The following is a 144179-nucleotide window of genomic DNA, read 5'->3' as shown; positions in this document are numbered from 1 at the left end:
CCATCACTCGGATGGATATGAGTTAGGGCTTATCTATTAATCAAAATAAAATCTACTGTAAATTGAAATATGACTCAATGCGATTGTCAAATGTGTGGGCTGCAATTTAATTAAATGAATAAATAGTCTAACCGTGCTGCTCTAATGTGCGCAGCTGTTGTCTGTAGTGTTTAGTGCTTTCTTAAATACATGTAAACTGGGTCAGTGCATTCCACATGTATTTTCAGTGGTTTCAAAGTGGTTCTGTGTTCAATACAGACAAATTCTATCTATCTGGTGCCCTGAATGACAAATGTGCTCGGAGTTCGGTTCAGTGTGCTAACGTGAGCTAAACGCATTATTTAGAGTGCTCCAAATACACTTGAATTGCACATTTGCATAATTTCACATATGTTTGGCCGCTACAATTTACTATACAAATCTAAAATAACCCCATGCCACCAGGTTTTTGTGGACAGAATGGGAGATGAGAGCATTTCACTGCATTAAAAGGCTGTTGTCAACTCAACTACAAACAAAACAAACTTCAGTTCCAAGCAAAATATAAGCTTCCAACATAATAAAGACCAGACTGCATAGCAATGCCACAAGCAAGTTAAGAAATTGTTAAAGAAATAAATTACTATTGAATAATTTGTATTATTATTATTATTATTATTATTATACAATAATAGTATATTTCTATAATAATTTCTTAGCTTAACACTATTACTATTATTGTTATTATTATTATTACATTACAATAATATCATATTCAAGTTGCCTAAAATTTACGTCACGTTCATTTTATCCGTCATAATTTGCTTCTGCATTATTTTTGCATTGAAAAAATGCATGCACACACAAACACACACACACACACATACAAACACCAGAAAGACTGAAGCTTCATAAAGATGGTTTTTATCTGTCAAAAAGTTACTAACACTGTCCTACCTGCTTTTGTTCTGCCGCTATACAAAAGACAGAAGCGATCGTACTAAAATTACAAACAACTCCTATTTTAAATGTTCAGTTATATTTAATATAGCCACCAAAAGCTATATCCATGATTTAATTATGAATTACAGTGATGTGCTGACCTTCAGATTTCTTATCTGCAGATCCATCAGGCACACTGTAAACCCTTACCGTAGTTTATAGAGTAAATAACTGTAAAATGACCAGTAAATTACTATATAATCATACAGTATTTAACCGTAATATGCATTGTATCATGGGTAATTTATGTGACATCACTCATTAATAACAGTAAATTATTTTTTATGTAATTAATACTGTAACAAACTGTAACTAAATACAGCAAATTACCGTTTGATCTCATAGCATTTCTAGAGGAAAATTGCGTCGTCAGCACCACCGCCATCAGCGTTTAATATGGAGACAACTGCAGGTAAGTTTAATGATGAAACTTCGAAATAATCTATAATATTCGAAATTCTAACGTTTGGTATTGGTAGTAAGATAAACTGTATATTTGTAACGATAATGAACTATAATCTTGGCTTTGTCTCTCTCTCGGCCTCCCTCCACCCCTGATGGGGGGAGGCGAACTTTACTTCAGGTACAAGCAGGGGCGAATTATGACTAGCAAGGGTCCCGGAGCCAATTTTCTTTTCGGATATGGTAAAGAAACCGATCAACCGAATACGGTTGCTGAACAGTCACTGTTCTTAAAGAGACAGTACCATTTTAATGTTTGTTATATGTAAACTCAATGTAAATACTAAAAATTATGCATAAAAAATGCATATATTTAAAGGGGCCATAATAAATTATTGATGAATTTAACAAATACAGTAGGTCCTTATAGTATCTGTGCATGGGTTTGGTGAAATTTGGCAAGTTCAGACAGTTCTGGCTCACGCTGCTATATCTTTTCTAACTCATCTGAATGATGGGTTGCATTCCATTCAGAAGTGAACATCCCTACACCCTATTTACTTCATATACTTTACCATTCATTATGAGAGCTTCGAATGGCTGAAAGGTGTGGGGCTCAAAAATAGTGTTCATTTGGTCATTTTTTGTGAAATTCTGTTTGGAACGACCCTACAGCTTGGCTAACATTATTATTCTTCCATCGAAATCTAATGCATAATTTAAGCCTCAACAAATCCAAAAATCCCCTAGACTACATAACATTGACAGAATATTTAAATGAGCTACGAGTCTGTTTTGGAATGTTCGTAATTTCAAACTTCAGCTGTAAAAACTTACACACAAGCCCTTTAATCTTCTTTAAGATGCTCTCTTTCTTTCTTTCTTTCTTTCTTTCACCTATGTAAATGTATGTACAGTATATGTATTACCTCCCTACCCTTAACCTTGAACCTAAACCTAACCGAAAGTAACATAAAAGCAAATGTGAGATGAAAATGCAATTGCTGAAGCAAGCATGTCATTTTGTGGTGCTTCTATGACACTTTCAGCTCAAGTGTCGACTCTTCTGTACCCTAATCCATTACACCGCAAGTGCAACGCTTTATCAGTTGAGCTACCGCACAATTCGATCATGCGTGAACAGGCTTCTAAATCTAGTTGGTTATGTTATGCAAAGTTAAAATATATCGCTATACAAGTCATACACTATAGTAAAAGAGTTTTGATGTCATAAGATAGCATTGTGTACATTACTGTCATTGAGTAATAAGTCATTGTTGTTGTAGAGCCTTTAGTGTTTATTTCTTCAGTAAAACAGCCATGATACAATACGTACAACGGGCCACGTAAAAATGATTTAAAAAAACGAATAATAAAATGTTTGTATAGTAACGTCATTCTATGAGACCAGTTTGGATTTAGCACTCTCAAGAAAATTGGTTAAGATTGGTTATTTCAGGAAGAGCAAGTTATCCATTTTGATAAAAGATTACACATTTTCGAGATTTTGAAGACAAACTTTTCTTTATATTATTTCAAATGACATGCACAAATGAATCATGCACAAAAACACCAGCACAGCATATTATTTAAGAAGTAAATAGGGCCAATTTGATATCATGATAACTTAAAAAACAAAACGAAATTTTATGCTGCACCTTCAAAAAAAAAAAAAAAAAAAAAAAAAAAAAAAAAAAAACGATGTTTTCAAAGTGGATTACAGGGAAAAAGTACTTTACTTTTGTCCTATTCCAGAAATGCTCATTACGCTCTTTTTAAGGTCTTTTCCTGATTCATGAAGGTTAATGTAATATGATGTTCACAATATCATGTATCATTTAAGTTTAAGTTTAAGTGTTACTACTGCAGAAAGTGCTTAGGCATAGGTGTATTACAGACCGGGCCCTAAAAGAAAATTGGCCCTGTGGCCCTTGCTAGTCATAATCTGCCCCTGTACATTGCGATCTTCATTTGAATTTTTGCTAAACATTATTTGTATCTATCCTAGTAAGTAACACTATCACTCCCTGTACTATACTTCCCTGCCCATCAGCCCATCTCACTTATGCTACTATCTGTCTTAAAAGCCTCCTTATCTGCTAGAGACCAAAACTGCGGGAGGAATGGATGTTATATATTTAGAAAGTTAATCAGGTATGAGAAATCACAAAATATAATGTAACCAAATGCTACAATTTACTGAATAATAATATTAATATGTTGATTAATCTGGATATGTTAATGAACCCTATGTTAAATCATTTTTTATTAATAATACAATAAGACTCATACAGAACATTAACTACTTTTACTGCATGAATCATACCTCTTAACTAAACACTGTGTGAGATGTTTATTTTTGCCTTGTTTTATTCAATTAGCATAAAGGACTAGATAGCAGTTATGTTTAATAAGATCCTCATTCCAATCTGGAGAAATGCTGTCATCTCCTCTGTGTCATTGCATTATATTATATTATAAATGTATGTTATTAAATCGAATCAAAATTGGAATCTAATTGAATAAATTGAATTGGGAAATCAATGTCACGGCATCATGCACGTTGTGTCACAAGGGAGGCCCACTGTCTTTGACTTTGAAAACCCTTGCTCTAACGCATCATTTGAAAAACAATACATTTTAACACTTGTATTACAGACTCACCTACATTTACACAATTATTCCAATGTGATCAGCTTCCACGGTAACTCACCTGATAGAGTGTTGGACTTTAGACTCAAAAGACTGTGGCTCGAGACCAGTCAAACACGCAAACTGACACGTGCTGTGTCACGAGGTGACGTGGTTGCTTCAGAAAATTTGCTTTTGATTTTTCATTTTGTTGTTGGACACTATTGGTTAGGTTTAGGCATTGGTTAAGGGTAAGTATGTCTGTTTTATGACAACATATTTCATTTTATATCACTATTGGTTAGGTTTAGGTTAAAATTTTTATGTTAGGGAAGTACGTTTTACTCATTAAAACCATCTAATATTCACATTGAAAATCTTGTCTGATTATGACACAATTTAACTCGCTTTTGGGGCCCTCCGCTGGACATTTTACTGTGAAACTGCAGCCAAATGTGTAATAAGGCAATTTTGTTTTGCAAAAATGTTGCCAAGGTCACATAATGTTCATGAGACCAGGCTGAAAAAATGGGGCAAATATTGCTCCCCTAATGGAACAGTTCATTTCTGACCCTGGTAAGCAGGCAGTTGAGTTGGGGGTCTTGGGGAGGGGTATGGTCAGGTGGACTGAACCTTGTATGTCTTATGCAGCTATAGTCCCCAAAGGAGGTTCCCCAGGGGTGTAAAAGAATATGTGTAAATTAGAAAGCAATGCAGCAATGCATATGTAAGTACAGAAGGTTTTAGGAGTGAGATCTAGCTGGGAGATGGCCAGATAATGGCAACCATCCAATCCACCATCAACAACCTGAGTGGGGCCTGGGTAGCTCAGCGAGTATTGACGCTGACTACCACCCCTGGAGTCGTGAGTATACACAGATAAATATGTTTTTGCAGTTTGTACCATGGATAGTAGAAAGTACCATGGACAATACTGCTAATATGTCAGTGAAATTCAATGCAGTGTTTTGGGAAAACCACCTCATACTTTTAGAGGATCTGACAGTTTTTCCAGCTTTTGTAGTGTGCTTTGGGTCATGGTCCTGCTGGAAAACCAACCTGCACTATACACAGATCTCTGACTGAAATTGGTTCAAAGATTTACATGTATTTGTACTCTGTTCTAGTTGCTTTGGACCTTATTCTCAGTAGTGCGATCTTGAAAATGGGAATGAAAACGAGGCTTTGATGGGGTTATACTGTTGTTTAAAGTGTTTTAGATCATTCCGCTGACTAAACATTAAGAAAAACATCTTTCCAAAAATTTTACACAAAAAAACTCTAGAAAACATGAGTTAGATCTGATCTAAGAGCATTATACAGTGCATGCATTGAAGAGACTGTAAGTCTGTCCCTCACTGCTTCGTTTTCATTCCTGTCAAAAATGAAATATGTTGGAACTATAAATAATGACTATCGATGTCAATCAAGTTTTCCAGTTCTTTCTTCAATTTTTTAAGGTTTCTGGTTTTGTCACATGGTTTTGTCAAGGTACAACAACAAGTTGACTATTCTCAAAACAGGCTTTCTTCAAGCCACTCTCTAAAAGAGGCTGAATCTGTGAAGTGTGGAACAAATTGTTGATGTCCGGACAGATTCTCCCCACTTCAACCAAGTTTCGCAAGTTTGTCAGTGCTGTAGCTGTTTGCTTCTTTTACAATGCCATTCTCTTCTGTTGCTCAGTTTAGTAAAACAGTTTTAGTAGTGTCAATGTTGTGCCATGGATTTCCGATTTTGTCACAATGGACTTCACTGCACTACTAGGAAGGTTCAATTTGCTAGTCTTTCCAGGCCTTTAATCTTTTCCAGATTTTTTCCTTCTAACAATTTACTCTTAAAATTCCACAGGCAGCTTCTTAATCTATATGGCAGCAGGATAGATTTAATCTGCTTTTAGTTGTGAGACCTCACCAAGTCCGTGATATTTATTCTGTGATTGAGCTTTTAAACCCAGGTGGATGCAAAAATGAACACGGTTTCCTCTGTTTATGTATTCAGTGTGATCCCTCAATATAATTGAGTACCTCAACCAATTTAGTTTATTATAGTGGTTAAATAATTACCAATGAAGTAATTTTCAGACATTTTAATAAAACTCTAAAAACATCAGTAATTAATTGTGGTGAATTACTTTATATATAAAAAAACAACAACAACAACAACAACAACAACAAAAAAAAAAACCATAAGTATGATATAAGTGATTTTACTGTTTTGCTAACTTCCACCCTATATGCAGTCACATTAGACTATATGTTCCATTTAATTCCATTCAAATGCATATGAATGCAGGAGAGCAGAAACATAAGCCAACCCCAAATCCATGCAAAGATGTTGCGTCATTTGCTGCGTACCAAAATTAAATTTAGTTGAACTCTGACCTATGAATTTGTATAGCTAAATGACATTTGACCAATGGAGGATCAAAATATCACAGGCTGACCTCTTGGCTCAATAGGAACAATGTACATTTTAAAACTGCATGATTTGCAGTGTGGTATATTTAACACTTTAAATGTATTATTATTATTATTATTATTATTATTTTTATACTGTATATTTGTAAAATAGAAATTATGAAAAACAGAAGCCAGAGTGTGACATGATTGCCGGTTGCCCATATATGTTGTAATTTCACATGGTCATAGCTTAGAGTGACCGCACCTTTAGCCACTGAATTCAACCATACCCCATCTCATGTAAACTCAACCCTCAAATCTCCCCCCATCCCCCCAGAATCTATGCCCCTGCCCTCCTCCATCCATAGCTTCACCTCTTGTATGGCAGTTTTGCCTTTTAGTTTTTCTCTACATCTGTCTCATTGTTCTGTGTTTTATGACTACAATTAATTGCCAGTTGGAATTCCTATCTTCAGTGTGTTATTGCACCTTGTTCTAGATTTACCAACTTGATATATAGTATTTAAAGTTTTATTATGTATCTATTTAACTGTTATGTATTGAAGGATTGTACCATGCATGTCAGTCAGAATCAGAATGTTTTTAAAAAAATAGAACAATGTTGTAATATTTCTGGATCTGTTCTGGTACCCCTGTGGGGGGTTTTATTCGCTGCACTCCCTGGTATGTCCATGCATGGCTGCATGGATGGGCAGAGAGTTGGCCCAGAACAAAACCATACCGCCAACACCACCAGATTGCTTCAATTGTCTAAGTGAATAAGTATTCATCCAGTATTCAAGTGAAGTATTAATTTGATGGAAGTGTTCCTGACTGAAATAATTTTTGCTGCATGTTAAATTTACTAAATTAAAATGAGCTAATGCAACTCAATTCTTGATCATTTTGTCAAATTTCATTGCATTCACTATGTACGTTTTTTTTTTTTTTTTTTTAAATCTAAGTTTACTTAATCCATTTGTGTTGGGACTACAGAAATACATTTGTTGGCAATTGAATGTGGGCAGGGAAAATTTTTGCTTTTACTTAGGTTGAGGAGGGGTACTCAAACAACATGTTGTATGTTGCTTTTCTCAAGGAGCAATTATTAATTAGCATTTAGCATGCTAATGTATGCAAGACGTTAGCTAACTAGTATAACTTTATAGCTTAAATTAGTAATGGGTGACAAGAATATTATGTAAAACTGATATGTTAAGGACACTTAAGATATAAAATTACTTTGATGGCACTTAATTGGATCATTTAAAAATGACTTTTTCCATTATTCAAGGTTTTTCCTGCATTGAAATTTTTTCAGCGGTTTTCATACGAGTGTGCTAATGAAACGGTAGCCAGCTGGTATGTGATAGCTGTGCAGTGTGTAAACCTCAGTCTCCTGGCCTTAAGGGTTCGAATCCCACTTGGGGTAGGTCGAGTAGGACCGGTAACACTGGTGCCGTGACCCGGAAGGGAGTGAGGTTTAGGGTGGGGGGGAGTGTAATGGTAGCCAGCTGGTATGTGATAGCTGTTCAGTGTGTAAACCTCACTCTCCTGGCTTTAAGAGACGCACTAGTGATAGAGGCTAGAGGCCATGGCTTTTATAGCCTCCTTGCTAGCTTGTCCGACTCCCATGCCGGGGATTGTTGGTTCGAATCCCACTTGGGGTGGGTTCCGTATGACTGGTGACACTCAGTGTGGAACGATCACAAAATAGATTCTACCTAATAGATTAGCATATTTAATGTAAAACTGGAACATTTTTGGTAAAACTGTAGCAGCTGTAGTTAAAGTTTCTAAATATGTTTTGGCTACTATTTTCATAAATCATTTTCATCAGTAAATTTAGCAAGACTAGTTATAATATTCTGACTGTTCCCATGATTATAACACCTGCAAAGAACATGTTTGATATTGACAGATATTGTTTTCCTCTCATCAGGCTCCAAATAAATTATTCTTTAGGAATATCTGAAGGAAAACAAGGCAAGGTTATTTACTAATATAAAACATTATTCTAACAGAACATTTATTAGACAGGAGGAAAACTTTGCCCTTAATTTGTCCTGACTTTAAACCCCTTTATTTACTTGCCCATATATTTACAGTGCAATGCCTTGAGCATAGGCAAGACCATGGATGGCTCCTCATTTCTGTGGTTAGGTCAATATAACTAGTCTTTCTAAAAAAAATAAACCAGTATATTAATTACATTAAGTTTAGTTTTATTTAACATAGCACTTTAAAGTAAAACATTCTGTATTATATTCAAAAGTTTCCATTCACAAAAATAACATATTTAATGTAAACAAGAAATACAAATAAGTAATTATATTATATATTAATTAAATGCAATTATGTAAACCAACATCGAGGATATGGATGACCGTATATGTCAGTCACCACTGAAGACCATTTTTGACCCAGGAAAAACCCTGCATTATGTTGAAATTATGTGAACATGTTATGTTTTCTGACAAAGGATTAATGAACTAAATCAAGAGGAAAGAATATGTTGATGTAACTGGATTGATTCATGTGGAACCGATGTACATGACTAAATCACGTAAATTCAAAGCACTTTTTTTTTCAGTGTAGGGTATGATTTCTCAAGACACCTATTTCAGTAATATCTGTTAGGATGTAGAGACATGGTATTCCAAAAAAAGCTTGCTTACAGCACTTTTAATCTGACTTTGCAACACAGCAGAATGAGAAATGTTTGACAGGCGGGCAATCTTTTGTACAAACCTTTAGAGCCTTACTCATACCTTATAAAAAGTAGACCTGACTGTCACATGAATATTTCAGAGGCTGTGCTTGAGAAGGGAGAATGGTAGTGAGGGTTTATTATTAATCCACAGCTGAACTCACTTGCAGTGTACTTCCTAGCTCAGACTTTAACAATGTCAGCAACTCGTTCTTAAAAGCTCACATCACTTTCATCTGTCATGAAGGTCATCTTGGAACCCAAGTGATACTTTGGGATGTGGTTTTGTTGATGACCTCACATAATCTCATAGATCTCAAAAGCATCCCAATTGTTTGACATTAATCAAATTAAATGAAGAGCAATTCAGTTGACGTTCCAGTTCATCCCAAAGGTTTTCAGTGGGGTTCATGTCTGGGCTTTAGGCAAGTTTCAACACCACACACAGTATACCAGTTCTTAATGGACGTTGCTTTGTTGTCAACTCTTTAGAATGTCATTGTATGCCGTCACATTAATATTTGTCTTCACTAGATTTAACGTGCTTAGCCAAACCTGTTAATTAGAAGGGGTTGTCCTCATACTTTTGGCCATGTAGTGTACCAAAGTCTGCAATCTAAAGTCAGAGATTTCAGTATACAAACATTTCTCATTAAATTCTGAGCTACAGTATGGCATCCACATTAATTAAATAGCTCTATTCTCTTACTGTACAGTATGTCAACAATTGTCTCATTTGTGTCTAATTGTATTTATCCTGAGGAATCCTTGGAGAAACATCTGAGACAAAGTTGATTGTTAAAAGAAACATGAGCGAGTCTACATAAAGTCTACTCTGAGCTATAAAATATTCATTGATTGCTCAAATGAGTTCATGTATTGATACGGTAGCTTCAGAGTGCACCATTACAGACAGAGGGGTCTGAGCAGCTGAGGTGGAATTAAAAGCTGAACCACCCAGAATAAGGAAACCATTCTAAAAAAACAAAAAAATAGCATCTGCATACTGCATCAAATGTTCTAAAGATACTACATTTTTAGATTCTTTAATTTTTTTTTTTTTTTCAAGCAAATGTGAGTGGTGCTTGTGCATGCAAAACTCACCGCCACAATGTCAGGGTGTTCTGGGTAATTGCCAGGGCATTACTACGCTGTAGCTAGGGTGCTTTGGGTGGTTGCTAGGGCATTGCTAGGTTGTTGCTTAGGTGTTCTAGCTTGTAGCTAGGTGGTAACTTAATGCCCAAGTCAAATGAGCCCATCATCAATTCTCTATGATTCCATTCCCTAGATAGAAAAGTAAATGCATGGGATTTCTGGACACTGTAATGTACTGTACTGAGATTTGTTGAGTAAAAAATTTTGTTTTTATTTTGGAGTGAAAAGGTAAAGTTAGATTGTTGAGGTAAGATGCCCCCCTCAGAACTGGGACAGAAAGACCCCAGTAGAATGTTGATGCTCGTGTTAATATATATTTTTTTTTTTATCTAATAATTATTTCATGGGGTTATTGTTTAATTATTGTGTTAGATGTTCATTTCAAACATCTACACTATTTATAACCTATAGGCTAATTGAGTGGAATTATTTAATCTGAACCCATATTATTGCTTTCATGACATCCCTTAATACACAATTGCATGTCAAAATATTATTATATTTATAGGCCTGTAGATAATTAATATAGAACAAATAAATATATAATTCATAGAATAAATTTACCTTTAAGATGAATCTCTTTGGATGGGATTCTGTTATTTGATTGGTCTGTCATTATTCAGTTATTTCACTATTCAACTAAATTGTGAAAATACATAATTATATAGAATATTTTATTTAATATTTTACATTAAATGACCAAAAAAAAAAAAAAAAACATACATTGTGATAAAATCAAATGACTGCTGGGACAAGTTTACCCTGGGGGCATTCCTGCCCCAGGTAGGTAGTCATCCCAGTAGTTGGGTAAGATGACTCATTTTCATAATTTTATATTTTGTGCTATGACTTAATTACCAAATGTTTCTATTTATTTTCCATGATAATACATTAGATGATGCAGAATCATTCTGTACATACTAAACTTATATCTAAATATGTGACAATTTAAAAGTAAATGCACTTTGTTCTTTTGGGAGGCATCTTCCCACAGTGATGCTTGCTTTAGAAAACACCAATAATCATTTACAAATGGAAAAGCATTGCAGAGACAAATATTGTTTTTGTATGATTCTCCAGATGTTATATCATTGATAATAAATCAAGGTTAAAATATTTGGTTTTGGATACCGTGATAAGTCAGGCAAAATTGTATCTGAAATGTGTGTGTGTGTGTGTGTGTGTGTGTGTGTGAGGGAGATTGCTCACAGAAAGTTGCTGATTTGTGTTTGTCAGCAGGGTAATCAATCCATCTCCTGGACAGTCTAGTTAAGGTGAGGCATAAACTGTTCTATTCATAAGGAAGTGATTGTCCATTGGTATTGTATCATATACGAGCATGAAAAGGGTTGCATACATGTGTGGATGAGTCTCCACCTGATAATGGTTTCATGCTGATAAGCATGTATGTAGTTTGTGTTCACTGCAGTGGACTAAAATAGCTGCAGTGCACAGCCCATTAATACACATCAATACTGTATGTTCTGTGTAATAATAGGGGGTAAATCTATGTACCCTACTGCATGTCTACTGTATGTATTAGAGAAATGTTCTTCTTAATAGCTTTCAAATCCAGATCGTTCCAGTCTTCTATTCACTTGTCACTTCTAAATCATCTCTGAAACATTGTAAGCTGCTTTTCCGTATTCATTTGTAAATTAATATGTTTGTGTTGTAATTTCAAAGAAGTATTTATATTAAAGGATGTACCAGACTTTTAGAAAGTCAAGCTAAGGCCAACCTGGTCCCATTGAAACATGTTACTATACCTACATTTTTGCTTAATGGTCTTTATGTGGCTTGTTGTACATATCGTAGCAGTTTCCTGGTGCAATAAACACTAGGGGTCCTACAACAATAACTTTTATTTACTTTCACACAAATCATGAGTGAAAAGCAGATTACGAGTTTGTAAACATCTACTTTTCCTCACACAGTGCTATCTTATGACACTTTACCTATAGTTCATGACTTGTAAGTCTTACATTTGCATTAAATACCCAACTACATTTATACCCATGTTTAAATGCAATAAAACTGCACGGTAGCTTAACAGATAGAGCAGTGTAGGATTCTTAAAGAGACTGCGAGGTGATGTGGTTGCTTCAGCACTTGCAGTTTTCATGACATATTTCCATTTGAGGCTTGCTTTTTATTAGGTTTAAGTTAAGGAGGCTGGATTTGATTATTTAAAATGCTCAGGCTACGAGGCAGATGCCTCACTAACTGCAGTACATGGTCTCCATAGTGAAAAGTTTTGTGCCTTGTGCAGCTGCAACGGGGCTCAAAAACTTTGTTGGAATGTGACAATAATGGCACGGAGCTAACAGCAACACAAACAGTGAACACACTGTGACTGTGTCCATATTCCGGGCTTGTCAACAGTGGGGGAAGCAAGAGGGCTACTAGGTGACATGAAGGCATCTTAAGATTTCCATGTTGTGACATGGCAGTCTTCCAGCATGATGTTAGCAACCATAAAAATATTAATTGAAGTGACCATTCTAATGCCAGAAACTCGTTCCCGGTCTGCGATAGTGGGCAAAGTGAAATGGTTATTAGGCGACATGAAGGTGCTTAAGATCTCCGTGCTGCGACATGGCAGTCTTCTGGCATGGCGTCAGCAATAGTAAAAACCTGCACTGAAGTGGCCTGTGTCATACCACAAACTCGTTACCAGTTCGTGATAATGGGAAAGCAAGAGGGCAACTAGGTGATATGGAGGCGCCTAAAATCTCTGTGTTGTGACATGGCGTCGACAAGAACGAAAACAGGCATCGAAGTGACCTTTTTCATGCTACAAACTCATTCCTGGCTTGCAACAGTGGGGAAAGTGTGTCAGGAGTGTCACTTCACAGACACCAGGCTGCCCATAGACCTCCCAATCTCCTGGGCAGAGACCTTGGTAGTCAGTGTGGCAATTTCCACAGAAGCAAGCAGAGAGCGAAGCACTTTGAGTGTCATGCATTCACAATGAGCATGAAAAATCTTCTTTAAATCTCTGTGCTCTATTTCTTACGTGCTTCCCTTGTGCAGTTCCTCAGAGGCCGTTGAAGGAGTATAGCGGGAGGAGAGAAGACCAGCTTCAACTTTTAGAAAAAAAGCGAGCCGATAGCAAGCGCCTTGAGTTTCATGCATTCACCGTGCACTTTATCAGTCTCAACGAGCGGCTCTTTTGAAAATGGCACTCACGGCCATCTTTTCATGTAATTGTGGAAACATTTGCACAGTATCATGGCAAATATGGAAGTGTTCAAAGGATTCCCTGTTCGTTGGAGCATAGGCAGGGAGGTAGAAATAATCCACTCGCTGTAAAAGTGTGCAGTTTCAACAATGAAGCGAAGATTCAGGTGTCCATAGCATGAGAGATGTTATCGCGACCCTGAAGATGAAAATTCGTATGAAATGTTCCAGGCTATAAGCCCGCAATGACACGCACATCAGGGGCAGCGTGTCCTCTGCCAATAGATTGCCATGATTATAAAGGGCTTCAGAGATCATCACTCCTGGGAGTAAATCCTCATAGCGTCAGCAACTCACGCAGTGTCAAAGTGACCAACTTGAAAGGGAACTCGATAGAACACTAACCATAAAAACTTTTAGAAGTTGAGAAAATTGAACTCGATTTTAGTGCCACTCACTGGACATTTCACCATGGAGCTGCAGCAATATGTATTCTAAGGAACTTTATTACGTAATAAAGTAATCTATGTAATTCTTATATAACCATTTTCTGTAATTTTATCAAATAGGGATGTTTTTTAATGAGACAAATCAAACACAAATAATACCACAAAACATTACACAATTCATACAATTTATTTCTAATGCTTACTGCTGCTTAAGCTGTTGTGTGCCAACCAAAAATGTCACTTCCTGGCTTTTGTTAGTTAAAGGTGCTCTAAGCGATTTTAGCCATTCTGGAACTTCCACCAGACTAGCCGTTGATTTAGCCACGGCCCCTCTTTCCAAAACCCTGCACTCCAAAACACGTGCACACACGAACACACTACAGACCGTTATGTTGGAGCAGATGGTAGGGGGCTTTCCTGCCATCCAACATTAATGGATTCACGGAAGCAGGACACTGTACCGGCACTTATACTAGCATATATGCGAGTAGATTGAAGGACAGTTTAACACCACCAACTCTAGAAGCATGTGGCAGGGAATTAACATCATCACGGACTTTAAAGGGAATAAAAACTCCGCCATGAACACCGCTGCCTCTCTACCGGATGAGCTAAATACTTTTTATACTCGTTTCGAGGGAAATAACACCGCCCTCGCGGAGAGAGCTCTCACGGCCGAAGCTACAGAGGTTAGTTCACTCTCTGTCTCTGTAGCGGATGTAACCCGATCATTCCGACGGGTGAATATCCGCAAAGCCGCGGGTCCAGACGGCATTCCGGGCCGCGTCATCAGAGCGTGCGCGAACCAGCTGGCTGGTGTTTTTACGGACATTTTCAACCTTTCCCTCTCTTTGTCTGTAGTCCCCACATGCTTTAAAACATCCACCATTGTGCCTGTTCCAAAACAATCGAAAATAACTTGTTTAAATGACTGGCGTCCTGTTGCTCTGACCCCCATCATCAGCAAATGTTTTGAGAGACTAATCAGAGATTACATCTGCTCTGTATTACCACTCAATCTTGACCCGCTGCAGTTTGCTTACCGTAACAACCGCTCCACTGATGATGCCATTGCATCTACAATACACACTGCTCTCTCCCACCTGGAAAAAAAGAACACTTATGTGAGAATGCTGTTTGTAGACTACAGCTCAGCATTCAACACCATAGTGCCCTCCAAGCTAGATGAGAAACTCCGGGCTCTGGGCTTAAACAGCTCGCTGTGCAGCTGGATCCTGGACTTCCTGTCAAGCAGACGCCAGGTGGTTAGAATAGGCAGCAACATCTCCTCATCACTGACCCTCAACACTGGAGCCCCGCAGGGCTGTGTTCTCAGCCCACTACTGTATTCCCTGTACACACATGACTGTGTGGCAACACATAACTCCAATGCCATCATTAAGTTTGCTGATGACACGACGGTGGTAGGTCTGATCACTGACAATGATGAAACAGCCTACAGAGAGGAGGTGCACACTCTGACACACTGGTGTCAGGAGCACAACCTCTCCCTCAACGTCAGTAAGACAAAGGAGCTTGTGGTGGACTTCAGGAGAAAAGACAGAGAACACAGTCCAATCACCATCAATGGAGCACCGGTGGAAAGAGTCAGCAGCTTCAAGTTCCTGGGTGTCCACATCACTGAGGAACTCACATGGTCCGTCCACACTGAAGTCGTTGTGAAGAAGGCTCATCAGCGCCTTTTCTTCCTGAGACGGCTGAGGAAGTTTGGAATGAACCGCTACATCCTCACACGGTTCTACACCTGCACTGTGGAGAGCATCCTGACTGGCTGCATCTCCGCCTGGTACGGCAATAGCACTGCCCACAACCGCAAAGCACTGCAAAGGGTGGTGCGAACTGCCAAACACATCATCGGAGGTGAGCTTCCCTCCCTCCAGGAAATATATACAAGGCGGTGTGTGAAAAAAGCTCGGAGGATCATCAGAGACTCCAGCCACCCGAGCCATGGGCTGTTCTCACTGCTACCATCAGGTAGGCGGTATCGCAGCATCAGGACACGCACCAGCCGACTCCATGATAGCTTCTTCCCCCAAGCAATCAGACTTCTGAACTCTTGATCTCCCACGATCAAAATACATCATCCCTGCACTTTATTACTCTTTTATCTCACACCGGACTGTCATAAATTATATTACTGTCATTATATTATGTCTCTCTTAACAACTGACTATCAACCGACAGCCTGAATGTCAATACAGTACAATACTGTACATTCTATATATATACTTTTTTCATATATATTTTAATTTTTATTGAATAATGTGTATCTATATAGTATCTATATAGTAAAAAACAAAAAAAAAACAAAAAACAAAAACAGCATATTGTATACTGTGCAATGTATGTTATTATTGTATATTGTTGAGTGTAATTGTGTATAACAGATGTTTAAATTGTGTTGTGTTAATTTGATGTTTTAAGTTGTGTAATTATGTATAACAGATGTTTAAATTGTGCTGTGTTAATTTGATGTTTTAAGTCGAGTTTAATTATGTATAACAGATGTTTAAATTGTGCTGTGTTAATTTGATGTTTATTGTAGATTGGCGTATGTCTCATCACTGTCACGACTGCTATGTTGATCGGAACTGCACCCAAGAATTTCACACACCATTGCACTTGTGTATATGGCTGTGTGACAATAAAGTGATTTGATTTGATTTGATTGATTTGATATGGGCTGCCCTGTGGACATGCACAATTAACAGGCAAAACATTTTCTGATTGGCTAAACAAACGATCTGACCACGGCCCATGCACATCTTTTCCCCAGCTTTTTACAGAGTATAGGGCTGTTACAGTGACAGGTGTGATACAGTATTTCATGGCACCTATTTCAATGATATCTGACAGGTTATAGAGGCATTTTCTGCATGTCATTTCATAAAAAGATCACTTACAGCACCTTTGAAGGGATATTACATAAAACTAACAGGATGGAAAGTGATTTTGTGGAAAATGTATAAATTAATTAAAACTTAAAGCAATTTCCAAAACCCGTATAGTAGACTCATGAACAGATGGGCGGTGTTCCTGTCATTACATTACTGGGTTTCATTTTAATTAATGCATAATTTATTGAGAGATTATTGAATGGGACTTTTACGACAGCGGACGTTCACACAGCTGCGCGTGCTGTCACAGACTGTCACTCAAGCCGAGTCATTCACTGCTGCAACATCATGCTCTTCAAAGTGAAACACTTTCTTCGCTCTACACAGTGAAAAAATAATAGTTTCGTCATGCAATGCCTTCATTTAACACCAAGTCAAGCAGATATTTCAAGATTAAGATTGCAGCCCCAACTTTACTTCACCCAAAAATGCAAATTCTCTCATTATTTACTCACCCTCATGCCAGATGTGTATGACTTTCTTTTATCTGCTGAACACAAATGAAGATTGAATTTCTCAGCTCTTTTGATCCAGATAATGCAAGTGAATGGGTGCCAACATTTTAAAGCTAAAAAAAAAATCACATAAATCAGCATAAAATTAATCTTTAAGACTCCAGTGGTTAAATCAATATCTTCAGAAGCGATGTGATAGGTGTGGATGAGAAACAGATCACTTTCACGTTCTTCTTCTTGTGTTTTTGGTGATCCACATTTCATATCGCCCCTGCTGGGCTGGAAGAAGAATGTCTAGCAAAAAATGACAAATATTGATCTGTTTCTCAGACACACCTATCATATCACTTCAGAAGACATGGATTTAACTGCTGGAGTCTTATGGATTACTTTTATGATTCCTTTATGTGCTTTTTGGAGTGTCACATTTTTGGCACCCATTCACTTTTCATTGTACTGATCTACAGAGCTGAAATATTCTTCTAAAAATCATAATTTGTGTTCAGAAGAAGAAAGAAAGTCATACATATCTGGGATGGCATGAGGGTGAGTAAATGATGAAAGAATTTAAATTTTTAGGTAAACTACCCCTTTAAAGTGATAGCTTAGCCATAATTTAATATTCTGTCATCATTTCCGTACCCTCATGTTGTTCCAAACTCGTGTGACCCTTTGTATTCTGTGGAACACAAAATATGTTAGACATAATGTTAGGGAATGACAGTCTCGGTCACCATTCACTTTCAAAATATATAAATAAAAAAAAATGTAGTAAATGGTGACAAAGGCTAACATTCTAACTAAAATCTCCTTATTGTGTTGCATAGAAGAAAGAAAGTCATACAGGTTCTGAACAACATGATGATGACTAATGACAGAATTTCCATTAATAATAAAAATAATAATTCTGTAATACAATTTAAATGTGTATTATGTAATGGAATATTGGGTAGATAATGTCCATTATGTCATTTGTGAAAGTAATGAGTTTGCTCACTACTTCAGTACTTTTGGATACTTTCTTTCTCTTACTCAAGTAATTATTTATGTTAGCACTTTTACTTCTACTTGAGTAATTATTTTTTAAAGTAATTGTACTTATACTTGAATTCAGTTTTTGGCTACTCTACCCACCTCTGCCAGTACCAGCAGCTGAAAGGGCTCCCCACAACATGACACCTCTTTCTCCATGCTTCACTGTGATAGAGATGCATTCACTATTGTATTTCTCACCAGATCTTTGAAGACACCTCTCTGGAGCATCACCAAGCAACTCAAATTGTGATTCATCACTCCACACAACTCTGCCAAAGTCTATTCTCACCCTATTCTGCCAAAAACTTCATTCGGTCTTTGATGTTTTTTCTGATACAACAATGGCTTTTTGAAGCAAAACCTGCATTAGATAACCTTCTGGTTATTGTTTTTCTCGAAAGAGTCTTGAATTCTGCTGACAGTTTTTGTAGCTTTTTTTTTTTTCTGTCTTTAAGAACTGTAAATTTCAGCAGGTGGTCATCCCTGCGTGAAGAGGCTTTGGGCCTTCCAGATCCTGTACTTCTGGCAACATCACCTGTTATTTCAAAACGTTGACCTAATCTCTTAATATCTGATAGAGAAATAGGGATTTTCTCTGCCTTTAAGGTCTTGTAAACTTCAGAATAGCTACAGTTAGAGCAGATTTTCTCACTCCTTTACCTTGGGACTCACAACACGGCATATTGTAGATCTCTCCCTGCTCTATCACTCCTGTTTCCATTTATTAGCTTGTTGTCAGGCCTTTGATGGGCTGCATCAGGGGTGGAAAATCATCAAATAATGAGTAATCTTTTAAGAAAAAAAAAAAAAAACACATTCCAGAAAACATTTTTGAAAAATGTTGTACACCCAGACATGTGTTAGTTTGAATTGTATATCAAACATTTTAATCATTATCATGATTTTACCTTTGCATACAAAAAGACTATATACTAAGTGAATTTCCCTGTTTCCAGCTTTTTCCCAAACAGTTCACTGCAGCAAAAGTTAATGAGCAAATGGTTGCGCAGAAGTGCACCATGAGTGCATTTGTTTAATTCTTTCTAATTTCCTGACCAATGATTTGTTGTGGAGACCATTAAAAGCTTAATGTTTTGCCATTTTAGGCTTGGCCCTTTTTTCTTTTTCTTTTTTTCCTTTTTTTTTTTTTTTGCAGCACGCAATGTGTGTGAGGTGACGGAAGGGTGAAGTTTCTGATCTATAAAAGAGATATCTTTCTAAAAGAAAGCAGATGCAAGAACAAGCACGGACTGTTGTGTAGGGCTGTACAGGGATGGAATATGATCACAACGATTTTGCTGGCAATATAAAACAAAGCAATATCGTGAATATCATGATTATTTTAACACACTTTTTGTTTGGCTACTTGATTTCCTAAAGAGTACATCATAAGACTAATTTCACAATCCTTGAGGGATGCATAATTATTTAAAATGATATGGTAATTTGTGATTATTAAACCAGAAAAGGCTACGATTAAATGAAATTAATAGCCTTCATGGATTGTGTGAGTGAATGAATAACACTCTCTTCTGTGTTCACGCAGGGCACTTGATACACTCAGAGCTGTTTGCATGATATAACTTACTATTGCATAAAATAAAACTAATCTAATCCCCCAAATAATAAAATAATCCACAATGATAATTCAGTATTATAATAATATTCAACTGTGTAAAGAAATGAGTAAAGTTTTTGCACACCTTGTTCATTCACAGATAAATATATAAAGGTAAATACATTTTATTGATGTATTTTTGTATATTTGTACATATTAATGAAAATGATTAAACATTATTCTTTCCAGATAAATGTGGAAAACATGCCTTCGTTACTTTTAACTAGATTTTTATTTTATGCATTAAACATTTTGAATCTATTTGTTTGTTTGGTTGAAATGATTTTCTGATTAAAAAAGAAAAAAAAAATCACTTTTAAGTCATTGAAGAGCAAATACATAATTATCGAGATATATATCGAATAGGCTGAAAAATATCTTGATATAACCTATTTTTTTGTAGCCATATCACCCAACCCTACTGCTGTGTCATTAAGAACTCTATTAATGCTATTGTTGTTTATTTCTTATTCAAATGGAATCTTTTTGTATTATATTTTTAGCCTTTTTTTGTTTGTTTGTTTGATGCATAATGGATGATGCATTTGACACCTAATGGATGATGCGTGAGAGCAATCCACAGTTGACAACACATAATCAGCTTTATCTTGTAATAAAAAATAATAAAAATAATATAATTAAATATAATAATAATAATAATAATAATAATAATAAAATCATAATAATAAAAAGGAATAATTGTATTAATTATACAAGGTATAGTTGTTATATAAAAAAAATATATATGGAAAAGAGTCACATTTAAATGGGCTTTTCATTTAGTTTTGACACACTTCCGGGGTTAAGACCTGCCTACATCCAGTTATATCCAAATACAGATACAGATACAGATAACAGCTTCACTGCACACTTCTAGTGTGTGTGTTGTGTTGTGTTTGCGTAATCCGGTGAGGAAATAACTGTAAGCAGAGAATAGCTGATGGTTGGCCTTTATGATGACTAGAGATGCTCTTCACATACATAAAACCCTTGTCAGCAAGGTCAAAACAGAACAGAACACTTATTCAGAATATGATTAGGAGATGTGTATTTGGTTGAATAATTTATACAGAAAACAGTGATTTGCAGTATTAAGAAAACATTTCGCCTAATATGCACATTTTTTTTTTGCTTTTTATCCTAAATACAATCTATATATTATGGTTTGGCAGATGATAAAACTATATATATATATATCCTAGACCTGCAGTGAAGTAGGTTGCCAGAGACGTATCTAAAGACCAGTATACCATAGAGACACTTTTGGACTCTTTTGACTCAAGTCAACCACTCAGAACCCCCTAACAACTGCATAGCAATGAGTTTAAAACTACTCACAATACGTTTGCTTACAACCTGGCAACCCCCTAATATATATATATATATATATATATATATATATATATATATATATATATATATATATATATATATATATTTTTTTTTTTTTTTTTTTCTTGGCTTTTAACAAGTTTAAACCAAGACACAGTCTGAACAGTCACACTGTCTGAGCTTTTTCATGTCTAGCTAAAATGGACAGAAATGGTTGAAATTCGAGCTTACAGTACTTTGCTTACAGTGGGGTGCAAAACTCACATAAAAATCCATGAATGTATTTATTTATTTTGTTTAACCTGGAAATGTTTTTCCAGAAAAGTCATAATATATAACTGTAGCTGTAAGATTCTGCACTATTTCTAGGTCACTAATGTAAGCAAATTTGTGACATTAAATATGTTACAAAATGGTCAGATTTCCTTGCTTCCATTGATGCACAATCTCTTTTGATGCACTCAAATCTGGATAACATGGAATATCATGTTGTCATCAAAATTTTGAAATTCATGTACATTTTTCAATTTACATTTTCACTCAAATTGTTGGGCTGATGTTATCATTTGTGATAAAAACTTGGAATGAAATTATACAAAATACAAAATAGAAGAATTTTCACTAGTGGTCTCAGACTTTTGGTCTGCACTTTATGTACCTTTTGATCAGCAATATCAACATATATTTTTAGACAAATTATTTCAGTAAATATGTATGATATAACAACCACTCATATTCTGTTTTCAAAAATACTGCTTTTTATGGAGTTATTTAGCAGTTAGTCCATCCAAAACATTTACAGTGTGTGTGTGTGTGTGTGTGTGTGTGTGTGTGTGTGTGTGTGTGTGTGTGTGTGTGTGTGAAAAGAAAAGAAAAGCAAGAGTGAGAAAGAGAAAGAGAAAGAGAGAAAGCAAACAAGAATGAAAATGAAATTGCTAAGGCTCAAGTGCTACACAAAAGGGGTAGAGTGAAAGGCAATTATGATGCTCTGACATGAATAATACCCAGGCTTCTCATGCAAAAAGGGCAGGAAAGATGAAAATAGGCTCTGAAAATCTGTGCATTTGCTTCTTTGATTCTGTCTATTCTTTTGCAACATTTTTATCATGCTAATGCAGTGTCTGATAAAAATAGCTTGGGAGACTGGGGTTTTCCTTGCGTATAAAGAGCGAGAGCTCGATTAGGTGTTGGGGAGGGCTCCTGACTGCTTCTGTAAGTCAGTGATAAACCATAAACAACAGCTGCAGGAATTTCCACTCATCCTCTGTCAGCAACTCTCTTTTTTCTTCAAAAAGAACCAACCGCTATATTTAGATTACACAGCTATTTCTGTGTTAATTTATTTTTTATAGAAATCATATAGTAAGCCCTACAGTATACCATTACTTGTGTATTTGAGTAACAATTCACATGTAAATGTTAAGACAGATAGAGAAAGGGCCTTTCAGGTTTAAAACAATTTTAGACAAACGATTATAATTAGTGGTGCTTGCTAAGGCAAGCATCACTATTACTAATGCTTTGGGTCAAGTCAAGTCAAGTTCTTTTTATTTTTAAAATGCTTTTCACAGCACTTTACAGAAATGTATGCTGCAACAGAAAACAATGTTGTAATGTCTGTAGGTCTTCATTTAGCAGTTTAAATAAAAAACGTGATTGAAAATCATGCTTTAAAAATTATTTGTCTTTAGGCCGCCAGTGAGCAAGCCAAAGATGACTGTGGCAAGGAATCCAAAACTCCATAAGATGTTAGTTAATGGAGAGAAAAAAAAAAAAAAACCTTGGGAGAAACCAGGCTTAGCTGTGGGAGCCAGTTCCCCTCTGGCTATACAGTACAGCATGAATATAATGCCAATAGTAGTGTTCTATGTGTAATACAATAGGAAATGTTTTAAACAAAAGGATGTTGATTGAACTGTAAGATTAATGATTAAGTGTATTTGAAGTCCATCCCTTATTGACTGTGCAAGTGCACGTAGATGCAGTGTTCTTTTTAATTTGGCTGATGATGGCAAGACAGGGAAACAAATAATAATAAAGAATAATAGAATGGCATTCATTTTAAAGCATAGTTGTAGATTATCAGAAGTGTTTCTGGTTTCGGCAGACCTGGCTATTGCAACATAAGTATGGGTTGGTATAAATGAGGTGTATGCCTGGCTGAAGAGAAGAGTCATTAGTGTAGTCTTAAACTGAGAGCGTGTGTCTGAGTCCTGAACAATGCTAGAAAAGCTATTCCATAGTTTAGGAGCCAAATAGGAAAAGGATGTACCTTCTTTTGTGGATTTATAATATTCTAGGTCCTATTAACAGGCCAGAATTTTGCAATCATAGTGAACGTGATGTATTATAGCATGATAAAAGGTCACCTAAGTACTTAAGAGCTAGACCATTCAAAGCTTTGCAAGTAATTAGAAGAATTTTAAAACTGATATGAAACTTAACAGGTAGCCAATGTAGTGATGATAAAATTTGGATAATATGATCATATTTCTTGGTTCCATTCAGCATTCTAGCTGCTGCATTTTGAACCAACTGAAGCTTATTTATTGAACCTGCAGGACATCCACCCAGTAGTGCATTACAGTAATCTAGTCTTGAGGTCATGAACACATCACTTAGCTTTTTGGCATCAGAAAGAGAGAGCATGTGAAGTAACTAAGCAATATTTCTGAGGTGGAAGAATGCTGTTCTATAAACATTGGAAATGTTTTGTTTTATGTTTTTTTTTTTTTTTTTCAAAGTATAGATTGCTGTCAAACATGACACCCAGGTTCTTAACTGTAGAAGACAATACATCCATCGAGAGACAAATTATATTCTAGAATCTTAGATTTAGAGGTTTATGGTCCAATAATTAATCCCTCTGTTTTGTAAGAATTGAGTAGAAGGAAATTTCAAGCCATCCAGTCTTTGATTTTATTACCACAGAATTGGGAAATTTCACTAGGTCTCGAAGAAATATAAAGCTTCAAATATCGCCAGCATAACAGTGAAAACTATTTCCAAGGTTCTTAATAATGTCTCCCAGGGTAAGTATATACAAGAAGAAAAGCAGAGGACCTAATACTGAGCCCTGCAGCATTCCATACTTTACTTCTAGATCTAAAGAAAATACTTGTTTACACAAAAAAAGTTGAAGCAGTCGGATAAATAGGACCTAAACCATGCTAATGCCTGTCCACAAATGCCAACATTATTCTCAAGCCTACCCAAGAGAATGTCCAGATCTATGGTGTCAAAGGCAGCACTAAGTTCTATAAGCACCAGAAGAAAGATGCAGCCATGGTCAGATGATAAGAGCAAGCCATTTGTATCTCTTATAAGTGCAGTCTCTGTACTATGCTGAGGCCTAAATCCTGGCTGAAATTCTTCACAGATACCATTTCTCTGTAAAAATGAACATATTTGGGAGGACACTAAATATTTTTTGTATTTTAGACATAAATGGGAGATTTAGCCAAGTCTTCAGGATCAAGCTGTGGTTTCTTGATTAGCAGTTTGATAACTGCCATCTTCTGGGGACATGTCCTAAATATAGCAAGGAGTTAATAGCATCAAGTAGAGGTTCTGAGATTACAGGAAACATCTATTTCAGTACCTTAGTGAATCTAGCATACATGTTGTTGCTTTTGATGCGTTAATAACTTTTGTTAGCTCTTCCTGACCTATAAAAGGCTGAAGTTTCTTATAAGGAATACTATGAGACACTGTTTTCTGAGGTGCTGTGGCAGACGGTTGCATAAGTCCAATTTTCATTCCAATGGTCTCAGTTTTATTAGTAAAGAAATGTATAAATGTGTTACTACTGTGCTGCGAAGGAATATCTGGTTCAGTCGAAACTTTGTTCCTTGTCAATACAGCCATGGTACTGAATAAATACCTAGGATTGCTGTGGTTATTTTCTATACGTTTTCTAAAATATGCAGACCTGGCAGCTTTTAAAGCCTGTCTGTAGCTAGAGACACTATCATTCCATGCACTATGAAACACCTCTGATTTTGTACTCTTCTACTTGTGTTCCATTTTCTGAGCTGATCTCTTGAGAGCATGAGTATGATCATTGTACCACTGTGCAGGGCTTTTCTCGTGAACTTTCGTTAATCTAAGGAAGGTGACACTATCTAGAGTGCTAGATAAGACTGTATCCATATTTTCTGTGACAACCCTTACAAAAAAAATCTAAACTACTAGCTGCAAACTTGCCGCAAAATTGCAGCAAATTTGCTGCTAATTATTTTTATATGCAAATGAGCTTTTGATTCACAACAAATGTTTGCCAGAAGTTTGAAGGTATTCCCTGGTAGTGGTGAACCTGCAGCAAACCTTTGGCAACAATGGACAATTTACCACAAGTTTGCCGCAAAGCTCATTTGCATGTGAAAATTATCAGTGGCGAATTTGCAGCAAGTTTGCGGCAAATTTGCCATGAACTCTTAATTTTAATAAGGGTATACATCAAGTTCTTCTGAACTTTTTGGCAAAGTTGTCAAGTTGTTACAACAGCTATACAGTAGCACAGTAACAGGTTTTGAGTCAAAAGCCCAGTTCCACAAATGTGCGTTTTCTCCAGTAGGGGTTTTGTATGCTGGTTTCAAACACATGGTTCAAAACCCTCTTAAAGGTGAACTCAGTAAGTTTTTAGCTGGCTCTTATTCTGTTTTGTTACTTTTAGTCTGTGTTTTCATCCATCTCATCCTTCACACATTTTACAATGTTCAATTCAAACAAATTGTTGTGCACTGGACTGTGACCAGACTGCTATGAGTCGCGAGTTGTCTGGCGGCTATGACCGTTGCGTGGTCGCGCTTGGTGCTTGATGCAAATTATCTTAGATCTGTGCCACGAGAGCTGCAGGTCATAGCAGTTTGTTTCATCACTCCAGCAGGGACCTCTTGTTTGGACATTTTTACACATTGCGTTTGAACTGTCTAGTGGAGCACACTCCTGCTGATCCATACCATCACTCTGGAAAATACTGCTGACTGAAGTATGTATATTGTTTTGTTTACATTTACTTTTATGTTTGAACATTGGCTGAAAGCTCTATATAAAGTATGCTTTATTATTGTTATTAGTAGTAGTAGTTACTTGGTCAACTGCATGACACAGGTTGTCATGTGATGTTAACATGGCAGCGTTCATGAGGGGGCGATCCTCTCAATGTAAAATTAAACAGCTTTTATTGAGCTACTGACATGACTGGAGTCTTCATCGCATGTGAGTGTACATGATTTTACACATATTTCTAAAAAGTGCTCTAGTATTCATGTCTTTATGTGTAAAAATACAATTTAATTACCTAAAACTTACTGTGTGCACCTTTTAAAGTAGATTTTTCATGTTGAGGCAAGTTGTAAAATTTTTTTATTGGGGCAAGTTGTCACATTTGTTTTAAATGTTATGCATTTTTACAATATAAGAAATTATCCAATTTATTATTTAAAATATTTTTAGGCCAAGCGATTGCTTGGTTATTACTACTTTTTTGCTGTTTCATGGATTATTATTTATTAAAAATGTTTTACTGTTGTAAATTTAGCTAAAAGCCTATAATAAGCTGTTTAATGGTATGGCTCCATTGTAACAACATACACCATATAGTGGGACAGCATGCCCTGCTATTGGAGAATGTTGTCAAAAAAGGTCAACTTTAATGAACTGTATCTTTTTCCCCCCTGGGTCATAGCAGTGAAAATGCTCAGTGGCCTTTATGCTGAGTTTGGGTTGGGTTGTAAAAAGAAGGTATTGCCGGGTTGAGTCCCTAGCTTGGCAATAGCGTATAGTTTTCAACCTGATCCATCTTTGGATAATGTAAGAAATCAGTCAACTTCATTAAGGCTCATGGTTTGAACCATCACTAATTATAAACCAACCACATGGAGATGGACTTTTTTATATTACTTGCTAGAGTAGTGGCCCTAAAGTGCAAGAAATTGTTGTTGATGTTGTTGTTGCTGTTGTTGCTTCATTATTCCTTTTCTAACTCATGAAGTCTTACTTGCCCTAAATAAATATTCAAAATAAATGATTTAAATTCTTATACGGGAGGGGTTGCTTTTGAATTTTAGGGTCTTTTCAATTTTGTCAAAAGTGTTAAACTCATACGGGGATTGTGTAATTCTTTATAAATTTGAATATCTAGAGGCAGATGAGAACTTCCAGCTCTCTTTTTCCTCTCTCTACTTTCACATAAACTGCCTATTTGTGAGCCTGCTGCGCCTCTTTGCTGTTTACTGATGCAGTCTGTAACGAGCTGGCAGCTTCAACTACTGAATAATTCATTAGGGAAAAATCTGCTGAGCCCCTTCCCCAAGCCTTTTGCATCTCCATCAACCCTTTTCTCATAATACTTAGTTTTCACTTCCAGAAAAAAGGGAAATTTGAGTGTTCTGTTTTTTAAGTCATAGACTTTGAAGTGAAATAAAGGAGTTGTTAATCAATACAAATTATACAACCAAGGGAAGCAAATTGGATTTAGAAAAGGAGAGGACCAAGTATAGAACCCTGAGGGACACCTAATGTGAGGGAGGCAGTGGAGGATTTGAACTTGAGGAAAGAAATTAAAATTTGCCTCTCAGTTGGGTAGGAAATAAAAACAGTGTTGTCCTGTAGAGGATAGTCAATAAGCAGAAGTCAAATATAGAATTACAGGAAAACTAAAGGCACCAGAGCCAAAAGATAGGTGAACATTATCACCCTAAACTGTGCTGTTTCAGAAGTATGGAATAGATAAAAGCCACATTGGAAAGCCTAATACAGATTTTTTATTTTTTATTTATTGGGTTGGATATAAGCCAGGCTTTTAACTGGTGTGATTGCATCAGTTTTAAAATCCAATAGAATAGTGGCAGATTCAAGACCTTGATTTATTAAATGAGGGATGGTGAGAAATTGCAGAATCACAGCTTTTGAGAAGAGAAGTCCGGGCTGCATCTTAATGACAGGATGATGAGTTAGATTTTATAATCAATGCTCTGAGAGAGGACAGAGAGTGTAAAGAGAGCTGAGGTTGAGATTCCCTTGAGTAATACTGATGAAATGTTGGTAGATAGAATTAAATCATGAAGAAAAAAAGAGACAATCTGAGCCAGAAACATCATGTGCATGAGGACTTGATGAAACTGTTTATAGTGGAAAAGAGTGCATTGGGCATGCAGCTAGCATTATTCATCAAAGAAGAGAATAATGAAAAGTATGTGACAACAAGGGAAGTGTTGTTTTTATGCTGATATTCAGAAAATGTATTATGGTCAGTTTTTGACCTGCAGCTTTCATAACAATATGTGAGGCAGAAATAGAGACAAAAATTACACATAAAAATTAATGAGAATGGGGAAGGAAAATCATCATTGCTTTTAAAAATTATTTTTAGCAGCTTTAGCAGTCTCTGTCCTCGTTAAAGTCACCAAGCATGATAACAGTAGGAGAAATGGCTTAGGCCGGAGCAAAATACTCTTTTCGAGGACTAATTAGGGGCCGTTTACACGACAACGTTTTCAACTAAAAACGGAAAACTTTTTATGCGTTTTGGATGTTCGTTTACACGACAACGCCGTTTTGGGGCCTGAAAACGCAAACTTTTGAAAACGGGTTTCAAAGTGCAAGTTTTTGAAAATGATGCCGTTATCGTCTCCGTGTAAACATACAAAAATGCGAATTTGTGAAAACGATGACGTCATGCACACGCGTATTACGTGTTATATAAAGAATGATGGATTGATAGGCATCAAATTGAGATGTATAATTATCAATATGAATACTGGTGTCTGTGCAAATAACAATAATCAACAATTTATTCATTTGGAGTGTTTTGTATGGAGTGTGAACATTGTACAGTAGGCAGAACCTGCAGTTTGAAAATCTTGAAATTAATGTATGGATTCAGATGGGAAAATGTATTTGTATTTTAAATGTTATTTATTTATTTACTTAATTTTATTTGATGTACCTTTACCCTGCAGTTCATTCACCCACCGCTTATGTATATAGCCTATAGACAGAGATATGATGCCATGTACATATTCAGTGATATGCTTAGAATATGAAAACATGAGGCAGTGAAAAGCATGTTAGATCCAATGTACACAAGACCTCTCTCTCCGTCAGAAGATATCCATATATCAGAGTTCTGTTTGATATCCAAAACCAGTCAACATCAACAGCTTGTTATGTTAACTTACTCTCCTACCAGCCCAAGAGTCAGCAGGGGAAATACCGAAGAAGGCAGGAGACGAAGTGATGGTAAAAATTAGCAGAGTTTATTGAATAATCTTGAGAGTTCAGTCTATAGGCATGCGTGCGAGTACTTCAAAACAACACGCGAGACATTCAAAACTACAATGGCGGACTACAGGACTGTGTTTGTTCTGCTCAAGATTTTGAGTTTATTGATGCTTCTCCAGCAAAGTGGTGATTTACTGCATCACAGCTACGACCAGCAATCGCCATCTTCATTGTTTGTATTCACCACTCTGTGGAAGCATGCTTATGTGCGCAGGTGCGTAGTGTTTCTTTGCAAAGTGACATCGCCAACTACTGGCCTGGCACGCATAATACAGTGTTTTTAGTTGTTTTCGCGGATCCGTGTGAATGGGGATCATTTTGACAGCATTGTCGTATGTATGCAAAACTTTTCAAAAACACAAAGGAAAAACTTTTCAGTTTTTAGTACATTGTTGTCGTGTAAACGTACCCTTAGAACGTAACTTAGGACGTTGATCTACAATTTAGGATGAAAGGTCCCACAGTAGATCCAAACCTCACATGGGATGATCTGTGAGCTATCACCATTGTGTCATTGCCACGTTTCCTCAGGTTGCTCCAGGGGAACAGTCATGAGTGTATTTGTAAGACACTTTATTCAGCTAAAATGACAAATTAGTTATTTTTTACTTTCGTGTCCCTTAAGGTACAAACTGAAAAGGCACATTTTCTTTCTTTATCTAAAGGACTAATTATGTACCTCCAATGTACCACCACAGTAATTAGGACTAGAACATGAGGTACCTGTTTTTTTCTACATCTCTACTCTACATCTTACTCTTCCATCTGAAATTTCTCAGTCTTTGCACCTTTATTGCTTTCTCAATACTGACAATGATCTTAAATTAACCACATAACCTTCACAGTTTGCTCAGTTAAGATTATATGCAAATATTGTGTGAACAGCATCTCCATTCTCATCAAGCATTGTACAGGAATGGGTTTAACTTGAGTCATGGGTGAGTTTGATGCATTCTGTCACTCCCTTTCCCATCAACTTTATTTCTTTATTGCATTAATCATTAATGGTATCTAATTTATCAGCTGTGAGAACTGTACGCTGGACATGTCTCAAATCATTTGATATCAGCAGTGTTTGGTGAAATAAGTGTTACAAAATAATTAGTTAATGTAATCAATTTACTTTTTAATGTATTACATGTTAAATTCTTGTAATCATTACAGTTACTTTCAATTATGTTTCAATTGCATGGGTTACACATTTCTAAATAATACTACTTATGTGGATTACATTTAAAACATGTATTACTTTCATATGTGCATCTGCATTTCTGCAACATCTGAAGGTTGTGCGCTCCCAAACGGCTCATTGTGAGGGAGAAATGCGTGCCAAGTGTATGGCTTGTGTGTGACAATGGACCAGTGGCGGCTGGTGCTAATCAAATGTGGGGAAGCACATACTATTGTTTTTAGTATCTGCAATGTTGCTCCCAAAAGCTGCTCAAACTGCTACTTAGTGAAATTTCAAAAATAATTAACTAAGTTTAAAAGCAAAATGTCTGATTATGAAAGCTGAAATAAATGTGTTTTCAAATTGCAAATATTGACATGTGTATCTCTGTGCGGCAGAACACTCTGCACTTGACAGCAGTGATTTTAAATTTTACACACTGTCAATCATGTACATCATCGTTTTAATTATTGGCTGTTTATTTTGAAGTCCCGCCCATTTGAGAGCTTGACCAATCATCATCTAGAGAAGCCGGGCTTCCAGGCAACAAAAAAACATTGATTAAAGGTCCAATGTCCAACAGGCATTCAGATGCAGATTGAATGCAAAAATCACCCAAATAGTTCTGTAGACTGCCAGAGGTGCTTCTCATTTCTTAAATTGTGCATCCTCATTTCCTTGGTCCTCGAGCCCGTGACACGGAAACCAATCAAAATCCACCATAATAAAGGACGTATCAATTCTCTGAAAGCACCGTGAGGAGGTGATGATGGAAGACAGAGTAAGCTTCCTGAGGAGGCTTGAGCGGGGGAGCACAGTTGCATCCTATGCGGAAGTCTTTTGTGTCGAAGCACCTGACGCACGCATAACTTCTCCTCCCCCTTCACATCACACTACACTTTCCATTGTTTCATTCATGTTTCACCTCTACCATAGATACCATATTTGTCACATTTCAACAGTGCATCTTAAATTATTAGGAGTAATTATGAATATATTAATTAAACATAATGGCAAGTGCTCTGAGGTAATGCAGTTACGCAAAGACAACTGTCTGAAATGACCATTCCATTTGACAAAAACATCTTGCTTTTCGTCCTCATTTCCTTTTCTTGCATCCTAGGATGCGAGGAAATAAAACGAGGATATACAGTTTCAGAAATGAGAAGCACCCACAAAGAAACACAGCTTCACGTGACCCAAAATGACGTATTTAGAGCATTTCGTCCAATGAACATCGATCTTTTGCACATTGATTTGAAAGTGACCAGTATCTGCTGGGGATGGGCACGAGTACTCGGAAGTAACAGCAATGATCGATCATGAAAACAATGATTGAAATTGAAAATGCTTGACGTGACTTTTCTCTGAATTCGAAATTCAGTGACAACTACGTGACAACTATATATTACGTATCAAAGAGGGGCCTTATTTTTATTTTGAGATTGATTACGTTGTAATTTTTAGTGGTACCCTGATTGTCAACAATGACGTCTCATAGCAACCAAACTGATAAATGATGCTACAATGCTAACGATTGATCAACAGGTTTACGATAATCAAAAGAAAGTTTAATCCACCATGTTTTGAACATCTGGCCAGTTGTCCCGGAACTTACCTGCTCGTGCCTGCCAATACACGGGACGAGACCGGCTCAACTTAGAGATTGTAGAACCTCGCAAAGATGTTGGGTGTTGCCCAGCCTGCTGCTCTGCAGATGTCTGCCAAAGAGGCGCCACTGGCCAGGGCCCAGGAGGCCGTCACACTCCTGGTGGAGTGGGCTCGTAACCCCACAGGGGGTGGCACATCCTGAGCCTGATATGCTATCGTGATGGTGTCGATGACCCAGTGGGCGATCCTCTGTTTGGAGACAGCGCTTCCTTTCCGCTGTCCACCAAAGCAAATAAAGAGCTGCTCAGAGCTTCAAAAGCTCTGCGTGCGATCCAAATAGATGCGTAAAGCTCGCACCGGAGGATTGTGATGACGCGAGGATCGTGAGATCCGAGAACCACGTCTGGGTGGGCCAGTAGGTCGCTACTAGGATGATCTGCTCCTCGTCAGGGCGAGCAGTACTGCCAACAATTCTAGGCAGTTGATATGCCAACGCAGCCGCGGGCCAGTCCAGGAGCCATCGGCTGTGTGCCCGTTGCATACGGTGCCCCAGCCCGTCTTGGAGGCATCTGTTGTAACCACGACGTGCCTGGAGACCTGCTCTAGGGGAACCCCTGCCCGTAGTAATGCAAGGTCGGTCCAAGGGCTGAAGAGGCGGCGACAGATCAGCGTGATGGCCACACAATGTGTCCAGCGGTGCCATGCCCATCTTGGGACTCGAGTCTGAAGCCAGTGCTGAAGCGGTCTCATATGCATCAACCCGAGCGGTGTGGCCGCCGCTGAGGATGCCATATGCCCCAGGAGCAAGAGAGCGTGCTGGGGAATGGGAGATCCGTGGGGGGATACCCGGCAGAGGTGGTCCCATTGAGGTCCCCAAATCGCCCCCAGTGCTAACCGGCACGGCCTAATACCCGTTGGTAGAAGGATCGAGCTGGGGAGCCACTGGGGTGGCTTGCTTTCTTACGAATGCAACGTTGCCATGGTCATGTTCTCGCAATGAGGTCAAGACCCATCCACTAACAATGTATCCGCATGGGCAGCACCCAGACACGTAAGACAGCGATCGTGGCCGTTAGAAGCGGCGAGATATCGACCACAACCAGGAATAACACACAGATGGAAAGGCATCTTTAAAAAGACGTTCCGTGTGTGCCACTCTTTTAGAAAGAAAATATACTCTTTTTAGAATATACTCTTTTAGTTGTTTCTGCTGAAGCGCCCAGGGGTGTTCTCTGCACTTCCACGGGTGCAGAGGGGGAGAAGCCGCTGAAATGCGCCGTAGAATCCGGCAGATGAGGTGAATGAACTTCGCGGACGAATTCAGCTTCAATGAATACAACCGCTCGGCTCCGAAGAGAAAATCTGAATAAGTGGTTGCATACCAGCTCCTTTTATACCCGTATGTCCGGGGGAGTGTCATGCAAATTCCACTCGCCAATTCTCATTGTTTGGGGCACCCAAGAGTGACCCCTAGTGTCACTACATCGACACAACGTCGAGAGAGTGACAGACAGGGAACCATAGTTTGCAGATACACGGTTTAGAAACAGTGTTGCGCACTTTCTAAGCTTATTACGGTAACCTGAAGGAAGAAAAGAGATGCACGTTCTGAGCTTTATTTCACTGAATTGACCAGTGAGTCTTCACATAATGACAAAATATTATGCATATATTTTGATTATGCCCTCCTTTGTACTTACTGTAACAGAATACATTATAACAGCATAGTTTAATGAATAGACATTGCAGCAACTAAAGATGTATGACATACAGTATATGTACATGCTGAATTTGTACATATCTCTGTGCCCCCCCCCACCGAGTAACTAATTATTTCAAGTACTCGAGTAGACAAAATGACCAAAATGCCCATCCCTAGTATCTGCCATAGACTCACATTGAAGCACTGCTTTAGTAGCGCTCTATTGTCCGGGCTTCCACTGTCTTTTATGGACATATTCATGAAGGAAAGAGCGGATTGCATTACTTACAAGCAGCGTAATGTGATGTGTAAAGCTTTATTTTCTGTTTTTAAAAGTGATTTTTCATCCCTAATGTTCATGAGTCTTTAGACTTTTCTTTGCAAAGTTGTTAGAATAAGATTAAAAGACAACTACTTTTATTTATTTGTTCATTTATATATTTTTTCTTTCATAGTAGCATGTTTTTTTGTTTGTTTGTTTTTTCCCCTTTTCTCCCCAATTTGGAATGCCCAATTCCCAATGCTCTCTAGGTCTTTGTGGTGGTGTAGTGACTCACCTCAATCCGGGTGGCAGAGGACGAATCTCATTTGCCTCTGCATCTGAGACATTCAATCCACACATCTTATCACGTAGCTTGTTGAGCACGTTACCGCGGAGAAATAGCGCGTGTAGAGGCTTCACGCTATTCTCCGCGGCATCCACGCACAACTCACCACACGCCCCACTGAGAGCGAGAACCACATAATAGCGACCACGAGGAGGTTACCCCATGTGACTCTACCCTCCCTAGTAGCCGGGCCAATTTGGTTGCTTAGGAGACCTGGCTAGAGTCACTCAGCATGCCCTGGAATAGAACTTGTGACTCCAGGGGTGGTAGTCAGCATCTTTACTCGCTGAGCTACCCAGGCCCCCAGTAGCATGGTTTTTAACATCTGCAACCAAGATGCATGCAAGATGGCATGTTATACAGCAATGTTGATAAATACCAGCTACGTTTTAATGCACAGACTCATAAGTTTAAAGTTCAGGTAAAAGATGAATGCAAAGAGAACTGGGATAATTTTCTTTCGGTTCACTTTTGAGTCTATATTAATGAGTAGACATTGCAGCAACTAAAGTTGAATTGTTGAATTTTAAATTAATGTTGTTGAACAGAATTGTTGAATTTTAATATTAATGAATAGACATTGCAGCAACTAAAGATGAATTGTTCTTTTAAAAGTATACGCAAGTGTGAACACTCTTAAAGTAAAAAGAGTAACTGTTATCTGTCTGTTATCTGCTCTGTCAGTAGAATATGGGCAAAACAATAATTTGGAGACTTAAGGCATCACTTGTCAATTTGTAGATTTTCCACATCCTGTTGAACATACAATAAGAGCTGTGGTTTCAATGTGATTTTATGTGTTTTGATTTTACATTCTAAGAGCATCAATGTAAGATGTTAAATGTTTATCATATTGCAGTTCGAATATTTGACAAAATCATTGCAAAAGGATTTTTTTGGCCACGTTGTGCAGCCTTAAGCAGAACACACTGCATGGGATACAGTATCCCACGTTGCAATGTGCATCTCTTGACTGAACCTGAAGCAAAATCAGCTGTGATGTTTCCCATCTTACAATGTTATATTGTCTACAAGCCTATTTTTCTTAATGGTTAAACCTTTATTGACTATTGCATATAATAGCCCTAATGCACTTAAGGTAACATCTGCTCAGACTCTCCTTTTGTTATGTTCTGTTCTCTTGTTGTCCTTGTTGGCTGGCTTTGTTTGTCCTTTGATTTTATTAAACAGTCATCAGCGTAATCAGAGAATTTGGATATTTTCAGTAACTCATGTTGAGAAATTTTGCATTGTGTGCAAGTGTGTTTGCATACCGGTGTGAAAGAAAAGCATGAAAGGCACTGATGGTTGGAGTGTGTTGCACATAATTACTCCTAGAGGTTAGGGATGTGTCACATAATGGGCCCTTCATTATGTTGAGGAGACATTATTAATCCTCTTCTTCAATATGTTGTATAACTGTTTGACAATGTTTGCAGTCTGCTATTTGACCCTGAAAATGACTTAGAGAAGACATTTGGGTGGTTAGGGCTGTTGGGTAGCCTAATGGTGAATTGTTTAGAAACAAAAACTTGGTCACATAATGTTTGTGATTTCAGACCCAAGTAAAGGTGTCATAGAAATTGGAGATGTATTTAGACCAAAGTCATACTCTATCACAAATTTGCTTCTGATTAATTCACGGTAAGCCACTGAGGATGAAAAGGATCTGCTGAACGGCAAGTCATTCATCTCGAAGATATTTTTTACCAATCAACCATAAGAGTGCCTGTCAACATGTGTAATATCTAGATAGTAGCCATGCAGAAAAAAGCAAAAACAAAACATTGATCTTTGTTTGATCAAAGTTTGCGCAATAGTAGGTAGAGGATTATGGAAAATATTCCTACTGGAAAGAGAAATCACAAAGGAAATTTAGACACCAATGAGAACAAATGGAGGTCAAATCAAACAGAGACTTTTGCTCAAGTCTTCTGTTCCTCAAAGACCTTAGTAATCTCAGAAGTTTCAGAAAAGATCTCAGCAGTGAGATTTCAATATGTACTCAAACATTCCATATAATATTCTCTAAAGACCAAATTATCTGAGCAATGCTATACACATTAATGTTATAACTCTATATTCTTAATATACGTCAACAACGGTCTCATTTGTATCTATTTGTATTCCTCCTAAGTAATTTCACCATCAGAGACAAAAGTTGATACCTCACTGACAATTTTAAATATCTTCTGGGCTATAAACATATCCTCTCCATTTGTTTGTGCCTCTTTCTCCTCCATTTTTCCCCTTATTCATGTTTGTCTGCCTTCTCCCACTTTCCTTTTTCTATGATCTGACTAAATCAAAGAGTGCGCTCCTTATTCTTGTTAATAAATAGATGGGACCCTCTCTTTTCTCTTCCAACTCTGTCTCTCTCTGTCACACTGCAAGAAAATAACTTCCTTTATCAGTACTTTTGTCTTGTTTAGCAGTAAAAATATAGAAAAATCCTTAAAACTACATAAATTTACTTGAGAAGCAAAATCGTGTAAGATAATAAGACTTGTTTTGACACAATGTCTTGAACTGAAGGTTTTTGGCGTTTGGAGTTTTTACCCCATAAGCAAATTGTGAATCTTGAAAAGTGAGTATCCCATACCAGAATAGAGCCAGTCCTGAAAGCCTGTTTGCTAAAATAATGCCTACATGTAAATAGCTTTATGGTTGCTAGTTAACATTATCCAACAGCGTGTATGGTCTAGGTGACGTCAGCAGAAAAGGAAAGTCGTTTCAGGGGAAGAGCAAGGTATTCCATTTACATTGTGAAAACAATTCTTAATATCTTATGCAATTTTGCTTCTCAAGTAATTTATCTTGTTTTAAAGATGCTTAGATATTCTTTTACTGGAAAGCAAGACAAAAATACAGAGCAAGAAAATTATTTTTGCAGTGTCTTTCTTTCTTTTTACCTGAAAAGTGTGAAGATTTAATGGCTTCTTGTGTTTATGTCGTGTGTCCTTTTAGGCCCACGTCGTTCATCGCTGGCTAATCGATCAGGACAATAGTGTGAGCTCTGATCTTCCGGATGGCCAGGGAGTGTGGCACTATGATGAAACAGTAAATATCTGCAACATATATCTAAACTTTTATTCCCATTTATTTATATACATATACATACTGTATATGGAAATTATCTGTCACTAGATATGCTTTTGTCATTGTTGTTAGTGTTTTTGGTGTGGTTCTCTAATTTCATCCGCACTTTTCTTGTGAATTTACTTTTCACACCAAAGTTTCGTACCATTCAGTTAAACAAAATATGGCTTCATTTGAGAGTTTCGTGTTACTGTTTGTTGTTGAGCTGGCCTTTATTTAATTAATAGTAGATGTGGTTGTGGTCCAGTGTGGTCCTGGACAATTTTTTTGTTGTTGTTGGTTTATTTATTAGTTTGTTTGTTTTTATCACTTGGTTTCACTTGGTCGTTTCAAGAAATTGTTTGGTTGATTTTGATTTCCGTTTCTGTGATGTGTGGATTATTTTTTTGCGTTCTTCAGTGTACTCACTCAGTATAAAAAGAGTCCACGGGCAAAAAAAAAAAAAAAATAAATAAATAAATAAATAAATAAATTCTTCCAAACACATCACACTAGTAACAAGAAATACATACAGTATATGTGTAGGATACAATAAGGCTAATAGTATAATAAACCAATTTTACCTGTGGGTTCTTAAAATAATATTTTACTCTAAAATGAAAATTCTGTCATTGTTTACTCACCCTTATGTCATTACCCTTGTGATTTTTTTCTTCTGTGGAACAAAAATGGTAGCCAGAGCTTTTAAGATTTAAGGTGATTCAAAAGCACCATAAAAGTAGCATTTCAAACTGTTATTCGCACCAAGCTGTTGTTTGGCTTTTAGAAGACATATATAATGCAAGTGGTATGGTATACTTATGAAACTTCATGGTGCTTTTGTGTCATTTTAAAAGTGTAAAAGCAACCATAACATTTCTCCTTTTGTGTTCCACAGAAGAAAAATAGTTTGAAACGCAAAAAGGGTGAGTAAATGTTCAGAGAATTTTAATTTCTGGGTGAACTATCCATTTAAGTGTACACGTGTTTTGATGTGTTTCTTACAAACACTATATCATGTGAATACATTTGTATCCAGACACCTTTGCATGCACTGACGTGTGTTCATAGACTGTCCACATCTTTCCATCATTTGTGCAGTGAGAGCTGAATCTGAGTGGTGAGTGAGGTTCAGTCTGTTTCATCTGTGTTGTTTCATGTCTGTGTTTGTGATGTATCTCTTCATATTTTGTGTTAGTCCTCATTTCATAGTGTGTGTTTTTTGTTGCGCTGTAGATTAAATGTTTAGTGTAGTGTTAGTGTCTCTGTATAAAGAATGCTTTGACTATCTGTGATTCAGGTAAGTCACCCATTTTTCTTTGTATTTATCTATATCAAAGGACAACTATCATGTTGTGGTCATGAGCTCAGGGAATAGTAAATGCCCAAACCTATATACAGTGGCCCCAAAAAGTATTTGGACATTTGTGACACACATTTAATTAAAAAATAAAACATCAAACCAAGTGGCACTTTCAAGCGAAGCATTTCACAAAAAAAGAAGCTTAAGTTAAAATGATTAAAAAAAAATGATATTTGAACACTTTATTGTTGTTAAACGTTAGTGACCGTATGTTGCGTTTCATTAAATAGGGCCCTATGAAATCAGTTTTATTTTTTCCCAAATTCTTTATTTTCCCCCCTTTTTTCTTATGAATTCCATGTTTTAAAATGTAATTACATTGTATCATAAAAAATTAATTCACAGAATTTTAATCAAATGAATATACAGTTGTGCTCAAAAGTTTGCATACCCTGGCAGAAATTGTGAAATTTTGGCATTGATTTTGAAAATAGGACTGATCATGCAAAAAAACTGTCTTTTATTTAAGGATATTGATCATATGAAGCCATTTTTTATCACATAGTTGTTTGACTCCTTTTTAAATCATAATGATAACAGAAATTACCCAAATGGCCCTGATCAAAAGTTTACATACCCTTGAATGTTTGGCCTTGTTACAGACACACAAAGTGACACACACAGGTTTAAATGGCAATTAAAGGTTAATTTCCCACACATGTGGCTTTTTAAATTGCAATTAGTGTCTGTGTATAAATAGTCAATGAGTTTGTTAGCTCTCACGTGGATGCACTGAGCAGGCTAGATACTGAGCCATGGGGAGCAGAAAAGAACTGTCAAAAGACCTGCGTAACAAGGTAATGGAACTTTATAAAGATGGAAAAGGATATACAAATATATCCAAAGCCTTGAAAATGCCAGTCAGTACTGTTCAATCACTTATTAAGAAGTGGAAAATTCAGGGATCTCTTGATACCAAGCCAAGGTCAGGTAGACCAAGAAAGATTTCAGCCACAACTGCCAGAAGAATTGTTCGGGATACAAAGAAAAACCCACAGGTAACCACAGGAGAAATACAGGCTGCTCTGGAAAAAGACAGAGTGGTTGTTTCATAGCTTTATTTTTTTATTTTTATTTTTTTTTTCTACATACCATTACATTATTTATATCAAATGAATTGCTTTTATACAGATGCTCACAGCACAATCCAAAACACAATATCGGAGGGTTTTTTTTTAAATCAAATTAGTGCTGTCAGTCGATTATTTATTTTTTTATCTTGATTAATTGCATAATTTTTTGTAGTTAATCACGATTAATTGCAGATTTTTAAAAATGTTTAAATTTAACACCATATATACTTCTTTTCCTGTCAAAATGCATTTATTTCAATCTTAGGTAAGAAAGCTAAACAATATGTAGCAATATAATTATTAAAATTTTCCAAACAAAGCCTTCCATAGTATAATGATAGAAATGCACAAAAATAACACCAATTCAAGTAGCATTAAACGTGTCCCAAAGTCTAAGTGGGAGTTTGACTAATTGAAAGAACTAATCTCCCCATAGGTTGCATATTCATTTCAATGGGCATTAAATCTCTTCAACTCTCATCCTCCACAATATTAATCTGCCAGTAGACTGTGGCTATCTGCTTTGTTACAGCAATCGTGAAGCTACGTTCCTGATTCACCTCAGAGCGTCAACGCCAGCATCAAATGCTGCTTTGAACTCCATGCTTGCAGACAAAAACGTCTCATTCTGCGTTTTGGTGATAGTTAAGACTTGCTGTGCTTCTGTGGTAATTAAAATGTAATGACTCTGGGCATACACATTACAAAGGTTCTGCCCTTCCAACAAGTGTTTATACAAGTTTATGCTTTATTAAAGGTAAATGCGTTAATCGCGATTAAGAAAAATGTATGCGTTAAACTTTTGAAATTAATCGCATGTGTTAACGCATTAATTCTGATGTCAAATACAGTGCTGCACAGCAGGGCATCACAATAATTAAAGCATTAATGAAAACTGTTATTCTGTACAGCAGCATTGTTGCTTGTGAGATATTGCTTAAATATAATGTAATTATTATTTAATTATTATTATTTGTTACTACATTGAATATTACATGTTACTATACAGTTGTAGTATACTTCTGTCGCAATTTCACCTGTCTAGTTAAACTGAGCTCTTGGATGCTCTGTACTTCTGCTTAATTGTTGTTATCAGCTAAACTAACGTTACTGGTGATGGCGAGCAGTGGAAGCTCTGGAGGAATATGTGCTGTTAGATGGCGTAATAACAAATACAGGTGGCTTAAAAAGTACTGGAAACTGAATGTTACAATGATAAGCCCCCAAAAGCTGCCAATGCCTGAAACATTTCGAGTTAAACCAGATGTAATAGGCAGAGGTTGTATTAAACTAATTCTCTGTCACTTGCCTATTTTTAAAATATTTACAGATAATTCCAAATGCTGTCTGTCATTTTGGAAAATAACTGTCAGGAGTGCAGGAAGGAGGACCCAAACACAGGCATGAAATAATGAGTTTTTATTGAATAAAAAATAAAACAGAGCAAAAACACTCACGATGGAGAAAAACAGGAACATAAACAAAAATACAAATACACAGGCAGAAGAGGACTAGAAAACATGACTAAACAGGGTTACTAACAAAACGATCCAACACAGGACAGATCACACGAGGGAACTATAAAGAGGGAGAAATCAAGAGGTAAACGAGGAATTCAGGTGAAACACATGAACAAATAACCAGACAGATAACAAGGCAAATGAGAGGGCAGGGGTATCACTAAAGATAGACACAAATGCACAAGGGAATGAGAAAAACGCAAATCCAAGTGAATTCACACAGCACGAGACAAAACACAAGTGCCAAACAAACTGAAGTGGCTGAATCCAGAAACAATACACATGTACAAAGAACATGTACATGTCAGGGCTCAGCCATAATGGGAAGAAACACTCAAAACGAAGGGCAGAACCCTGACAGTACCCCCTCTCAAGGGGATGGATACCAGACATCCCCAAAACTAGACAGAGAAGGAAAAAACAGTTAACAAAATACATGATTGGGGGGGGGGAACAGAAAAGTCCAGGGTGAGGCCGGCAGAACAGACCAAGGTGGAGCTGGCAGAACAAACTAAGGGGGTGAGGGTGGTGGAAACCAAAGATGTTGCTTCACATTAGGGGTGGGGTCAGGTAGCCTGGGATGAGGTTCCAGGTAGGGGGCAGGGTCAGGCAGCCTGGAAGGAGGGTACAGATCAAGGGCAGGGTTCCAAGGCCTGGCAGGAGGGTCCAGGTAGGGGGCGGGGTCCATAGCCCTAGGAGAAGGGTAAAGGAAGGGGGCAGAGTCCGGCAGCTTCGGGAGCATGATGAGGTCAGGAAGCCTCGGAACCGGGATAAGGTCAGGCAGGGCGGCGGTGGCCGCTGGTGACTAGACAGACTCATCGACAGCCACAGGGAGCTGGACAGGCTTGTCGATGACCACTGGAGACTGGACAGACTGGGCGGCGACCGCAGGGAACAAGTCGGTGGCCGCTGGTAAATGGACTAGCCTGTCGATGGCCAAAGGGGACTGGACAGCCCGTCAATGGCCACGGGGGACTGGAAATTCTCATCGAAGGTCACCGCAGGCCGGTCAGTATCGTCAATGGTTACAGGGGACTGGACAGACTTCTGGAAGCCACAGGGAACTGGACAGGCTCATCGACAGCCTCAGGGAACTGGACAGGCTTGTCGACAGCCTCAGGGAACTGGACAGGCTCATCAACAGCTTTAAGGAACTGGATGGACTCATTGACAGCCTTAGGGAACTGGACGGACTCAATGACTACAGGGAACTGGACAGGCTCGTCGACGGCCTCGGGCCCCACCGTATCCTGGCAGTCAGCAGCCGGCCCCTCCACCTCCTGGTGGTCAGCAACCGGCTCCACTGCCTCCTGGCGGTCAGCAGTGGGCTCCCCCGCCACCTGGCGGTCAGCAGTGGGCTGCTCCGCATCCTGGTGGTCAGCAGTGGGCTGCTCCTCATCCTGGTGGTCAGCAGCATGCTCCTCTGCCTCCTGGTGGTTGGCCACAGGTTTGGGCGTCAAACTCCGTCTAGACCTCCTCCTCTGCCAAGTGGCGGGAAGGCCAACCGTGGCTTCCACTGCCAGTGAGTGGGTATTGTTGTCCTCAAGCTGGGGTGAGAAGAGGAGGTCCCCAGATGTCCAGGCTGAGATGATACCTTCCCACTTGATAGCCAAATTGATGACCTCTGATAGACTCTCCCCCTCCTTCCCATTCAGAACAGAGGACCTGATGGGTTCCACCAGACCCGCCATAAAACTCTAGGCCTGAGGACAACACTAGAAATTCCAGTGCATACCCTCTCACTGACCGGTCTCCCTGATGGAGACCAAACAGCGAACGGGGTTCAAAAGAAAATAATTAATGCCTGTGGGTCCATAACTGGTTGGACGAGTGCAGGAGTGGAGGACCCAAATGCAGGCATTAAATAATTAGTTTTTATTAAATAAAACAGAACAAAAACTCTCACGATGGAGAAAAACAGGAACATAAACAAAAATACAAACACTGGCTGAGGTAGAACAAGACTAGAAAACACAACCGAACAGGGTTACTAACAAAACGATCCAACACAGGACAGATCACACGAGGGAACTATAAAGAGGGAGAAATCAAGAGGTAAACGAGGAAGGCAGGTGAAACACATTAACAAATAACTAGATAACAAGGCAAGAGGGTGGGATTATCACTGAAGACAGACATGAATGCACAAGGGAATGAGAAAAACACAAACCCAAGTGCATTCACACAGCACAAGACAAAACACAAGTGCCTGAACCAATCAAAGTGACTGACACAATACACAAAAGAGACAAAGAACACGTACATGTCAGGGCTCTGCCACAAAGGGGAAAAAACCCCCAAAACTAAGGTCAGAACCCTGACAATAACAAAGACGAAAAAGATTTAAACCAAGCTCCTTGTTTTTTATTTATCATCTTTAAGAGGTTCATATCTTGTCGCACTGTGAGTGTATGTGAATTAGGGAGAGACAGAGTTGTTCTCGGCAGAGTCAGCGTGAGGCGGCGGCACTTGTTAATGCAGAAATAATGCACAACGTACGTCCTTCAAATCTGAAGATTTTTAAATGGAAACTATGGTGACCATACATCCTCTTTTCGCGGGCATGTCCTCTTTTTCGAACCTTAAAAAACGTCCGGTCGGGATTTATAGATTCCCTAAATGTCTGTGGCAATTTGGCTGTTTTTATATTGAAGTGCTCAACGAGAAACCTGATGAAATCTAGTGCATCATATACGTGAATTCTCTCTCTCTGCGTGCTGTATGTCTGTGTCTCTCTTTCTCCTTCACACACACACATACAGGGTGTGTGCAGATAGCACTAGAGCCCAGTGGAGTAACTTTACCATGTAAATGTGTGTGATTTTGTTCTTATTTATTCGGGGATTGCTGTCGAAACTGAATGTCCACACACAGACTTCAGTGAGAAAGTGATTTATGTTAAGTAAACACAGACTGTTCTGCCATTTTTGACTGTCGTTTGTGATTCAGTAATAGGAATAAGCTGCGAAGCAGAAGTCTGCAGCATCCGCATTGGAAGAACACGCTAAGCATAATGGGTAATTTCACTGCCTGTGAAAAAGGTGGATAGTCTGTATGTACTGCACGCTTCAAGCTTAATGCGCACTCTGCTGTCTGTCATCTATTATAAACACAGAGCGCACGTGATGCTTATGCTTATGACAAAGTGTTATCAGTGAATGAGCAGCCAGTTTCACACATTCCCAATGAAGTGTGCAGCACATTCCGACTGTATAGTTATTTAATTAAATCTCAGCCTTTTGTGGTTTAACCATCACACTAGGACATATCACGATTTTAATTTGATGAATTGAGCATTAATACAATAATTTTATTTCAAAAATTTCAAATTCCGTGACATTCCGCATTTAATTGTTAATTTAGTTTTTATGGTTAGATTTCGCAATTCCACATTGCGGAAATTAAAGTGCCCTAATTAAACTAAAGTTGGAATTTCCAACCTATTAGGAAAAGTGCATTGGAATGCCACTTGAACTCGGACTTCCAAATTGAAAACTACGATTCCGCCAAGATGTGAGTGCATGACTTACGCAAACATGTCAGCACCCAGGGAGATGTTCAAAGTTAATATTAAACATTCACTTTTATTAAATAAAATCCATCAATGAGTCTAAGTTTCTACCAGTTTAGCAAATGTTTGCAGAGACAGCTGTTCAAAATAGAGTAAATTATACTGCCCTTTTCTAATAGTACACATGTACAATAAATGCTAGCATTGAAGCATTGTTTATTTGGTTGCTAAAAGACAGCTCTGGTGACAAACTAACACCTGCTAAGCTAACTCTGAGCATCAGGCAATGGAATGCCTTTATGGGTGAAGATTGGAGATTTCAAGTCGGAATATTTCACATCGGACTTTGATTAGTTAATGTGATGAACTACACCTGTGGTTACTCTTTTAGGACACCATTGTGTACTTGAGAGTAACTGACATCAGAAATGCACTATAGTCACCTTGGCAGGTTACAAGCCATTGCAAACAATGGCTTAGAAATGTGAAGTTAGTTCTAAGGGAAAGTGTAGCATCATTTGTTTGCAGATGCCTCTTATTTTGTTATTTTATTATCTAAAGCAATAAAATGTATACATTTTATTTTTGGCTTAAATGTCCAGCTACTTTTGGGACTACTGTACCCAAGCAAGCACAATATACACATTGTCATTGTAGCAAGCTGTACAATATGACACATTTTGCAAAGGCATAAGAAACAAGCATTAGCATTAGAGTAAAGTCCATCATCTTTTTCTTAGAACTGTAATTTTAGTATAAAAGATACTTATTGAATACTTATATTGAAATATTTCCTGAATATATTGTTACATTTCAAGTTATCTGATATGAACAATGATCAATAGTTGAAACATTTATTAAGCAATCCCATGTTTTCTTACTTATAAATTAAAAAATAAATGTACTGTTTGCCTAGGTAATTGAACCCCCAATGGATAATTGTGCTTTTTTTCTATAAAAGTATCAAATGGAAGTATGGAATTATTTTTTACGTACAGGTATGAAATATATTTGTTTGTTTGTGTTATTTGGGGAAATTGGTCTATTAGCCAGTATGGAACACTTTTTAAAAATACAACTTTTGTTCATGTAAATTTGGTAAAGTGGTAGATTGTGCTCTCAAATCCAATTCTATTTGTTGGTCCTTTGCCAAGTTATCAAACAGTCAAGACCAAGCATTAAATAATACACCCTGGGGTAGCTCAGTTCCCCAACAAGAGCTGCATTTTGAATTAAAGGAGGTGGCATTGAGTCACTAAAAGTCTAAAACCTCACATACCACTCAACTACAGTAGCCTTAATGCTCTTGATATTTGAAAAGACCACGTTGTGGGGAAAATGCTACTTTGGACAACTGGTTTCAAGGTTGTCTTTTTTATAGTTAAGGTAAAGTTAGAAAAAAGAAAAAAGTTAGGTTTACTGCCCATAATAGAGCATACAGTAAGCATTTACTTACTGTACATGCAAAGTTTCCCTCTAAACAGACCTAACTCTGGAGACAAAAGATGGAGTTGGGATGGAAGTATTGTCAAAAGAAGTAGAGTAAGCAGCTGTTTATATACTCTTAAGGCTAGGGTATGCTTAGTTTTTCCTTGTGTTGTTGCATCTCAGGTGTTCTAGCCTTTAAAAGTACACTCCATTGACCACGAGCCCGTACAGACGTGTTCAATGCATACACACTATGACAGCTTTTTTTAGACTCTTTAAAAAACATGCGCAGACGATGTACACAGATGCGTATAGGTGCATGAGTTTAGAAAAACTGGGCTGCACGAGGACTGTCAGCGCAGACTGAGGCAAGGCTTAGCGGCAAACAAAAAACCGAAGCACACTTCAGCCTTTGATTGGCAAGATTATATGAACATGCTCCTCATTGTCTTTTGGACCTCTATTACATCAGGTTCCTATTCATTTGAAGATCAATTTGAATGAAAAGTGAAAGCACTGCCCTTGGACCAGATCACTATTGCATAGGTAAATTGATAGACAAGGAGTGTCACAATAATCGCACGCAGCTTCAAATAACAGTGAAACACACACCACTTCCCTTCAATTTGCTGGATTCAGCTGTTTTATCCTAATGATTAGCAAAGAATGAGTCCTTGTTGGTTCTGGAACAATGCTGCTATAAAATGGTAGGGTTAGGTTAAGGGTTAGATTTTATGTTTGGGTTTGGTGCTTGAACAACATTCTCATCAACCAATCATTTCTCTCTGATTTGAGGGTCAAGTTAGGGATAGGGTTAGGGCTATGATTGTTTTATAGGAATGTTGTTCCAGCACCAACAATGTATGTCGATCCATGAATATGTCCTATTAGGTAAATCTCATTGTTCATTGGTAAGACAGAAAATGCTAAAGTCTTTAGCATCCTGTAATTAAATCCTGGCCTTGATCTCGCTCCGCTTTTTCTACAGGTATTGGATGTTGGCTAGCAGGATACTTGGCAGGGATGTTTGGTATGCATGGACCTCAGCCCCTTCCATGCCCTGTGGCATCTCCCACAGGGTTTGTTTATGTTTGGGTTGATTGGTTTATATTGCTGCAGTTCTGGAGAATTTCAACTAGTAAACTAGTTGATGTAATTCAATGTTTAGGAGTATCTGATGATGGTCTATGAGGCCAGAGGCACGTGTAGTAAAAAAGCTATTCAATTTAAACAAATAATGAGAGATGAGCATGGAAGATGCCTGCTCGTTTCCATGACATCTTGATTTACCAAGATAGATAGATTAGTGTTTGTCTTTCTAACCTTTAGGCCAGTTTAATTGTACAGTGAATATCTTGGCTGCAGCATTTATACTCTGCTATTCTTGAAATGAGAATGGATGTCAACATTGTCCAGAAATTGTTGTCTTATACCCTCTATAGAGATGGAACAAAATGTCTAGACAGCATTGGGACTCCTTTAACCTCCCTTTCCTACATTCTTGCCACCTCATTCTCTAGACCCTTATGGCAAACTTCTGCATTCAGTCTGGCCACTGCCTGAATATGACTCCAGGTGTGGTAACACTCTGGGTTAGATTCTGCTGTATACCTGAATGTCAAGGAGAAAGGCCACTTGTTTAAGGACAGTAGTGTATGGATCTCGGACGGGGAGGACTGGTCATGTGAAAGGAAGTTATCTATGTCAGGATGGAGCAACCATTCCTGAATGAGTGAGGAAACAACACATGTCAGGTACTTACAGTACAGTAAAATCTTTACAGTTCCGCTACAATTCACATTCATACAGCCACTGTGCTTCACAAGAACGGTAAGTGACTACCTCTGGAATTCACATGGGGTTGCATAATGTCCTTGTGTATGATAAGGTAAAAGCTAAGGATTATCCCATCATCCTGCAACTGATGAAGCCAACACCTTTAAAATGAGTGAAGAAACATCTTTGAATAGTGATAGATAAGTCCAAATTCTACCTGACATCCTTGTACCAGCCAAAACCTTGGTCACAGTATGCAAAGTATACTGGCAGTGGAGGGATGTTTTGGAACATGGCTGAGGCATAATTTATTGAATTTAATATATAAGACACAACTTGTTATTCAGGTTTGATCTCTTCCAAATTCTTCAGTTTATTCAGAGGAGGCAGTGCTACAGCCCTATGCTTCCACCATGGAGTGTCTACCAAACTCACACTTCAGCTCTCGTTTCCCAGTCAAAGCGTATTTGTTAAAGTAATTTTGTAAAAAATGGTGTCCCTGACAACTACCGGAGTGGCTGTCCTCTTACCATCCTAAACTTAGTGAAGAAAGTGACAGAACTTGCACATCACCATTACCTCCTCCAACAACAGTCAATTGTGCCGGCCTGGCCACCTGAAGCCTAGAGTTTTATTCACAATGAGGGACTGTTGAACTGCATACTTGTCAGACAGCCCCATTCTTGCCAATATAGCCTTCAGGTTGCCATAGACAGAGTTAAAGTGCAGAAATCAGCTGCACAGAAAAATTGGTGAGGCCACACCCTGTTCTCCGAGTGCTTATGCTTAGTGATTGCATCAAACTCATGAAGGTAAGTCTGAATGTCATTCAGTTCCCACATCCAGGTGGCCAGTTAGTGGTCAATGGTTGTAGAAACAAAACTGTCACATATGCATATAAGACACCATGTTATCATGCTCCAAAGTCCTGGTAGGGATTTGGTTGTGGTAAATGTTTAGACAGAGAATTGGGAATATATCTTAAGAGCCAGATTGTTCTGGAACAGTTGTAGTACATGGTGGTGATCTTCCATTATGTTTCTCCATGTGCTTCTTACACTTGCAACAGGAAAAAAAGAGCTTTGGAGTTTGTTTGGTCCACAGCAGCAGGTGGTGAGGGTAAGTAATAGAGGAGATGCAATCTCAGAACAGATAATTGGGTGGCCAGTTTACATCCTTAAAGTTTCCTGTATTTCATCATCGGCTGTGTCCTGATTCACTGCTTCCAAGCCATAGTATTTATTAATTTTTTGGTGAGCATGTCATGTTTTTATACTTTATAATATTATGAATCTCTGTTACCTTCTATGTTATTTCAGCCCAGTCTCACAAAGGAAAGGTGATTTAGTAACGTTAATCGGTGGACCACCAAAACTTTGCTTTGGTGCCGATTTTAACATTGTTTCAGATGATACCTTGGTGATTTGAGCATCGGTTATCTTTGAATGTCTTTGACGGCAGTGACCTTTCATGTGATTTGATAGTATTTTTGATGAAAAAGTATTACTTTAAAATGTACTTTATTGAAAATGAATGTGCCTGTTAGCTTATGTATGTAGCTTTTGTCTCTACATGGTATGATGTACTGTATGTTATGTATGGGAGAACGTTTTTTTTAAATGTAAAGGGGGTTGATTGGGTGGTGTTGCGCTTAGCGGTATTAAGGGGCACAGTCGGTGTTCAGGTTGATACAACTGGTAATGTATCACAACAGAGCATGCATGCATAAAAAATTACTACAGAATTCATTAACAAAAGATTCTCCTCTGATAACCCTTTTTCAATTATTATTTCTTAAATTAACCTTACAGGCAGCACCAAACTACATCAGTCCTGACAGATCTCCTTAAGCCACTAATATACAAATAATATATTGATGACACTTTATACTTCCATTTGCTATTAACAAACATATACTGTAGGTAGGCCTAATTCTTAACAGATTAGTAGCTAGTTCATCAACATTTAAATCTTTCAAATCAAACTTTCATGACATTCATAAATACATTAATGTATTTTCAGTTTTAACTGCCTATTAAGTGTTGTATAATGCAATAATGCTTAATGGGTTATTCATGAAAGTTATACAATGTTAATATATTTTATATGACATAAACTACCACAAAGAAGCAATTTTTTTAATGTTTTTCTATGAAAATATGCGCCAGACCAGTGGTTCCCAACCTTTTTACCTTGAAGCCCCCTCTACTTATATATCTAAGTCTACACATACAATATATCACCTCCATGGATGCACGCGCTCTCTCCTCGTGCTCTATGTGTTTGCTCGTGTGCGCGTGAGAGAGAGCACTATCATCGATCAATTTTTAAAAAAATATATATATTCTTGTTGCACTCTAATCTGTCTTGGATACTACTATTCTGATTCTAGTGAAACTTTGTAACGCAGGACTTTTCGTACCACTGTCTCCTTAAGTTGAATCAATTATGATGTATTATTCCTCTTTTGTAAGTCACTTTGGATAAAAGCGTCTGCCAAATGAATAAATGTAAATGCAAAATTATGATTATAATACAATGATTTTTGGGAATGTGCATTGCCACGGATTTTGCATAACTGCGATAGACATGATACTTGATACATTCCTAGCGGTTGACATTTCTACTGGTCTATTACACATTGACGCTGAGCCATGCAGCTGCTTAATGGTCTCGTTATAAAGCATCAACAAGGTATGCCGTTTTAAGAAGTTTTTACAGTCCTGCAGTGCATGGTTATGATGTTATAGAATTTTCATGACCACTGAAGATCCAAGAAAAAGAAACCCACAAGCACTTGTCCAAGCGACAGCCAGCGCACTTGTGTTAGAAGCAGAATACTGTAAATTTGGTGCGCACCATCCTCATGTAGTTGTGCAAAGAGGCTGTTATTGGTGACATTTCATGATTTTGTGTGTGTGTGTGTGTGTGTGTGTTTGTGTTTGAGATTTTGCTTATCATGTTGTGTTAGACGAGGACGCTGACATGCTGTTTACTTTTATCGCACATATTATGGATTCGCACATTTTAATTTGACTCACTATTTTTCTCAGAATCTTGTGTGTGAGCGTGAGATTTATCCACCGCTTAAACCATCTTCACGTGGTATATCTCTCCATAGGTCTCTGCATGCGCATGACAGAAAGAGAGGGAGAGAGAGGGCAGCACTTGCAGCCATGTGAGAGTGGAAAAAATAGGCACTTTTAATGCAAAAATAACTAACGCACCCATTTTAAAAGTATTTGGTATATGAGGGAAGATACATAAGGGAGTCTTAATTCTTATGGTAGGCTGCAATAATAAGTTCATAACTTTGGGCATTAGATCAGCTGTTACTCGCCCCATTTGCCCACAAACTTTCTGCATTCGCAAGCAGTAATTTCGCTCGTAAATGCTAGTAAAATGCTGGCACTGTAGAGTCCTGATTATTGTAAATAATTCATGAAATTTACTGTATCCTAACTGTTTAAATTAAATAGTATTTGTCATTATTATCTTTACTAAAATACAAATATTTAGGGACCCCCAAGTCTATTTTTGAGTCATTCTACGAAACGAGTGCCATTTCCACTTTGCATTTTTCAAAATTTTCATTAAGAACAAACTTTTTTAAACTTACAACATGAAGATATGTTAATCCTCCAAACAAACATATTTTCCCTCCTCAGGCACAAAATCCTTATTAATATTATCCTTTTTATTCAGGCAAGGGAGCCTTTCTTGTACCACCCCGTTACGGACAATATGTACACCATTAGAGTAGTAAAACAAGAAACAGATTTTTAAAATCTAATGTTTTCCTAAGAGTAAAATGTCCCTTTTTTGGAAACCATCAATAGAAAGTCTGTAATTTAATCAATTATTTTATTCTTAGATTTTTAATCTTGAAATATGAATTTGACATTTCAATGACCTCATTGTTTGTACTGAAAAACGAATTCACTTAAAAAATACAACTAAAGTTACATTTATTTGATTAGTCCACACAACAAGAACATCATTCAACATTAATTTACGTAACATTTCATTTCCTTTCCATAAAATTTTAACAAAATGACCCTGTGATGGGGCGGTAACTGATTTGGCGGGGTGGTTCACTGTGACAGGATGGTATGGACAGAGTGTTTCTCTACATGATCTGCTGGTTTTAAACTTTATAAAACTGGGGGAGGGGAAACATTAAAATTGGAGATGTAATGGAAAACTTTGGTCATGCTCTGAAAAACTGAAAAGAGCATCATAACAGTGACTGGGAGAGTTGCATCCACACATCCCTCTGGATTTCCATGTGGCGGGATGTCACAGGCTGTGGTGCTTGAATGATTTCGAGCACATCATCAAAGAGATACCACAGGAAGTCATCTCTTGGAGGCTAGAAGAACCTGTTGGCACCAACACGGTGCATACATTTTACCAGGGCATGTGTTTCATCTGTATCCATGATGATCCCAATATAAAGGTCATTGTTGTATTTAAGCACGCACCACTTTCCAATGAGATCTCCACTTTCCCAAGCAATTGCTTCTGTTGGCACCTTTTGGGCTGTCTTGTTAAAAGTGAAAGTTAAAAGCTTTTGTGTGAAACACATGCAACTAACTTCCCGGTAAAGGATTTCTCCTGGAATGAATGTGACCACTTGGTGGGTTTTCATTGTGGATGGCACTGGTGGAATCTGGCCTGGCATCTTTTCCATTGCCTGCTCCACTGCTTCAGATGCTACATAAAACAACTTAACAGTTGTAGATGTTTCTGTGAGAGCCTTATATAGCTCATGGGCATCGGGTATGTCGCGGCCGTTGGTCACCAGCTTGTCCGCTGTTCTTTTCAAGGTTCCCCCAACACCGTCAGGGGCACCCTTGCCATGGCTTGCCTCAAAAAAGTTCCATATTCCACATTTCAGACATCGTCTTGCGAGCTCTGTGCTGAAAAGGAAGAAATTCCCTTTCTGTTTGTATTGGGTACGTGGTCCATCACTCAGAAAGTGTAGAACAGATACATGTGGGTATGTGGCTTGTAGATAATTCAGCACCGGATTCATGTGTTCCCATATAGCTGGGGGGCTTTTGTGTTTGGAGGGTGACACTGTGCTAAAACAGATGGGCTCTTTTTCACCACCTATGTACAAAACACTAATGTGCAGAGTAGCTTGTTGGTGCGAGGAGCCAAAGTGGACAGCTTGAATCTCTGAGCTGTATTTGCATGTGTAATTTTCAGAGAAGTCAATGTGGATAACTGCCTCCTGTTTTGACAGGTTCTTTTTCTCTGCAGTAGGAGTACTGTTGATTTATGAAGAAGAGTGTGGAATAATTCCACAAGATTGTCTAACAGTGGTAGGACCCTCCCTCGCATCTTCCCTTGCTTTCTCTGCTGTGGCCCATTGAGTGAATGCAACCTTTGCTGAGCCATCAAATCTGCAGAGCTGAACAGTCTTGTCTTTGCTTTCCTCGCACTCATCATACATGCACATTTTCTGCTACTTCACCTTGTTCCTGGTAATTGTTTGTTTTCGTCCAGTCGTTATCTGACTGTTGTCATCTCGGGTGAATTCTTGTTCTGCTTCCTCCACTTTTTACGCAGCTGATGCTTCCCTCGCTCACTTAGATCACTAATCTTCTTCTTTTTTCCTTGCTCTATATCCCGTCTCCATCTCTGACGCTCACTCTCTAGATATTTTTGCCTACTCTCAGGATCAGCATCCCGATGTGCACGGCATTGCCGTTGTCTCTCAGCAGCGCTTAATGGAGCCATGATGGAGACAGATCTATCTGCATATGTTATAAAATGTAACATTCTTCATTAAACTCCGAGAGTGAGTGAGTGAGCGAGTGACATAGTGAGTGAGTGAAAGAGATAGTGAGAGAGTGACATAGTGAGTGAGTGAAAGAGATACTGAGTGATGAGTGGAGTGACATAGTGAGTGAGTGAAAGAGATAGTGAGTGAAAGAGATAGTGAGTGATGAGTGACTGAAAGAGATAGTGAGTGATGAGCGTGTGAGTGAAATAGTGAGTGAGTGAATGAACCAAACATGGTTAAGTTAACGGAAAATAAATTGATTAGCCTATATTAGAATCCTTGACTTCACACATCCTCACATTCAAACGGGAAGCAGAACCACCCCATCACATCCCTTACCACCAAGTCACAATAAAACATATGACGGGGTGGTAAATTTCATCCCAAAATGGCCGCAGATCTCACATGTGGTCAAGTTCCTCATCTAGCATAAATGCATTCAATCTGAAATATAATTTTCTTTGCATTAATAATGTAAATTATTTTAATAAATCTATTTTGCATGACGGGCTGGTTGGTTTGAGCTTGACGGACCCTGCCTAACATGAAAAAGCAACAAATAAACAATGTAAAAGAATGTCAGTACTTGCCTGTTTTGGTCTTGGTGGCTACAAGGCTCAAATGATGTCACTTTTGCTTTGTGATGTCATTTAAAGTAACAGTACATTATTTATAGATAAAACAAGTTAGTGTGACGGGGTGGTAAGTCAAAATGAGGGACGCACACAAATCATAAAATATTTACAAAAAATAAGGTTTATTTTGAATAAATATATCTTATGTAAACAGGGACACACATATAATCCTGAAAATAATAAATGTTTGAAAAAAATATATAACTTACTATATTGATATTTTAAATGCAAATGTCATGTTGGTCAACATGGACATGTGAAATTGGCTATGTACTAATGAAAAATGATTAAAAATAGTATGTTACTCTTTAAGAATAGTATTTTTATCATATATCATGTTAACAAGAACACTTGAATTAATAAATTAAGCTTTGGAAACACACTTTGGGACATTATTTGTGCCTTATGCATCTCATCAAATGTTGCGGACCCAAATGGCACCCGTTTCATAGAATGACTCTTTTGACTTCTTAAGGGGGGTCCATAAATATTTGTATTTTAGTAAAGATAATAATGACAAATACTATTTGCCTAATGCCTTATGAGGGGTGCAGCCCCCCCAGCTCTGGTTATGCATCGATGATGCAATATTGCAGCACGCATGCACAACGTTATTTTTTAAATTATCCATTGCAGAATCCAGTGTATTGTTTATTTGCATATTATTGAACATAAGCCAATCATTGGTCTACAGTTCACAGCAATCCATTTTGCAATCGAATTTGTCAATCAGTCCGAGATATGAGGGCTTGTCTAAGGACACTTCAGTGTACCTGCATCAGATGGATGCTTTTGGAGCATCTCTCACTTTGGTTGCGTCACTTCATAAACATACCATTTTTAGGCCGCTGTGTCAAGTTAAACATCGTTTCTTTTTTTCGTCTTTTTTCAATTTGGAATGCCCAATTCACAATGTGCTCTAAGTCCTCATGGTGGCGTAGTGACTCGCCTCAATCCAGGTGGCAGAGGACGAATCTCAGTTGCCTCCACGTCTGAGACTGCCAATCATCTTTATCACGTGGCTTGTTGAGCGTGTTTCCACGGAGACGTAGCGCGTGTGGAGGCCCACACTATTCTCCACGGCATCCACACACAACTCACCACGCACCCCACCGAGAACCACACATTATAGTGACCACGAGGAGGTTACCCCATGTGACTCTACCCTCCCTAGCAACCGGGCCAATTTGGTTGTTTAGGAGACCTGGCTGGAGTCACTCAGCACACCCTGGATTCGAACTCACGACTCCAGGGGTGGTAGTCAGCTTCAATACTCGCTGAGCTACCCAGGCCCCTTAAACATAGTTTAATTCATAGAAAAATGTGTTGAGATCTGGTTTTGCGCCAAATCAAGCTGTTTTTTGAATTCAAGAACATGTCCTCGTGTTGTGCTGTCTGCTGAAGGATTGGTTTGTTCTCTGTATAAGCTGCGCATTGCCTATACAGCTGAAGTTTCGCTTACTGCCCCCTGGAGAAAACAGGTGGTACTTCAAGCTTGAATTGCTCAGGAATCTTCCTTATTACGGTCCGGGGACATGGTTAATTGCATACATTTTTTATGTGCTATTTTTTATATAATTAATAGCACTGAATTAATGCATTAAATCGACACCCCTTGTTATTATATTTATTACCTTGATGATCACATATTTTATCTCCTGAAAGAATAAAAGAGTGCTTTTAAAGATTAACCTCTTGATTCTCAAGTAACCTCAAAAACACTTGTGAATTATTGCCATTGCAGTAAATTCCCTAGAGTGAGAATCACCATGGTAATCCCCATCTCTCAATGTCAGGCTGTTCCTGACCCATATGCTAGTAAAACGTTCCCAATTTTACTTGATAACTTGAGTTCCTGATATAGTTTTGTAAAAACACACATTTATTTGGGCACATACTGTTGGCAGGGATGTGCTTTTCTTAGCATGGGCCAAGGAGAGAGAAGATGGAGGGCCTTTTCAGGCTGGGAGTGACAGATCTTTTATTAAAAGAGACTGGGCCCCCCTCATACACACACACACACACACACACACACACACATACATCATGCCCTCCCCATTTGTGTCTGGGCCATTGTCACTAGGCTTGGTACTCCTGACGTACCCCCCTAGCCCACCCCTCCAAGGGTCTTTGTCACTGTAAGTTTCTCTGCAGACTGAAACAGTGCCAAACTCCAAACACATACATACACATACACATACTCACACACACACACACACACACACACATATACACTGTGTCTTTTTCCCAAAGTCTCATTCAGAAAGGCCCTTTGCTTGTCAGAATTAATCGAGCAGGTCTGCGCAGATCGAGAACGCTCTATGGAATGGAAAAATGGGGGAGAGAGTCTTTATCTAGTTTAGGTAAAAGTGTGTGTGTGTGTCGATATAGACAGCATTCCTCTGGAGATAAGCCCTCTGGCCTCATAGCCCCCAGCCCCACCCATCCCCTTACAAGTGTGTGTGTGCGTGCTGGGGGAAAGGGGCAGTGCCCGGACCCCTACACCCAGATAGTGTCACACAAGACAGCAGAGAGGCAAAGACATAAAGTGGAGGCAGTGTGGCAGAGAGGGAGAGAAATATAGAGGGTGTGTAGGGATGCCAACCAAAACCAAAATTTTCGGAGTAAGTACAACCTTCCTGAAGATTCATTCCTTGATATACTTCGCTCTCCTACTTTTCCTTTTTTAAATTTTTTTATTTTTTATTAAAATTTGTTTTGCCGTTGGTGTTTATTTGTTGCGGGTATCAAACATATTCTGTTTTCTAAGATTATACTTCCTATTTTTTTAAAGCTTGGTCACATTCACAATTTATCTTTCCTTTAAAAAATGCAGGTGTGACAGCCATATAAGCATTTTAAAACAACTTATACTTCTATATTTTCAGGAAGATTATTAACCATCAGTAGCCAGTGTTGGGTGTAATCCAATTACAAAGTAATTAGTTACTGTAATCTAATGATTTTTAGTCCAAAAAGTAGTGTAATGCATTACATTTAAAATTCCTGTAAACAGAATACAGTTACTGACTTTCAATTAATTTAATTATTTTATAGGGTTATGCTTATTTCTAATATATATTATATATGGTACATGAATTATGGCCCTGTAACAAGTCATTGTAAAGGAGAAATGTGAAGTGCTGAGTTTATGACTTGTGTGTAACAATGAACAAGGAAGAAATATAGACATTATTTTGAATTTGTTGAGCGGAAAAGTGTTTTAGAAAGTATCCTAAAAGTAAAGTAATTAGTAATGTGATTACTTTATCAATGAAGTAATTAGTAAAGTAATCTGATTACAGTTTCTGAGAAATAATAAGTAATTTTCTTGTGGTTTCTTAGATCCACTAATGTCAGTTACCTTTCTCTGTTTACCTGACTTTCTTATATAACACTGGTAGGACTAGTCAGTTAAACATGTATCTTTATGTTACCCATGCGCACAGACACATAAAGAATAGTTGCTTTAGATGCTGCCTGGTATAGGAGGATTTCCATTAAAGCAATAGTTCAAAATGAAAATTTTGTCATTACTTACTCACCCTCTTGTCCCCTAATGACACTGTTCTTCTCTGGTACACAAAAGGTGTTTTTTTTTTTTTTAAGAATATCCTAGCCACTCTTTTCCATATTATGAAAGAGAAAGGGGACCAGGTCTGTCAAGCTCAAATATGACAAAAAAGCAGAGTAAAAATATTTTAAAGGTGGTCCATATTATACTGTACATCGTATGGTTTCAGAAGACTTGGGATATTGTCATATGTACTATTTTTATTATACCTGTGTGGTGCTGTTTTGTAATTTTGAAGCTTGACAGACCTTGTCCCAATTCACTTTCATTATATGGAAAAGAGTGGCCAGGATATTCTTAAAAAATCTGTTTTTGTCTTCCATGGAAGCAACATGAGCACACAGGAAGTCAGCATACTGTTTCTAAAAGCTCTGGTACCCTAATGCAACAGTATGCTGACTCACTGACAATCCCTATCTCCCATCGGACATATTTGGAACGGCTCAACAACAATTACTTTCCCTTGTGGCATGACTGGTAGCACGCTGCATCAGTTGCATGGGAAAGCACAGTTCAATCCCCATTCAACTGAGGAAGTAATCATGTTTGTTTAAACAATCACGAGCATGATAAGGAGGTTGCACTTTTATACCTAACATTGCATTTTGTCTCTACTAATGGTTATGGTTAGATATGGGTTTTGGTTGGGGGATACATCAAATAAAATAAACATTTCTCTTCACTGTTTTACACCCAGTTCAGCTGAAAACAATTGTTTTTACAACTGGCTTCTGGTGACCTCTCCTGGATATAAATGGATGTCACACTTGTTTATATGCACTGAAACACTTACCGCTTTAGCCTCTGGAGGCAGTGTTTTTAAATTCGGTCAACGTATACCAATTTCAGCTAAAGAAATATCGGCACACACTTGCCAAATTTTATGTGAGATCAGGCTGATGGAGAGAGAGAGAAAGAGAGAGAGAGAGAGTAAATGAGGGTGAGTAAATGATGGCAGAATTTTTGGCTTTAAGTAACTGAAAGGCCTTTGTAAAAACTGAATTGTGTTCTTATTATAACTGGAAAACTTTATTATTTTTGACAGACAATGCAGTCCAAAGCACACCAACATCATATGCTTAGCCTCTCAGCTGATTTTCCTTACCAGAGTAGATGAAATATATATATATGTGAATTTGTTGGTAGAATTTGTTGGTAGAAATACAGTAAGCAATATTTTTAACCAAACACATTGTTGTGCACAGACAGCAACTATGTGTGAGCTGTTCTTATTTGCTGAATTTCGTGGAATTCTGAGGGATACCCAGTCTCCATTCACTTTCTCCTCTGTGGAATATAAACAACGCCACTTGCTCTCATGTGTGCTGCAGTTATTAGCTATACAAGCACAATACTGCATTCTCTCAGTGTGTTTGCCTGTTCTCTATGTGTGTTTCTCAAACACACACAACAGGCTTAGTGGAGGTGAATCTAATGGCTCATTCCTCCACTTGCGCTGGGTCTCTCTTGGATGCAGTCATAAACACACACACACTGCAGTGTTGCATCTCACTGATGATGTCATCATGTCTGCTGCAGTACACTTGCTCTAAGAGAAAGGAGGAGAGCTAGGGGTGGGTGGTAGCATGTTTATTTGTCTGTTTGATAATATTTCTTATAGGATTTATTAGTGGCATTAAATATCATCAGGATTAACTATAATTTGCTTTAAAAAAAAAATTATATAATTTGGTATATAAAAAGACCAATTTATATAATAAATATAAGCTTTGTAATTTACAATGAATTTCTATGTTTGTCACTAGAAATACTTAGAGATAGTTTACCTAGAAATCTAAATTCTGTCATCATTTACTCACACTCATGTTGTTCCAAACCTGTATGACTTCCGTATGATGTCTTTGTTCAGTGGAACACAAAAGGAGATGTTAAGAGATGTCTCAGTCTCAGTCACCATTCACTTTCATTGCATTTTATTTTCTCCATACAAAATACGTGAATGGTGACTGAGGCTGTCGTTGTGATTTACATCTCCTTTTGTGCTCCACAGAACAAAGAAAGCACTATAGGTTTAGAACAACATGAGTAAATGATGACAGAGTTTTCATTTCTGTGTGAACTCTCCCTTTAACTATTTTGAAGAATTACTTGTTAGGATTTTATTTCCAAACCTACAAAAACTTTCAATCGAGCCAACCTGGCTATTGAAACATAAAATATTAATAACATGTCTATAAGGAGGTTTAGATTTCAGTGGACATTCATTTTTTATTCATGATTTATTTTACTGAGGCAACTTCATTTACACATCATGGGTTCAAAACAAAATCTCTTGGTGTGTATAGTGTGCTTATTTCTTTCTGGTTGTATGCTGTATGGAGGTGAGGCAAATTTTTTAACTCAGAGGGGAAGAATAAGCTGTCGTCTACATGATCTCCTCCACTGCCTTATCTGCTGCAACCATACGCACACTCATTTATGGTGATGTTATTAAGCACACAAACAAATTTGTACACATGTAGGGGACTCCAAAAATTGTTACCCAGTTGCAATGTTCCAGAAATGCATGTTTTTTTCTTCTTTACAATTTACTACTCAAATGTACTTTAAATGTGCATTAACTCAAATAGTTGAGTATATACTTCTTTCTTCTGTCTGGAATCAGTTTCACCTAATTTGAAGCAAAAAGCTTGGTTTGTGGCCTGTAGTTTATGTTTGCATCTATGCAGCTTTTGTTTTGAAAATGTTTGACCATATAGAATTTGGGGATAGTGTGTCTTGAGTGGAAGAGTAAGAATTAGTCTTAAAGGAATATTCGGGGTTCAGTACAAGTTAAGCTTAATAAACAGCATTTGTGGCATAATGTTGATTAACAAAAGTTGTGTTGTATAAAGACAGCTGCTGTAAGGCACTTACAATTGAAGTGAACAGGGCCAGTCCTGTCACAGTGTGTCACTGTTATGTTTTCAAGGACTCTTATTTTGATATAGTTTTTTGTCTTATGTCATCAGTTTGCCATAAACTTCATTTCCCATGATGCACTGCCCTCATCAGCCATCTGTTCCCCATCTTCCTCACCTGTTCTCCAGTCCCTCATCAGCACCTGTTTGTATAAATACCCTCAAGTTCCCTCTTTATCAGTTCTTGTTCATTACAGGTGACTGTTATATTTTGTTACCTTCTTCATCAGATTCTATGTATTCTCTTCTTTTGACTGTGGATTAAACTAAAGCTGCACTTAGATCCTGCTCTCTCGCATCATCTCTACAAAACGTTACAGAAGAACTGACCCAATATGGATCTAGTGGCTGTCAGAATACTTCTCCTCACACAAGGGGACCGTCCAGTTGAGGATCATGTCCATGAGTTTCTCCAACTGGCGAATTTAGTGCACTATGATGACCACTCTCTGGTGATTTACTTCTGGACTGGTCTGAATAGTGCACTAAAGGAACTGATGCCTCCGGCGGATCCTCACTGGACACTTTGTGAGTACGTGGAGGTGGCTCTGAAACTTTATGGCTCCCCTTTCACTGTGGATAAGGTAGATGAGGACATTGAACCACCTCCCACAGTAAACGCCCCTCAGCCTGCCCCTTGCTCCAAGCCTACCACAGCCGACGAGCCAATACCCATGCCTGTAGCATCGACCAACCCAGAACCAGCTCTCGCTGAGCTAATAGACCTGGAGTTTATTCCCGCCCTTGAGCCCACCCTGTGTACTCCTCCTCCACTGGTTCCGTCCAGCATCATGGACTCGCTGGTTCCGTCCATCATGATAGCCCTTCCTCCTCCACTGGTTCCGTCCAGCACGTTGGCCCCCTCTCCTCCATTACCTCCATCCAGGACATTAGCTCCTCTTCCTCCTGATCAGCCAGTTCCTCCCAAGTCACCGGCTTGACCATCGTCCCCTGTGGGTTCCCAGACAAGAGGAACTGTCGACCCTCGGCTCTACGTCCCCTCATCTCCACCGTGGTCCTCCAGCCTATCGGCTTCACCGGAGTCCCTCGTCCTTCCAGCTCTGCCTTGGTCCGTCGGTCACCTGGCTCTGCCTTGGCTCTTCGATCCTTTGGCTCCTCCGGGGACCTCCATCCCTACGGCTCCACCTTCCATGGCTCTGCCCCTCAAGCCTCTCACAGCTCTACCTCCCTCGGCTCCGCCTGCCTTCATCGAGCCTTCCACAGCTCCACCCTCTAAGTTTCCACCTCCCAGGCCTCCCGACCCTGTCCCTGCCCTGCGGCCAGGCCTCCCGACCCTGTCCATACCCTGTGGCCGCCTCCCAGGCCTCCCGACCCTATCCCTGCCCTGTGGCCGCCTCCCAGGCCTCCCGACCCTATCCCTGCCCTGTGGCTGCCTCCCAGGCCTCCCGACCCTATCCCTGCCCTGTGGCTGCCTCCCAGGCCTCCCGACCCTATCCCTGCCCTGTGGTCACCTCCCTGGCCTCCTGATCATCCCCAGACTGCTCCCTGGCCACCGCTAATTCCTCCTGGACCCCATAATCATCCCCTGGAGCCTTAATTCATCTGCATCTTCCTGCCCTCCTCTTCCGTCTGTGGGCACCAGGAGTCACCCTATGGGGGGGTGGGGGGGGGGGGGGGGTTCCTGTCACAGTGTGTCACTGTTATGTTTTCAAGGACACTTATTTTGATAGTTTATCTCATCAGTTTGCCATAAACTATATTTCCCATGATGCACTGCCCTCATCAGCCATCTGTTCCCCATCTTCCTCACCTGTTCTCCATTCCCTCATCAGCACCTGTTTGTATAAATACCCTCTAGTTTTGTTCCCTCTTTGTCGGTTCTTGTCCGTTGTTACATTTGTTCATGTTATTACAGACTACTGTTATGTTTTGTCACCTTCTTCATTCTATGTATTCTCTTCTTTTGATTGTGGATTAAACTGCACTTAGATCCTGCTGTCTTGCCTCATCTCTACAAAATGTTAAGTCCATAAAAGTTAAAATACACAGTTTCAAAAGTATAGCCACAAGATGTAAACATTATTGATGGTAACATGATTTTAGTGTGCTTACTAATTTATCTGTTTAAAATTATATCCAAAAGTGGGATTACAGGGTTTCATTAGCATGACAATGAAGTTGTAATATTGGATATAACTTTACACAGACATGTTTAGTAATTTATTTTGTCACGTTAAAATCATGTTAACGCATATAGTTTACATCTTGTAAACGATGTGTATTTTAGTGTGTACATACTGGCCACTTCCATTGAAAGTGCCTTATGTAAGGTAGTGCTTTCAATGTAATGTTATGGGGGAAATCAACAATATGCCACAAATGTTGTTAATGGAGCTTAACTTGTTCTAAACCTGGAACACACCTTTAACAATTAATAAAATTAATAATATCCACATTAAGATTGTGATGTCTTATGACTTTGATTAAATTACCAGTTTTACTTAGCTCTAATTCTTGAGTACTGTAAAAAAAGAAAGGAAAAATAAATCAGTTTAATTTACGGAAAAATATCGGCAGCTGTGGTTGCCAGAAATGTACCGTCAAAAATACGGTGACAATGTTTCAAGCTTTATGGGGATGTAATTTTGATACCTGTATATTTTACAGTTAACTACCGTTTATATTATTAAATTATATAAACTTTATGTACTAAACTTCTGGAACTATAAAAGTCTGCTTTTCACTTTAAAATATATTGTAAATCAACATATTAACTACAAAAGGCCACATGATGACTTAAAGGAATAGTTCACCCAAAAATAAAAATTATCTTATTTACTCACCCTTATGCCGTCCCAGATGTGTATGTTTTCTTTCTGCGGCTGAACACAAACAAAGATTTTTAGAAGAATATCTCAGCTCTGTAGATCCTCACAATGCATGGATTCCAAAAGTTTAAAGCTCCAAAAAGTACATAAAAACTGCGTAAAAGTAATCCATACGACACCAGTGGTTAAATTTATATCTTCAGAAGTGATATGATGGGTATGGGTGAGAAACAGATCAATATTTAAGTCTTTTTGATATTATAAATTCTCCTCCCAGCACAGTGGGTGGTAATATGCACGAAGAATATGAATCTCCAAAAACAAGAAAGACATGGATTCTGAAGATATGGATTTAAACACTGGAGACTTATGGATTACTTTTACGCTGTCTTTATGTTCTTTTTGGACCTTCAAAATGTTGGTACCCATTAACTTGCATTGTATAGACCTAGAGAGCTGATATATTTTTCTAAAAATCTTTGTGTTCTGCAGCAGAAAGAAAGTCGTACACATCTGGGATTTCATGAGGGTGAGTAAGTAATAGAGAATTTTCATTTTTGGGTTAACTATCCCTTTAAAGTTCATCAAGAGTGGCCCTACCAGGAGCAATAATTAATACACATGTAAAGACACCATCAAGGTAACACATGTGACACAAAAATAATGCAATAAATATGAACTAAACAACATAAAATATTAAACAGAACACCCCAATGTACATAGCAGATATGCGTCTGGAAATGACCAATTATTGTTTTTCACTCTAATTTTTGCAACTGCTAAAAGTACATGTATTGTCTTGTTAAACATAATATACATTTTAACTGTTATTTTTATGGTAAAGTCATTCTTTTTAAATCTAAAAAACATGTATTGTCCATATATGTTAAGGTAACTACCCGTTAACCAACTAAAATGTTTTACTATAGCATTTTTACAGTCTTTTACCGTTAAAATTACAGAAATGTTTTACAGTGAGAGATACATTATTCATTATGTTCTTTTCTTTGAGAAATTAAATGTAATGCTTTTTAGGTGTGCTTTGATGATGCTAGTCATTTTGCTTTTGCTTTGACAGTACAAAGAAGCATGTGACGATGTCAGATAACATGACTGAATACAGAAATGAAGTGGAAACCATATATGCAGAGAGAGACGGGGGTAGTAGAGAAATTTTTTTGCTCCTAATACTTGAGGGGTCACTAAGTCATTGCCATACCAACTCACACTTTGTTGTTAAGCTTATGTGCATGTGTCTCCACATACTTGTCAGCTGTATTTGATCAGTGGGAAACCGCTCTGCTGCTAGAGAAGGTACACACTTGCACACATTCCACTGTCACCACCACGGCAACAACAGAACAGATATAATCTAGTTAAACTGATTCAAAAGAACTTCTCAGTTTCAAAGACATGTTAATTTGTGAAAATCCATCCATATGTAGCCTACTCACCCACGGAAATAACCATTTTTTGTCCAGTTGTGGGATTAAGTCTGAGGAATTTGTGCGGGAATTATGTAAATGTGTTTGCATATTAGCTTTTTTGAAATTGTTGACTGAGGTGCGTGAAAGCTTCTTTGTAAATCTTGATTGAGTGTGTTTATCTGACAGAAGATCCCATGGTAGAGTTCATTTGCTACTTAATGAAGGGGACCAAGGGGCTTGACCATTTTTGTCATTGGAACCCCTTTGACTTAAGAACATACTTGAAGGTATGTGAGAGAAATTGTGTTTGAGTATAATGAAGACATCTGTCTCCATGCACATATATATGTGTTACATTGATCATTATATACAATATATTGATCTGTAGAAATTGCAGTGTGGTTTTTGTCTTTTTTCCTGTTTTATCAAAGTTAAAGACAAATATATAACATTTGCTCTGCTCTGAATCACATTCTGCATTATCAATCTGCAAAATTCTGGAAATGTTCTCCCTCAGATTCTGTGTGGGCCTAGTTATAGGTTATGGCCATACATGAAGGTTGGGAAGGTCTAAACAATATAAAGCATCAGTTTATAAGTCAGTTCTTGCTCTCATAACTACTTTAGTTTCTGAATTGTTTGGGAATACTCATCTGAGTATGCTTTGAGAAAAAATATGAAAGTGATTTTAATTTTCTGAATTAATATTTTCTCTCACAGACTTTGTTTTTTTCTTTTTCTAATCCTTTCTGTCTGTCTCTATTTCCTCCTTTTATTCCTCTAATTTCTTTTTCTGCAGTATTATGTACCTCATTAGCTGTAAATAATATTCAATATTAAGGGAGAAACAGTTTCCTGGTTATATGTTTTATATGTAAAGTCCCCTTGAAATCAAAAAATATATTTTTGTGACTAATAGTCCATGTTAGTTACTGTAGCTGTTAGCTATTTGCTAGTGAACTCCTAAAAGTTGACAAAATTAACTTTAAACAGATACACATTTAAAATATGGTGTTTCACTTCCGGGAAAACTGAAAAAAGTTATGTTGATGACTCATCTTGCATTCAGGGGTGCCTCCAAATTTTTGTCCAATAAAATGTGCCTTGTCTTAATACCCCCTGCCTCTGACTAGCAAATAGCAAGTCGAAAATCATGGTTAATGACTGTGATGACTAGCAAAAGGCTATTGGCCATTTAAGCCTTTCAACATGTCCCGCCCCAACTTCCTGTTTCAGTAGGAAATATGTCAAAAGAAAAAACCTGCACTTATCAAGGCATTTCATGGGATCTTTAACAATATGTTGTCTTTATACTGTGGCATGTGTACAGTAAATAGTATATTTGTGTATATGTTTAATGTTGGAAAACCTGTCTTTGTAATGAGTGTGGTAACAATTTCACTATTGTACAGTTTTTACATTTTCAGTGTTTTCTGGTTTTGCCCTGTTTCTGTGTTGTTTTGTTTAACCCTCAGAATTCAGTGTTAAACATTTCTGTGTTGTAATAATTTTAAATTCTCGTTATACCTACTATTATTCACGATATGTTATACCACAACATATAATAATTGCAATAAATAATTATTATTCTTCACATGCAAAAGTCGATGAATTTAGATACGTTGTGGCACTAAATGGATAACAAAAAGCTTCATATTGTTTTCACGATAAATGACGAAAATATCTCACACTTTTTTTTTTTTATTCTACCCTCCTGTATTGCCTCCTATATTCTTTTTTCAGGGCGACGCTGCCACCAGTTTCCTCCGCGCAGCTCGCTCAGGTAATCTGGAAAAGGCTCTAGAACACATCAAGAATGGGATTGACATCAACACAGCCAATCAGGTAAGACTGCATCCATGCAGCCAATCGTGTCTTTCTGACCTTCTTGCATCAATGTCTTACATGAAATGAGAATCAGTAATATGAGCTATATTGTCTGAAATGTGGCTGACTTACACAGGATATGAAGATGACAATTTTTGGTCAACACACAAAAAGATATAGCAAATTAATTCTTGGCTTTTCCCCAAATGCAATGCCTTACATATTGTTTTGTTTGTCTTGCAACTATTTTAAAGTGTTGCATCAGTAGCCACGTTTCCACTGTCGTGCCAAATGAGGGCGTGCTAGTTCGTGCCAGGGCCAGTTGCGTTCCCACTGTCACTTCTGGGGCTTCAACATGCCTCCTTGGGGCTTCCTCTGGGCCAATGGCCAAGCACCCTGGCCTGCTGATTACCCTTGGGCCAAAAAAGGCCAACTGTCAATGTCAAAGGCAGAGTTTGGCTAAGTCAGGTCTCTCTTTCCACCAAGCAAAGAACAAAATAAGCAAACACACGACAGCTTCAGTGTCATGTTCATTCCAGCTAGTCTCCAGGGTCTGAAACCTCAGCTTGAGCTTCCCTCTTGCTTTTGAAATGGGCGGGGTGTGGAGCATTGGCACCAGGGCGGTGTATTAATGGTGGGTTTTAGGGCAACGCTGCAGGTCTATTGGCCCAGTGGTGGGAATGAAGATGGATTTTGGTCTCGCGGCTCGAGGTCCGAGGCTATTGGCCCCGGCTGACCAGTTGATAGCCCTGGCTCGCATCGGCCCGATAGTGGAAAAGCAGCTATTGACATTGTATCGTTCTATATTTAGTGCAATATACAAAAAATTAGAGCTGCAGTTAGTGTGTAATTTTTTTTTATGTTAAACTACTTTTATGTGTATTTAGTACTTCTCCATACCTCTCAGCTAAAATATATCCATGTTTAATGTGCAGAAACAACTATACTGTAAGATATTAAAAGGTTGATCGAACAATAGAAGACAATGGAGTTTTGCAATTCCATTTTTAGAATCTGTGCTGAGCAATACCCAATAAATAGGGGAGTGCAAGGGCTGTACAGTGCCAGGTCAGTGTCATGCTTAGCTACACACAAATTGTACATGACCTCCTGGGTTTTTTTCTTGCTGATAAGACAAGTTTTGCCACAGACACCATGAATGCAATGTTTATTACATTTTGCTAAACTAGCATAGACCTTTATTTCCTTTGCCATGTCTTGGATTCATTACTGGATTCTTTACTTGTTTAAAGGTGCACTCAGTCATTTTTTTCTCATTTAAAAAGTTTAACTCCTAAAGACATGAATTGTAATTTTGCAATATATGTAGGAAATCATGACCACTCGCATTAAAATGAAGACTCCAGTCATATCAGTAACCTTATAAAAGCTGTTTTATTCTACATGGAGAGGGTCCACACATGGGGGCTGCCATGTTAGAATCACATGACCAGCTGAATACTACTCGCTTAATCTCAGTAACCGTTCTGTTATTTGACACTTTCACTCGCTGATTAAAGTAATCATGGCTGACTGTGAATACTAAATTTCTACAATGGCATCTAAAATTGAAAACTATTGATTTTAAATGATGCTGCATCTAAGCCGCTCATCCAAAATAACACAAAGACAAAAATGACTGAGTGCCCCTTTAAGGATGGTTTCATGCTTTATAGAAGCAATTGTCAATAAGTCAATGCTGATAGAAGAGGTTGTTTTGAATATATATTTATATACTGATTAATATGCAAAACCCTGGCGACAGAGAATTCTTGTTGAGTTAGAGCTGAAATTTTGTAAGTTAATTTGAAATGCAATTGTGTAGAAAGAGTTTAAGGCCTATTTTAAGGCTTCTCTTTTGATTCTCTGCCTGATTGCATTTCTTAATTGCATTGTCTATTGTGCAAAAAACATTGCGTGTGTGTTTAGTTGTATTCATGCCCTCTTGGTTTCCCGTCACGTGGTGGGCCTGCACACATCAGGAATGGCAGCAGTAATTGAGATGATTATAGCCTTTGATTAATGACTGTATGTGTTGTGAGTGATGACTTAAGCTCTTTACTCTTTAAGTTCCTCATAGCAAATGTGTGAGCAGGTCCAGGGCTCCAGTGACCACTCCACACACGCCACTCAGCTCTTTAAAAAAAAAAACAACAACAAAAAAACAGTATATAAGCCTACAGTATACTGCCTACTATTTTTTATGTGAAAAAGTATGCAGTGTATAACAATAAACATTTAAAAAGTAGTATGCTAAATTGTCTTCACATAACTCCACTACATTGCATGTTGAATTGTAATTACTTGTGCATATACTGTAAAGCTCTCTGCAGTTGTCACTTACATGCACAGTGCAGTAACATGCAGTAGCAGCTGCTGTGCGTGCTGTCAGTGTACTGTCAAAACCAAATGCTGACATGTCCTCAAGGTCGAATTAGACTCTCACAGTAAAAAGTGTACAAACTGATCATAACACAAGGAACATTTTCCCTTTAAACTGTCATAAACAATAACAAACTGCCATGAGCACAACCATGCTATACAGTAATGTGCTGATATTTGCTGTAGGTCTACAGCGACTGGAAACATAATTAACATCACCAAGCATAAATAAGCAACAGATAACAAGCTAATTAAATTATACTAGGTGTAAATGGCACCTACGACACAAAGCTGCTATTTGCACTCCAATTGTCTGGTGGAAACACAGAAATTGAAGACACACTACGGCCCTAGTGTTGCTGCAGTGGCATGGGATGTAACAAGGATGTGGATGTGCTGGGAAATTGCCAGACATCACCATGGTTAAAATATGAAATGCATAAAATAATATAAAATCCTTGTTCTTTGTGTTGGCTTATGTTAATACAGTATAACAACATTAAAAAACTTTTCAGAGGGAGCAGTAGATGCTGCAGCAGTTACAAATTAGGGTGCTGCAAGCAATTTCAGCAGTTTTATTATTTTGCTAACCCTAACAACACACCATCTCTCCAAAACCCCGCCCTCCTAAGATATGTCAGCCAACCTAAAATCATCAATCCCAAACATGCAAAATGATTGACAGGCAAAGAACATTTCTGATTTGCTATAGTTTTATATATATATATATATATATATATATATATATATATATATATATATATATATATATATATATATATGATAGTTTTCTGATCATGGGCTGCTTCCCTGATGCATTTCTTGCTGTTTACTGTCTAAGGCTGTCACAGAGACATGTGTGATGTCTCAGGACAGCCACTGCAGTGATATCTGTCATGTAATAGGTACATTCTATCAATGGCATTTTAAAAAAAAAATCCTTATAGAATCTTTAGAACTGCACATTTTGCTAATTGCTATACTTATAAACAGAAAGAAATGATTTAAAAAAAAAAATGTTTAAAATGATGTAAATTCATCATTCAAACAAGATGAACACCTTATTTAACAGCGTAAATTTAGCAATCTTTTTTTTTAAATTATTATTTAATTTACATTTTTAATACCATTATTATTTGTGTTATATTACCCTGGCTTTAAAATGTAAAAACATAATAGTAATGGAAACATAATTGTGTTTGAAATATTTGATTGTTAAATGGGATTAAATGGTAGCTCAAAAAAAATTCCTCTTATCTCCCATTCTCTGTCATAGAAGTTTAACCCAGTATAGTTTGTTTACTTATGCATTTCAAACCTTGAAATGTGAAAATGGTCATTTACATAGTGGCATATTGAGACCCTTTTGGGCAAGTGCAGTCAATAGAACTCAGCTTTGTGTGTGGTGCATCAGTAAAAATATTAGTTTCATCTACTCTTTTAATCTAGCTGTGTGATCAATATTTCTTCATCCATCCATTTTCTCTATTTCTTTGCCACATTGAGATGGGGTGAGTGGTCTCTACACTCTACAGAGGGGATAATATCAGCAATGTGAGAAAGGTCCAACCTCACATGTCCTGTGTAGCTGAAGGAAGGCTGTGTGAGGTTAGACCTATCCCACATGGCTTGTATTCTTCCCAGCAGAGAGACCACCGGCCTGCCATCCACAACCAATCATCTCCATCATCATCGTGATCATCATTGACCATTTGATGTCATTAAAAAGATTCTGTTTGTTAACCATGTACCCTCAGCATTCCCATTTTAGGGCGCCTACAGTCACTTACAGTTTGGACTGGGTAAAAATATTGATTTTCTGATGCATCGCGATCTTCATTTGAACAATCTCAATATCGATTCTTAAATCCCAAGATCAGTCTTTTACAATATGCGGGAAACTTCTACAGTGTGAGTAAATCACTAGCATATCCTCAATCAAAACAAAAGGGTTTTCAACTGCACCTTGCCTTACCAATTGCTGAGATTTGCCGGTGTTGTGGTGATTTCTCACTCTGTAGTATGGTTATGTTTAGGGGTAGGTGTAGGGGTGGGGTTTAGGGATAGGAACCAGTGAGGTAGCGGGGAGTAAGAATCTGACAGGGAGTCATATTTCGGCACAACACCTGTTGAAGTCGATGGAGGAGTTGAAAAGAGAGTGTCAAGCCGTATACTATGCGCTTTGATCTTTGATGTTATACATCACAGTGACGAGGTGATGGTGCCTACTAAAGTCAAACAAAATTTCTAAATGTCTTAAGTCAGGCGCTGATCGGTCTGCGCAGTGCTGCATGAAATCGAACACACCTAAACACTCCTGTTAAACGCTGCCGCCATTCTTAAAGAGACAGTACCGATTTAGCTCTTGTTCTACATATCAAGGTACTGTCAGTACTTGTAAATAGTACAAATTAGGCATGTAAACCACAAGCATGTAATTATATACAGTTTACAGTATATATATACACTGATGAGCCAAAAAATTATAACCAACTGCATAATATGCTGTTGGTCCTCCGCGTGCTGCCAAAACAGCGCCGACCCACCGAGGCATGGACTCCTGTGTCCTGTGGTATCTGGCACCATGATATTAGCAGCAGATTCTTCAAGTCCCGTAAGTTGCGAGGTGGAGCCTCCGTGGATCGGACTTGTTGTTCCAGCACATCCCACATATGCTCAATCAGATTGAGATCTAGGGATTATGGAGGCCTTTGCAACACCTTGAACTCTTAATCATGTTCCTCAAACCATTCCCATACAATTTGTGCAGTGTGGCAGGGCGCATTATCCTACTGTAAGAGGCCACTGCCATCAGGGAATACCATTGCCATGAAGGGATGTACCTGTTCTGCAATGATGTTTAGGTAGGTGGCACGTGTCAAATTGATGTCCACATGAATGGCCGGACCCAGGTTTTCCCAGCAGAACATTGTCCAGAGCATCACATTCCCTCCACCGGCTTGTCGTCTTCCCACAGTGCATCCTGGTGGCATCGCTTCCCCAGGTAAAAGGCACACACGTACACGGCCGACCACGTGATGTAAAAGAAAACGGGACTCATTGCACCTGACGACCTTCTTCCACTACTTCAAGGTCCAGTTCCGATGCTCGCATGCCCATTGTAGGCAATTTCGACGGTGGACAGGGGTCATCATGGTCACTCTGACCCTGCGGCTACACAGCCCCATACGGAGCAGGGTGCGATGCACTGTGTATTGTGTCACATTCCTCCTGTAAACATCATTAACATTTTCTGTGACTTGTGCCACAATAGACCTTCTGTCGGTTCGGACCAGACGGGATAGTTTTGTTGCCCTCGCGCATCGATGAGCCTTGAGCGCCCAACACCCTGTCACCAGTTTGTGGTTTGTCCCTCCTTGGAACACTGTCAGTAGGTACTCACCACTGCTGACTGGGAGCACCCTACAAGCCTTGCCGTTTCAGAGTCGTCTGGTCATAAAAATTTGGCCCTTGTCAAAGTCACACAGGTTTTTACTCCTGCCCATTTCTCCTGCATTCAACACGTTGGCTACGAGAACTGATTTTTCTCTTACCATCTACCCAGACCTTGGTCTTGTTAGGAAATGATCAGTGTTATTTTGCTTCAACTGTGAGTGGTTGGTCATAATGTTTTGGCTCATCAGTGTGTGTGTGTGTGTGTGTATATATATATATATAATGGAATGCCAAAATTATGAATAACTAATGAATAAAATTAATATTTTCATAATGTACATAGTTAGAAGGTCCCCTGTATAATTAACAGCATTGGCTGAGAAATAATTTCTTATGTATGTAAGCAAAATGGACACTATAAATAAAATATACCCAGTCGGTATTGAATCGAATCACAATTGGAATCAAATTAAATCAAATCAAGAGCAATATGAATCAGAATCAAATCGGGAAATCTTTATCAATACCCAGCCCAATGTGAAAAACCTGTGTTCACCTTACAGTGTACTTTCAGATGAAATAACCTTCAGAGTGAGGTTTGCTCTGCTGTGTCTCTCCCTCCACAGAATGGGCTCAATGGGCTGCATTTGGCCTCGAAAGAAGGCCATGTTAAAATGGTGCTGGAACTCCTGCACCATGGTATTGTACTTGAGACAGCCACAAAGGTAAGAGTTAGATCAGCTAATTAGACCAACTAAGCAGCATGAGCCTAAACCTTTTCTTAAAACTAACTGCACTTTTCTGAGTAAATTAGTTTTAACCCAACTGGTCCCAAGATAAGGAAGTCAGTTCCCCTCAAGCTCATACAGGTGTCCTAGCAGAGTAACTACAGATGTAGTTAACCACATTAATTAATTTTCCATTGACATGTGACAGCCAAAAAGTGCCACAATACATTTCTGCTTGAATTTCAAATAGCATACAGTATGTATTGTTCTATCATTCAAAACCTAAATAATGAGCCATTTTCTACTTGTCCTTAAGCTTACTTATGATGCAACAATGTAAATAATGCAATGTTATTTCTCAGATATTCAGAATAAATCAATGATGAAGTATTATAAATAACTGTAAAAGTTGACAATCATTGCTTTCCAACAATACCTAGATTTAGCGCCTAGTCCACTCAGAGACCTAGATATTTTCGATCAAACTCTGAGGAAGGTGTGTGAGATCACAAAATAGACTAAATGTACATGGACGAGCACATGGCAAGAGCTCAGCTGTTAGAGCGTCACCTACATTTCAGATCTGTTTATTGTGATGGAAGTTAAATAGAGAAAATGTCTTTTCCTAGTACTTGCTGCCATCTAGTTGAATTAACTAACACTTTTATAGAGCATCCGGACTGAATCGCAGGCTTTCAAAGATAAAAAATATACGTTCATCATAAGTTGGTAAACATATACAATATTATTAATTAATTATTGGAATCTTTTTTTAAAAATTTTATTTGGGGTATTTCTGTCAAATTAGACCAATATTTTGCAATTACTCCACTGTAAGGTGAGCTTTTAAATGTGGGTGTTAAAAATTGCAGGTGGCATCCAAAATATGCAGCAGGGCTTTAAAATAATTGTTACTTGATTTTTTTGTTTTTTGTTTTTTTGTTATCTAATGCAATAACATTCATACAAGTGTGGCTTAAGTGTCAAAATACTTTCTGGGGCCACTGTATATTAACAGAACAAGAAATTACAGAACCAAGACAAAAAGTCAAACGAATATTTGAAATGCACAAGATATTTCAAACAATGTCAATGCCTTCCTTGTCATTCAATTTCTCCTGTAGAAAGGAAATACTGCGCTTCACATTGCTGCATTAGCTGGACAGGAACAAGTCATCACAGAGCTTGTCAACTATGGAGCCAATGTCAATGCTCAGTCCCAGGTGAGCAATCAACAAGGAAGCTAGCCTATAACCTTAACATTTTAAAGAGGGGTTGGAACACTGGAATGTTACATTGCTAAGTTACAATATTTAACTCTTTGCATGCTTACATTGACCTAACTCACACTATACAGTATAATGGGGGTTTATGTCCACATAAAAAATTAGTTGTGTTGGTAATTTTAATTGTTGAATGATTTTGAATGCATGTAGTATTGCTGTCTGAACTCAAACCTGTCTGCCTCTATTGTCATCTGTGTATATGTGTGCTTGTGTTAGTTTGGGTATTGTATCTGCATATGTGTGTTTATGTCTGTGTGCAACAGAAGGGCTTCACTCCACTCTACATGGCTGCACAAGAGAATCACCTGGAGGTTGTGAAGTTTCTCCTGGACAATGGAGCCAATCAGACCATTCCAACTGAGGTAATGCTTAGGAAATCTATTTTTACTGCATTGAACTGAACTTTAAGCATGCAGATTCTCTTTTTATTTAACATTTGTTAAGCATGCGTAAAACAGACACAGCAAACAACAGCAGGTGTTTTATTTTTACAATTGGATTACAAGAACAAATAGTGCAAAAGTAGAAAATAAATATATTAACAAATAAAATAAATTAGATATATGACATATAATGTAATTTCAGGCATGGCAATTCTCACAATACATTTTTCAAGTATTATAATGAATATGGCAAGTTGATAGGTTTGGACTTGAAGGAATAGATCTGCTTGCACTGCTGCATAGCAAGTAAGACTTACTGCTATAACATGACACAGACATGCTGCTACTGCACAGTTAGAAATATAGTACAAGAAATCCCCATGAAACAGATCTAGAAAGGTGGTGCTGGGGAGGAGGTGGATTGAAGTGTGAAAACCCTTGTTGCACGCTGCACTGAGACCGGCTATCTGCAAACAACTGGGGCAATTTACACTGATGAGCCAAAACATTATGACCACCTGCCTAATATACTGTTGGTCCTCCACATGCCACGTCTGGGTGGGCCAGTAGGGTGCTACCAGGACGACCTTCTTCTCATCCTCCCTGACCTTGCACAGAGTCTGTGCTAGTAGGATCACTGGGGGAAATGCATATTTGCGCAGGCCAGGGGGCCAGCTGTTTGCCAGCACGTCTATGCCGAGAGGTACCTCGTTCAGGGCATACCAGAGCGGGCAGTGGGAGGATTCTTGGGAGGCGAACATGTCTACCTGTGCCTGTCCGAATCGACTCCAGATCAGCTGGACCACTTGAGGGTGGAGTCTCCACTCTCCCCTGAGGGTAACCTGCCGTGACAGCACGTCTGTTGCAGTGTTGAGGTCGCCCGGGATGTGAGTGGCTCGCAGCGACTTGAGGTGCTGCTGACTCCAGAGGAGGAGACGGCGGGCGAGTTGTGACATACAATGAGAGCGCCTACCGCCTTTGCGGTTGACATATGCTACTATTGCCGTGTTGTCTGTCCGAACTAACACATGCTTGCCCTGGATCAATGGCCAGAACCTCCGCAGGGCGAGCAGAATTTCCAGCAACTCGAGGCAGTTGATGTGCCAACATAGCCACGGGCCCATCCATAAGCCAGCGGTGGCGTGCCCATTTCAAACAGCGCCCCAGCCCATTTTGGAGACATCTGTCATGAGCACGATGTGCCTGGAGACCTGCTCTAGGGGAACGCCTGCCTGTAGAAACGTGAGGTCGGTCCAAGGGCTCAAGAGACGGTGACAGACCGGCGTGATGACCACGCGATGTGTCCCGCGGCGCCATGCCCATCTCGGGACTCGAGTCTGAAGCCAGTGCTGAAGCGGTCTCATATGCATCAACCCGAGCGGGGTGGCCACTGCTGAGGATGCCATATGCCCCAGGAGCCTCTGAAAGAGTTTCAGTGGAACCGCTGTTTTCTGTTTGAACACCTTCAAACAGGTCAGCACCGACTGTGCGTGCTCGCTCATGAGGCGCGCTGTCAGTGAGACTGAGTCCAACTCCAAACCGAGAAAAGAGATGCTCTGAACCGGGAGGAGCTTGCTCTTTTCCCAGTTGACCCGAAGCCCTAATCGGCTGAGGTGCGAGAGCACCAAGTCCCTGTGTGCACACGACATGTCCCAAGAGTGAGCTAGGATTAGCCAATCATTGAGATAGTTGAGAATGCGAATGCCCACCTCCCTTAACGGGGCAAGAGCTGCCTCTGTGACCTTCGTGAAGACGCGAGGGGACAAGGACAGGCCAAAAGGGAGGACCTTGTACCGATACGCGTAGGAAGGGTCTGTGTTGAGGTAGAATCGAGATGTGAAAGTACGCGTCCTACAGGTCTACCGCCGCAAACCAATCTTGATGCCGGATGCTCGCCAGAATGTGTTTTTGCGTCAGCATCTTGAACGGGAGTCTGTGTAAAGCCCAGTTCAGTACTCGCAGGTCCAAGATTGGCTGCAGCCCACTGCCTTTTTTGGTACGATGAAGTAGGGGCTTTAAAACCCCTTCTTCATCTCGGCCGGAGGGACAGGTTCTATCGCACCCTTCCATGGGAGGGTGGTGATCTCCGCACGCAAGTTAGCAGCGTTTTCATCCTTCACCAAGGTGAAGTAGATACCGCTGAACCTGGGCAGGTGCCTGGTGAACTGAATCCCGTAGCCGAGTTGGACGGTCCGGACCAGCCATCGCGACAGATTGGAAAGCGCAAGCCACGCATCCAAGTTCCGTGCGAGGGGGACCACAGGGACAACCTCGTTGGATGTATCGGCAGGTGGGGCCTTGCAGCGGGGCGAAGCTCGAGGTGCCACACCATGTCGTGGCCGTGCTGAGTCTAGGGACATCGAAGCACTTACCTGGCTCCTTGTGACCACCCCCAGAACAGCCTGGGATGGGGGAGGAAGAGGCCTGTCCTCGCAGCCCGTGGAGATTGTCACATCGGGGGAGGATGTGTGCCACAGCTGGGCACGCAGGGGCGGGGAGACCGCCGCTGGAGCGCCAATCCTGCAAGGGTAAAAAGGTGGACGGTGGTCATGATGACGACCGTGCACACCGAGTATGTGACCCAGGGAAGGAGGAAACCGCTCTTTTGCTGAACTGTTGGGTACCACAGCCATTTGTGCATGCGCTGAAATCAAATGAAAAGGCAACAAAAGATTCTCCACCCAGCCCTCCACCGGGGGATGGAGTGGTCTTACTACCAGCTCCAATGCAGTGGGTTTCATCGACCCTGGGTCGGCCGTAAGACGGGTGGCGTCTGCTTCCTGCGGTGGGCTCCAGGTGGCGGTGCTCTGCGGGCATAGGTGCACCACGAGCGCCTTATCCACCGGGGGAATCGCCGTATAGCCCCTGGCTGCCCCGCCATCGAGGGTAGTGAGGGCGGGGGAACTAAGAAATCAGGACGGGGCAGTAAAAAGTGCCTCCCACGATTTTGTCAGCTCCTCGTGCACTTCCGGGAGGAAAGGCACTGGAGCGGGGCGTGGCTGCTTTGAGCAGTGCCGCGAGCCCAGGAACCAATCATCGAGCCACGAGGGTTCAGGGGAGAGTGGAGGGTTCCACTCTAGCCCGACGCTTGAGGCCGCCCGGGAAAGCATGTCCGTCATCTCCGCATCAGCCTGTGACTGGGCAATTGTCCCCGAAGGGGGGAGCCCAGCTGAGGCTTCTGCGTCCGACTGGATAAGCCTGCTCTCCGATGCTGTGCTCGAGAGCTCATCAGCTTCGCGGGCTCCGAACAAGAGGTCGAACTCACCATGAGACGAGCCGGCAGACTCATTCAGAAGCCCGATCGGGGCAGACGAGCATGCTGGGGAATGGGAGGTCCACGGGGGGATACCCGGCAGAGGCGGTCCCATTGGGGTCCCCAAATTGCCCCCAGTTCTAGCCGCGCTGGCCTCAATTCCGTAGAAGGAGGACCGAGGCGGGGAGCCGCTGGGGTGGCATGCTTTCTTACGAAAGCAAGCCACGACAGCAATGTTGCCATGGTCATGTTCTCGCAGTGAGAACATGAACCATCCACGAACGCTGCCTCCATGTGGGTCGCACCCAGACATGAAAGACAGCGATCGTGACCGTCTGAAGTTGAGAGGTAACGACCGCAACCAGGAATAACACACAAATGGAAAGGCATCTTTAAAAAGATGCGTCTTTAAAAAGATGCTCTTTTAGAGAAATATACTTTTTCAGGAAAATATACTCTCTTTTTTCTGCCGAAGCACCCAGGGGCGTTCTCTGCTGTGCACCAGTGCAGAGGAGGGACAAGCCGCTGAAATGCGCCGTCAGATCCAGCAGAGGTGAATGAACAGTCAGCTCAGTAGACATCGACCCTTCGGCTCCGAAGAGAAAATCTGAATGAGTGGTTGCACGCCAGCTCCTTTTATATCCGTATATCCAGGGGAGTGGCATGCAGATACCACTCGCCAATTTTCATTGGCCTTTTATCAAAGACCAGAGGTGTTTCGGGCTCCCAAGAGTGACCCCTAGTGTCACTACATCGACACAACGTCGAGTGAGTGACAGATAGGAAACTTGTTTTTCAGCTTCTCAGAGTAGCTTCTTTTAGCCACTCTAATCTCCTTTATTAGTTTTTGGCCTGATTGTACAAGATTTTATCCCCACTTCTGTAAGCATTCTCTTTGGCTTGACGAAGCTGCCTGAGTTTGCTGTAAACCATAGTTTGTCATTGTTGAATGTTAAATAAGTCCTAGTAGGAATGCACATCCTCACAGAAACTGATATATGATGTTACATTATCTGTGTGCTCATCCAGATTGGTGTCTGCAGCTTCAAAAACACTCCAATCTGTGCAATCAAAGCAGGCTTGTAGTTTCAGCTCCGCTTCATTGGTCTTTACTACAGGTTTAGCTGATTTAAGTTTCCGCCTGTAGGTCGGAAGAAGATGAACCAGACAGTGATCAAAGAGTCCCAAAGCTGCTCTAGGGACAGAGCGATATGCATCCTTTAATGTTGTGTAGCAGTGATCCAGTATATTTCTGTCTCTGGTAGGGCATGTTATGTGCTGTCTGTATTTTGGCAGTTCACAGGTGAGGTTGTCTCTGTTAAAATCGCAGAGAGTAATAATAAGTGAGTCCGGGTATTGCTGTTCCGTGTCTGTGATCTGATCAGCCAGCTGATTCAGCGCTGCGCTCACACACGCTTGTGGAGGAATGTAAACACTCACCAGAATAAACAAGGAAAACTCCCGTGGTGAGTAGAAAGGCTTACAGTTGATAAAGAGCGCTTCCAAATTAGGAGAGCACATCTTCTTTAACGTTGTTACATCTGTGCACCAACTTTCAATGATGAAAAAGCATGTTCTACTGCTTCTCATTTTCTCTGTACGATCAAACAAACAAAAACAACAAAAGAATTGGAGTGCTCCACACTTTTTTGTATTAGTTGCAGATCCTTCAAGTCCTGTAAGTTGCGAGGTGGAGCCACCGTGGAGCAGACTTGTTGGTCCAGCATATCCCACAACTGGATTGAGATCTGGGGAATTTGGAGGCCAGGGCAATACCTTGAACTCTTCATCATGTTCCTCAAACCATTCCTGAACAGTGTTTTCAGTGTGGAAGGGTGCATTATCCTGCTAAAAGTGGCCACTGCCATCAGGGAATACCACTGCCATTAAGGGGTGTACCTGGTCTGCAAAGATGTTTAGGTAGTTGGCATGTGTCAAATTGACATCCACATGAATGGACGGACCCAGGGTTTCCCAGCAGAACATTGCCCAGAACATCACACTCCCACCACCAGCTTGTCATCTTCCCACAGTGCATCCTGGTGCCATCACTTCCTCAGGTAAACCTGAACACGTACATGGCTGTCCACATGATATAAAAGAAAACGGGACTCATTGGACCAGGCAACCTTCTTCCACTGCTCCAAGGTCCAGTTCCGACATTCACGTGCCATTGTAGGTGCTTTCGAGGGTGGACAGGGGTCATCATGGGCACTCTGATCAGTCTGCGGCTACGCAGCCCCATACGCAGCATGGTGCAATACACTGTGTGTTGTGACACATTCCTCCCTTAACAATCATTAAAAGTTACTGTGACTTATGCCACAGTAGACCTTCCATCAGTTCGGACCAGATGGGATAGCCTTCATTGCCCTCTCACATCAATGAGTCTTGGGCGCCAGTTTGTGGTTTGTCCCTCCTCTGACCACTGTCAGTTGGTACTCACCATTGCTGACTGAGAGCACCCCACAAGCCTTGCCGCTTCAGAGATGCTCTGACCCAGTCATCTGGCCATAACAATTTGGCCCTTGTCAAAGTCGCTCAGGTCTTTACTCCTGCCTATTTCTCCAGCATTCAACACTACATATAACTGATTGTTTGCTAATGTCATCTGTCATCTAATCTAACCAGACCTTGACATGTGGCCTTGTTAGGAGATGATCAATATTATTCACTTCACCTGTGAGTGGTCATAATGTTTTGGATCATCAGTGTATCTACTAGACAAAGAGGGTGTACGTTAGTTGATTGGCTAAAAGATTACATGTCAAAGGACCTATCAGCTTGTGCCATGTAGATTTTTATAACTAAATTTAAAGTTGTATATTAATTTTATATTTTTTATATTTACATTCAATTAGCACTTTATTAGGAACACTATACTAATACTGGGTAGGGCCTCCCTTTGCTCTCAAAACAACCTCAATTTTTCATGGCATGGAATGTTGGAAATATTCCTTTAAGATTCTGGTCCATGTTGAAAAGTTTGCATCACGCAATTTCTGCAGATTTGTCAGCTGCACATTTATGCTGCGAATCTCCCATTCTACCACATCCCAAAGGTCTTCTATTGGATTCAGGTCCGGTGACTGGGAAGGCCACTGAAGAACAGTGAACTCATTGTCATGTTCATGAAACCAGTTTGAGGCGACTTTTTCTTTGTAACATGATGCATTATCGTGCTGGAAGTAGCCATTAGAAGATGGGTAAATTGTGGCCATGAAGGGATGCACATGGTCAGCAGCAATACTCAAATAGGCTGTGGCATTCAAGCAATGATTGACTGGTAATAACGGGCCCAAAGCGTGCCAAGAAAACTTTTCCCACACCATTACACCCCTGCCACCAGCCTGGACTTTTGACACAAGGTAGGTTGGGTCCACGGATTCATAGTGTTGGTGCCAAATTCTGACCCTACCATCTGTGTGCCTCAGCAGAATTTGAGATTCATCATACCAAGCTACGTTTTTACAGTCTTTAACTGTCCAGATTTGGTGAGCCTTTGCCGACTGTAGCCTCAGCTTTCTGTTCTTGGCTAACAGAAGTGGAACCTGTTCTGCTGTTGTAACCAATTCGCATCAAGGTTCGACGTGTTGTGCATTCTGAGATGCTATTCTGCTCACTACAATTGTACAGAGTGTTTATCTGAGTTACCATAGCCATTCTGCCAGCTCAAACCAGTCTGGCCATTCTCCGTTGACCTCTCTCATCAACAAGGCATTTCCGTTCGCAGAACTAATGCTCACTGGATTTTTGTGGGCACCATTCTGAATAAAATCTAGAGACTGTTGTGCGTGAAAATCCCAGGAGATCAGCAGATAAAGAAATACTCACCTGACACCAACAATCATGCCATGGTCAAAATCACTGAGATCAAAATTTTTTTCCCATTCTGATGGTTGATGTGAACATTAGCTGAAGCTCCTGACCCATATCTGGATGATTTTATGCATCGCACTGCAGCCACATGATTGGCTGATTAGATAATCGCATGAATATGTAGGTGTACAAGTGTTCCTAATAAATTGCTCAGTGAGTGTATATATACTGTATACTATAACAAGTATATATTCAAAATATATTAAAATAAATAAAAACAAATATAATTAGTGTAATAAATTTTTTATTTACACACAGAAACTCACAAAAGCTAAGAAAAATGAAAATTCAGAAACATGTATGTCTTAATATATGAACACCTAACTTGCTCAAGAATAATATAATCCATCTCTTTCCAGATCACATAACAAAATTAATTGCATCCACTGTGATTAACAATGGTGATTTAGATTAGTTTAGAATAAAAGTATTAAACTCAGAAGGCCTTTCAAACCACAAAGTCCTGAAAGTAAATTACTTTGAGGAAACTGTATCTGTGGAAACTATTTTTAAAAAGTTTTTTTTTTCTTGTCTAATATACAGTATTACAGTAAGTCCTGCAAAATATCACAACATTACAATATCAAAATCACTTATTTATACCATGAGAGTCATGTTATCGGCATAGCAAGCACATAGTGCCACAGTCAAATTGTAGCAGGTTTGGTAAACACTGTTATTCTAAAGCCATTTCTATTATTCGAAGTCTCTGACAAACTCTGGTGGAGTTAGTGAATCTCATAACACTTGACACAGCTGTTCATCTTTCCAGGAGTGTCTGGCACTGCCAACATCTCTGGAAGGATGCATCATTCAGAAGTTATAAGTGATCCAAAAGCTAAAAATATACTGCATGCTTCACCTTTCTCACTTAAGGTTCAGGATTCACAGTGATCACAATAAAACATATATGGGCAAAATAGGCAAAAAAACAAACAAAACAAAAACAAAAAACAACCTATAACCCAATCAAAGAATCTGTGACAGAGGCTGAAATGGGCATTTCATCCTCAAAGTATTTTATGTTTGAAATGAAATGTGTTCTGTTTTACCCTGAAGGTCTGAGACTCTGTCTCTTGTACGTGTCTCTTTCTGGCAGGATGGCTTTACCCCTCTTGCTGTGGCTCTTCAGCAGGGCCATGAGAATATGGTGGCCCTGCTCATCAACCACGGTACAAAGGGCAAGGTCCGCCTTCCTGCACTGCATATCGCTGCCCGAAATGATGACACCCGAACTGCCGCTGTGCTTTTACAGAATGACCCAAATGCTGATGTCTTAAGCAAGGTTTGTGTATACTGATGTTAAACTTTTTCCTATTTTTCTTTTTTTTTTTTTCAAGTAGACATAAAAACTAATATAAAAAAAGGAAATCATTTAGTTCTGACACTGATTGTATATATATATATATATATATATATATATATATATATATATATATATATATATATATATGTATATGGGTTTTATATATATATACATACATACATTTGCTGATAAGCCATATATGGGTGTTTCTTCAACTTTCATGTCCAAGGAGTTGATTTTTATGAAAACTTATTAAAACTAACAGATTTCAACTTTTTGTTTTCTTTTTGTTTTGTGAAGGTCACATTAAAGGTGCACTCAGTAACTTTTGTCTTTGTGTTGTCTTGAACTTACACTGACACCTAGCGGCTTGGATGCAGCATAATTTAAAATCAATAGTTTTCAGTTCCAGATGCCATTGTAGAAATTTAGTATTCACAGTCAGCCATGATTACTTTAATCAGAGAGTGAAATAACAGGATGGTTACTGAGATTAAGCGAGTATTATTTGGCTGGTCATGTGATTCTAACATGGCTGCTCCCATATGCGGAGCCTCTCCATATAGAATAAAACAGCTTTTATAAGGTCACTGATACGAGTCTTCATTTTAATGTGAGTGGTCATGATTTCCAACATATACTGCAAAACTACAATTCATGTCTTTAGGAGTTAAACTATTTTAATGAATATAATTTATATAATTTTTAATTAACAACTATAGTAGAATTTCTGTTACTCGTGGTCTCTCATGGCTTGCTGCTTTAATCTATGTAAACATATATATTACATTGCCAAAAGTATATGGACACCCTTTTAATTAATGGTTCTGTCTATTTCAACTACACCCATTGCTAACAATATATGCATAAAATCAAGCATACAGCCATATTATCTCCTAAAATAAACATTAGAATGGGGATTGAGTCTGGTGTGGAAGAACTTGACTGCATGTGCTGGTTACTTACTCAGTTTCTGATTATCCTCTCTAGACAGGCTTCACGCCACTCCATATAGCGGCCCACTATGAGAACCTGAATGTAGCCCAGCTTCTCCTAAACAGAGGAGCTGATGTGAACTTCACACCCAAGGTCTATCTTCTGAACACTTCCCATTTTTCCACATTGTTTCTCTATTTATTATATTATATCTGTTTGTAGCAACATGCAAACTACTGTGACTTTCTTTCAGAATGGGATCACACCTCTACATATTGCAGCAAGGAGAGGAAATGTTATCATGGTCAGACTTCTGCTTGACAGGGGAGCAAAGATTGACGCTAAGACTAAAGTATGTTATATTGCCACAATTCTAAAATCTACTCACATTGAGGAATTTGAAATCATTTCTGATTTGTCTACACATTTGTTGTTCTTTAATCATAGGATGAGTTAACTCCTCTTCACTGTGCTGCCAGAAATGGCCATGTAAGAATAATTGAGATCCTTCTGGACCAAGGAGCCCCAATACAGGCCAAGACAAAAGTAGGCATTCAAATTGTGTTTTCTTCTCTTATTTTCAAAGTAAAATGTGTGGGGGGAGTTAGGAAGAATCACATACCTGTATATTGATTGAATATATTCAACTGATGGCTAGCTGGCTAGCTGAGTTTTGTTTTAATTGTTTACACATTATTATTAACAGTTGTAAGTTAAAACGTAAGACTGCTTAAAAAATAGTATAAAATTACATGACATGAATTTTAAAGTGAATGCCTATACCTTATGTGTAAATGTTCTGCTAATATCACTTCATAGAACGGCCTTTCACCCATACATATGGCAGCCCAGGGTGATCATTTGGACTGCATCAGACAGCTGTTACAGTACAATGCAGAGATTGATGACATCACTCTAGACCACCTTACACCACTGCATGTGGCGGCACACTGTGGACATCATCGTGTGGCCAAAGTACTCCTGGATAAAGGAGCCAAACCTAACACTCGTGCTCTGGTTAGTGCACACACATGTGTGTACAGTATGTGTGTCTGTGCATATTGTTATATATAATATATTGCTATATTTAAATATCTTTTGTTTGCATTTGTCCATAAACTGTTCATGAAAATACACTTACATATTTGTGCTCTCATGGCATGTTTAGAATGGCTTCACACCTCTCCATATTGCCTGTAAGAAGAACCACATGCGAGTAATGGACCTACTGTTGAAGCATTCTGCATCTTTGGAGGCTGTTACAGAGGTGTGTAACAGGAAGAATTCCACAGTATACAAGAATTCTATATTATTTACCTAAGCAGTGGTGTGCGATCCCTTCTGAGGGTTACTGCCCCGACCATCCCTTCTCTGAAGGGTTTGAAGGGGCTGACCACACACCACTGCATTTTAGGGAGCACCGAAAAGGGAGATGCATTATAAATAGTGTCTCAAGTTCAAGTAGAGCTCTCTGAGAAACTATATCATGCAGTGATAATATAAGACTGCAAAGTTCTTTTTGTAAGTTTGAATTCTGTCCAACAGTCTGGGTTGACCCCACTGCATGTGTCCTCCTTTATGGGTCATCTGAACATAGTGAAGATACTGATGCAGAAAGGAGCTTCCCCACACGCCTCAAACGTGGTAAGCAAGTGACATAGTATCAACAGTTACAGGTATTGTTTACCCAAAAATCTAAGTTTTGTCTTTATTTGTCATGCCATTATGCTTTGTCTTTTTCATGCCATTTGAACACAAAAGGATACATTTTGAAGAATCTTTACATAGCTCTTTCCATACAGCAAAAATTCACAGTGACCACAACTGTTAAGCTTCAAAAAGTGTGAGCTCTGCTTTTACAGTAATAGTAAGTGATCATGTAATAATAATGTATTAATCTGTATTTTTAGAAAGTGGAAACGCCTCTGCACATGGCATCTCGAGCAGGTCACTGTGAAGTTGCTGAGTTCCTCTTACAAAATGCAGGCCCAGTTGATGCTAAAGCCAAGGTACTCCTTATTTTATTTTATTTTATTATTTGTACTTCAAATATTTTTGTAAAAGTTTTCAAAGTTTTATACTTTATTTATTTTAATTTTTTATGTTAATTTTAATGTATTTAATTTTATTATTTTAATTTTGGGTTTTAATTTTATTAATTTTGTTTTATACAACCAGTTTGTTCTTTAACCTTCCTATTATGTTTGGGTTATTTTTGACCCGTTTAAGAGTTAAAAACGTAATCTTAAATTTAGTCAAAATGCCTTTGGATTATCCTCAACTTTAACTAAATTAATATGTAAAAAACATGTAAAACATTTGTCTCCACCTTTAATGTTCAGGTCAAATCTGACACGGGGGTAAATAATGCTGGTTTTCAATGCAGCTGTGAAGCTTCTCTTGAGTGAAGAGTGTTACAAGATCTCTCTCTCTCTCTCTCTCTCTCTCTCTCTCTCTCTCTCTCTCTCTCTCTCTCTCTCAGCAAAGATTTTACCTCAAAAAGACATGTGCATAAAAGTATGAAGGTGGCCATTTTAGAAATTATATTACAAGGTCTTCTACTTCCAGAAGTAAAAGTAATCTAAAGTACAAGTAATTTTTAAGTAAACTAAGTATCATCTTATTTTAAGTATTGTAAATCCTTACAGTAAAGCTAAGGAATAACTGTATATATTCTGTACAGTAGTAGTACCACAACTGACATGTAGGTGGCACACTTTCCAATTAAAATGCTACTATATAAGCCTGTGTTCAGTGTAAAAACATGTAGGTAAGCCTATGTCAATTTTCATGTGCATAGTTAATTGATGAGTGTGCTGTAATCTGCTGAAAATCTATTGAACTCTATATGGGTAATTTTTGACCCGAACATCACAGATGTCATTATTTGTATACATGACACAAGGGTTTATTCTGTTTAAACAAGCTTTAAATGAGGCTTTCTAAGCAAAATTTCAACCTTCACCTCCATCAGGATGACCAGACGCCGCTACACTGTGCTGCCCGCATGGGCCACAACGAGATGGTGAATCTGCTCCTGGAGCACAAGGCCAACCCCAACTCCACCACAACAGCAGGACACACCCCACTGCACATCGCTGCCCGTGAGGGGCACACACAAACTGCCAGCATCCTAATTGACATGAATGCCCAGCTAACCAAAATGACCAGGGTACTGTACAGTGCTGCCTCAGCCTAGTGTTTGAAAGTTCTTTGGGTTGTGTATTTAAAGGTACAGTTCACCCAAAAATGAATTTACTCAAAAATACATTTACTCACCCATATACCATCCTGGATGTGTATGACTTTCTTACTTTTTTAGTAACTTTTTTAGATTTTTAGAAAAATATCTCAGCTCTGTAGGTCCATACAATGCAAGTGAATGGGTGCCAACATTTTGACGGTCCAAAATCACATAAGGCAGCATCTTCTTGTGTGTTTGGTGATTCACATTCTTCATGCATATACACCCTACTGGGCAGGTAGATGAATTTCAAGCAAAAAATAACTTAAATATTGATCTGTTTCTCACCCATACCTATTGCTTCTGAAGACACTGATTTAAAACACTGGAGTCTTATGGATTACTTTTATGCTGACCTATGTGATTTTTGGAGTGTCAGAATTTTGGCACCCATTCACTTGCATTGTATGGACCTACAGAGTTGAAATATTCTTCTAAAAATCTTAATTTGTGTTCTGCAGAAGAAAGAAAGTCATACACATCTGGGATGGCATGAGGGTTAGTAAATGATGAGAGAATTTTCATTTTTGGGTGAACTATTCCTTTAAGCATTTTCTTTAAATGTTAATGCCTTTTTTGATGGGTGTCTTGCAGAAGGCCTTCACTCCACTTCATGTGGCAGCCAAATATGGAAAAGTAGATGTAGCAGCACTGCTTTTAGAGAGAGGGGGTAACCCAAATGCTGCAGGCAAGGTATGAATTAACAGCATACATTCATGTTTAGATTGTGTTAACAATTACATGTTATTGAGATAATCCAATCCTGGTTTAGAATAGTTAATTGCATAATTAACATACATGTTCATATAGTTCAAATTAATGTCGTCCGATATGGGTTTTCAATAGCCAATAGGTGATGCCAAAATCTAGAGAGTAAGGTATATTATGCCCGTAGATACTGTGCATAACACAATTTAATGATGGCAAATGTGATGTTGAAAACTACTGGTATTTAATGAACTGTTTTCTTTAAGTATACGTCTTTAATTATTTCTTGAACTTTATTTTACTCAATATTTACTCAATATTTACTAAGAAATATTTATACAGAACAGAAATATTTGAACAGAAAGTGCTATTATCGATTGACAGTGTTGGGGAATTTACTCAAAAAAGTAATCCACTACAGATTACTAATTACTTTTGTAAAAGGGCACAACAGTCAGTTGTGGCTCAGTGGTTAAGGCTCTGGGTTACTGACCAGAAGGTTGGGGGTTCAAGCCCCAGTACCACCAAGATGCCACTGTTGGGCACTTCAGCAAGGCCCTTGATCCTACCTGCTCCAGGGGCACTGTATCATGGCTGACCCTGCACACTGACCCCAGCTTGGCTGGGATATGTAAAAAACAAAAAAGAAATTTCACTGTATATATGCTAAAAATTTATGTATAATGTGTGACAAAAATAAAGGCTTCTTCAGCCTGGTTCCGGAAGTATAAATCCCATAAATTTTTTACATAGACTAATTGATTTTTAACGATAACTTATAAACCTTTAAAGACAGACCTACTGTGAGTCCATGTTACTTCACTGTTTCAAAATTGTGTTGAATAGCAGAATTCCTGAACAACTACTCCTTCCATGATCCAGCAGAGAAAGATCCATCAATTAGAGAACTGCAGCCAACAAAGCCCGCCAAAAAAGTCCAGCACCATCTTCCATGATGCACTATGAATGACTCAATTGCGTTGCTCTCCCTTCACCCTCAAACTGCTTATATATTTGTCTATATCGGAATATTTAGCAATAAACTTAAAATATATTTTTTATTTACCTATAATCAACAACTTTAAATTCAATAGTTTTTTATTTTCCATTGTTTTTAATTTGATATGTGTTTTGCAATGCATCATGGGATTGTAGTTCATTTCCTGATTAAAGACATTAAGTACACAGTCTTGTACCTTTTGTCTGATTTTCAAATAGTTTTTTGCTTAAGACTGTAATGTTGTGATTCACCTGGTTGGTTTGGTTCATGGCTTAGAACTCTTTTATGAAGGATTTTTTGAAAAGCCTATGGAATAAATGAATGGGAAAAATACTTTTGGAATCCAACAGCTTAAAAAGTGGGCGCACAATGATGCACTTTGTCAGGTTACTTTACTCACAACTTTATGGAAAAAGTAATCCAATTTTAATAACTTTAGTAATATCTTGTAACAACTTAGTAATAACTTTAGTCATAACTCCCATAAACCTACAAAAATACAAATGTGACACCCAGTGTGTTTCTTAAACATTTACTGAAATAAAGTCAGTAACTGTAATCTGATTACAATAAAGGCTAAGGTATACTTCGTCTTTTCGCATGCTGTTCCGTCTTGCGCATGGTCGAGCGCTCAGCCTTTAAAAGTATACTCAACTGCTTTGTGATACTTCTGTAGTGCAGTGAATGGCAGGCGCTTGTGCAGACTGTCTGCGTGTCCAGATAAACTGGGCTGCACTCGGAGATTACGCACACACTGTGCTGATGATAAAATTGAATTATATCTTTTCATATCTATAATTTTTCATGTTATAATTTGAATCTAAAAATTATAGATGGTAGTGATGAGGATGTAGATGTTATATGTTTTTTTTATTTTTTTCTCTATAGGTTGGACTCACACCATTACATGTGGCTGTCCATCATAACAACCTGGATGTGGTTAATCTGTTGCTCAGTAAAGGTGGATTACCACACAGTGCAGCTCGGGTATGACGCAGATCTCCTTAATTTTCTTTGATGCCAAGCACTAAACAAAAAGCAAAAAATTCTAGTATCTTTGCCTTGTTTTCTAATTAAAATATCTACAGATTATTTAAATTAATTTACAAGCAAAAAGAATGTTTTGTCACCGTATCAACCTGTTCTGTTGTCTCCTCAGAATGGCTATACTCCACTCCATATCGCTTCCAAGCAGAACCAGTTGGAGGTTGCCAGCAGTCTTCTGCAGCATGGAGCCTCTGCCAATGCTGAGTCACTACAAGGGGTCACACCCTTACACCTCGCCTCCCAGGAGGGTCAACAAGACATGGTGTTGTTGCTCATCTCCAAACAGGCGAATGTAAATCTGGGCAACAAGGCAAGCTTACCATCTTGTTTTAATTTACTAATGGTGACAATGATTTGCCAATCCCTTTTCCTCAATTTGGAACCAAGCACATTGTGAAAGGATGTCACCTTTGTACATGTCTGAACTAAACCGGTACACTTGCTTATTTTCCCCCCTCAGAGTGGACTGACTCCCCTACATCTTGTAGCTCAGGAAGGGCATGTTGGCATTGCTGATATACTGGTGAAGCATGGGGCGTCTGTCTACGCTGCCACACGGGTAAAAACCTGCATATTTATGCAATATGAAACACTTATTGTTTTTCCATAGTGTGATGCATATTACATGATTTAATGCTAATTTAATTATCATTCATGATTACGATTGAATTCTCTTTAGATGGGTTATACTCCACTTCATGTGTCTTGTCATTATGGCAATATCAAGATGGTTAAGTTCCTTTTACAGCAACAGGCCAACGTAAACAGCAAAACCAGGGTAAATGAAATATTTATTCTGCTTTGATCAGCTTTGTAACAAATAAATGTCAAGGACGTGTCAAGTTTTGATTCAAAGGTACCGAGACTTAATGTTCTCATTTACATTTAATTGAAGTAACAACTACACTATATTGCCAAAAGTATTCGCTCATCTGCCTTTAGATGCATATGAATTTAAGTGACATCCCACTCTTAATCCATAGGGTTTAATATGACATCGGCCCACCCTTTACAGCTATAACAGCTTCAACTCTTCTGGGAAGGCTTTCCACAAGGTTTAGGAGTGTGTTTATGGGAATTTTTGACCATTCTTCCAGAAGCGCATTTGTGAGGTCAGACACTGATGTTGGACGAGAAGGCCTGGCTTGCAGTCTTCGCTCTAATTCATCCCAAAGGTGCTCTATCGGGTTGAGGTCAGGACTCTGTGCAGGCCAGTCAAGTTCTTCCACACCAAACTCGCTCATCCATGTCTTTATGGACTTTGCTTTGTGCACTGGTGTGCAGTCATGTTGGAACAGGAAGGGGCCATCCCCAAACTGTTCCCACAAAGTTGGGGGCATGGAATTGTCCAAAATCTCTTGGTATGCTGAAGCATTCAGAGTTCCTTTCACTGGAATTAAGGGGCCAAGCCCAGCTCCTGAAAAACAACCCCACACCATAATCCCCCCTCCACCAAACTTCACAGTTGGCACAATGCAGTCAGACAAGTACCGTTCTCCTGGCAACCGCCAAACCCAGACTCGTCCATCAGATTGCCAGATGGAGAAGCGTGATTTGTCACTACAGAGAACGCGTCTCCACTGCTCTAGAGTCCAGTGGCGGCGTGCTTTACAACACTGCATCCGACGCTTTGCATTGCACTTGGTGATGTATGGCTTGGATGCAGCTGCTCGGCCATGGAAACCCATTCCATGAAGCTCTCTACGCACTGTTCTTGAGCTAATCTGAAGACCACATGAACTTTGGAGGTCTGTAGCGATTGACTCTGCAGAAAGTTGGCGACCTCTGCGCACTATGCGCCTCAGCATCCGCTGACCCCGCTCTGTCATTTTACGTGGCCTACCACTTCGTGGCTGAGTTGCTGTCATGCCCAATCGCTTCCACTTTGTTATAATACCACTGACAGTTGACTGTGAAATATTTAATAGCGAGGAAATTTCACGACTGGACTTGTTGCACAGGTGGCATCCTATCACAGTACCACGCTGGAATTCACTGAGCTCCTGAGAGCGGCCCATTCTTTCACAAATGTTTGTAGAAGCAGTCTGCATGCCTAGGTGCTTCATTTTATACACCTGTGGCCATGGAAGTGATTGGAACACCTGAATTCAATTATTTGGATGGGTGAGCGAATACTTTTGGCAATATAGTGTATATCTCAGATGTTTCTCCTAAAGTTCTATAGCATAAATAAAAATAGCAACAAATTGTTAACAAAATTAATGTTGATGGTATTGCTCAGATAATTTGGTCTTCTGAGACTGATGAGAAATGTATTATTCAGTTCATATTTAAATCTCTGACTTTTGAATGCAGACTTTGGTATCAAATCTGTGCACAGTTTTAGACATTGATGAGATCTCTTGTGAAACAACTGAAGATCTCATTTGTGATTTTTCTTTCGGATGGAGTCTAAATGTGTCCTGTTTATGTGGTTGTCAGATGGGGTATATGCCGCTACATCAGGCTGCGCAGCAGGGCCATACAGACATTGTGACACTGCTCCTGAAGCATGGAGCACAACCCAATGAAACCACATCCGTAAGAGCCCAACCTCTTTTAGTTGATTAGTGTCCTTATCTTTAATCATGCAAATTCTCCAGCCTATCCTACAAATTGCATCAAAAAATTCTAAGATCTCAATAAAAATTAAAATCTAATTCAAACCTGAATTTAAACAGTTTTAGTATTTTGCAAACGTAATCAATTAAGCAAAACATAAATATTGTCAGAGGGCTCAGACATATTGAAATGTCATGATCATGGGAGACCTGGGTTTGAGTCTAGCCTGGGTCGTGTTTTACAAAAAAATGACGTTTTCCAGTGGACTTTTTAGAATAATAGGATCAAATGGGCAGATTCAATTTATATCAAGCATTATTGGCAGTGGAAAAAATGGATAGTACTGTACATTAATTGCATTAAATGGATATTTCACCAAAAAATAAAAATTCTCTCATCATTTACTCACCCTCATGCCATCCCAGATGTATGACTTTCTTTCTTCAGCAGAACACAAATTAAGATTTTAGAAGAATATCACAGCTCTGTAGGTCCATGCAATGCAAAAATCATATTAAGGCAGCATAAAATTAATCCACTGGACTCCAGTGGTGAAATCCATATCTCATAGTGTGGGTGAAAAAATATTTAAGTCATTTCTTTTACTATAAATATTCACCTTTGACCAGCCCCAACCAGTAGGTGGCTGAAGAATGAAAATCAGCAAAAACAAAAGAAGAAGTATGTGAATGTGAAAGTGAAATTGGAGACTGATAGTAAAAAAGGACTTAAATATTGATCTGTTTCTCACCCACACCTGTCATATTGCTTCTGGCAATATGGATTGAACCACTCGAGTCATATGTATTACTTTTATTCTGACTTTATGTGATTTTTGGACCTTTAGAATTCTGGCCACCATTCACTTGCATTGTGAGGACCTACAGAGCTGAAATATTCTTCTAAAAATCTTCATTTGTGTTCAGCAGAAGAAAGTCATACACATCTGGGATGCCATGATAAGAGAATTTTCATTTTTGGGTGAACTATCCCTTTAATTCTCTTTAACTGCATTAATTGCAGAAATTAACAAGTTAAATTTCCCAATCCTATACATATATAGTAGGGCTGTTGACTTAACGCATTAATTCAGTGCGATTAATTATATAACAAACGATGCGTTAAAAAAATGAATGCAATTAATCATGTCCCCGGACCATAATAAGGAAGATTCCTGAGCAATTCTTGCTTGAAGTACCACCTGTTTTCTCCAGGGGGCAGTAAGCCAAACTTCAGCTGTATAGGCAATGCACAGCTTATACAGAGAACAAAACAATCTTTCAGCAGACAGCACAACACCAGGACACGTTCTTGTTCAAAACACAGATTGATGAAGTGCAAATCTGACTTAGGAATCTCAAGACGTGTTTTTATATGTATTACACTATGTTTAAGAAAAACTACATTTAATACATATATATGTTATTTGTAATTATTTAAATATAACTATTTATAATTATTTCATCATTATATATTGAATTATTATTTAAGGGGCTTTCTCAGCAAATATACAGTATATTAATGCGATTAATTGTGATTAATTAGATTAATAAATCGGCACACCATGTAATTAATTTGATAAAAAATGATAATTGATTGACAGCCCCATATATGTATACAGGTATATATATATATATATATATATATATACACACACACACTAATACGATTATTAAATTAAATTAGTATTAAATAAGATGCATGCAAAATGGAAGCATTTTGATTAGTGGTCTCAAACTTTTTGACCCCACTGTACATATAAAAGTTAAGTTATAATTCAAGTCCACTAAAGAAAGATGTTGGAAGTTGACATTTGAAACAAAGATAAATACATTTTTCATCTCCTTTAGAATGGCATATCTGCTCTTGCGATTGCAAAGCGCCTTGGTTACATCTCAGTCATTGATGTGCTTAAACTGGTCACAGAAGAGACAGTTGCCATGGTGAGTTATCTTGCTTACAGTTTCCAAACAGTCTCAAAATGTGTTTATACAAGTAACATCACTCAAGAAAGAGTGCTGTTGAAAATCAGCACTGCTGAGATATGGCCGTAGACACAAGGCCGCAGGTAATCACAGCATTGATATTCAATACAACAACACTTCTGCGAGTATGATATTCCTTTTAAACAACAGTTCTATAAAAAAGAAGTTAATAAGTAACTTACATTGTAGACATAAATTGGCCAGTTACAGTATTTATTGTGTATTTTTAACAAAAATAATTCAAACGAATAGCAAGATCAACCATTGCATTTTGCAGAGCAACACAGTGATTGACAGCTTGTCTGAAATGTCACAAATACCGTGGATAACAAACAATGAAGTGTCCCAGTGCTGTTATACTAAATATCTTGAAAAATTGCTTGTAGAAACACATTTGCGGACCGAAACAAACTATTGTAGCCTTTACATACCCATGTCACCTAATAAATCCTTCCCTTTCAGACCACCACAGAAAAACATCGCATGAGTTTCCCAGAGACAGTTGATGAGATCTTGGATGTGTCTGAAGATGAAGGTAAAAACTGACACGCTCTGTAGGATTCTGTTTTTCAAAATGGTCTCTTTTAGTGTTGGTAAACTACACATAATTCTATTTTGACATACTTTTAAAATGTAAATTAATAATAAGATTTTTTATTTTTATTTTTTTGAGTGGGCTTTTAAAGAGCATCCTGAAATACACTGCTCTTGCTTTTTCTAGGTATTGCACAGCTAACGTTAGGTATGAATTTCCCACTTTCTTCTTTGTGCTGTGGCCATTGTCAGTGACTTCATTTCAAGCACACACACCAGCACATTATCATTCTCGAGTGCACCATGAAATTAATGATGAATGTGCCATTAGCATGTGTGCATTGATGTTGGGAAGTTTGCTTTTATTGCTGAAAATATCTAACCTCTCCCACTAACCTGTAACATCTCCTTTTTCAGTTTTTCTTGAGTTATATAACAAGGATTTTGGATCTTGAATTTACTCTTCTCATCCAGTTAGAAAGTGTTATACATTGCGGTATACATACAACTGTTCAGTTCATAAAAAACACATGTGGATGAAAAGTACAAGTAGTGGTTTGTGGTCAGCACTAGAATTTTTTTTAATAACGTCCATTAATAACAATAACATTATTACATTGCATATTATATATCTTAAATAGATCATAAGCTAATGTACATTCAAATAGATGTCATGACACTTTGGTTCATTTTCATATTTATATTTGAATATGTACAAACTACTTGTATAATTCTATAACTTATCAGTGAAAGTAATTATAACGTTTTAACAAAAATGCATGGTATTTTTAGCAGACATAAATGATTGATGTGCACTGTGTTTTTGCTATGGTATAATATTCACACATTTTCTCATTTTCTCACTCACCATCAGTGCTGGGTAAAATATTCACACACAAAAAAAAAAAAAAAAATAGTTATTAACATACACTCTTTCTAGATTGTAATAGGATTGTAAAATTACTTCACTGGTTACTATGCCTAAATATCACGTTCCAAACCACACCTCGAATAAAAAACAAATGATGTAACCAAGATAAGTTTTTGGATTACCAAAAAAATCATACCAAACTGAAACATTCAGAAAATAAATATTTTACTTGCAAATACATCTGAACAAAATGTTGGAAATGTTTTGAAAATACATAGCCGGTATGCTTTTTAACCTACTGTGTGCTGCTGTGTGCATTTTTCATTTCCCTTTTTGATTTGTAACTAGTAGCACCAAATAAACAAGCAAAAAAAAAAAAAAGAAAAAAAAAAAAGTGATGTGGACAGCAGGACTAAGTTGTGAAATTTTAAATAATACCAAGCTATAGAAAGATTTTTTTTCATCAAATTGTTTATGTTTCCAGGAGTGTTAGTTATTCATGTTTTTGAGACGTCACAGACATTACATCAGAAATTAGCATAATTCATAATTCTGATTCAAAGTAATAACCAGCATCATCCAATTACTGTCAAATATGCTATTTATAATTATACAATATACATTTTGAAATTATGTACTGATTACCATTGTCCCATGTCTGCCAAACATGCTGAGTGGTCCAAACATCATCTGCAGCCTGAAACTGAACTTTTGGTCAGATTTTAGTATTGAATGCACATAGCTGCATAGAGAGATATTGGATGCTCCCTTGCTCCCTATTTATTGAATGACTAAACATCCAGTGTGCTGTCTGTCTGCACTGGTCTCAGAACAGTTCGAAATGAACCTTATGAACTCTATATAAAGCCTCTGAAAGCAAAATTTTTCAGCTTTTGGATGAACCCATTGATTCTCAATGTGAAAATGTACAGTGAATATAGGAACATTTACTAATGTTATTGAATAGAACTGTATTGTATAGTGATAACAAAATATACAAAATGTATTTAAAAATGAAGTGATATGACCCATAGATGTGTTAATGTTGAAAGTTATTCAAAATAACTAACATGTTTTTTTTTTCAACTTTTGAGGGAATAATGTCCCAAGTTCAAGAGTTTGCCTGCCCATATAATCTTTGAGTGATGTAGGTAAAACGTATGTAGCTTGCTGTCCGCAAAGGAGGGGCTCGAGGATGAGGCTCAACTCGAGCACTAATATACCTGCCCTTTTGGGACTAGTGAATAGACTGAATAGCTATAGAGCAGGAGCTCTTAAAATAGGGGATGGAGATGGGGAGGTGGAGGTGGAGGGATGCCAAAATGACATTGCCAGGGAGAGGTAAGCAGCGGCTTATATATTCTACAGCTAATTAGTTGATTAGATGGGCAGGTTCCTCCTGAACCTTAATTTATTAACTTCGTTTCACGACTTCGCTTGCCCATATAATCTTTGAGTGATGTAGGTAAAATGTATGTGGCTAACTGTCCAAAAGGAGGGGCTTGAGGACGAGGCTCGACTCGAGCACTAATTTACCCCCCAAAAAGTGCTTGAGGTAAAATGAGGACAGCAAGCGCTTTAGCGTATATTCTTAGATGTGTATGCGATGTATGATGAATTATGGTGCGGCTGGGCCGATTATTAAGCATGACATTTAGGCCCCCCCAAAAAATGTGAGAGCAGCAGGAACATCTGAAAAGGGAGCCGCTGGAGAACCAGCGATCCGAAAGGGAGAGCCCACGCGGCATACAAATGGAGGATCACACTGCGATCGAACGGGAGAGTCCATGGTGGAAATAACATGGAGCTCACACTGCATTCGAATGGGAGAGCCCATACTGTGGTCCGAAAGGGAGAGCCTGCATTGCATTCAAACGGGAGAGCTTACACTGCGATTCAGATGGGAGAGCCCACACCATGCACAAAGCTCTCACTGCATCCGAATGGGAGAGCCCACACTGCGATTCGCATGAGAGAGTCTGTGACCATGCATAGAGGCTTGCACTGCATCCGAATGGGAGACCCCACACTGTATCCAAATGGAGCTCACGCTGCAATCAGATGGGAGGGCCCACACTCCAATTCGAACAGGGGAGCCCATGATGAAGATAACATGGAGCTCTGACTGCATTCGAATGGTAGAGCCCACACTGTGATCCGGAAGGGAAAGCCTGCGTTGCGTTTGAATGGGAGAGCTCACACTGAGAATCGGACTTGAGAGCCTGCACCATGCACAAAGCTCTCACTGCATCCAAAAGAGAGAGCCCACATGCAATTTGAACATGAGAACCTGTGTTGCATTCAGACAGGAGAGCCCACACTGTGATTTGGATGAGAGAGCCTGTGACCATGCATAGAGGCTCACACTGCATCTGAACTGGAGAGCCCACACTGTATCCGAAAGGACCTCACGCTGCAATCGGACGGGAGGACCCACACTGCAATTCGAACGGGGGAGCCCATGATGAAGATAACATGGAGCTCCGAATGCATTCGAACGGGACAGCCCACACTGCAATCCAAAAGGGAGAGCCTGCGTTGCGTAAGAAATGGGAGAGCTCACACTGTGATTTGGATGGGAGATCCCACACCATGCGCAAAGCTCTCACTGCATACGAACGGAAGAGCCCACACTGCTATTCGAACGTGCATTGCATTTGAACGGGAGAGCTCACAGAGCAATGCGGAGCGGACAGCCTACGACCAATACGTAGAAGCTTGCACTGCATCCAAATGGGAGAGCCCACGGTGCATTCAAATGATGAGGTGGTGCGGAGGGAAGTGCCCTAACGAACTGAGGTTTGTGACAGCCACATGTTCAAAAGTAATGCCCCTAGATTTTGATTAGAGGTAAGAGTCAACTGTGCTCATTTAAAAGAAGTTTGACACATGAGGATTTAAAAACAAGCCCCCGCTATGCGATATGAATGGGTTGAAACCTCAAACATGGGCTGCCCAGCATTCAGTGAGAGAATCAATTTGTTTCTAGGGTGAACCTTTTAACTGTAGTTGCTACCCGTATATAGAAAAGTGACTTAAGAGGTTAACTACGATGCCGGTTTTATGGAAATCCAATCAGGTGACCTAAAACAGCCTGGTTGTTCTCAGTTGTCAGGGTTGTTTAGAGATTTTATTTGGGTTCTTCTTAAGGCAAGAAGTAAATTGAATTCAGGTAGGTAAATTGAAAATAGCCAAAATGGCCTTTGTTCGCATGGGCTTATGTTGCTATTTGAATGAGAGGCCCCGAGGTGTGGGGTCCACACTGCATTCAAACGGGAGAGTGCATTCGAACGGGAGAGTGTTTATACTTGTGTGACTGCATTTGTCCCCAATCATGGTTAGTTTTGGATTTCTGCACATCGGTTCCCATTCCAGACTCTGCCTGTCAACAGTTCTCTGATCTGACAAAAAGCTTGTTTATTGAATATCCATTTAGGAAAAGCTGTTGTGCTGTCATGGTCCGAGTGTCTGTGTGGAATATGGAGATGGTAAAATGTTACCTCAACAAAAGTGATGGGATAAAGGTGAACGACTAAAGGATGGTTTAATGAGAAATGTGTTCCAATTCTTGTTTATGCTAAAAGGAGTGAAGAAAAGAAGTGACTTTTCCATGAGCCACCTGTGAAGGTAGTGGTGGGGACATCTGTACATCCTTGGACATCTGCAAATAGAGTGATAAATGGAGACCTAAGAAAGCCTACAAGCATCTCTGCAAGAAAGTGTGGAGAATATCTTTATAGAGCAGTAGAAAGACTTGCGACACCTAATGGGAGAAATTAATACAGAGCAAGGAAAGCCATACATGTGCAATGTAAAAACACATTTAATAAAAGGGGGAAACAGACACCTGCAGGCCTCCTTGGGATTTACCTATAGAGGGAGCTATAATGAAATCGGCACAGGCATCCTACAAATATAATGTATCAAGCACTTGTAGACAGCTGCTGAAGGCAAACATGCCCACAGAAACTCCTATATATGCAAGAACAATGATAACAGATAATGGTCCAATACAAGCATATTGGAATAGTCAAATTGCTCCAGTGGGAGCCGAAGGTAAAGCATAGCAGCTTTATGCAAAAGAGTTAGGTAAAAGCAGAAACTGGCATACAGTCCTGTAAAGAGATATAGAAGATCTGTTGAAGCAGGTGAACATATCGGGTTAATTCAGAGATGCAGCTGTGAATAGCAGTACTGTTACTTATTTAATTTTAGTACTTCAGTTTATTATTGGCAAAGAAAGCTATGTGGGCTCAGGGATGAAAGAAGGAGCATGGAGTGATGTCTGTTAATAATAATAGCAGAAGGACACCACCACGACCTGCGATCACATCGGCTAAAGGGGCACCGATGCAGAAAATGTTAATCGATTATGCTTACTTGTGGATGAAAATATGGTATTGGACTTGCTGGCTAGCGGGCCATAGTAAGTAGAGAAACAGAACATGTACAGGTACAGCTCTTGTTCTGTTGCATGAAGGAGCCATCGTGGTGACCCACAGGTCACAGCAGGTGAAAATAAAAGCGGGTTTAGTTTACCATGCAGCGATATTGTACTCATCAGCATACACTTAAGCATGGGCAGAGGGTTGCTGGGTGAAACATTTATGTTTCTGGACCATCGGTGTAGTAATCAGGATACATACATACCCATCTGGATACATAAACTACTGGATTACATTTCAATTTGATTTATGTGGTAATTTATAATTAAATTAAGGAGGCATCTGCAACTCAAAAGAACCACATGGTAGTTAATGTATTTGCTAAAATTAATAAAGTTTTATGCACAGCCTACTGAATGCTTTGAAGCTTAGGAGATTTAATTCAGTTAATTCTGTAGTATTTTTACAAATCAACTTTTTCAACTTCTATAGAAATTTGTCTGTACTAATCAGTATGGACACATTTATAAAGGCTACAGGCTATATGGTATTATGGTCATTGAATTAAAATGGTGTGAACTGCACCAGTCGATTGAAGATAAACTTACTGTGTCTAGTACAAGAATGTAATGAATGTAGTGACACTGAATGCAAGACAGCACGAGGGCTGCGTATTGTGGTTAACAGTACCTGTTATTAATGGAGAATGCTGCTTTACGCTTTAAAGAGCTGAAGCTTTACTGGCGATACTTTAAGAAGTGAATGCTAACTATTAAATGTACTTGCATGGGGAAAGAAAAGAATGGTAAGATTTTCTACAAATAAATTAGAACTGAGCTTACTCATTTCGTGGTTTCATAATAACGAGAAAAGAAGATATTATCTGGTTTCATATACCTCAAATATTGAACCGAAAATAACTTTGAAAACGATTCTGCAATTGCTGGGAATTATTACAGCTTAAGACATTGTAATGCGAACAGCAAAATACTTATCGATATTCCTAAGAAAAAGAAAAAAAAAAGAGACTGAGGCGAATTCATCCGGTGCTGGTTTGAGCATATTTACACAAAGCTCCGTGCGGTGTGCAGAATTGCGTCTGGCTTGATTTCGTAAATAACTTACGTTTTGTCGATCTCAACTCTACTAATTCAGTAGTAATATAGTGCTTTAATATATTACAACAGCTGAAAGCCTTTGCGAAATGTCTTTGCGATGTCTTTATAATAAGAAAGGTTCACATGAATGAATTGTTTTTCCATGGCTGCTAGTTTAGGTGCGACGGTGCTACATGATTTAAAGAGCTGCATAACAACAGAGATGACTTAGCCGAGATGGACCACTTGTAATAAAATCAGTGGTAGAAATTGGAACTGTGTGTGTTCCAGAACTATTGAAGAAAGGAAGTCCCGGCTAACAGGTGAAAGGGCCAATGTCTGTCTTTCCCCGTTCAAGTGGATAGGAGCTGTACTTGTAGCCTATGCCACATGTTTAGGTAGAAAATAGCTGCCCTGCCTGCATTGGAGCATTCTGAAGATGGACGCCGCATGAAATGACTTGCCGTGAAAGGAACTTGGATAAGAAGGAAATCTCAAAGGCTGAGCAAGGATACACCTGTGTGGGAGGGCCACAGCGTTGGCCACTTGCAAAGGCAGTCACACGCTTGGGTCCACATCGAATAGGAAAGATAAAAAAGGCGGAATTAAAGTGGTGGACGCCATGGCCACCAGAGATAAAAACAATGAGCTGCTGCAGCAGCTTCTGTCCAACAACAGCATCATGTGGAATGGAAGAGCTTTATTGATGAGAGGACATTTTTTCGGGCTCAGCAGTGAGTCATCGCATTCTGCCATCATGGGTGTGCGGGTGGGGCCAAATGCCAAAAGTACCATCACCGGGGAGAGGTAAGCAGCTAATTAGTTTATTAGATGGGCAGGTTCTTCTTCTTCTTGTGCCCTAGGACCAGAGACTATTCCTTCCTACTTCTTCTCCCTCCTCCCAGAACTATCAGGGCTCCAGTTTCGGCTAGCGTTGCATGTTCATCTCCTCCAGCCTCCACTTAGAGCCCCTCCCAGGATCAGCAGGATGTAGAAAAAAAACATTTCGGTTACAAGTGCCTTCATACACGACCTAGTTGAAACCTCTCAATAATGCCAATATTCTAATATTGGGAGCCCCGCCTGTTTCGGCGCGAAACTGTCCGCTATAAAAACAGGTGCACAGACACCATTTCCTCAGAATGTCTGACTGAGAACAAGGAGCGCATCGCTCGTACCTCAAGAACTCTGAGTCTTGTAGTGCAGCTAGCATTCGCAATGTCTCGTTCCCTTCGTCTCAGGGAACCGAGGTTACGTACGTAACCGAGACGTTCCCTTACGACTCAGTACACTTGACATCGTGTAGTTACGCATATGAGGAACAGAATTCCATCACGCCGCACTACTCGAAATAACTTCCCAGAGAAGAAACATGGCAGCGCATTCCTGTGGGACGGCGACCGACATGAGCATGCCGCAGTGAGTGATCCTCATGATGGCCAGGAGGAGAGCACTCATAACGAATATATAAACTAGTCATATAGTATGAATTAACTCCTTATGAACCCATTGGGGAAGGGAGTATATTTATAATGAAAATGCTTGCATCTTTATGGTAAATTATAATGGCCTGATGCAGGCAGTTGTGCAAATGATGTGGATCCCATACATAAAGGGAAGGGCATAAGTATATATATATATATGTGGCTAATGAATAGCAAGTGCTCTAAACAGAGAGGACTTGTGAAAAAAGAGACGTTACGTCTAGGTTGTAAATCCTTGCGAATGTGTTTTGAGAGGACCATCCTGCTGCAAAACATATGTCTTGTAAGGACACACCATTCATCCATGCCCATGAGGAGGCCATGCCTCTAGTTGAGTGTGCTTTAACACCAATTGGGCAAGTCTTACCCTGCGACTCATAAGCCAGGGTAATTGCATTGACAATCCAGTGAGAGAGCCTTTGTTTGGAGATGGGCATTCCTTTTGTGCATCCTCCATAGCATATAAAGAGCTGATCAGACAGTCTGAACAGGCAAGTATGCTCAACATATGCATGTAGTGCCCATACAGGGCATAACAATGCAATGATTGTTCCTCATCCGAATTAAATGGAGGAGGGAAGAAGGCCTGAAGGTGAACCACCTGCGCTTTGACGGGCGTGGTTAGAACCTTGGGTACATAGCCTTTCCTGGGTTTGACAGTGGCTCTTGAAAGACCGGGGCCAAACTCCAGACATGAATTGTTGACTGATAGTAAATGCAGGTCACAGACCTGTTTTACTGAGGCCAGAGCCAGCAGTAGTGCAGTCTTAACGGAGAGCATGCGCAGTTCTACAGAGTCCAAAGGCTCGAAGGGGGGCCCTGCGAGAGCTTTTAGGACTAAAGTTAAGTCCCAAGTTGGGACTGTAGCCGGCCGAGTTGGGTTTAATCGTCTTGCTCCTTTAAGGAACTGTATGAATAAATCATGCTTGCCTATAGAGGTGCCGGCTTCATGTGCATGCTACGCAGATATAGTTGCCAAATGCACTTTGAGCATTGACAGGGTGAGTCCTGCGTCTAATAGCTCTTGAAGAAATATTAGAATTTCATGTATGGGGCAGTTTACTGGGTCCTTGCCATGTAAGAGACACCAATCAGTGAACACCTTCCATTTTAGTGCGTAGAGGCGTCTCATGGACGGTGCTCTGGCCTGTAAAATGGTGTTCATGACTGAACGCGTCAGTTCTGGCATGTAGTGCGCAGGGGCCACACATGCAGGTTACACAGCTGGGGATGGGGATGCCAGATTGTGCCTCGCGCATGAGGGGAGATCCCTCCTCAGTGGTATTTCTCATGGTGAGCAAGCTGTACAGCATCTCCATCATTTCCAGAAAACATGGTTGGTTGGGCCATTTTGGCGCAACTAATAGAACCGTTTCCTTGTCCTCTCGGACTTTGCATATGACAGAGTGAATAAGGCATACTGGGGGAAACGTATATTTGCATTTCGCCGGCCATTTGTGTGCCATTGCATCCGTTTCCAGCGGGGCTTGGGACTTCGAATAACAGAGGGGACAATGGCCATTCTCCACTGAGGCAAATAGATCTATTTCTGCTTTGCTGAATATTTCCCAAATCCTCAGTACAGTTTGAGGATGAAGTCTCCATTCGCCCGGTATCTCAACAGTGGCGGTGAATGAATTCCGCCTTGGCTGTTTATATATGCAACAACTGTCATGCTGTCTTAGCAAACCAGGACATGACAGCTCGCTATTTCTGACTTAAAGCCTTTAAGGCTAGAATTACAGCCGATAGCTATAAGTGGTTGATGTGCCACGCCCTCCTCACACCTGTCCAGGTGCCGAAAGTCGGGCGTCCATCGCACACCGCCCCCCAACCTGTGTTGGAAGCATCCATGGTCACCACTTTCCGCCTGACAACTTGGGACTTCGAGTACCAGAGGGGACAGTGGGTATTCTCCACTGAGGCAAATAGATCGATTTCTGCTTTGCCAGATATTTCCCAAATCTTCAATACAGTTTGAGGGTGAAGTCTCCTGAATTCTGCCTTGGCGGTTTATATATACCACAACTGTCATGTTGTCTGAGTGAACCAGGGCATGACAGTTTGACATGACAGTGCACGTCGTGGCACACGGCGCTTCAGCTAGCACTGAAGAGGTCTCATGTGTAAGAGACCTAATGGAATGCCGCCGCCATAAATCCCAATGCTTTCTGAAACAGTTTCAGTGGAAGTGTTCTCCCCAGTTTGAACTGAGATGGACAATGTAGAATGGCTGAAGCAGTAAGTCTCTGTGCTGGCATAACAAAGCCTCTGATTGCGCCAGTAACAGCCAATCATCAAGGTAGTTCAAGATGCGTATGGCACTCAGTCTCATAGGAGCAAAAACCGCATCAATGCACATTCATCAGTGAATGTGCGAGGAGCCAGAGACAGTCCAAAGGGCAGGACTTTGAATTGATATGCTGTTCCCTCGAACGCGAATCTCAAAAACATCCTGTGATGTCTCAGATCCAGAATTGGCAGAAGCCCGCCGTCTTTCTTTCGAATAAGAAAATAACGGCTGTAAAACCCTTTTTGTGCTTGACAATTTGGCACAATATCGCGTTTTTCACGATGAGACTGTATTTTGGCTCGTAACACTGGTGTGTATTCGGACGAAACTGTGGAAGACAGAACGCCGTTGAAACAGGGTGGCCGGTGTGCAAAATTGGATAGTATAACCATGTTCAATCGTTTTTGCACCCATTCTGAAAAACCCGTTAGGGCTTGCCACGCATTTGCGTAATGGGACAGAGAGCAATTTAGTTTGCTCACTGTATGATATGATGCGACGCTCATGTGTGTGCTTTGAAGAGGAAAAAGGGGCTATTTATTGAGAATGTGTGAGCATCTCGTGCATTTGCAACGAATGCTGTATTCTTTTTTGCACTTATTGCATTTTTTATTGCATTTATTTGAGTGCAAGACACAGAAACAACATTTTGAACAATATTGTGAACAACAATATTCCTTTCCCTACAAACAATAGTGGGGAGATGGAGAACAGTGTTTTGTGTCTCCAATCTAGCCTTTTTTGTAGCAGACCCGGTGGGAACCGCGGGCTCTGCTTTCCGCTTCAAAGGGTTGTTCCCATCAGGAGCACTTTTGCTGCGTGTGCTGATAAGAAGGTGCCGGTGATGCAGCAGTTATGGGGCTTTTAGTCGGGCACTGGCTCGAAACAGAGCGAGGGCAAACCGGCTGTGATATACTCCGTTTGGGCATAAAATGTCTCATAGCCTTTGACTGCTGCTGAAACGCAACGTAACGCTCAGCAAACTTATTCACAGAGCCACCAAAGAGGCCGGCTGGAGACACTGGAGCATCCAAAAGAGTAGATTTATCCTTATCACTCATTTCTGAGAGGGTCATCCATATACGTCGATCCAGAACTGCCAGGTTGACCATGGACTTGCCGATGGCCTGCGCAGTGACTTTCGTGGTATTCAGCGCTAAATCTGTAGCGGTGCAGAGCTCTTTGAATATCTCTGGATCAAAGCCGTGCTTGTCCATTTGCCTGAGGAGCTTGGCTTGAAATACCTGGCACACCGCCATTGTGTGGAGTGATGAACCAGCTTGTTCTGCTGCTGAGTAAGCTTTTCCCGCCAGTGCGGACGTTTGTCGACACGGTTTGGAAGGATGTATGCGGCGTGATTTCCACGTCCTGTTACTCGCTGGGCAGAGGTGTGCCACTTTAATAACCGTCTTCTTCTCCGTGATCCACATTAAAGAGGATGGCGTCACTGCGCGAGCGCGCCATATAAGGTCGCATGCCAGGATTTGGATAGTTCGTTATGAACTTCGGGGAAGAATGGGGCAGATTTGCGGGACGCTGGCGTTTGACGGCATCTGGACTGCTGGTACCATTCATCAAAGCGAGACTGTTCAGGTTCCTCTGGGGGAGACCACTCAAGGTGAAGCTCTTCGACTGCACTTGTAAGGACACGGAGCATCTCCCTGTCAGTGGCGCGTGCACGTTCCTCACCCTCGCTGGGGGGAGGGGCGGCAGCCTCATCCACTGACCACTCGCCTGATGCAGCAAGAGACGTAATGACATCATCATTATTATCCCCAGCGTCAGAACCACTGCACGAGACAAGGCCGCCAGCTCTTTCAGAAGGCTGGAGCTCATCTCGCACATAGCATATTGGAAAACATGCGCTTCGGAGAGATTGAGGGGCTCGCGGGGCATGTGCCGCCACAAGGACCACCTCAAAGTCATCCTGCTCTACCTCGTGGCCCCACCGTGCCTCCTTGTGTGAATCCTCGGGTATCACAGAAGAGGCGGGTGGGAGGGCAACTGAGGCTGAATCATCCCTCAGAACGAGGGTGATTCACGAGCGAAGCGTCTTGAGACTCATGCCCTCACAGTGAGGGCAGTCTGTCTCCATGAGAGCAGACTCTGTGTGGGTGCGGCCTAGACAGTAAACACAGCTCTCATGCTGATCTGACGGCGGGATATGCCTCTTGCATAAGGAACACTTACGGAACGACATCTTTAAAAAGATGCGAACATGCAAGTGACTCTTTTAGATATATAAATATATAAATTAATATATATTTATATTTATATCACACAGTATACAATATACAATATACAATTGCTTTGTAAGGATACACAAACACTGCCGAAGCGCTGCGGGGAATCGGGATGCTGAGGCCCGTTCACCAGCAAAGCGTCAGTCGGCGAGGCGGTGTGATGCTTGCCAGAACACTGCAGAGGAGTGGAAAGTTTTCCTGCGAAGATTCCGCCCGCTGACTTGTGTATATCGACGGCGAAGGTAGAAGGCTTCTAGACAAGAGATGATCGCTGTCTTGAAGGAAGAAATTCTGAGGAAATTGTGTCTGTGCACCTGTTTTTATAGCGGACAGTTTTGTGCCAAAACAGGCGGGGCTCAAACACCATAACCAATATTAGAATATTACCATTATTGTAGAGAGGTTTCAACTAGGTCGTGTATAAAGGCACTCCCATATGCACCACTACGCAATGTCAAGTGTACTGAGTCGTAAGGGAACTATATACTACCACCTATATTTGACACACTAATTATTATGCTATACTAGTGTGAAACCATTTAGCCTATACCTTCCTATCTAAATTAGCACATATACTACATACTGACAAACCTACGTATACATACCTACATCTCTTTCTCTCTCACCCTAGGCCTACATATCTATATAGATGGACAGGTTCCTCCCGAACCTTTGTTTATTAACTTCTTTATGTGGACATCATGTTTATCAGCACACTGATGCGTGAAAAATGAATGAAATTTTAAAGCTGCATATCAAAGGAAACTAGAGATGCTACTCTTTACACCCAAAAGGTTTCAATAAAAAAACGTAAAGAGGTTTCTTACCAGAGGCACTTTTGTTGGCTCTGCACCCGTAGAAGCGCTTCACGGAAATCGATGTCATGTTGTTGTGTCATGTGACTCAATGTGCCAGAAGTCTAACCCTTAAATGACAGTCTAGAGTCTTGTGAACAGTATTCATAGGTTTAAATGAATTTAAATTATGCGTATAGCGAAGACAAAATACAACGTCCACACATGTGGACGTGGAGTCGGACGAGGTTATATATATAGAGAGTATAAAATCTTGTTGGACATTAAAGTTAGGTTTTAAACAAGATATTGTTTATGGAAAACAAATTACAGTATATCAGAAAAGTAACTTTAACAGGTTTTTTGAAAACTAATTAGTAGTCCCCTAAATTACTTCATGACTGGGAAAATGTATCTGATCACAGTAATGTGTTACATTCTCTTACAATAAATTACTGTTTCAGTACCATGGTACCTTGATGGTGTACACATGGAAATACCATTGTACTTTTATGTATACCATAGTACTGAATGAATATCATATTCATGTACTGTACCATGGCTGTGTACATGGCACTCCAAGCTACTTCAAAAAGAACCATGGTATTACCTTTGTATGTTCGGTGCTTTTTGTTACTGCCATTACCCTCAACACTCTACAACTCTCAATGTATTTTATATTCACTCCAAACCAATCAGTTTTCATACAGCTCTTAATTTACTTTTGATCTGAAAGTTTTGTCTAAATGTTCTCTTTTTTCTCTTTTCTGATCCTCATTGCGGCAGGCGAGGAGCTACTGGGAACAGAGGGTGCCAGGTACATGAAGATGGAAGACATAAAGGACCATGATGAGGATTTCCTGTCCCCCAAGAAAGTTCTAGAGTACGAGGGAGGGCTGGAGTCATGATTTTGAAAAGGGTTCAAATTAACATAGAGCAGTGTTTCTCAATCCTTTCCTGGAGGACCACAAATAGTACACATTTTGGATTTCTCCCTTATTTGACACACCCAATTCAGATCATGGAGTCTCCACTAATGAGCTAATCAGTAGAATGAGGTGTGTTAGATAAAGGAGACATCCAAAATGTGTAGTGCAGGGCTCGAAATTAACACTTGTCTGCTTGTCCTGGACAAGTTAATTTTTTAAGAGGCAAGTGAAAGAGAATTTTACTTGCCCGACCGAACAAGCAGACTGAATAAAACGTCAATAACAAAAAAATAACCATCTATATTTGTTATAGACTAGGCCTGTGTCACTTATTAAAAAGTTCATATTCTTATTCTGCTGTTGAAAATAATCCAGAGTGCATATTTTTAATTAGCTAGCGATCTAGTAATAGCTGCGCCCTGTTTGATTGACCGGTGGTGTATGTGTGTGTGCTGAAAAATGCACGTGTTCCAAAAAATCTCATGCTAATGCGCACCTGAATGGTCAAATGCATTTAAAAATTCTGCCAGAATGCCTGTCTTGGTGAGGTATTCATGTAAACACAGCGAGTGATGTCTAAAGTGAACGTAAACAGTGGAGAAAAGCGGATTTGTATTAAAATGTTGGACTTATAAGTATAAATGTAAGCTAATAGACCTGCTGCTGTCTAGTGTGTCATTACAATAATCAAACAACCATAACAATAAAACGAGAAAACACTCACTGCTCTAGACTGGGTAACTTTAATAGCTTTAAAAAGTATTCATGTCTTATAATCATACAGTGAAGACCAGTAGTTGTTTTGTGTTGCATTTCATTCTGAATGTTTACTTGAATACTTGATAGTCTACTGCTGTTAAAAACTTTTAAAGCTGTTTAAAAAGCCCTGAATTTTCTTCATTTGTATTTTTTGTTCTTTTATTTCTAATCTATTTCTATTTATTGCTGTTTTTATTGATGTTTTATTACTGACTGTTTACTAGTCTTGAATAATTACTTAAGAACTTAAAACCATTCTTCCATAACTAACATTAGTTAGTGTTATTATTTGTTGTGGTTTTGATTTTGAAGCTGGTATTGAGAATCGTCAAATTTCACTACAGACTACTGAAATTTTGGAATTGTGATAATGTATAGCCTTTATTGTACATGGTAGATCTTGCTGCAATAACATGATGAAACAGTAGATCTCATTCCATAGAACTATGAGCATCACTGGAATAAAGGACAGCTCATAACATTAGTGGAGGAATATTTAGAGCCCAGACAGAGGAACGTACACATGAAATATGACAGGAGTGAAGAACTGTCCTTTTCCAGTCTCATTTCTTTGTCTTAAACTTATTTCTCTCTTGTCTTTCTACCCTTAGGAATCATTCTCCTGCTATTCCTCGGATCCCATTTGGGTCTCCTGAAACAGTCATGCTGAAAGAACATGACCTGGAACAGGTACACATGATGCATGACACTTCATATCTGGAGCAACAAGCATAGCCACACTCTCTGAAGCTAAATTGGCTTATAACAGGCTGATGCTGACATTCTATTCCTGTTTCTCACTAACAAAACATAGAAAGGTACTATAGAACTACCATGTTTTTTGACATGTACAGTATCAGAGTATCAAGGTATTACTATCTGATACCATCACTGTAACGTGGTACTGCCCCATGTTTTATTAATAAGTTAATTATTAGTTGTTTGTTTGTTTGTTTGTTTGTTTTTTATAGGGATATAAGTTATATAATGTACACATTTTATAAATTTGTATCAATAATTATTATTAAATAATACTGAATAAACGTGAATATGTTGGGTTATACCAACAAACGTAATTTGCGAAAGCTCACCAAAAATAATATTCCCTCATCATTTGCTCACCCTCATGCTGTCTCAAACTTGTATGACATTCTTTCTTCTGTGGAACACAAAAAAATTTAAATTTAAAGGATGTATGATATGATTTTGTCATAAATAAAATGGTGAGTAAATGATGAGAGAATTATAATTTTACTATCCAGGTACATTTTACTATGTATATAATATTTCCATGTGTTTATATCTACATCTACACCTGCATAGCAGCACACGCCACTCCCTTTGCCCAAGGAGTTTGATGAGGATTCCCTGATCCCCAGCAGTCCGGCCACAGAGACATCAGATAATGTCAGTCCAGTAGCAAGCCCTATCCACACTGGGTTAGTTTTGGCTGTTCCTCAAACATTATTGAGATCTGATGGAATTAGATGCTTGGAAATATATAAAATATTTCTGTTACATTATGAATGAATTCAGTTTTCATGAAATTATCTTTGTTCATTTTCTTCTTCAGTTTCCTGGTGAGTTTCATGGTGGATGCTCGTGGTGGCTCAATGCGAGGGAGTAGACATAACGGCCTACGTGTCATCATACCTCCACGCACCTGCGCTGCTCCAACACGCATCACCTGCCGCCTTGTGAAGCCTCAAAAACTCTCGACACCACCTCCTCTGGTTGAGGGTGAGGGGCTCGCCAGCCGTATCATCTCGCTTGGTCCAGCTGGCATGCAGTTTTTAGGGTGAGAAAAAACATATACCGATAGTAGAAAAGAACAATTTTCAAATAACATTAAAATTACCACAAATCATATTGTTCCTAAAGGCCTGTGATTGTGGAGATTCCCCATTTTGCTGCGCTTGGTCGGGGAGATCGTGAGCTTGTGGTCTTGAGGAGTGAGAACGGATCAGTTTGGAAGGAACATCGTAATCGTTATGGTGATGAAGTCTTGGAGACCATCCTCAATGGCATGGATGAAGGTGTGCACTAATTGTTGCATTAGTGAAAGAACTTTGCTTATGCTGGATTAAAGTTAGTATTAAAGGTTCATATTATTAACAGATGCTAACAATGTCACTGATAGTTACCATGCAAGATTCTATCTTACCTCTGTAATCGGGGGCAATCGTATTGAGCCCCTTGAGAACAGGGAGGAAATTTGCATTCCCTCACAATACGTTTTTGCATTGCCCTGGCAATAGTTTGTGTTCCCTCACAATACCTTTATCCATTCCTTACAAAAACTAGCCATGGTTTTATTACCGTAACTATAGCTGAATTATGGTATTTGTACCTTTTTTTTCTTTTTCTTTTTTTACAGTAACTGTAGTTCAAGCAGTACTTTATTTGAAAAAGAAAACACAAAATTTGTCGAAAAAATAAAAAAGAATTATCAAAAATATACAGATTTTTGATAATTTTGTGACAGCAAAAAATTACTTTTTTGATGATATCTTTTGATTAACAGTTGCTGAAGCATAAAAACACGATGTCCCGAAATCATCAGTCTCACAGTGTTGTATTTGAAAACTGTTACATTACAAAAAATAAAACAAAAAACAAGCATTGTATTGGTATTAGCGAGTACCAAAAAGGAATTAACGGTACTCGTACTCTCTCCAAAAAATGGGAAAGGGACATAACTAGTATTTGTTGTAAAACCATAATCACAAAATTTACCATGGTTTTACTACAGTAACCTTATTTTAACCATTATATATTTGTAGAAAAACCATAATAATAATACAGGTAAACCAAAACTATGCTAATAAAAATCATAATTATTCTGCCAAAAATGTGATTATTACAGTTTTACTATAGTAACACCATGGTTAATTTATGGTACATATATGATTTCTCCAAAAAAAATGTGCCCTTATGAAAATTAACCATGGTTTCACAATAGTAAACCTACAGTAACCATGTTACCATGTCTTTGTAGTAAGAACCATAGTTCTCTTTCAAGAAAGTAATTTCGATGCTGCGTCAGTAGCTGATGCTGTGGGAGCTCCTCCCAGGGGCAGTGACCATAAATCCTTATAACTTTACACTAAATTGAATGACTGGTGAAGCTTAGTGCTCCGCCCCATGCTCGCGCCATCACAGGGTATAATGTGCAGCCAGGCACCACACCATCAGAATTTTCTCCTTCTGGGTCGTGTAGACATCTCTTGTGCTCTGGAACCTTAAACCAATGCTTTGCTGCTCTAACTTGCACCTGGTCAGTGGTGGAAATCCTTATTCTCCTTGTGTGTTCCAGCAAGAAAAATGTATCCTTTAAACACTTCTGTGTCATTGTGTTGTTTGTGTTGTGTGAAGTTGTGTGTTTTCTTTCAGCAAAAGAAACTAAAATAACTTTTTGCTTAGCAACGTCTTTTTATAGACACCGTATTTGAAAATATTTCCACAAGCAAATTAGTGATATATCCCTCAATCTGATTGGAATGAGCACTGTTTTCTGACATTTCACATTGAGACTGATTGCATTCACTGTGAACGCACGAAACTCATGACGCTTGGCTCTAGCGGCTCACTTTCATTCTGAAAGCCAAAGCAGCTACCCTCTCCTCCCGCTTGCTCCTCTGCAGCCCCAGAGTGACCATATGAGGGAGAAGCGACAGGGTGGGATATAGAACTCAGAGATTTTAGGAGGGTCAAGCCTTACGTGCCTCTTTTTCTTTGAATTAAGTGCTTCGCCCATTCATAACTGTCATGATTCACTGTTGTTTTGCCATGTGTTTTGCCTCTGTCTTCTGTCTCTAGTCTCCCTTGCACTACATCTCCCATAATTCACTGCCCTGATCAATACCAGCTGCCACAACCAGCTGCCACAGAGGTCGTTCCTGAGTCTCTGCCCATGTTCACGACCACAGAGGTCGTTCCCGAGTCTCTGCCAGTGTTCACGACCACAGAGGTCGTTCCCGAGTCTCTGCCAGTGTTCACGACCACAGAGGTCGTTCCCGAGTCTCTGCCCACGTTCACGACCACAGAGGTCGTTCCCGAGTCTCTGCCCATGTTCACGACCACAGAGGTCATTCCCGAGTCTCTGCTCTTGTTCACAACCACAGAGGTCATTTCCCAGTCATCCAGGACTCTTAGTCTCAAGCCTCCCATGGCTCCGCCTTCCATGGCTTCGCCCCTCAAGCTTACCATGGTTCTGCCTTCTACGGCTTCGCCCCTTGAGCATCCTATGGCTCCGCCTTCCACGGCTTTGCCCCTCGAGCCTCCCACTGCTCCGCCTTCCACGGTTTTGCCCCTCGAGCCTCCCACGGCTCCGCATGCCATGGCTTCACCCCTCAAACCTCCTACTGCTCTGCCTTCCACAGCTCCACCCTCAGAGTCTTTCATGGCTCCAGTCTCTAGTCTGTGGCCGCCTCCAAGGCCTCCTGACCCTGTTTCAGCCCTGTGGCCACCAACCAGGCCTCCTGATCCAGTCCCTACCCTGAGGTGGTCTCCTGGGTCCCCTGGCCATCTGCCTGATCTGCTCTGGTCTTCTGGATTTCCTGGCCATCCACCTGATCTACTATGGTATCCTGGGTCCCCTGGCCGTCCGCCTGATCTGCTCTGGTCTTCTGGGTCTCCTGGCCGTCCACCTGATCTACTCTGGTCTCCTGGGTCTCCTGGTCTACCTGATCTGCTCTAGTCTCCCTGGTCTCATGGCTGTACGCCTGACCTGCTCTGCTCTTCTGGGTCTCCTGGCTGTCCGCCTGATCTGCTCTGGTCTCCTGGGTCCCCTGGCCATCCACCTGATCTGCTCTGGTCTTCTGGGTCTCCTGGCCTTCCGCCTGATCTACTCTGGACTCATGGGTCTCCTGGTCTACCTGATCTGCTCTGGTCTCCTTGGTCTCATGGCCTTCCGCCTGACCTGCTCTGGTCTCCCTGGTCTCATGGCTGTCCGCCTGATCTGCTCTGCTCTTCTGGGTCTCCTGGCCATCCGCATGATCTGCTCTTTTCTCCTGGGTCTCCTGGCCGTCCGCCTGATCTGCTCTGGTCTTCTGTGCCTCCTGGCCATCCGCCTGGTCTGCTCTGGTTTCCTGGGTCCCCTGGCCATCCGCCTGATCTACTCTGGTCTCCTGGGTCTCCTGGTCTACCTGATCTGCTCGGTCTCCTTAGTCTCATGGCCTTCCGCCTGACCTGCTCTGGTCTTCTGGGTTTCCTGGCCATCCGCCTGATCTGCTCTGGTCTTCTGTTTCTCCTGGCCATCCGCCTGATCTGCTGTGGTCTCCTGGGTCCCCTGGCCATCCACCTGATCTGCTCTGGTCTTCTGGGTCTCCAGGCCATCTGCCTGATCTGCTTTGGTCTCCCTGGTCTCATAGCCGTCCACCTGATCTGCTCTGGTCTCCTTGGTCTCATGACCATCCACCTGATCTGCTCTGGTCTCCTTGGTCTCATGACCATCCGCCTGGTCTGCTCTGGTCTCCTGGGTCCCCTGGCCATCCACCTGATCTGCTCTGGTCTCCTTGGTCTCTCAGCCGTCCACCCAATGTGCTCTGGTCTCCTTGGTCTCCCGGCCTTCCACCTGATATGCTCTGGCCTCTTTGGCCTTGCCTCCCTTACCTGCCTTCCTTGGGCATCAGGTGCCACCCATTGGGGGGTTATGTCATGATTCACTGTTGTTTTGCCCTGTGTTTTGCCTCTGTCTTCTGTCTCTAGTCTCCCTTGCACTACATTTCCCATAATTCACTGCCCTGATCACTACCAGCTGTTCCCTATTGTTCTCACTTGTGTTTCATTTACCTCATTTATCCCTATGTATATATTGCACTGATGTCTGTTTTACCTTTGTTAATTGCTGTGTGTTTTCTCCAGTTCCTGTACCGGTTGCTTTCTTGTTTGTTTTGTTTCCTAGTTCCGAGTCTTTCCTTGTTCCAGTGTTTACACTGTTTTGTATTTTATTTATTTTCCATTAAAGTTAAGCTGCATCTAGATCCCGCTCTCATGACTTCCTTGAAATGTTACAATAACGTGCGCTGTATATAGCCTGGACTGAGGCTGATTGTGTTTGTGGCAAACACATGAAACTCAATATGCTTCACTCTCTGCTTGCTTTCATTCTGAAAGCCAAAGCTGCTCCCCTTTCCTCCTGCTTGCTCTTCTGTGGCTTCTAGGGTATCGTATGAGTGAGACACAAGAGGATATGAGACAGAGCATTGAGATTTTAGGATTCATAATGTGCGCTGTATATAGCCTGGTCTGAGATTGATTGTGTTCATGGTGAACACATGAATCTCAACACGCTTCACTCTATGCTCGCTTTCGTTCTGAAAGCCAAAGCTGCTCCCCTCTCCTCCTGCTTGCTCTTCTGCGGCTCCCAAGGTATTGTATGAGTAAGACGTGAGAGGATGGGAAACAGAGAATTGAGATTTTAGGAGGGTTTTTTAACTGGCTCAAGGGTTGCGTGCCTCCTTTTCACCATATCAAGTGGCTTTGACTGCACATGATGATCTGCCCCCACAACTGGAGCGCATGATACCATCACATTCAGTGGATATGAGGGGGATTCTATATTGCTGGTTCATTAGTGAGACCTGTATGCACTAAAGTGAGACGCTTATCGTATTTTCCCTCGAGGGTGGGAAATGGGGCAAAGCAAACTCTGAGGCTGAGTTGCTTAAAGTTCTCGCTTGAGCTAAAAAAATGGGGTGGAAAAGGTATTCACGGTGTCAGCTCACCTTTGAGCTCTTTCCAGAGCTGCACATTATGACTTGATGTTCTCCCTGCTCAATGAAAACTCAGGTCCCTGGTGCAGCTGCTTGAGGTGCTTGTTAAAAGCGCCATGCCATGAATTGGTACTCTGGACATCAAGATATTTGCCCAGGAAATTGGCAGGTCTATGGGCAGCCTGGTTCAGTAGGATAAAAATGGTCAGGAATTCACTTTGGGCTTTCCCCGCTTTTGTTAGTCATGAACAAAAATGTGACATCTCCACTGTAGCACAGGATGGTTATGACCTGTTTTTACTGTTGATGATGTCATGTCACAACACAGGCCTCCGTGTTGCCTAAAAATCCCTCTCGATTTCTCAATGTTGGTGACATGCCGGAAGACTGCGATGTCACAACATGAACTTAAGACCTTGTTCCGTATGCATGAGGCATGCATTGTTGATAAACCCTGTGGGGCAGTTTCTTCCACATTCCCAGGACAGCATTCTTGCTTTCCCCACCGCTGTATGCCGGGAACAAACATGCCCTGTGATGGCATTACCCATGTACATTGATTGAACGAGTCAATTCAGGGTGTCTGAATAACTCTTTGTTTGCTTTAAATGCTATTCACAGTGGACATCTCCAAGCAAAGAAATTCCCACAGGGTTGTGGTTACCATTGCGCTTGCTTATGATTCGCAAGACATACGATGCCCCATAGGTACTAAAGCTCATTCCACCAGGAGTATGTCCTCCTCCTGGGCATGGGCAAAGGACGTGTCATTAGAAGACAAATGTCTGGCTGCAGGTTGGGCTTCTCCTAACACCTTTGCCAGATTTTATAACCTGCATATATCTTCCCTCTGATCCCCAATTTTCAGAAGTAGAGAGCTGATTATCCAATGACCACTGACCAGTTAGTTAGTGTCCCTGTTGGCTAGTTGGCATTGCCCTATCAGTAGTATGCCATTATGGTATATGGCTCCCAAAGCGTCCGCTACTGATGCAGCACCAAAAGTTATCTTCTTGAAAGGGAACGTCTCGGTTACTGAAGTAAGGTTTGTACCCTGAAAGGAGGGAACAAAATGCTGCACAGCTCTGAGGCGCTACTGATTTCACACTGTTAAGGGACAGAGAGATGGGCTCTCCCCCCTTCATTCGGAAAATCCTGAATGGTGTGGCTCTGGGCTCTGCCTTTTATACCCACAATGATGCGGACATGGGGCGGAGCGCCAAGCTTCACCAGCCAATCCAGTTGGCATGATGGTATAGGGCAGTGGTTCCCAACCCTGTTCCTGGAGGCCCCCCAACATTGCACATTTTTTATATATCCCCTTTCTGACACATCCAATTCAGATCTTGGAGTCTCCACTAACAAACTGATGAGTTGAATTAGGTGTGTTTGATTAGGGAAATATCCAAAATGTCTAGTGTTGGGGGACCTCAAGGAACAGAGTTGAGAACCACTGGTATAGGGTTTCAAGGTCACCGCCTCTGGGAGGAGCTCCCACAGTGTCAGCTACTGACGCAATGTCTTATTCCCTCTTTTCAGGGAACTAAGGTAACGTCAGTAACCGAGATGTTTTAAAAAACATTTTACATGTACCTCAAATTAACCATGGTGTTACTATATAAAAACTAAACATGTTATATGATTCTTATTTATATTTCCATAGTTTTGGTTTTCTTGTTATATTACTATGGTTTTACCACAAATATAATTGTTAAAATATGGTTACTTTAGTAAAACCAATGTACATTTTTTTATTTACTATGGTTTTACTACAAATTCCGAACAAGATTAATTTTTGTAAGGGATGGATAAAGGTATTGCCAGGGAACGCAAGACTACCTCAGAAAAAAAATCGCTCCCTGTCCTCTAAGGGTCTTCATAATATTGTAACACTAGTGTAAAAAAAGACTGAACCTTTAAACCAAAGTAATGAACATTTAATTATAATATTTAAAGACTTCTTGTCTTTTCAGCCTATCAATATGTTTTAGTACCAAACTGTAGCTGTAGACAAATATTATTCCTGACAGCTAAAATAATTAGTGTCATTAATATATATACAGTATATATATATATATATATATATATATATATATATATATATATATATATATATATGGCACTAATATAACTATTAAAGCAGTAATAAAATGGCACAGTGCACCTTTATTTTACATACAATGTGTAAAATTATATGCTTTTCAAGTGTTACAACTGCCCCAACCATTGTTACAATTGCCTCCACAACAATCTAGTCTTTGTCAATACAAATATTTTAATGGCAATGTTACTATTGGGACATATATGTTCATTATACCAAAAGATGACAGGCAGAGTCTGTAAGTTACGAGGGGAAAAAAAAAAGTGTTACACATTTCTCTTCTCCAGTTTCCCTTCTGATTGTTGCCATTAAAGTGTGGAAGTTTTGGTTCAGTTTTAAATTTGTTGTTTAATAGTTTCTTTTCTTCTGTTGACTTTGCTTCTAAGATCTCGAGAGTCAGGAGGAACTTGGGAAGAAGAGGATCAGGCGCATCATCTCCACTGACTTCCCTCTCTATTTTGCCGTGGTGTCCCGCATCCAGCAGGAGAATGATCTGATTGGCCCAGAGGGGGGTTATCTCACTAGTAAGCTGGTGCCCATGGTCCAGGCCAGCTTTTCTGAGACGGCCGTCACCAAGCGGGTTCGTCTTGGACTGCAGGTGAGATTGGAGGATGTGAATGAGGAAGAGGTGATGGAAAATGGAGGAAGCTTATCGCCTACATATTAACATAATGCATTCAGCAGATGGTTAGGTTTTTCTGATCTTTTTCCTGTTTGATCATACTTCTGACAAATTAAGATTGAGATATGAATTGTGCATATTTAATTTAATCTTGTTCTTTTTGAATGCGGATTAATGTAATTTTGTTAGTGTTTTTTGAATGAGATTGAAAATGGTAATGAATGATGAAGTGTGGTATGGCATGATATCTGTCTAATTCCTGTTTTGTTCAAACATAGTTTATATCAACGGAATAGCATGTATTGGCAGTGTTGATGAACTAGATGCAATATTAAATTCATATTATGCTCAGGACAGTTCATAAACAATTTGGACTAAATTCAATATCACTTTTATGATACTTGGAAAAAACATACAATTTCCAAGGCTTAAATTGCAATAGTTTTTTTGTGTAGCAAATATGTTTGTAGTGCAGTGCATAGTAACATAACACATGCAACCCAATGGATGGAACATTTGTCTGAATGTATCAGTATCTTGGCAGGTTTTGTTAAGCAAGATTTAAGTTATACGGAGAGTAAATGACATGAGTGCAAGTTAAAGCTTAATGGCAATTTGGAGTTTAAATGAAGTATTTAGTTGGATGAAGGGCCTTCTTTCTGTTTTATTAAAAATATCCGAAGCACCTTATAAAAATAATTTTTTAGAAGATTAACACATTGTAAAGTATAAGTACTGTACTAGACAGCTTTTGAAAAAAAAAAAAAAAAAGATTATATTAGATTTTTAAAAACTAGCTAATACCAAATCTTTTTCAAGTTCAATTTAAATAAAATTTTATATTTTGAATTTTTATACATTTTTATATTTTTATTTTAAACACGTAGAATGGAATGATCATGTGTTTACTTTTGCCATGTATGTGTAACCATCGTCTCCTACATTACCAAAGCTGATTCTTGTTTTTAACCTATTATTTGTTAAATCATTTATTACAGTTGATAAATTAATTATAGTTCTATTTTCATTTTCATTATTTGTATTTATGTATTTGATTTTTTATTTGATTTTTTTGTTTGTTTTTTTGTTTGTTTTTTTAGAAAAGTGACCTAATTATCAAAATCAATTGACACCCTTAATCAGTTCTCACTGTGCTGAATTGTAAACATTACAAACACTGGAACTCAAAATCAGCCATTAACAGGTTCTTAATAGTTGACATATTTTGCAGCAGTAACATTTTAAAGTATTTGTTTTTTAGTGATGTTTACCTATAATTATTGGAAGGTTTTCCCCAGGAAGTTCAGGTCGGTTACATAACATGTGCAGACTGACACTGACCAAAACTGTACCGCAGATTCTCAACTTGGATCAGAATTTTGGGCAACTGTAGAACAAGCTTTACGATGACCCTTTATACTATTTTTCCTTAATGGTTTACAATAGCATGCAACTGTTAAGGTAATTGTGTACTCGTTTGAATTTTTTTCATGAAAACCTTTGAAAGTTCCAGGGCAAAAGGCTTACATGCTGGAAAACATGACAGAGTTGTTCCTATAAAATAACTAATAGCATTTTCTGATACTGTTGTCATAGAACATTTTACTAATAATTAATTCAAATGTGAGAACTGGTCAAGGATTGAAGTACTCTGAATTTGAAGTACTAGCCTACTGTCACATTAACACTTAGGAATCAGTGACAGCATACCTGACCAATTTTGACTTGTAAACATATAACATCATGATTATGATGAGTTGCACACTCAAAGATCTTCAAAAGCTTTATAATTATACAGGGTTACATTGTTGTGTCTGTGTGCTTAATTTCTTCTGCAAGTGATGAATTTCAAATCAGCTTTGGTTCAATAATGTTTGTAACACTTTTTTTTCCTGAATAAATACAACTGATTGACAAGCTAAATGGTGTCTTACCACTCTGTATTTTGCGTTAACTTTTGCAGTGATTTGAAATGTATTTAAATCTTTCCTCTCTTCTCTGTCTTTTTGCTTCTGTATTCCTTATTTCATGATTTTCTTTTATTTATTGCACATTCCCATACTTCCTATTTTTCCAATCCAATTATCATGATCTTCATTTAATTAATTCATGTGTAAATATAACATTGCTCACACTACTGAATCTGTTTCTTCATGTCTGGCCCGCATTCCATATTTTTCTCTTTCATGTTACCCCACTCCCCATCTTTTCCTTTGCTCTGTACCGCACTGTTATGGTTCTCCCCCTCCATCCCTGGAACTCAGGCCCAGCCAGTCCCTGATGAACTGGTGGCCAAGCTCCTGGGGAACCAGGCCACGTTTAGTCCTGTGGTGACAGTAGAGCCCCGCCGACGCAAGTTCCACCGCCCCATTGGCCTGAGGATTCCTCTGCCTCCGTCTTGGAGGGAGAGTCCGCGGGACACTGGAGAGGGTGACACCACCAGCCTCCGCCTGCTGTGCAGTGTCATTGGTATGGCCAAATGTTTACAGAGTCATATTAATGTATGTAAATACCCCATCATTGAAATGGAAACTAATTTAAAGACCCTATAAAATCAAATAGATTGTGGCATGCCTGTTAGCTTTGAGGTCTATATGCCAGTGCACTCCTAACAGTTGACTAAATGAAACCTACCAGATCCTGTGCATGCATTTGAAAATTACAATCCTTGATTTTTGGGAAGAGGGAGCAAAAATATAATCTACACAGATTTTGTCCAATCAAATGCCCTCTAGACTGAGAAAGTCCCTCCCCAAAATACCATCTACAGCCACTAGGAAGCATAAAATCAAGGTTTGTAGTTATGTAACTAATGCCTGTTGGCTATTACAAAAACAACAACAACAACAAAAACAGTTTGAACTCTTCAATATGACCTGCCCAGACTTCCTGCTTCAATAGGAAATAAGTCAACACAGGAAAGAAAACTGTGCTCATCAAGATATTTCATGCAGTGTCTAAAGATGAATTGTGTCATTTCTTAAAGGAATAGTTCACCCAGAAATTACAATTATTTCATCATTTACTCACCCTCATGCCATCCCAGATGTGTAAGACTTTCTTTCTTCTGTAGGTCCATACAATGCAAGTAAATGGTGACCAGAACTTTGAAGGTCCAAAAAGCACATAAAGGCAGCTTAAAAGTAATCCATATAACTCTAGTGGTTAAATCTATATCTTCAGAAGCTATATGATATGTGAACAGATCAAAATGTAAGTCATTTTTTACTATACATCTCCACTTTCATTTTCGCGTTCATATTCTTCTTTTGTTTTTGGTGATTCACATTCTTTGTGCATATCGCCACCTACTGGGCAGGGAGGAGAATTTATAGTAAAACAGGGTTTAAATATTGATCTGTTTCTCACCCACACCTATCATTTAGCTTCTGAAGGTATAAATGTTAACCACTGGAGTCTCATGGATTACTTTCATGCTGCCTTTATGTGCTTTTTGGAGCTTCAAAGTTCTGGTCACCATTCACTTGCATTGTATGGACCTACAGAGCTGAGATATTTTTCTAAAAATCTTTGTTTGTGTTCAGCAGAAGAAAGAAAGTCAAACACATCTGGGAGGCTTGAGGGTGAGTACCCCTTTAATTTCATCATGATGTTATCATCAGTGCTGGGTTGTAACATATTATATGTAATATGTATCACAAAATCAGATTGCAAAAATCAAGTACTTGTAATCAGATTATATAACCTTTTAAAATACTCGTAATCAGATTTAAGTTACTTTTTTATAGATAACATGATTGCATATTAATGAGGCATAGACAGTAATTTGTTCAGAATTTTTTGATCCCTCTAATCTTCTTTAAAAAAAAAAAAAAAAAATATATATATATATATATATATATATATATATATATATATATATATATATATATATATATAATTATTATTATTATTATTAATATTATTAATCAGCCAACAGCTGATATATGTGGTAAATCTTCAAGTGTTTTCGAATGGACAGATTTCATGTATGAAAATCATATTCATTCTCATATTTTGATACATTAAGTTATTTTTCTTTAATGCATTTAAGCAACATTGTCAAAATTTACAATCTTATCCTACTTCTTAGTTAAATGCATGTGACATTAAATAAACAAGAATTAGGTCAGAAGTAATCCAAAAGAAATCCTAAAGCAATCAGATTAGATTCTCTTAAAAATGTAATCCAAGAGATTATGTTACTGACTACAATTTTCATCATGAAATTGTAATCAGAACCATATCACTATTCAGAAGTAATCTACCCAGCACTGGTAATCATGTAGAATATCATCATGGAGACTTGGGGATGTGCTCTTTTGACTTGGGGTCAGTAAACAACCAACCAGAACATCCTAGCAGCCATATAGCATCATGACAAATTCTCAGAGCACCTGAGTAACCGCATAGTAATTCCCTGACAACCACCCAGCACACCCTAGCATAAATCAAATTAGTAATGGATGGAAACTTGACTACTAGCACGCTCCCTGGTTAGCTGAGCCTGGCAGTGTTCCATGTCTTTGTATACACCTCATTGTGCATTGCTGGTGCACTTTTTTCCCAAACCAACTAGCCATTTAGATGTACTATATATATATACAGGTGCATCTCAATAAATTAGAATGTCGTGGAAAAGTTCATTTATTTCAGTAATTCAACTCAAATTGTGAAACTCGTGTATTAAATAAATTCAGTGCACACAGACTGAAGTAGTTTAAGTCTTTGGTTCTTTTAATTGTGATGATTTTGGCTCACATTTAACAAAAACCCACCAATTCACTATCTCAACAAATTAGAATACATCATAAGACCAATAAAAAAAACATTTTTAGTGAATTGTTGGCCTTCTGGAAAGTATGTTCATTTACTGTATATGTACTCAATACTTGGTAGGGGCTCCTTTTGCTTTAATTACTGCCTCAATTCGGCGTGGCATGGAGGTGATTAGTTTGTGGCACTGCTGAGGTGGTATGGAAGCCCAGGTTTCTTTGACAGTGGCCTTCAGCTCATCTGCATTTATTGGTCTCTTGTTTCTCATTTTCCTCTTGACAATACCCCATAGATTCTCTATTGGGTTCAGGTCTGGTGAGTTTGCTGGCCAGTCAAGCACACCAACACCATGGTCATTTAACCAACTTTTGGTGCTTTTGGCAGTGTGGGCAGGTGCCAAATCCTGCTGGAAAATGAAATCAGCATCTTTAAAAAGCTGGTCAGCAGAAGGAAGCATGAAGTGCTCCAAAATTTCTTGGTAAACGGGTGCAGTGACTTTGGTTTTCAAAAAACACAATGGACCAACACCAGCAGATGACATTGCACCCCAAATCATCACAGACTGTGGAAACTTAACACTGGACTTCAAGCAACTTGGGCTATGAGCTTCTCCACCCTTCCTCCAGACTCTAGGACCTTGGTTTCCAAATGAAATACAAAACTTGCTCTCATCTGAAAAGAGGACTTTGGACCACTGGGCAACAGTCCAGTTCTTCTTCTCCTTAGCCCAGGTAAGACGCCTCTGACATTGTCTGTGGTTCAGGAGTGGCTTGACAAGAGGAATACGACAACTGTAGCCAAATTCCTTGACAAGTCTGTGTGTGGTGGCTCTTGATGCCTTGACCCCAGCCTCAGTCCATTCCTTGTGAAGTTCACCCAAATTCTTGAATCGATTTTGCTTGACAATCATAAGGCTGCGGTTCTCTCGGTTGGTTGTGCATCTTTTTCTTCCACACTTTTTCCTTCCACTCAACTTTCTGTTAACATGCTTGGATACAGCACTCTGTGAACAGCCAGCTTCTTTGGCAATGAATGTTTGTGGCTTACCCTCCTTGTGAAGGGTGTCAATGATTGTCTTCTGGACAACTGTCAGATCCGCAGTCTTCCCCATGATTGTGTAGCCTAGTGAACCAAACTGAGAGACCATTTTGAAGGCTCAGGAAACCTTTGCAGGTGTTTTGAGTTGATTAGCTGATTGGCATGTCACCATATTCTAATTTTTTGAGATAATGAATTGGTGGGTTTTTGTTAAATGTGAGCCAAAATCATCACAATTAAAAGAACCAAAGACTTAAACTACTTCAGTCTGTGTGCACTGAATTTATTTAATACACGAGTTTCACAATTTGAGTTGAATTACTGAAATAAATGAACTTTTCCACGACATTCTAATTTATTGAGATGCACCTATATACATATATATATATACAGTACTGTGCAAAAGTTTTAGGCACTTGTGAAAAATGTTGCATAGTGAGGATGTCTTCAAAAATAATGACATTGAATGTCATACAAAGTCCAGTATATATATAAATGCAGCTGGTACATCTCCTTCTGACCACAAGGTTTCTCCTGCTAGACAATCGTAGCCAATAGGTGGCGTGTTTGCAAAGAAACAAACAGATTTTGCCAAAAATGCTCAAAAATATGAAATATGCTCAAGTCAAATTATTAAAAACAAAAACTGAAAAATATTTTATGATCATTTTATATAAATATCTATTTCCATTTTCCAGGTTATTTTTTGGAATTTCACTTCAGTTTCAGTTAACTATAATAGCCCTGCTAAATACTCTTCCATCTGCCATTGGTTGGCAAACAGATAGTCCCACTCAAAACTCACTCCATTGGTTGATCCAATATTACTGTGTCAGGCTGGTCGGGAGGCTCAAATAAACAGAACAATGTTTTGATAGTAAAAGAGAGACACAGTGTTTACACTTTCAGGGAAATCAACAGCTGACATATACAGTAGCTGACATTACACACTGAACTTGGAGAAAATAAATTTCACCTTTATGTTTTGTGAGCCCGCTCAAGATTTTTATTTTCTGTAAGCATTTCAGTAGAAAGTATCATAATGGAAATAAAGCCAAGAGTTAATTCTTACATATTCATTTTTTTCCTAATTAAACTCCTCTATATTCCATAGGTGGCACAGCTCCTGCTCAATGGGAAGATATAACTGGCACCACCAAACTCATATACGCCAATGATTGTGCCAGTTTCACCACCAATGTGTCTGCCCGGTGAGACATTTCTGAGTACCTGTAACCCGTAATCTGTGCATGACATGTTTAGTTTAATCTCAATGTGTGTTTTTCTCTATTGTTTTTTTTTTTTTTTTTTTTTTTTTTTAAGTGATCTTGGTCACTTCTAAAAACCCTTCTCAAAATACTTTTTGTGCTCCCTTTCAGTTTCTGGCTGGCAGATTGTCCTCGGACTGCAGAGGCTGTTTCCTTTGCCAACCTTCTGTACCGCGAGCTGTCAGCTGTGCCATATATGGCCAAGTTTGTGGTTTTTGCAAAGATGAATGAAGCCCGAGAGGGTCGACTCCGCTGTTATTGCATGACTGATGACAAAATGGACAAAACCTTGGAGCAGCATGAGAATTTTACTGAAGTGGCCCGTAGTAGAGACATTGAGGTCACATAGCACTATAGGAGTGTGTTAATTTCATGTAGATGCAACTTCAATGGTGCATCCACAAATATGTATTGTAGTATTATTCGCAAACATATCATAGTGATATAGTGAAGATAAAGTGGCAATAGTTATAGAGCAAAATTTGTCAACTTATGCAAATGCTTTTTATACAGCAAAATGTATTTTGAGGGACAAATTAAGATAATACTTATTCAAAATGAACACATCAGAAAAGGGTGCACAATTTTTCTGTTAATTTTATTCATAGATGGCATTTCATGACAGTTGTGGTTGGGTCAGTCAATGAGTGCCCACTTTGAATATTCTTTATAACAAACCTATTCCCCCCACTTAAGAGTGGGTCTTTTTTATGGGGGGCATTTATGCTGGGGCTAAAGGCCCCTCTTAAAACCCCAAATAATATCCTTTCCCTTGTTGGACAGTTATTGAAAAGTTTCTGATTTAATCACCTTAAAGGAATAGTTCACCCAAAAATGAGAATTCTTTCATCATTTCCTTACCCTCATGCCATCCCAGATGTGTATGACTTTCTTTCTTTTACTAAACACAAATTAAGATTTTTAGAAGAATATCTCAGCTATGTATGTCCATACAATGCAAGTAAATGGTGGCCAGAACTTTGAAGGTCCAAAAAGCATATAAAAGCAGCATAAAACTAATCCATACGACTCTAGTGTTTAGATCCATGACTTCTGAAGCAATATGATAGGTATGGGTGAGAAACAGATCACTATTTAAGTCCTTTTTTTACTAGAAATTCTCCTTCCTACCCAGTAGGTGGTGATATGCACAAAGAATGTGAATCGGCAAAAACAAAATATGAAGAAGGTGAAAGTGAAAGTGGAGATTTATAGTAAAGAAAGACTTAAATATTGATCTGTTTCTCACCCACACCTATCATATCCTAAGATATGGATTTAACTACTGGAGTCATGTGGATTACTTTAATGCTGTCTGTATATCCTTTTTTGACCTTTAAAGTTCTGGCCACCATTCACTTGCATTGTATGGACCCACAGAGCTGACATATTTTACATTTGTTGAAAGCTGAACAGAAGAAAGAAAGTCAAACACATCTGGTAGATGTGTTGAGAGAATTTTTATTTTTGAGTTAACTATTCCTTGAAACAAAACAGTAAATGAAAAATAAGTATTTTGTCTAAATGTAAAAATGTAATTATTTCAGGGATTCTCATTAGCTACATAAAGTTTCAACATTTTAAAAGTTATTAAATGTTAGATAAAATTACCTCAATATCAACCTTTAGACATTGCATGCAATGACCTCATGGATCAGGAACATTTTGCAGTGCATACTGACAAACAGGTGTTTAGGCAAGTGCTGTGGTAGTTTTTGTTCCTATTTAGAGTTTTGGAAGAAAATGTATAAGCTGTACCCTATATATTTTCTCTAAACTAAGTTCAATACTGTAAAAACAATAGACATTGAATTAATAATTAATAATTTCTTTCAAAACCCTAATTTCATTCAGTTTTAATTTAATTTAAATGTACAGTTCCACATAATGCTTTTAATTCCTCAATTCATATTACTGAATTGAATTAAAATGTAAAAAGCATTCTCGATTCAGTTATAAATGGCACAATCCTGGTTAAGATTTTCTTAAAATAGCTGAGTCAAAAATAAAAGGAAAATGAGCAAACAAGAGATAAAAAAATCTGATTGCTAAGCATTTACTTACTACTTATGAATTATGGCTGGATGCATCTTCTGTAACCTCTTGATTGGTATGTGTTCTGTAGGTCATGGAGGGGATGCCGCTGTACTTGGAGTGTTCAGGAAACTTGGTTCCCATGAGGAAAGCTGCCCAGCAGCCACGCTGTTTTAGTTTCCAAGCCTTCAGAGACAACAGACTGCCAGTGTCTGTCAAGGTAGAGCCATCACATTCAGATAAAATATTACAGCTTGATTATTCCGACTAGCTTTCTCTCCTTATTAATACTTCCAAACAAGATACTTTTATCCATAATTAAAAGAAAAATTTATTTATTTATTTTTATTATGGTGCAAATGCAACTGAAGATCTTGCCCTTCAACATTTCTTAATTTTATTTTTTTTTATTTTTTTTTTAACAGGTTTAAATGAGAGAGCAATAGAGAAAAAAAAAATCCCAACTCTTTAGTATGGTGTCAGAATTTTGAACTCCACTGTATATGGACAAATAAATTCCTTTCTCTTTATGACATAAAGTGTCTCAGTGTCTCTTTCTCTTCTCCCCCAGGTGAGGGACAGCAGTAAAGACCCCTCTGGCTTATTGTCCTTTATGCGCAAATCAACCAAATACGAAGATTGTCAACATGTGTTGTGCAACCTCAATGTTACTATGCCGCCATGCATTAAGGTAATGCAAAGGGTAAATAGCCAGTGTTCTCACATAGTTTAGTTACCCACTCAAGCATATACCTATATATTAAATGATTCTCCAACAATACATCCCTTTTTTCTTTTTTTTTTATAACAGATCATAGGAACTGATGACCGAAGGAGGACTCTGACTCCTTTAGCTCTGAGAGAAAGATATAGTGCTCTAAATGAGCCAGCCATGGGTAAGATTACTCCTATTATCTCCTGCATGTTATGCACCCAAATCTCATACAACCTTTGCCTGACCCTGCTTTGAATAAGATGTGAGCTGCAGCATCAGATTGCTGAACTCTTGAGCCAATGATGGTCTGATTTCTGCAGCATCACTGAGCGCCATGGAAAGGACGGAGATAAAGATGGCTTTAATAGCTGAACAGCTAGGCCTGAGCTGGGCTGGTGAGTGTGTGGGTTTGGATGCACTTCTTTTGCTTAACAAGCATAATGCTTAACTGGCTATGTCTTATCAAGGCATATCTGGACACCCATATATCTTTTAAATACAGATTGCAACATTTTAATTATTCATTAGTTGGCGTTATGAAAGATATTGCAAGTTTGCACAAGCTACACTTTTTTCATACTAGACTTTAGTATGGGGGCCCACTTATGCAACTTCATAATCAATTGATCAATTGATAAATCAACTGATCAAATAATAAATCAATTGACAAATTAATTACTAATTTATTAGACAGTCCGAACATTCTTGGATAAACAGATAAAGATAAAACAAAGGTTAAACAAATAAGCAGTTGATTAAAAAACGAATTAATAAATCCTGTGATAACAAAAATGACTGATAAATCAAGAATACAATATTAAATTAAGCAACATGTTCAATTTGAAATTAACCGAAAACCTTAACCCTCCTATGGTATACAAAAATGGCACCTTCCTTTGGTATTCACGTTTTTTTGAGCAGAAAGTTTAGATGTGTAACTTTTTTTTTCTTTTTTTTTTTTTTTTGAAAAATGATTTTTATGATTTTTTTTCTTCTCTGAAGTAAAAACAATACAATTATGCATTTATTTTGGGATTTTATGCTGTTTTGATCTTATTTACCTGTAAATGTCTACATTTTACCATTAATTTGCATCTACAATTATGCATATATATATATATATATATATATATATATATATATATATATATATATATATATATATATATATATAAAGAATTAAGAACCTACACTTCTATAAATTGAAACATGAAGAAAATATTCATGAAACATGAAGAATGTTACATAAATATAAGGCAGATTTCTGCCATCTGGTGAACAAAATATAAATAACATGACTTGAAAACCATGTCATGCCAGTAACAGCCAGTAGATGATTGTAGTCACCTACTGTGCAGTCTGATGGCATTTTGTAACCTAATTTTATATTTTATCACAAGATATGCATTTGGATATATATTTAGACATTCACTTAGACTTATAGAATCAATCCCAATTGTTTTTTTTTTTGTTTTTTTTTGTTTTTTTTTTTTTGTTTTTTTTTTGTTGTTGTTTTTTTTTTTATGTTCAGATGGCAAATGGAGGAAAATATTATAAATTTATTAAATGCATATTCTTTTTTATTAATTAAAAAATATCTATCTTTTTTTTTTTTTTTTTTTTTTTTACTGTTTCAAAGCATGTCATATCATGACATATACTTTCACATCATATATGCTATTAAATGTATTTTTTCCCTTTAAACTGTATTTTCATTTCCTGAAATGTTTGTCAACACATCCACACAAGCAAAATAATCTGTTCATCTGCTGACAATTAACTGATGATTGTGTCCAAGTGCAAATTTTAACATGTTTTTGGCCCAAATGGCCTTCCATATTTCTTAGTAGCTTGGAAAGCCCTGATGTAGCTCTCAAAGGCATTTGATGATGCCATAGGCTAATCTGCATATCCGAGTAACTCATTTACATATAAGAAACAGATGTGCCTTACAAATGCTTTCTGCAAAGAATATCTAGTATGGAAGGTTTTCAGTGCCAAAATTCAAGTAAATGATGCTTGGTAATGAACTGCACTAACTACTGTACACTGACATAAAGAAAAACAATTATGTTTGCATTTTGCCTTTAATTGTTGCACACTAAATGCATGAGGAAAACAACAGGAACTGTGCATTGCTTTTCAACATATTAGCTTTGTCCATTTGCTTTTATTTTGTCACTGAACTGATTCATATTTTTGATCATCAGACTGTTGATTTGTTTATATTTTACTTTATCTACTCTCTGTATCCACCAATTTACACAATTCTTAACTGATGAATTATTGATTTGTCAATTAATTTATCAATAGATTAGTTTTAGATCAGACACAAATGTTGCCCCCATACTTAAGTTAATCATTCTTTAAGCCTGATATGATTAAACCTTTATTTAACAATCAGTAACTCTTCCTGCAGAGTTGGGACGTGAACTGCAGTTTAATGTAGATGAAATTAATAAGATTCGAGTGGAGAATCCCAACTCCCTTTTAGAGCAGAGCTCAACACTGCTCAACCTGTGGGCCACTCAAGAAGGGAAGAGAGCCAAAAGTGAGTGCCAAAATGTCCATTTACTTTGATGCTAAGAATGCCCAAATCATTAACAAGGAAATGTTACCTCATAGAGAATAATCTAATTTACTTTAATGTGGTTGAAATCGTTGTTTTTTTTTAATCTCTTTCCTAATAGTGTCTTGAAATCCTTTGGTTTTGTCAGTGGTGTGTCTCTGTCCTCATCCTTTCTGTCCAACTACCCTGTCTTCCCCTTCTCCATTTCTCCACCATCTGTGTGTCTCTCATCGCTGTAGTGGACAGCCTGTATATAGCCCTGAAGAGCATTGACCGAGTGGACATTGTGAACATGTTGGAGGGCCAGGGACCACCAACAGGTCAGCAGGAAGTTTGGGAACAAGAGGCTTCCATGTCCAGACATCATGACCGAGACCATCTATCTCCTGGCATCACAAATGGTAAGATAGACACTCTCAAGTTCCCAAGTGACATTTCTTCACTTTTTTCACTTGTCCCACATAATCCTATTTTCAAAAGCTGGTTTTTCCCCTCATCCAGCTAATATCTGCTCCAGTTCAAACCCTTGTCCCCTTATATTTTGGCTATGAACTTAACATGTCCACCACCAGTTCTGCTGTCACCAGGACCAGGACTGAAGACGCCCCTCCACTATCTTGTTACTACTCTTTGTAGCCTGTCCAAATGTCTCTGATCACTTTTTGGTAATATATTAATAAGTACATCCACTATTACAGGGAAATACTTTAAAATTACTCAAAGATGTTTTGTTATCTTTGAAACTGGGGAAATCATGATGGTTACTGTTTCACTTGTTTCTTTTGTTAAATAGTGTAGCTGTACTATAGATTTGTTGTGTGTTTGGTTCGGACACATTTAACATCTTAAAATGAATGTTTGTCACATTACTTTAATTATACTCTTTAAGTACAAGTGAAAACTATTTAATCATAGGAATATTCTGGGTTAAAGAACACAGTCTGTATTGCAAGCATCTTTGGCATGCTGTCTGATTACCACAGGAAGATATGTGACTTGAGCATCTACAGTATGGATATGAATTAGTTTACTGTAATGCATTTACAATGGAAGCCTACATGTCATCATTACACGTGTTAGCATGAGACTAGAGACCAGTTATATATGCAAGCATTTATGACAAGCAAAAAAAAAAAAAAACTTTTAATGGTTAACTTGGAAAAGTGTGCACCTTGTTAGACTGTCATATAAAGAACCTGATGTCATTGAAATGCTCCCTGAAGTGAATGCAACAGTTATTTACCATCTGAACATTGGAAAATATTGCACTGTTACACAGAACAGACTCCACCAGTAAGAAGCAGAGAAGTTCATCGACCTAGAAGAGTAGTCCCACATCAATTTAGACAACTTTGCAGCTAAAATAATCAACACTTTGTGTGACAAATTCATGTGTGCAGCAAAAAAAAAAAAAAAAAAAAAAAACCTCTGGAAGGCTTGACAAGTAGATTTACATTGTAAGTTGATTACCGTAAACATGTTTTTCCGTCTTTTTTACAAACTGAGAGACAGAATGCAACAGATCCCGTCAGAAGAGCTCAAACTGTATTTAACCTGAATTATTACTTCAACATTATGCATCCACAGTTTTTGTCTGGCACATTGATGTTTATTGGCTTCCTGATATTTGATGAATTCGGTTCCTTTCATTCCATTCATAAAGGTAACCTAATAAATTCCAGATATCAGTTCATTGAGTAGCATGTTTCCTGTTTTTGTGGTACTTTTTTGACATGCACATTTTGCAAGTAAGTAGAGATGCACCTATATACAATTGATCACCATCTATAGCTAGGCCAGAGTGAAACATGTCAGTCCTGCAGGTACACAGATCAGACCACTGATTTTCCCTTGCAGATTTTCCCCATCAGATTTTAGGGTTAGGTTTAGTGTTTAATGTTAAGGTCAGGTTTAGGGCTAAGGTTGGGGAATGTATAAATAGAGTAGAACCTATAGGTTACTTGCATAACCTCAATTATCTGATAGCATGAGTGAGGTGAAGAGATACAACCCTTACAAGTATTCTTCTATGAGATAAAACCCTTATGAGTATTCTTCAGCTGCAGACTTAAGAGTCTTGCATCTACAGTAGGAGTTACTCTGCTCCCCCTACATAACATATATACAACATCATCAGGTTATTCAAAACAAGCATACTTCTTCCACTCTTCGGGCAGCAAGGATGATCTGGTGAGATATTACATAAGTGACAAAGTTTAACTATTCAGTTCTGTATCTTATTATGGGATATCCTAACTCCCACTTTGCCTGACAGCTTGTCTCAAATTCCCTCTGCCAACCAGGTATTTAAACTGTAAAGGTACGTCCATACTTTGTTTGGGCTGTTTTGGAATTTTGTTGCATCTGAAATGCACAAGCCAATCGTCTACTTTTCCACAAGTCAAAAGTAGCGAGGCAAGTACTCCTTTACCTAAGCAGGACTGCACAGTTCACAAACACACTCGGACTGTTAGACTGTGAGTATAAGATATTTATATGTCACCACTTGGACGAAAAACCTTAGAGACTCTGTGCATGGTAACCAATTCCTCATTTACAGTGCCCTCGCTTTATAAAGTGTCAGTGTACGTATGTGTGCACCATTGCAGCACAATCTCTTGTTCTCTTCACTACGCTGCACCCTTGTTCACTACATTGGGGGGCATTGGAACTCAGCCCCTCCAGATCTCTGAGGAACTGGGGAGTGGATGCCAGTGAACAGGTGGGCTGGGGTCTTCCTCCCTGCCGTGGGAAACTTATCAGTCTACATTCTTCTTCCTCTTTAACTCTTGAATGGGGTGAGAAGCTGGTTGGTCCATCTGTGGTGCAGCAGTTGGATAAGTCTTTTTGGGCCAAGCAGCTTTGTGCTCTGGAACACACCCTGACCCAACAAGCACGCATCTGGCCCATGCTGCTGGCAAGGCAGGCTGCCACCTGTGCAGGGTGGTCCGATAGGGGTAGACTATGTGTTACAAGGTAAACAGAGCTGCAGAGCCTTGACATCCCTTTTCTCTTTCCTCCTCCACATCAGTATCAGCATCAAAGCTGTGCCAAAAATACCATCCGGGATCACGGGTGCCAGGATAAACTCTTTCTCTCTGTTTGAAAACTTGTCTGGGTTAAGCCACTGTCCTCTACCTGTATAACCATGGTAGCCATGGACTTTCCCATGGCAGAGATAGACAGTGCATCTCTGAAGTCTTAGGGTGAGAACTGCAACAACACAAATCTCATCACAGTGTGATTGCCCAGGTTTTGCAGACACCTCATCTGGCAGCTCTTACTGGTAAGCAGAGAGCATTGTGATTGCGCTCAAGGCCCTGACAAAGAGACAGAATGCTTTGTAAGCTCATCCAGTCATCCTTTACTGGAAATGTTCTGCTTTTGATTGCAGTGTAGGATTTATTAAAAACATACTAAAGACTCCATGGAGAAGGCCCTGTCTCTCCACCCCCTCCATAATTTCCACTGTAAAGGGGAGTGTCGCTGGCTAAGCAGGGAGAAGGGGTATCCTCTAAATGTTCCTCTTAATGTTAAGACTGACAGTCCCTTATCCTCATATTCCACTGTCTCCACTTCATCTTACTCTGGCTGACACTAGAGGAGCCTTGCCAGAAAGGTTATCTTGGCATGCTAATCTGTGGCACACTGTGATGAGGAGGAGGGCGTGGCTGGGCTGTGAGTGTGCTCGCCTGTTGCTGTGTGTGTATGTGTCGTCATGTTATTATGTTCCAGTTTAGTGTTTTTTTTTTAGTTGTAATTAAAGTCTTATTGCATGTCAATCCGGTTCCTGCTTCCTCCTTTACCGACGAACGAGATGCTTGTCTGCCACACACACACTTGTCATGATGAATCCTGCACATTGTTCCAGTGCTGTCTTTCCCTGCTTGGACATGTTTAAGCCTAAGGCATGTAGAGCAGACTTGATGTGTGTCCTTGCTTGAGATGTTATTTCAGCAAGAGCACAACCGTAGCTGATTTCCTCCTCATCTGCTTCAGCATTAAAGCTGGAGAAAAAAAATCATCTGAGGACACTAGTGCATCCAGGATAGACCCTTTCTCTCAAAAGATTTGTCAGGTTAAGCTATTGCCCTCTTGCCTCTATGATCATGGTGGCCATGGACTTCCACATCTTAAATGCATCTCTGGAGTAGGAGGGAGATATTTGTGGCAACATATACTGTATCTCATCCCACTGTGTCTGTTACGGTATGTTAGACCCCCTCATCCTGCATCACTGCCTGGGGAATGGTAAGCACTGAGGTACTTAAGGCCCTGACAGAGACAGCAACCCCCTTGCAGATTTTTTTCAGTATCTTGCAGAAATTCTGGATGCTAGTCCTTAGCTAATCTGAGTCTATAGTAATTCAGACTTCTGGAGAGAACCGGGAAGATGGTTTTGAATAACCTGCTGACATTGTGGCAGTCAGTTATGTGGGTGGAGCAGAATCATTCCCAGACACAATCATCCTATCTGCCAGCCAATAAGGCTAGCACAATAAAATTCAGGCTTCTAAGGAATATGCGGAAGGGGTGCCTCCTGTAGTGAACAACTGAAATGAATACATAATTCCCATAATTCCCTATGATTCCCTTAGGATGTCTTTTAGTTCTTTGTGGAGTATGGTCTACAACAATTATAATCATCACATGTAACATATAGCAGTATTAACCCAAACAAAACATATACATTTTCTAAAAGGGACAGCTATTCTTTTTTTATATGAATAGTGCAGAAAACAGAATGTGAGCTGGAACCTTCAGTGATGTCATCTCTCTCAAGACATCAGTGCATTGCTTAGAGCCAAACGGCGAGAGCATTCTGTTAATCCAGGCAGAGCATTAAACCTGTTCCCTTTACCCCATGCTTTGTGTTTTTCTTGATATGTCACATGCAGCCCAGCCTTCTTCCTCTTCTTCTCTTCCTCCTGTGCTCCTCCTCTCTGACCTTTGACCTCATACAGACATCATGTTGACCTCTGGCCCTCATTTATCTTTCTGTCCTCAGACTAGTCGTGTGTTTTCTTTTATTTTCTTTTTTTCAAGCCACCCATCCCCCTTCCAAAAAAGGAAAGTTATTGCTCTGTTCTCTGATCATCCCCCTCCATCATCAGCTTTATACTTAGCACCCCCTACAGGAGGGAGGTGTTTCTGATTCACCTGTCTCCTCTCTCTCTCTCTCTCTCTCTCTCTCTCTCTCTCACTCTGTCTCCTTCCATCTAAACAATCCGTCTCTCGTCTTAATGCCATGAGGCCTGTTTACATGCTCTTGTGGCACTTTCATGTCTCATTCCATAATCTCTGCATGCAGGGTCCAAAAGTAACTTTTTGCCACACATGTCCATATTTAGATATTTCTTACCATCAGTGAGATTGTATTTTGCCAAATATTTATTATAAATTACATTTATCGTATTATAAATACATTTTTGTCCCTATATCAGTTGAATTCTTTAAGTGTTTTTGCTTGCATATTGGTGTTCAGGGTAACCATATTGGGTTACTCTGAACACCTTATACAAGATGAGCCAGTCTCTGTCTGTCTGTGAAACAATGTCTATCACAAAAAAAAAATGAATCCAAGATAAATTTGACCTAAACTTCACACTTTTCAGAAGACGCACAAGTTACATCAGATTTTACCTTTAGAAGGCGGTTTGTATGTCTTTGATTTGCTCACGTCTTACATTAGCGAGATTCAATTTATCATTTTTAAAATTCGATTTAAACAATGTATTATGTTGCAGTACCTAGTAAAGTTAGCAACCAACTGAAAAGTCCATTTTTACTGACATTTGGCAGTGGGCGAGAATTAATTTTGGACCCTGTCTGCATGAATCAAAGGAAGGCATAAAGCATGAATGCTTTTCCATGGAGTATCTGACAAAACTTTTGTCTGAAGGGCTCTGCAATTGGACACAATAACACATTCACATGGTTAATTTAAAACCCAGTATTTGCTGGTTAACTATACTTTGAAACCTATTGGTGGTGTACAGGGTTGGGAGGGTTACTTTTTAAATGTATTCCACTACAGATTACAGAATACATGCTGTAAAATGTAATTTGTAACGTATTCCATTAGATTACTCAAGGTCAGTAACGTATTCTAAATACTTTGGATTACTTCTTCAGCACTGGTAGATTTTTTCACTTGTTTTGAGTATAAAAACTCTGCCAGTACAGTAAGACAAAATACACATGTTAAAAATACATTCTCTGAAAAACCTAAATATCTTATGCAGTGTTGTTTCTAAAACAAGATAAATAAAATTGATATTGTTTTAATGATTTTTAGATATTTTTACAGGAAAACAATACAAAGATTACTATCAAGAATACGATTTTTGCCCTAATATCAAAGGTCTTACTAGAAAAAAAGAAATTATGATCTAACGTGAATTTTCGTGATAAAAAATATGATCGTGCCTGGTAACGTGCATGTAAAATGGCTAGAAAAAGCATTTTAGCTTAGCATAAAGCTGACAATTTACACAAGGTTTATTTCTAGTTCTTCTGCTCCAAACTTCAAACTTACTTCTCTGTCTGATCGTATGAATGTAACACATCATAAGAAAGTGTTTCACCGCTGTGAATTTTCTTGATAAAAAAAATATGTTCAAATGCACTTTGGATCGCATCATTTATATGTATAAATGTTTTCCATCTGAAAGGACTAAATATTAAATGAAAAATATGACAATAAATTGCAAAGTAATCTCTTCAGTAATCAAAATACTTTTTGAATGTAACTGTATGCTAATTATAAATTATTTAAATTGTAACTGTAGTGGAATACAGTTACTTGTATTTTGTATTTTAAATATGTAATCCCATTACATGTATTCCATTACTCCCCAACCTTGGTGGTGTATAAATTACAATAAAAATACTGTAAGTGAAATAAAGTATTTAGGTATAATAACTTTACCATGCTTGTAAATATGCAAGTATTCATGGAATCTGTGAATGCTTTGTGCCATATCTTATGCTATTATCATCCTAGTGTAATGCCATTCAAATAAAAAATCACTTTTTTGCATGATGTTTGAGAATGGAACTTGCATGGCACGTTATGGGAAAGCTGCATGAAGGCCTTGATAGTGCTGATTGTGATCTTTGATACAGTAGTTATTTGTGCTTTTTGCTTAAGGAGCACAGAAACCTTTTTTTTTTTTCTTTTTTGTTTGTTACCTACTGGTCACTGTACATATCACATATTTACACTGAATGTTTTTTTTTTTTGGTCAGATTGTATTTCTTGAATGGCTACTACTAACCAGTTGAGCTTGTGATGTGCATATTGGTGTGTTTTTGTGTATTGTCTGTATTTCTGTATATTCTGTATATTCTATGTCTGTTTCCCACCTGTGTCTGTGTCTTAAAAGCCTTCAAATACACAGAAGTAGACAAGAGCTGTTGCAGTACTGAAAGATGTGTACTCAAATTGATGATGGCCTCCTGTAAACAGCATACAAATACAATTACTTTAATAATTATTTTCAGGCCTTACGTAAACTCATGCCCCTTTTGCTATGTCTTTACACATTGTATTCTGTGTCTAGTACCCCTTACACAAGTACTGTAATTTTATTTTTAATTGTAATTTTTTTACAATTTTTTTTAAGTAAATCCCATATTAATTTATTATGATTCCTAAAGAAATTACTATATTTCTATTATATTTTGAGCTTATTAAATAATTTGTTGTTACATTCTGGTCTGCATACGATGCAGCAACAACTTTACTTTTTAAATCATTAAGTAAAGTAAATTTTTTGACCACTCTGGACTGCTAGTAAAGACAACTAGGTAACATTTTGAAAGTTTAAGCATTTTATTCAGCCTCTTTTTTTCTGTTCTGACAGCATGCAGAACTCTAACCCAAACTCAGAATTCTATTCTATTCTATTCTATTCTATTTTAATCATAACATTTTCTAAAACTGTTTTTATAATTTTCTAATCTAAACCTTAGAAACCAAGATGCTCAATCTAAATGCGACCAAGAGTTTATATGCACATCACACTTTAGGTAAAAAATGTGTTCCACAAATTTAGAATTTCTGTTTAACTTTGTCAATTATTTTTTTAAAAAGCTCTTTAATGTAGCAGTATTTGATTCTGTAATATCCATTTAACTGTGAATTATTTCTCAAAGAAACTACACAGGCATGAGGTCACATGATTAAGTGTATCAATCAAAATCAAATCCCTTTATTGTCACTCAACCATATACACAAGTGCAACAGTGGGTGAAAGTCTTGGGTGCAGTTCCAAGCAACATAGCAGTATTTTATTTTATTTTTATTCCCTATGAACCCCCATTCCAGGTCCATGTGGTTAATATATCCCTTTGGTGTGTGTAGTGTGCTCAGTATTAGAGGTCTTATCTGTATGGGGGTTGTAAAGGGGAGAGAGGAAACAGACTGGTCAATTAGGCCAAATGTTTATGTCAGAGTTAGAATGTTATTTAGGACAATACACATAATTCCCTTTCTCGGACAATACACATCATTATCTTAGTATAGTAGCACTTTTATTGGCATTTCTACCATTACATGTACAACAAAACCCTGATAACTACTAAAATCAGCTCATTATAAAAACCTGACAATGATAAACAAATAACGTATAGTAAGTTTAACCATAAACAGACATGCATGCAAGACGTAGCGCACACTGAATAAGAAAAAGCCATTTACACGCACAGAGCAATCGTGGATAATTTGTTTGTATTCGTTGTGCCACTAGCATCACCAAATGACATAGCTAAAATATTAATGATTGTTCAAATGGGATCTTTTTAATCAGACCCATGCTCATGTCATTAGTTGAGCCATTGCTTCTGTGTCTGTCTAGTTGGGATTCTCAGACTAACAGAACAATGGCTCAATATTGCCTCAGTGTTTACACTTTTCAAATGAATTAGCCTATAAATAGCTTATAACTTATAGTTGACTCTGCATATTACAAAAAAATTACACACATCACCTTTTAGGGCAGGGATAAATTACAAATTTTTTCAAATAACCTACAAGATGGATTTTATTATTTGACTAATATCAAAGTTACATAAAAGCAGTGGCATAGAATTGGGTGAGACAGAATTGGGGGAGACAGGGGGGACTATTGAGGGGGACCATTGTTGTGAAGGGGGTGATCCCCCCCCCAATCATGCATCTGCCCTTGTCTCCAATGAGATATTAAATGTTCTGAGATTTAAATGCAAAACCATGTGTTGACGGTTTGTTGACATTTGCACCCCCATTTGGAACCTCCCAATGTTCAAACCAAATCTACGCCATTGCTTAAAAGCATAAGTTAAATTGAGCTTTTTCTTCAATACCGTTTACAATTGTGAATGTATGAATGATCTCACCCTTCTTCATGAGGACAATGATTGTTGAGAATTGTGGAATATCTTTGCTGGTTGCTTGCATGCATGTTTTTGAGCCTGATAGAGACCAAAATTTCATGACTCTAGGAATGAGAGCATGGAAAAGAAAGCATGTGTGCGTGTATAGGGTGCTCTGCCCCAACTCTACAGTTTGGTAGGAGTGTCTTTTACTTCCTGGTTGGTGACAGTTGAAAGGTTCTCTTTAACACCCTTTATCTCATGTGACAACCCGAGGGGCAGCAACAGTCCTTTACAACTGCATACTTGCTGCTACCACCAATGCCTGTGCTCTCGCTGCTGGCTCAAAGCTGCTGTAAGCAATGTTAGCTCTCTTGCTAACTTCCGTTAGACTTAGCAACTGAAGTAGACCATCCCTAATCCAAAACTACATGGCCTATCTCCAAAACTGCTCACTCAAGCATGTTGATGAGGTTACTTCAAAACGGTAGCTTCTCAAACTACAAGTATTCATAAGTTAAAATAGTTAAGCTACAGTTAAGCTAACTACCATTTAAAAATATTTAGCTAGAGTGCAATTAAGTATGTGAATACTGTTTAAGGAAACAAAATATCTTTTTTAATTGATAAATATCAGATGATACAATTTAATTGTACAATTAGAGCAATATTTATCTGGCACAAAGATAATGAGCAACTGAACAACTAATAAAACAAAACAAACTAATTTGTATAACTGAGTCAAAAAAAAAATTATGAAAAGAATAGTTTCACTGAATATTTTGTTACACAAAAGAAGACTGTACAGGGACTTCTGCGCAGGGACTCAATTTTTTTAACTGGTTCATACAGTATATACTTGACCTATCCAAATAAACACTCACAAGAGAGAGATATATTCTACAAAAGTGTGTTTAATGATTGCCTAAGGTAGGATAAAACATGTAGCTGCTAGACTGAAAAAAAAAAACAGCTTGTTACTGGTAAATATACACTATTTTATTACTGTCACACCACTGAAAAATGTGGTTAAGTTGGTACCTAAATTTAGTTTGATAATCGCCAACACTGATCCAATGCCACATGAGCAAATCCAAGGTCAGCAAACACAAAAAACAAAAGGACTGACAAACAGAGAGGCGCCTTCAAGTTTTCTAATTGGCTAACACACGTGGGCTACATTCAGAGTAAAGGATGTCACAGACAATTGTGATTCCTCAGGACATCTATTTCATTTATTTCTATCAGGTACTTGGACATTTTATGTGTGGTTGTCAAAAAATTGCTTACAGCAGCTTTAAATGTCTTGCAACAACGTCTCTAAATTATTTACTTTTTTCCCCATTTGCTTTCCACAAAGTCAGATGGGCTTGCTCTCCATTCTCCCTTTCCTCAACCCCTGGTCTGGAGCACATCTCTCCTGGGGTCACTCTCCTGGGCTCACTTTTGTGTGGGGCTGATTGGGCGGTGCAGTGGGGGGCCTGTATCAGTATACCTGTCTCTGTGTCACTCCAGGTTACGGGCGGGTGGTACAGGAGGAACTAGACTCACCGGCCTCCATGCAGTACAATCTGCCTTCACCATTGGGCAATGAGCCCTATTGGCAGGAAGTATCAAGCATGGAGTGTGCACCCATCGCTACCACTGAAGAGGACACGCTCATGGAGATGTCTGAGGTACAGGTTTGGCCCACAGACAATAGTCCTTCTATCGTAGCTGTGGAGGACTCCTCACTGGATTGCAGCAATGCTGATGACTCTGAGGCGCTTCTGAACAGGAGCCTGGGTCACTCCAGGAGTGGGACTCCCGGTGGTAATGGACCAGTGGGGCTTGCTGGTCAGGGAGGGTTAAGTGGCTCCATCGAGCTTCTTGAGGATCAGTCCTTTGGGGGGGGGGACTCAGATTACAGTGCTGCCGGGATGCACTGCCTAAGTGGAGGGGTCAACATCAATGCTCTGAACAGAGGTCAAGGGTTGGAAATGTCAGAAGGAGCTGTAGGTGAAAACATTAAAGACAGTTCAAATGGAGGGTTGGGAGAAGGAGGAGGAGGAGGCAACGGCATAAGCATAGAAGATAGCATATCTCTTGTTTCAGGGCAACAGCGAATATATACTCGAATGTGTGAGTCACCTGGGCT

General features: G+C 39.1%; 2 protein-coding genes across 3 annotated transcripts; both read left to right on the top strand.

Annotated features, from left to right (window-relative positions):
* The first annotated feature begins 57307 nt into the window (after positions 1–57307).
* Positions 57308–122238, top strand: LOC127419071 (ankyrin-1-like). Of its 2 annotated transcripts, none has more exons than XM_051660164.1 (31): positions 57308–57448; positions 65187–65269; positions 65382–65422; positions 67279–67380; positions 73767–73865; positions 74993–75091; positions 75418–75516; positions 83769–83954; positions 84966–85064; positions 85165–85263; positions 85359–85457; positions 85731–85928; positions 86080–86178; positions 86457–86555; positions 86822–86920; positions 87886–88083; positions 88750–88848; positions 90752–90850; positions 91023–91220; positions 91371–91469; positions 91590–91688; positions 93353–93451; positions 95323–95415; positions 95920–95992; positions 96179–96199; positions 109945–110041; positions 111458–111536; positions 112173–112285; positions 112420–112644; positions 112728–112882; positions 120050–122238. In XM_051660164.1, the coding sequence occupies exons 2-31, from the start codon at positions 65206–65208 to the stop codon at positions 120328–120330; spliced, it is 3510 nt and encodes a 1169-aa protein (XP_051516124.1). In that variant the 5' UTR covers positions 57308–57448; positions 65187–65205; the 3' UTR covers positions 120331–122238. The 2 variants fall into 2 exon arrangements, with proteins under 2 accessions (XP_051516124.1, XP_051516115.1); XM_051660155.1 differs by having other exon boundaries at positions 112170–112285.
* A 233-nt stretch (positions 122239–122471) lies between these two features.
* LOC127420849 (ankyrin-1-like) lies at positions 122472–143697 on the top strand. The gene is made up of 10 exons (XM_051663415.1): positions 122472–122754; positions 127214–127310; positions 127479–127707; positions 129493–129621; positions 129973–130104; positions 130213–130297; positions 130437–130511; positions 132536–132667; positions 132834–133086; positions 143558–143697. Exons 1-9 carry the CDS (start codon positions 122472–122474, stop codon positions 132956–132958), a joined length of 1287 nt encoding a protein of 428 aa, XP_051519375.1. The 3' UTR covers positions 132959–133086; positions 143558–143697.
* Positions 143698–144179: the final 482 nt, after the last annotated feature.

The sequence above is a fragment of the Myxocyprinus asiaticus genome, chromosome 3 (genome assembly GCF_019703515.2).
Source record: "Myxocyprinus asiaticus isolate MX2 ecotype Aquarium Trade chromosome 3, UBuf_Myxa_2, whole genome shotgun sequence".
Lineage (NCBI taxonomy): Eukaryota > Metazoa > Chordata > Actinopteri > Cypriniformes > Catostomidae > Myxocyprinus > Myxocyprinus asiaticus.
This window is presented reverse-complemented; position numbering and strand designations above follow the sequence as displayed.

What these genes read in the sequence shown, in the direction of transcription:
- LOC127419071 (XM_051660155.1), top strand. Translation starts at nt 65,206, where the DNA reads ATGTCAGATAACATGACTGAATACAGAAATGAAGTGGAAACCATATAT. An exon ending in TACTTGAGACAGCCACAAAG is followed by an intron (nt 73,866 to 74,992) that starts GTAAGAGTTAGA and finishes TTTCTCCTGTAG; the next exon opens with AAAGGAAATACTGCGCTTCA. An exon ending in CTGTCTACGCTGCCACACGG is followed by an intron (nt 91,470 to 91,589) that starts GTAAAAACCTGC and finishes AATTCTCTTTAG; the next exon opens with ATGGGTTATACTCCACTTCA.
- LOC127420849 (XM_051663415.1), top strand. Translation starts at nt 122,472, where the DNA reads ATGTTACCCCACTCCCCATCTTTTCCTTTGCTCTGTACCGCACTGTTA. An exon ending in ACCACCAATGTGTCTGCCCG is followed by an intron (nt 127,311 to 127,478) that starts GTGAGACATTTC and finishes GCTCCCTTTCAG; the next exon opens with TTTCTGGCTGGCAGATTGTC. An exon ending in AGAAGGGAAGAGAGCCAAAA is followed by an intron (nt 132,668 to 132,833) that starts GTGAGTGCCAAA and finishes TGGTTTTGTCAG; the next exon opens with TGGTGTGTCTCTGTCCTCAT.